At 45.6% G+C, this 138,096-nt stretch overlaps 3 protein-coding genes across 4 annotated transcripts; all 3 read right to left on the reverse strand.

Moving 5' to 3' along the window:
• Window positions 1-11,767: 11,767 nt before the first annotated feature.
• On the reverse strand, window positions 11,768-63,269 carry LOC119401299 (thyrostimulin beta-5 subunit). Its single transcript, XM_037667992.1, has 3 exons — window positions 62,596-63,269; window positions 32,719-33,034; window positions 11,768-13,577 (listed from the first exon to the last, which is right to left on the reverse strand). Exons 2-3 carry the CDS (start codon window positions 33,019-33,021, stop codon window positions 13,362-13,364), a joined length of 519 nt encoding a protein of 172 aa, XP_037523920.1. The 5' UTR covers window positions 33,022-33,034; window positions 62,596-63,269; the 3' UTR covers window positions 11,768-13,361.
• Window positions 63,270-68,143: 4,874 nt separating this feature from the next.
• Window positions 68,144-106,559, reverse strand: LOC119401300 (mucin-17). Of its 2 annotated transcripts, XM_037667994.2 has the most exons (4): window positions 106,361-106,509; window positions 102,866-102,957; window positions 89,617-89,724; window positions 68,144-72,728 (listed from the first exon to the last, which is right to left on the reverse strand). In XM_037667994.2, the coding sequence occupies exon 4, from the start codon at window positions 72,653-72,655 to the stop codon at window positions 68,864-68,866; it is 3,792 nt and encodes a 1,263-aa protein (XP_037523922.1). In that variant the 5' UTR covers window positions 72,656-72,728; window positions 89,617-89,724; window positions 102,866-102,957; window positions 106,361-106,509; the 3' UTR covers window positions 68,144-68,863. The 2 variants fall into 2 exon arrangements, with proteins under 2 accessions (XP_037523922.1, XP_037523921.1); XM_037667993.2 differs by lacking the exon at window positions 89,617-89,724 and having other exon boundaries at window positions 106,361-106,559.
• An 8,672-nt stretch (window positions 106,560-115,231) lies between these two features.
• LOC119402531 (endothelin-converting enzyme 2-like) lies at window positions 115,232-119,286 on the reverse strand. Its single transcript, XM_037669681.1, has 3 exons — window positions 118,987-119,286; window positions 115,463-116,779; window positions 115,232-115,381 (listed from the first exon to the last, which is right to left on the reverse strand). Exons 1-3 carry the CDS (start codon window positions 119,284-119,286, stop codon window positions 115,232-115,234), a joined length of 1,767 nt encoding a protein of 588 aa, XP_037525609.1.
• Window positions 119,287-138,096: the final 18,810 nt, after the last annotated feature.

A 138,096-nucleotide genomic window follows, 5' to 3' on the forward strand; every position in this document is an offset into this window, starting at 1 on the left:
AACCGCTGGATTGTTGTTGCCACCGACTACTTGACTAGATACTGCGATACCCAAGCCGTTCAGCAAGCAACTGCTTCCGATGTGGCTAATTTTTTTGTCAAAAACATCGTTTTCTGCCAAGGCGCCCCTGCTGTCGTCATTACAGATCGTGGTACTGCATTTACGGCACAGTTGCTCCGAGATATCCTGCGGCTGAGTGGCACGACACACCGAACAGCATCTGCGTACCACCCGCAGACCAACGGGTCAACCGAACGCCTTAACAAAACTATTGCAGATATGCTTTCGATGTATGTTTCAAAGGATCACAAGAATTGGGACGAAATACTTCGATATGTCACATTTGCCTACAACACTGCTCTTCAGGAAACCACTGGCTTTGCTCCTTTTAGTCTGGTTTACGAATGCGACGTCACCACGATGCTTGATCATGCTACAACCAACTCCGCCGGACGCGACTACCCCGGATACAGACGTATTTGTTCAGCGGGCCGAAGAAGCCCGGAAGCTAGTGCGCTTACGCATTTTGTCGCGGCAAAATCAAGATGCTCGCGGGTACAACACCCATCATAGAACTGTAACATACGAGCCTGGTGACCTAGTCGGGGTTTGGACCCCTATACGTTAACGAATGAGCACAGAGAAATTGTTATGCCGGTACTTTAGGCCCTACAGAGTGCCTCATCTCCTCAGTGAAGTCAACTACGAAGTTGTCCCAGCAGACAGATCGCACCACTCCCGTAGACTACGCTCCTCGGATGTTCATGTCTCCAGGATGAAGCCGTACCATTCCCGTTGACTGCAAGTCACGAACTTAATGGTGCGGAGCCTGCCTTGTGCTGTGCAAAAGGCACAAACATTTTTTTTGGCTAAGCTTTCACGGTTATTCAGAGCATCGACATCAACACGATGTCTCATTTTTTTTGTGGAGAGAGGGTAATGCCACGCTCTAGTGGTGGCGGAAGAAGAGAGCGAAGAAGTTAGTGGCTGTTGTGGCCGAAAGTAAACAGCCGTTCGCTTCGAGTTCCCTGTTTCTCGTTTCCTCTCGCGACAATATTAACGCCAGTGACACACAGGCAACACAAGCTCTTTAAGATCGCTTAGGCGTTTTCCTGTGGCCTCCAGTGGTCATAATTTGAGACGATCGCCAAAGGCGATAACGCCAAATTGTCGCCTTTGATAAGCGCTGATGGGCTAGTGAGCAAAACTAGAAAATTGATGGTGCCATCTAGTATTTCCAGTGACGTCAATCTTACGTCACTTGACATGCCTGGAATATACGAACACTTTATAACCTTCGACTTGTGGTGGTGTAGCATTTCATCAACATAGACCGCACATTCTATTATTGCTCTTTGCCTGCCTCGGTGGTTATGGTGCTCGACTGCTGACCCGAAAGTCGCGGGTTCGACCCCAGTCGCGGCGGTCGCATTTTGATAGAGGCGAAGTTCTAGAGGCCCTTGTACTATGCGACGTCAGAGCACGTTAAAGAACACCATATTGGGTAAATTTCCGGAGCCCGCCACTACAACGTGACTCATAATCATATAGTTTTGACGCGTAAAACCTCAGACATTATTATTATTCGCTCCGAGTTGCGTCAACTAAGCGGATGACTCAAATTTTACCGGCATTTGTACGGTGCCAGTCACCCTGGGTTTTCTAGACCAGAATTATTACTCCAAATTGATCGTTCAGGATTGGATATTATTGTCAGCATGCACTGACAACCTGAAATTCTGTGCATAAATGTTCTATAGCATAACACGGTCTGTTGGAGTCGTTCAGTTATTGTGTGCAATGCAGTCAAACTAGCCTGCGTTGCGTAAGATGGGAGTTCGAAGCCTAATATACTCGTGTAAAAATTAAGCTCGTTGTAGCTCCAAATGATGGCGATTTACATACATTATAAAATGCATGAACTACGAGCTTTTTTGTGGTTCACGAAAGTGGAGTTATTTCATTTTATTCTTACCTTGTGATCTCAGATAGAAAAGATCGCTTTGGCAACACTGCATATTATTAAGTGGAGACGCTAAGTACATGGCGTAACAATAGTGCAGTATTTTTTTAAGCAGTGTCGTATTCTGTGTCACCCGGCGTAGGCCCACCCCCAACTCCCCGCCACCCCAGTGGGCGAAACAGTGATACATATGCAGGCGCAGGCAGAACCTCGCACTTCAGTCTCATTGTGCGGTGGTGGCATGACGTCATGTGTGACGTTTCTGGTTACGTCACATAAACCTGAGCTTTTATTGGGCAAATAGATTCTCCCTTATTACCACCAAGGTCAAGAAAAGGGGCAACGACTAACATTTGCTCATCTTTATTATATTCTTTTTTTTTATTATAGGCACAAGATTGCGGGCAACTTGACATTGGTGTGGTTTGGGTACATTTATGTGCGTGACAGCCTCGGCTAAAATTAGCAGATACATGTCATCGGTGCAAGCGAAACTGCTCAGTGCGAGAAAGAGAGACATTGAGGTCAAGACAAAATCATAAACGTTTCAGTAAGTCTGCTGGTGCTTGTACAGAGTAAAAAGGGATACACTGCGTGCTGTCACACAAGACCATAGGCGGGACTTCTTGAGGCGCTTCGGTAGACTTGGTGTACGGGGCAACAGCTTTTTGCCGACGAAGCTATGACACAGATGAGTCTCACTGGCAAAAGACACCAAGAATTTCTTGTCTTGGGACTCTGGATTTCCCTCCGTTGTCTTCGTTATTTGTAGGTACAATTTTTCCGTACATTCGCGCAGCTGTTTGCTGTTTCTATGATATTTTTATTTTATTTTTAATTCGAAAGACCGCGAGCGAAAAATTTGGCCGACACATTTATACGGGGCTTCCTGTAAAATTCAAAAGCATATAATCAAGGAACGCGAGAGATGAACACAAGAAGAAACGAACACATTTTACAAATGATAATTGAACGTCGTGGCATGGAAATCGTTGAACAGATGTATACATCAAAAAGAAACGACACATCGTGCAGGCAGTAGAAAGGCCTGAAGAATAATAAGTGGGAGCGTAAAATAACTAGAGGAGTCACCAAACCTAACACTGTTATTTATTACGAAAGCCATCAGACCTAAGTATACTCGTTGCTAAAGAATTCCAGTCGGTGACTGCAGTTTCGAACATGTTTCTATTCTGTTGCGTTTATTTTTACAGAAGTTATTGTTAGGCGACAGGTCTGTATTTCATGCGACTGAACTTCACTGTAGAAAGAGCGATAGAGGATTTTGTTGTGTTTTGTCAGTGGTGACTAAGGTAGAGGTTTTTTGGTAGGCTATGAATTTGAGCTGTAAGGGACGCTGTTGGCATAAGCTTGTCCCGGCCTAATTTTGACAACATGGGAGACTTTAAAGTGCACTAAAACCATGGTACATGAGCTTTTTCATTTTTATTACTGTTGGAATGTTGGAAAAAAAGAGCGGGAATTGCGCTCAAACAAGTAAGCCTGCGAAATAGCTTTCAGTGCATTTCCACGAAGTTCTCCGTTTGTTTCTATAGAGCTGAAATGGTGCACAAGAAGTCGTCAGGAAAGGACGCTAATCTATCATTTATTTTTTTCAAGTTTACCTTTCCAACTAAGTACTAACCTGGGCGCACTGCGATTGCGACTTTACGGCATGTTTTCAGCGCAGAATTACACAAAATGCACCCTTCTCAGTGTTTACTCTTCTAGCTCTGCCCTTACAGACAAATGGATTAATCAACTTTAATAACTTCGTTAGAGTAACATTTGAAAAAAAAAGCTTATTTACATATCTCTATAGTTTACGCACAGGCGCGTTCTTGCTCAACCAATCCCGTCAACGGTCTCGTGTCGTTGCCAAGTGTGTGCATACATCACGAAGAACACAAGTGTCAGCGTGTGAGAAGTCCATAACGAACGAGGAAAACAGGCAAATCTGAGCTCAGCCCGCACAAACCACGCCCTTCAAGTCGTCGTGAGTTACTAGTGTTACGAACTGCAAAGGAGTCACGCTGACCTTCTGTATTATGATAAATGAGAGAACGCGAGCAACGCTCCCGCGCGATCTGAAAGGTAAACATTGCCTGGCTGTCTTGTTGGATTGATAACTGAAGTGATTTGGGAGATAGCTTTAACCAAGATTCTTCGTCTCACAGCTTTTCGCAGCCTGCTAAATTCCTTCTTCAGGGGTGACTGGAGGCCGGGTGACAGGGAGTCGTGTCACCTTAAGCCTGGTGAATGGGAGCCGGGTGACCTTGAGGCGGGTCACTGGGGGCCGGTAACCTAGAGTTACTGTATATGCTACCTATATATGTAGCAGAGTTGCGCATAGGTCTGGCTAGCAACCAGAGTTATGCGGTGAAGTCGCACTCCGTTTTACAGCGAAAGCTGTTATGAGATCATTTCAGCGGCCGGTTTTGGCGCCGTAGTTGTCCGCCACCGCCACCGCCGCCGCCGATGTCCGTAACCACTACCGCTCGAAATAAGAAAAAAACGAAATAGGAAAAAATTTCCGGGATGGTACGAGGTTCGAACCTGGGCCCTCTGCGTGGGAGCCCAGTATTCTACCTCAGAGCCATGCCGGTGCTTGAAACTGCTTTGAAAAAAGACCCTATACAGGCTTCATGTCGGGAAGGAACCACACTAACATATGTAAATGTAGCGAGGTAGAAGAGTAAAATAACAAAGCGTCACACAATGCGAATTGCGCAACGAGTGGGTTGTTGAATGCTTCCAACCCATTACAAAGGGCTCTGCCATAATTCTTCATCGTCATCAGCCACAGCATCAACAAAGTGCACATAATGCCTTACAGGTGTTTAGCAGGCACCACGGTCCTCCGCAGAATGACGAAAAACTGCATAGTGGCTGCTTCCCTACTTCACAAAAATTATGATGATTTATAGCCTAGTGGGTTCCTCGCAAGTGCACTTCTATTGGTTGCCAAGGAAGCCCATAAGGCTCCCATGATCCATTTCCTCGGGGTCTCAATAAAGTTAATTCCCCCCCTCTGTCTCTTTCTCACGTTAGCGTATTTTATAAAACGTGGTAAGAGAGTGAAATAACGGCAGGGCGTCACAATACGCGAATTACGTAACTAGTGGGTCCTTTAAAGCTTCCAACCCATTACAAAAGGCTCAGCCATAATTCTTCATCGTCATCAGCCGTCGCATCAAGAAACTGCACATAATGCCTTACATATGGCACCTCGCTTCTCCGCAGAATGACGAATATAGTCGTGGTGGGTGCTTCCCAACTTCACAAAAATTATTTGTCGCGTAGTGAGTACGTTGCTAGTGTACTTGTATTAGTAGCCACAAGAGAGTTTATAATGGGCTCTAGAAATGCCACCGCTCTTCGAGCTTTCGCTGCGACTGTACTGCGCTTTCCGCGCAGACCTGGCTTTTTTTTTTTTTTTTTTTGCAGGCGACATGCCTACCGTGTCGCCGATTATCATGGCTGGCGTTTCGAAGACCGGCGATAAACATTGACTATCGACGACTAGTGCTAATTCAGTTCGCTGCAGCGGCGGCGTCAAGAAATGCAAAAATGGGCCCGAGCATCAGCTTCTCCGCAACGCATAGTTGGTAGCGGCGTTTGGAAGACAGATGCGCAACTCTGTAACTCTAGGGTAACCTTGATCCGAGTGAATGGGAGACGGGTAACCTCTAGGCGGGTGACTGGCAGACGAGTGGGAGCCGAGTGACTGGGGACAGGGTGACTGGGGTCTTCTTAAGGGGTGATTGGCCAACCGGCACCCATTCGATCATGAAGAAAAAGCCGATAGGCCTCTAAAGCGTCGGGAGCTAAGAATTAAAGGATTTTGGTTGGAAATATCTCCCAGTTCAGTTAGATCGGTTTCTGCGATACTCTCACATTAGCATGCTGTAATGTCATATTAGCCTGCTATAATACCACTCCATGTTGTCAAAGCAACCACTCGCTGACGTCACGACGTCTTTGTTGCCAGCCATTGCATTCGGCAATCGGACGGCGAAAAGTGTATTAAACAGTTTAATGCGGGCAACTAAGCGCCTCAAGGTGAAACACAAAACCTGACACGGAAGGTTTTGCTGTCACCTTCTTGACAATGAGAGTGGAGAAGAAATGTCGGCAACGGGTGAGCGTCATGAGCCTTTCTTTTAATAGTCGACGTAACATGCGATTACTGTCTTTGGCCACTGCTGAAACCTTAATGTCTCGTGAATTCGAGAACAGTGACGAAATGCAATGTCAGGCAGCAGCGCAGTTGTGCTTTATTTACATAAAGAGATTAAGAGAGAAAATGAATTTAATGAAAAATGAACATCCCAGACCTGCCGTGTATATGCAGCGTTCGCTGGAATACTAAGAAGCAATGTTACCTGAAATGTAAGAATACTCTTTTTACGTGTACACGACATTATATTTTGCCAAGGCCTGTAAAACTGAACTGAAACAGATAAGATTGCTTTTCAGTTCAGTGCACACGATCTTACAATTTTTTTTGACAAACGGTCTCCACAATACCTAACTGAAAATTTGCCGAGGCTATAATTTCTTATTAAGCACATTATTCTTATGACTGGCATTGCCATTGCTTAAAATGCCTGTTGTAATTTTGTTAAAGAAATATTATAGATTTATTTATATGTACTACGCTTGTATGTATATATTTTTATGCCTTCGTCTGCTGCGTTCATAGCGCAAGAAGTCATACGCGTGCAGTCTAGCCTTTAGTTCCAACCCCGTGAAGATGACGACTTGTCATATATTGTCGAAACTTGCCCTAACCTCAATTTAGGTTACTGCGGCTAAGGAAATGAATACAGTGTTACATTCATTTAAGGAATGTATTTCGAGTTCAAGTTTGACCTCAGCAATTGAAGAAGTTTGAACAATCGACAAAGTATATAAGCTGAGCTTGTTTAGCTTTTGTTTATTTTTGTATTTCCGACGGCAGCGTCCGAAGATTGGGTTTCTGCCCCAGCAGGGAACGACAGACATGCTAGCGAGCACATGAGGTGCGTATCACGCCTCTCTCTCCCTCCTTTTCTCTCTCTCTCCTTTTGGTACCCACGTGTGAGGCAGAAAACTGGACAAGCTCCAGTTAACCTTCCTACTCATGGGCATGCGCACAGGGAGGGGGGGGGGGGCGAAATCTGTCCCATACATTGTCTTAGTAGGGTGGGGGGACGCTGTGATGAACCTTCGCCCCTCCTGATGGGAAACACTGCGCACGCGTATGTTCCTACTCTTCCTTCAATGCTCCATCTCCTAACTCCCTCTTTTTCGGGCCCCGTGCTTTCTTATAGACGATACTACCTTAGATTAATGAGTGCCGTCACCTTGGGCTTTTACGTGACTGATTCCCCAGCTTTGCGTGCCGTGACGTCACATTAACGTGTTCATCGAACGTTCAGTACATTGGTACAGTCGTTTCTATGCATATTGGTCAATTATGTAGTACCGTTCATTTAAGTGTCACAAATAATAAACGGCGACGTGAACAGTCTAAAATTACAATTCAACCGTAACGTAGTACATAGGTTGATGTATAGTGCTCTGACGACCTGATAGCGCGTTCACCGCACGACGTGGCCCTGCGATCGCAAAAGCTTTGTTCCTCGCAGCACGACAGGGGAAGTACATTACCGTGCTCCCGCTCTTGAACCACAACAGTGTCAGCCACTTTCGTCAATTCATACCGGAGTCCAAGCGACAGGAAAGTCCAAGAAGCGTGATATCCTGCGGTATCCTGCGTGCTGGATCAGCAACCTCGCGTGCTCATTTAGCCCGCACAAGTAACCATGCAAATGTTATAGTGCATTCGGCCACGTTATCGGGTAAGCTTAATTGTTAACCGCCACCTGACATATCATAATTGACTGAACCTGACGGTTCTTTAGCGAATGATGAAGCTCCAACTCGCCCATTCTCACATCCTTTTGAAATAAGTAAGTGCGAAAGGGCTGCACGCCCACGAAGCAGCCTAGCCCACAGGTGGAGTTCGGTGCATTCTACGCTGTTCCGAATTGTGCGCTCTTACGCACGCCCGACGGCCGCGCGCGACACGCTTCAGCATGGCGACCTATGGCATGCAGACTATGCTGCATGTCGAATTTCGGTGCAAACACATTCTCTAAGCTTCTTCACAATTTTTAGAACAAGAACAACGTGAGTTGACCTTGAATTTCTTGACACGTTATATGCTTTGTTTTCGGTCTAAATAACATATGTATACCACAGAGCTCAACGAGAAAATCTTTTGACAGCTTCAGTTTATGTCCTTCCTTGTACATTTAGGTAGCCTTGGATTTCAATTTTTCTCACAGCTGCAGACAAATTTACATTGATGAAAACACAAAAATAAACATGTTGAATGTTATGAAGGGTTCACAATTTCCAGTTCTTGCTACAAGGGTTTATTCGTAACTGCCATCACGTAATGTACATCCAGTTCTTTCGTACTGCGGGATTCTGTACAAGGATGTCAGGATTATCACAAATGCCAAGGCCTGAACATCAGCTAGGGACGCCAGCCGTGAAATATCTGTCACGTCTTACGCGAAGAACAAAGAGGGAGACAACAAAGGAGTGACGCCGCCGGTATAGTCAGCATTTCCCAATGATCGGGATTACAGAAGGAAACAACCTTTTCCTTTTTTCTTTTTCTTTTTTTTTTTGAACAGAAGCATTTCTTCTTGATACAGAACGTTCCAGATAAGTTTTTTTTTTTTTTTTTTGCCGACAGGTGCGTTCATACCGGTGGTCACCTCTTCGAAACTGACGCCCTTTGTTCCCTTAGCTCAAGCACTGCAATATCTCAGCACTGCAGTAATTGACACTACACGTTCATGTGGCGTCAATATTCCGCAGTTTGGTAGCGGAAAAAAAACTATGACTGGAATGAAGAAACTGTAATTTGGTCGAAATGTTTCAAGTTGAAGACGAGGATTACATTTAATTTGTCGTGGACAACGACACTTGATTGAAAGAAAATGAAGGCAGCTTTCCAAACGGCGCTCAAGTAACAATTTATCATTCCCATGCCATACGATTGGCTTATTTGCGTGCAAAGCTGGCAATTTTTAACAGATGGAAGCGTAATATTATTGCTCCACTGCAAATAAAGAAATTAAATTGCCGCATGATTTATTTGACTTCACTGTAAGCGGGTAAGCGCATTTTAATATCACGCTGACGCAGATGACTCAGCTGGTTCTATCATAGACTGCACTGTGCACTCGTCGCGAAGAAACATAATACAATTGTTGGGGTTTTACGTCCCAAAACCACGAATGATTATGAGGGACGCCGTAGTGGAGGGCTCTGGAAATTTCGACCATCTGGTGTTCTTTAACGTGCACCGAAATCTAAGTAAACGGGCCTCTGGCATTTTTCGCCTCCAGCGGAAATGCAGCCGCCGCGGCCGGGATTCGATCCCGCGGTCGCGAAGAAACAGTGACACGGAAAACAGTCCTTTCTTCATGTTCTAAGCATTGTGCCAAAAATAACACGTTTTGCACAAAATAGAATTAAGTACAGCATTTGCGCTCTCTTCATCTAAGTACACGTGGGCAAACAAAACAAAAAAAGTTCGACAGCATGTAACACTATCTGGCTGTGTTCCAATTCTGGACAGCATCGTAGACAGTCTACGCTGACAGCTTAGAAGACAGCATCGAGCCCAGTACTCCGAGAAATGTAACGCGTCTGGATGGCGTCTGCGTGACATGACGCCAACTCGTGTCGAGAAGAGAAAGCTACAAAAACAAGCGTAATTGTTATTTCTTGTTCAAATCTATGAAAATGGAATGCAGCTTACATTGAGCGCGTAGAAAAGCGTCTACTTGTGTGCCGACGTCCACACCGGCGAGATCCGGGCTATCCGAGCGTTTTGCCAACGCCTCCTCTATTTTTAGGCGCTGATTTTGCCAAGCCACCATCTTGTCTAGACAGCAAAGTAGCCTGCATCGTTTTTGTATCCGATGCCGTCTTCTCGAAGCTGTCTATTTTGCCGGCTACGTGACACTTGGAATGGGACTTAAGATGGCCGCTGTGTACTTAGATGTCTGTTTATGCTGTCTTCGACGGGAGTATTGGAGCACACCCTCTGTGACACTTGAAGGCGAAATCCTGCTGCACACTTGGTAATGCAGTAAGTTATGCAACCGGGTACCAGACTTCTTGCAAGACGTAACGGGAGACCCATTCAATTACGTAGACGTTCTCAGTCGAATGCAGTGTTCATCCTCCCCCGGATGCCCTCTGCACCTCACAGAGGGTTGCACTACTTCCGGAATCAGCCCACCTTTGACCAAGCGATGATGACATGCGCTGACGTCATCACATCACGGCGTTGTCCTGTGTGTCAGTGTTCTACCGGCGTCCTGTGTTGAAACCGCGCTATCCAGTATTCACAGTCATTCGACGTCATGCGATGGCGTCATCATATTACGTCGCCATGACGTCGCAAAGTATGGCGGTCTGTGACGTTGTGGTGACGTCACATGATGACGTCACAAGAGGCCGTTCTCCAGGCCTTGCCATGATGGTCGCTCGGAAAAGGTTACCTGGGTTTTTGTACCACTTCATTCGCCTGCAGCGTTCCGCTAAAGGTCACCAAGCAACCAGAGGAGGCTTCCGCTTTGAAAAACTGTGTGGCCTTCTTCGTTAAAGCTTACGGGAACCAAGCCCACGTGAGAAAGCCTGCGTTAGCGGAGCGTGCGTTGATTATCCTGTGTCAGCTATCTGCACAATAAAGACAAAATTTATTCAACATGGTAGGCCTTATGGTCGGTCGGTGAAGCATGGTTTAGAAATTCTTAGGACCAGCGCTCATACGAAGCAGCACAATGCGTGTGCGTTATCTTTTGTGCGTCGTCTAAGCGCTGATCCAGCTACTTTATCTTGATGGGAGCGCTAACAATGTGCATTCATCTGTGTCATCCTACATCATCTGTGCACCTGTCTTTTGACAAGGATGGTGCACTGCAGATATATAGTATTTGACTAGTCTGCTTTTCCGCCCCCCTCTAATGGCCCGTAGAAGACGGCCGACCTCCATCTATATATAGGCTATGTTCCAATTCGGGCCAGAATTGTAGGCAGTCTACGTTGACGACTCAGAATACAGCACCAAGCCCCAGTCGTCCAAGCAAAGGACGTCTGCATGACGTCTGTGTGACGTGACGCCACCTCGCGTCGACAAGAGGACGATGAGGAAAACAAACAAAATTGCTATTTAACTTACGTCGCGTTGGAATTTATTAAAAACTGAACGTAGCTTACATTAAGCGCGCAAGAAAGCGTCTACTTCTGGGCAGGCCCCCATACCGGTGAGATTTAAGAATGCACTCCGCCGCCACCTTGTTTGAACAGCAAAGCAGCTTGCATCGTTAGTTGTCTCTGCTGCTGTCTTGACGAAGCTATTTATCATGCTGGCTACGTGAGAATTGAAATGAGGCTTAAGATGGCAGCTGTCCGCTCAGCTGTATATTTCGCCGTCTACGGCGAGTATTGGAACACCGCCTCTGTCGTCCTCCATACCTTGAACAACTCGACTACAGCCTGTGCCTCTTCGGTGCAGCGGTGTTACTCGCTAGAGGGCCATGTGGGCTCGGGTAATTTACTTGTTGAAGTGTACAAACGCATGAGTAAAGTAGCCGATAGTGGCATCCTGCCCTTCTTTAGACGTATTCCAAATGATCGCGCATCTTGCCGTCTTCGCTGAACAGATGAAAGGCGACTTAAGCTATGAGTCAATCCTGATGTAGACGATAAAGGCCGCTTCAAGGGGACATCTAATACTGTAGAAATGTAGGCTCTCAACTAGAGGTCCTGCGCAGGGGTGAAGGTGTAAGCCAACGACAGCCGTTGATCAAGAATAGTGTCCAATGCTCATTGACGTGGGCCAGGCGTCATTCAACTTGACTCCTCACGTTTGTGATGTGCAAGAGTTGTCGAACCGCGCAGGCCTGTAAACAGTCCTCCATTGTCAAATATATTCTGAAGAACTACAGTCCAAAGTAATAAAATAATGAAACAAGTCTCAAATTATATTTCACTGCTTTTGTAAGAATATACAATAACATTCTTGTTTACATGGCTTGAAAAATTCGCCACCAATGTAAAGAAGTTTGATGTTTCAATACCCACGAAATCAGTTTTCATCAAGTTAGACTACGTTCATTCTGTAATGGTTTTAACTGCGCTAAAAACAAGGACGCCGAAGAAGAGAAGACAGCACGTTTCTCGCTCTAAACTAATACAGACACTGCGTTTGGCTTCTCCACGCCGTGTGCCCGGTGCATTGGTACCCACCCAAGAAGACATCCAAGGGAACAAATCGGTCGCTTTCGGGGACGCTCTGGCTAGATCACGTGTGCTTCTATGATGCGGATTCTACCGGTGACAGCGTTCCCGTGCCGATGCAGCGTGCTTCGTCCTCAGTACTGGGATTTCGGGACACCTGCACGTCGCGACATCTCTCGGCGGCTGCCCCGCGCCCACCGTAACTTAATCGGAAATGGGCGAAGATCATATCTGACGAACAAAGCTAGCTGTCGAAATTGACTCGTGGTTGCATACAATAGAGACCAAATGGAACACTCTGGTGAAATGGAGCGTGTCACGATACACGCAAGAACCTTTGAATATTTTACAATACGACCCATAATATGCTTATAGGCGGTGTTGGCAGCGAGAGAATGGACTTTGTCCACTTTTCTGCTCTCCCGTGGGGAGTAATAGAGGCGTTGTCGAAATGCCTGAGGGACTTGTCTTACGATACTGCATCTTACCAGAATGTTCAAGGGGGTCACTGGTATATGCAGGCAAGCATCCTTATCGCCTGCTTTCCGCCAGTGTTCGCTCGCCATCAGCTGTGACGTCGCCAAACCCGTATGTTATATGTTGGCCGCACCAGCGTATGTTAACTGGGGCCAAGATTGCGTACGCATGCTTTAAGCGCGTTTTAGACAGTGTTGATAGCTAGCTTTCTTCTTCGATTTGTTTTTGCCTACTTCCCGTTCAGTTACGGTGGGGCGCAAGGCCAGCACGAGAGACACGCGCCGCCTGCACTGCGATCTTGGTCATGGTGCGAGGAGCACTTATAGACAACTGATGCAGACGAAATCTTGCCACGAGTGCTCGTGTCCCCGAAAGTGATCGGTCAAGAATGCAGGTTCCTCGTCGCGATTTTCTTTTTCTTTCCCCGCATTACGTGAGCTCTTTCAGTCCGTCTCTCTCCGGGCGTGGCGAGGGGTGACGACATGATTTCTCAGAACGGCAGCAGCGTCTTGCCCTGCAGAGTCCCACGCAGTCCCGGGCCCCAGTGTGCCTTGGGGCCCGTGGTGGAAGGCTGCTGCCGTTCTTCCTGGGCCGCCGGTAGAGTCTAGGGATGCCTGAAGCCCTCGCAGCTGGTCCAGGTGGAGTCGCACACCTGGCACGAGCAGCTGAGTGCCTCGTAGTACTCGTACACGCGCAACTCGTCCCTCTCGTCCAGGTCGTCGGGATCGCAGAAGCGCAGCTGCGTGCGCACCAGCTTGCGCGAGCCGTACGTGCAGACAGGATGGAAGGATTTCTTGAACGGGAACCGCCAGTCGGCAATCTGCGAGGGAAAATCGTGAAATTAGTCAGTAGGCGGGTGCTCACGCTGAATGAAAAGCTGTCGCCTCTGTAAGCGTAAACGCAAACGCACAGTTCTTTTTTATGCGGTAAAAGATACACGGACGCTAGAAGTGAAAGAACGCCACCGTTGGCGGGCTGTCCCCCTTGACAAGACACGCACAGTTCTTGCTGCTTGGCTCCTGCCAATTGTTCACCGTCACAGTGGTGTTTTGAGTGAGTGAGTGAGTGAGTGAGTGAGTGAGTGAGTGAGTGAGTGAGTGAGTGAGTGAGTGAGTGAGTGAGTGAGTGAGTGAGTGAGTGAGTGAGTGAGTGAGTGAGTGAGTGAGTGAGTGAGTGAGTGAGTGAGTGAGTGAGTGAGTGAGTGAGCGAAATTTTTCGAATGCTTGTTGCCAGATTTCAACTCGCGACATATCTACTTGTCAATTCTTCAGACCCTTATAGACTCATGCCTTGGCAAGCCATGCACAACATTTAAATTCTTGACGAAGAAAAAGCAGATTAAGCTTCGTCAGGACCTTCGGGCCCTATGATAAACATTTATTGTCTCGCGCGCGCACGCATGCAGCAAACCGCGTTCCGACGATTAGCGCATATATCACAGTTCTCGCGGTTTCCCGTCGATCTCTCCTAATGCTCCACCGACATGCGTCGCCTGTCACCGGCAGCGCTCTTAATCAGAACCCTCGTTAGATCCGTAGACATTCCTTTTTAGATACCACATTTGCGCCTCGTTTCGCAGCGGCTGGAGCACTGATCCTTCTAACCAGAAGAGCTGCGTCGTGTTTTGCTTCAAGGCCAACAGATTCTACCATGTAGCAAATCCTTAGAACACAAAGCAAGGATCGCAACACCTAACCGTTTATACGCTGTCAGTGCTTCGTCCGCGACACCAATTTTTAACACGAAAGTGTTTTATGCCGGGGTCCACCACAGCTCCACTGATTTATTTCCGTCTCGGGTATCACGTTGTAAAATACAAAGACTAACAGATGCCAAAGAAAAAAACTAGAAGAACAAGTTCCGTCACCGGGAGTCGAACTTACGACCCCTCGCTCCGCAGCGCGCGGCGCGAAACGATTCGGCCGCAAACGTCACGTTCGTCGCCAAGCCAACGGCGAGCTATTTATATACACCATTTGCCGGTAACGGTACTCAGAGGTCGGTAGTACATCAGCGTGTTTTCGTTATCACTAGCGAGATGGCGTGAAGGGCTCGAAGAGCGCGCTTTAAAGATCGCCGCCCCACGCATCGCGATGAGTGCGCGCCTCTACAGGGCGTGGTCGCTCATGCGCGCGCTTATCTCGTGATGGCGGTGGTTTGTACGTCTTGTGCTCTCACCGCAAGTTTGCGTTGAGAGCACGAAAGTCACTTCGCTCACTGCAGCGGCCGCTGTTGCGAAAGGAGCGCACTGCTAACACAAAATTAAGTTACAACTGTGACAGTTCGCGCTCATCCTGTGTATGCTCGTTCCGTGCGTCCTTTCTGCTTGAGCAGTGCGTTGTAAGTTTCGAACTGCTTGCCGTTCTTCGCATGACATTACAATGTGTTGCTATAGCATTCATTCCTTCGCCCTTGGGGCGAACGAAGAAAGAATGACCAACAAGGGCTCAAGTACGTCTGTGAAGACACGTTTCACTTTCATGTTATACCGATTCCTATGACAGAGGTATCAGCCAGGTTTTTTTTATTTACTTTAGCGCATAAATGACACCTAGTGGCAACGTAAACAAACGAGCTAATCACAGCCCCTTCCATTTGCTCGGAAACACAGACACGCGAAGTGCACCGAAAATAAACAGAAAGAAGTCGTTATTGTTAGAAAAGGCCAAGCTTCGGCAGCCCGTAAGGCAGCACAGCTTAGCACTATACCACAGGGAAGGGAATAAAAGATTGGAACAGGAAAACAAAAGGGAATTCGCTTTTCCGCAGGGGAAATAAGAAAAAAGGCTTCTATTACAGCGTCAAGGCATAAAGTAGAATGTTGTTTATGAGGCAAAGTTATTTTGCTGCAGTTTCTTAAAAAAATGCGGATTAAGGCATTAGAAGGACCGGCGAGCGGTACGTTTCAGCGTCTGCAGGCCACGACAGCGATGATTTCATTGTATCGCAAGTGGCACACCGAATCGCCCCAGTCAAAGTGACGCTTGGCTTTCGGAAAGTGTTCAGCGAATTTTTCATCGTGGAATATAATGTACGTTTTAGACTTCCCCAAACATAAATCGCTCAATTAAAAGATAATAGTTAGATTAGTTACTGGTATAGTTATACAGAGATAACCAGACGGAGCCAGAAAACGGTGCGTTTGTCACGGCTCTTCGATATTTAGAACGGCGACCAAGAAGGACGAATACCTAGTAACTGCTTTCACGCGGTGTAGGCTGATGACGGAGATTCAGACGCGGAAGTGAATAAGATTGGTGCATTTAGGCGGCTACAGTGCGGTCTATTGTCTAATCCTACGGCGTCCCAGAATTAAGCCTTTCCTTTCGCACCCGGTGCATATCCGGTGCATTATCCTCACAAACAAGAGCGCCCGTTATCTGTGGTATGCATTCCATCTCTTATCTAAGCTTACTTCTTTGTCCCAACTCCATCTAATTACCTGTGCCCGGGTTTCTTCTGTAATCTCTGCCTTTCGATTTCCGCGAATGCACGCCAACGCCTGCTCTCGGCGTAAAACATTTACGAATCCGTATTTTGGTTATAATAAGGCGCGGAGCGATCACGTGCGTGTGTCCGGAAAATAACGTCTTAAGATTAAGTTTTATAATGTTTAGGGCATTAAAAAAAGTAGTTTAACACTTCCTGTACGTGCAGGCGCGCTTGCACGAGGACGATATCTTTTCACTACAAGAGCTTCCCACTAAGTGTGTTCTTCTTCGCGACATCTTTGTCTCGTGTAGTCCTGTGCTTATCGTCATCATATTGACAGATATCCTAGCAACATCATATCGCATAACCATCTGCCTTGGGGCGGCTTCTGTAGCGGAGCCAGATGGCGTCCTGTATATGTGAAGCGTGTATGTTCTAATAGAGGTGGTTATGCCTTGACTTGACCGTTCTCCATAAATGTTCGGCATTCACCGCTAGCACATTGTCGGCGAGAGTCAGTCATGTTCAGAAGGCGTTATTATTGCCGACACCTTTGCGCAGTCTAAGAAAAAAAAAAGAAAGAGGATGTGTTACTCTTTTAGGTGAGATCTGGCTTGCCACAAATGAAAAAAGCGATGAAAAATCTTTAGACGCGCTAAAGTAGGCAGCTACAACCTTGAAGAAGACAAGTCCGCTTGTCGAAACGTTGGCTCCAGCGACAACCAGTGTTGCCGTTGGACAGACTTGAAAACGAGCCAGAACTCAACGTAAAAGTAGCCGTGCCATTTAATTTCGTCGCCAACTAGAAGAGAAGCGGCACTTTGAGTAGAGGTTTTCAGTCCACAGATAACCGAGAGATAAGCAGCAAATAAATGAATAACACTTAGTGCACCTTCATATAGCTTACGTAAAATAGCTAAACTTCTTGCCAGGTATAAACCTTTTTCACTGACGGCTCCCTGGGCGCCGCCGTAATCCTTCCTGAGCTGCGCTAAACAGGCGTGATCCCCCAAAATTACAACTGCCGAGGCTGTGACGTCAGCCTTTGTACTCCCGTGCGACAGCCCAGCATGGCGACATTGTTTCTCTCCTGTGAAAAGGTCTATAAAGTGATTTTGGAACATTCCGGCATACAAGTCAGCAGAAACAGTAAACGTTGAAGTAGTTTTTCCTAAAAGCCCCAGACCGAATTTGATTAACAGTCAGTCAGTCAATGAACTTTATTTATAAATTGTCCTGAGGAGCCAATTCCCCTCAAGAGGGAGGGTCGGCTGCGGGCCGCACCCACGTGGGGACAGGAAGAGCGAGCCCCTCCGCCAAATAGCGGGCCCTCTGGACAGCCCGGATTTGGACCTCCCGGTCCGAGCTGGTGAGTGCCGTCCTCCAGGCGTCCTCTGTCCTGAGATTCTCGCAATCGCGCAGCGCCGTGCATTGCCAGAGCATGTGGGCTAACGTGCATCGCCTCTCGTCGCAATGAGGGCAGTGCGGCTTTATGCTGTCAATAAATTTGCTGTACACTAAAGGCGACGGGTAAGTACCCGTTTGCAGCATTCTTAATGTGACTGACTGGGTCCTCGAGAGTTGCGGGTGCGGGAGTGGAAAGCTACGCCTGGCCAATTGATAATGTTTCTCTCCTCACCTTTAATGAGATCTGCAAACATTTGATTAACAGAGTCCAGGCAGTCAAATAAGATGAACAGTCGAGCTTTATTTTTGTTGCGGATCTCCATTTTCGTCAAGTTCACACGAGAGCACGCGCTGAAAATCAGGATAAAGTTGTGCGTAGCATCGGCATATAGATGGCGGGCAGCGTGGGCAGCGTTGTCGCCACGCGTTTGCAAATAATAAGAAAAATGGCCACTTCATGCGCCAGAACTGAAGTTCAAAAGAAGCCACGAAGCCAACCTGAAATTTTTGTCGCCAGAAGGGGTCGTAAAGTGGCCAATTGGGCGCAAAGTAGCCACCAACGGCAACCCGTGCTTGTTCCAAAGATTGCTTCATCTCTTCAAGATTCCATCGTTACCTTGGATGTCTTTAAATAGACTCGCTAACGCTCCTTTGGATTCCGCGACTCTCCAAAGAGAGTTAACGTACGTGTCTCTTACTAAAGGGAGTACGTGGCAAGTCAGGACACACAAAAAAAGACAGCGGATTCTTTTTATTTCATTTTTTTTCTTAGACTGCAGCACCGTGAGCTCACGTTTGTGGTCTCGCACGTCCGCCCTCCTTTTAATTTTTTTTCCGGGGCTGGCTGTGCAACGCCTGCAACAGGGTTCCTATTTTTTGAACAATTTCTGCTTGCTCCTTTCAAGTCCGACTGCACTCCGGGGTGCTATCCTAGACACTGTCAAATTCCGCCATCTTGTCAAATTTCGCAATGGCGGCATTTTAAGCCAATCGGAGAGACCTTAGCAGCCCTACGGGCCAATCAGACTTGACCAATGGCGGAATTCGATAACATGGCATAATTTCACAATGTCTAGAAAAGCCATGCGGATCGGCGCCAAGCCGTGCTGTTTCACATTCTAAGCCAACACATATTGCGCACCCTGCCGAGACAGCACAAGACCTGGTGATCCACCTGATAAGGTACGAGCAGATAGCAAGGGCACTTCCGATGCGGAACCTGCAGCGTCGTCATACATCACTGGCTCTGCGCGCTCGTTTTACTACAGTAAGCGATGTTGCTGCCGAGCGGCATCGCCTTGGTATAGTTCAGCAAGCGCGGACGATACAATCCATATCCGCATTGCGTGACCCTCGTACTCTTCCAAAGAAGATTCGCTGCGTGACCAGTTCGCCGCGGGTTTATCGTCTTGTCTCGAAGGAGCGTCTCATTCGTTCTGTAGAGCTGTACTCATGACAGCGCGCAATTAGAAGGGGCAAAACAACGACAGCAAGAATTTACTCCTGCTTGTTCTGCACGCGGGAATGCTGCAACGCGCTCCACGTCTCGACGGGGCCTCCAAGCAGTCACGCAGCCTCCAGTCCCATTTTCACCGCTGTTGTTTCTGCCATCACAATGATGCCCCGTTCTGCTGCCCCGCCGAAGGTAAGCGATGCCACTAATTTCCTCTTCCCTATAAGGACCATATGCCAAATAAACTATGTCTGACTATACCTAACAACTGCTGTCCTGCTCAGTTTGCAAGTCGCTACAGGCACTGGCGTAGGCGGGGTGGGGGTTAACACTACCCCTGAATTTTTTTATGCGTATATATGCACGTACAGGTGCGATCAAAAGTGTGCAGACCACGGGATCGCGTGGCAGAATGCATCGACGCGCCAGCTAGCGACGAGACACGACGAGACACCTGCTGCAAGGGCGCATGCGCGTCCCGTCTTATCACTTGGCTTCTCATGTCGCTCTGTTGGACGCGGTTACGGCGCTCGTACCCAAAACGACAACTGGGTGTCGCTTTCTTTGGTCCATAGAATCTGTGTCATTCTTTTACGTAGCGGCTGCGACGAGGCCGGTTCAACACCGGCTCGCGTTGGTATTGACACCGGTTGATTAGGATAAGTAAGCATAGCGAGCATCGCACAACCTGATGAAGCCAAACGCACAAAATTAAATTTTCTCAGGCCAGCTTGCCTTTGTCGGGCTAATCCAAGTTGCACTTAAATGAGCTTAGTTAAGTCAAAGTTAATGTAGCCGAAATTAATCAAATGTAGTCGAGCACTTTATGACCTAAATAAGTGAGGTGTAAGTAGGTTTAGTTAAGCCCAGTCCAGCTTGGTGTTTTCATGTTAAGCGAAGTTAAGCTTAGATGAGCCCAGATGAGTCGAGATAAGTATAGCCAAATCTAATTAGGGAAAGTTGATCATGCTCATCCTTAACCTAGCCGTGCAAAATTAGCCTATACAAGGCAAACCTTATCGTGGCCAATTAATCTAGGTCGACTTCCCCATGAGCCCACAGAAGTCAAGGTCAGGAAGATACTAATTGCTCTTTACCGACTCCATACGAATTAGGATAATTTACGTCTAATTAGTGCTAATTATTGTGAACACTAATTGCGACTAAATATTAGTCTAAAATCCAGCTAGAGTATCCTCTATATTGGAATTTCACGTGGCATAATTAAGCTAAATATGCATAACTAATCTAATTAGGCAAACACCAAGGTAATTATAAAAACTCTGATTAAGCTTGGTTGGTCATAGCATCATCAAACCAATTGGATTATGATTAGCTTTAATTAGGCAACATCTTATTAAAACACAAATAATTAACGTAATTGAAATCGAATTCTCATGAGCTCAGAGAATCCAAGCTCAGCAAGATGCTGATTACTCCTGACCGAGTCGAGTCTCATTTACCTAAATATAAATCTAATTAGCCTTAACATTATTTATAAATATTACTGAATAATGTGCGTGACATCAAAGCCCACCCGAAGTACTCGAGTTTGATGTCGCAAAATTATGCAAATTACGCCTAGTTACGCCTAATTGAGATCGAGCTAAGGTCGGACTTGCTACGAAACCATTAGCTTCACTGTGACTTTGCCTTGCGCCTTTAGTGCAAGCTGCCCACGTTTTTTTTTTTTTTTTTCGTTTATCGAGTGGCGCACTGCTTTCTGTGGTGCTAAGCTGCTTTTCAGGAGTTTCAGTAACAGGCAGTCTAACCGCAATGGCCAGTTATATGCTCTTTTGAAAGAAAGATACAGTATTTTTGAAATAATACAAAAACTATTGAATATTAGATTACTTAGCTGCTGATAAAATAATTCTTTATGCAGCCGCTGTCTAGTCCTAAAAGATCAAAACATAATTACAATTTTAGAAGAAACCGTCTGAACAATAAAAAAGCGGTTCTAAAAAAAACCTCAGCATCACCTGTAAAATATCTGGCTGCTACGTTTATACAAGCTCGACAGTAGAGATTTCCTTTGCGATTCAAAACGTGCTACAGCGAGAACAGTCGCCATAAAAACAATGGAAACTGTGAGGTGATGATATTTTACAGGTGATGCTGAGGTTTTTTTAGAACCACTTTTTTATTGTTCAGACGGCTTCTTCTAAAATTGTAATTATGTTTTGATCTTTTAGGACTAGACAGCGGCTGCATAGAAGAATTATTTTATCAGCAGCTAAGTAATCTAATATTCAATAGTTTTTGTATTGTTTCAAAAATACTGTATCTTTCTCTTTCAAAAGAGCATATAACTGGCCATTGCGGTTAGACTGCCTGTTACTGAAACTCCTGAAAAGCAGCTAAGCACCACAGAAAGCAGTGCGCCACTCGATAAACGAAAAAAAAAAAAAACGTGGGCAGCTTGCACTAAAGGCGCAAGGCAAAGTCACAGTGAAGCTAATGGTTTCGTAGCAAGTCCGACCTTAGCTCGATCTCAATTAGGCGTAACTAGGCGTAATTTGCATAATTTTGCGACATCAAACTCGAGTACTTCGGGTGGGCTTTGATGTCACGCACATTATTCAGTAATATTTATAAATAATGTTAAGGCTAATTAGATTTATATTTAGGTAAATGAGACTCGACTCGGTCAGGAGTAATCAGCATCTTGCTGAGCTTGGATTCTCTGAGCTCATGAGAATTCGATTTCAATTACGTTAATTATTTGTGTTTTAATAAGATGTTGCCTAATTAAAGCTAATCATAATCCAATTGGTTTGATGATGCTATGACCAACCAAGCTTAATCAGAGTTTTTATAATTACCTTGGTGTTTGCCTAATTAGATTAGTTATGCATATTTAGCTTAATTATGCCACGTGAAATTTCAGTATAGAGGATACTCTAGCTGGATTTTAGACTAATATTTAGTCACAATTAGTGTTCACAATAATTAGCACTAATTAGACGTAAATTATCCTAATTATTATGGAGTCGGTAAAGAGCAATTAGTATCTTCCTGGCCTTGACTTCTGTGGGCTCATGGGGAAGTCGACCTAGATTAATTGGCCACGATAAGGTTTGCCTTGTATAGGCTAATTCTGCACGGCTAGGTTAAGGATGAGCATGATCAACTTTCCCTAATTAGATTTGGCTATACTTATCTCGACTCATCTGGGCTCATCTAAGCTTAACTTCGCTTAACATGAAAACACCAAGCTGGACTGGGCTTAACTAAACCTACTTACACCTCACTTATTTAGGTCATAAAGTGCTCGACTACATTTGATTAATTTCGCCTACATTAACTTTGACTTAACTAAGCTCATTTAAGTGCAACTTGGATTAGCCCCGACAAAGGCAAGCTGGCCTGAGAAAATTTAATTTTGTGCGTTTGGCTTCGTCAGGTTGTGCGATGCTCGCTATGCTTACTTATCCTAATCAACCGGTGTCAATACCAACGCGAGCCGGTGTTGAACCGGCCTCGTCGCAGCCGCTACGTAAAAGAATGACACAGATTCGATGGACCAAAGAAAGCGACACCCAGTTGTCGTTTTGGGTACGAGCGCCGTAACCGCGTCCAACAGAGCGACATGAGAAGCCAAGTGATAAGACGGGACGCGCATGCGCCCTTGCAGCAGGTGTCTCGTCGTGTCTCGTCGCTAGCTGGCGCGTCGATGCATTCTGCCACGCGATCCCGTGGTCTGCACACTTTTGATCGCACCTGTACGTACAGCCTTCAGCACGGTTTACTCGAATTCTCCACCGCGTGGCCTCAACCGGTTTTGACTTACGCCGGCGCCGCCAAGCGTTGGACACGGTATGTTTGCATAAGCTAACGACAGATGGAGCGCGGGTCGATTTCACTGGTAACTTCCTCTTCAGCGTGACAGGCGAGTCGAATACACTCGCTTGGTAGGTCCGTTTTCGTCACGTTTCGTTAGCGGCAACGTTCTCACACGAGCTCATGAAATAGTGGTAGCGATTGCGTGAGCCAACCGTCGATTAACTTGCACAAAGATAGAATCAAATGCCTTAAGAGTTATCTTCCACGTAGACCCCCACGCGTGCCGGATTGGTAGCTTCGCCTGTTGCAAGGGCATGCCCAGATAAGTTTTCGTGCCTTCTTTCTTTTCCGCCGTTGTGCATCTCTTCAGTCGTTAGTCGGCATTCGTGGTGTCCTGACTTCTTTCTTGTGTCCGTGTTTGCACGCCCTGTCTTTTTAGAATGAATACTTACCAACTAGCTCAGCTCTCTGTTATTCTCAATAATTCAGGGTCATAATACCTAACAGAAAGTGCGGTGAGTGAGACAGCAGCGATGAATTACGCATCACTTCCGCGAGGTAGGTAATGATTGAATCGGCTATGCATGACAACTGAACAAAGCGTGATCTAATCCAGTCTTAACGAAATTAGATATGAGCTGGCTCACAACTTCGCCACATGCATCTGCATCGGAATGCGTGTATGCGGAAAGAATGAACGTTCGCACGCAGTGCTATGGAGCTAATGGCGCGGTCAGTTCAGAATGGTACACCCTATCGGTTTTGCATAATGCGCTGGTAGAGCGTGTTCCCTTCTTCCTTCTTTTTTTGAGAATGCAGTCAAAGCCTCGTCTGATAAGGACCAACGAAACGCGCTTCCGCTTTCTTCGAGTCAGAAAAAAAAAAAAAGAAAGTGCTACCGGTTTGGAAAAAGCATCCGGCGCACGCTGAATCCATCCAAAATGTCAGGCGCGCCATGCAGGCCGCTTACTTTAAATGTTCGCCCATCAAAACGACTGCCAGGGAAGAACCGATAGCGTATTCGCAGCCGCCTAGCATATCGGATGCCACGCAAAGGTCACTCAGCACTGTGTATAGTTTCGATTGACGTTAATGCAAGCAAGAGTAAAAGCTACGGATCAGTGCTCGCGTGTTTCCTTCTCGCGCAAACAATAGCGACAAGAACAAAAAAAAATCTATACAACCAAGGTAATGAGATCACCAGGCCTCGCATCTTCTTCCTAATATTTGTCAAACAGATGCGCACCGCTCTCTAACGAGTTTAGCGGTGACGTGGTCAGAATGACGAGGTATTCCCGATAGGCCTAGCATGCACCGCCACCGAAAGGTCACGTGTTGCCCTGCTCTCACCGGCTTCACTAGACTGTGGCCCGTTTTTGGCTAGTTCACGACTGAGTGGGGCGACCCCGATGGTCTCGAGCGGGGGGAACACAGCCGGATGAAGTTGCTTCCCACTCGAAGTGCAGAGTGCGCTGAAGACGCCCTGTTCAGGCAGTAAACTTTTTGTTTCACATTTGCGGTCGTGACACTGGCTCAGAACCTTTGTTGATGCAACGCATGCTCTGATATTCCAGCTCGTTTGCGTAAGGTCGCGGGAGAGCTTCGCTTCCTTAGCAAAACAGCAAGCTGGGCGAAAGAATGGACAGTATATATAGGCGAGTTGGTTCGTCATTCAGTGCGCAACACTAGACGAGGACGAAGAAGCAATACACGCACCAACTCTCAACTGGTTTATCAGGAACGACACCTAAATTCATCGTCGTCGCAAGCCCACTTGGTGGTAGGTGAAGTGGTCGTATTGATGATGATGACGATGAGGTGTCGTTCTTGTTTCTCATAAACCGGTTGAGAGTATGCGCTCGTGTTGTTTCGGTCTCATGGAATGATTAGCTTTCGTCATGTGTACGCATCACAAGAGCTCCTGTTGTGTATTAAGAAATAAAATAATATAAACCAGTTCTAGCCAGGGGCGTAGCCAGGGGGGGGGGGGGGGGGGGTTCCCCGAAATTTTTCAGTTTTGCTTGCGTGTATATACACGCACACATACAAACGCACACACGAACACCCCCCCCCAAAAAAAAAAAAAAAAAAATTGCTGGCTACGCCCCTGGTTCTAGCCCAAGTGAAAGCTCTACGAACTGCGGAGCTTTGATCGCGCCTGTGTTTCCCTTGTGTATATCGTCTGTTTATGTGCTCTTTTCTGCTGTTTTATGTTCTTTTCGTGTTATTCTGTGATATTTTATATCCTTTTCTGTTCTTTTCTCGTGATTACATTATTTCTTTTGCGATTATCTATTTTCTTTATATGGACTCCTTTCTACAGTTTTTCAACTGTTTGCTGCTCCAAAAGGCGGTGCGGCTAACTCCCGACGCTGGCGTTTCGCTTCCGCTTCGCTTAGAGTTACTGTATATGCTACCTTTAGGTAGCAGAGTTGCGCATCTGTTTTCCAAACGCCGCTAGCAACCATGCATTGCGGAGAAGCTGACGCTCGGGCCAATTTTTGTATTTCTCGACGCTGCCGCTGCAGCTCACTCAATTAACACTAGTCATCGACAGCCAATGTTTATCGCCGGCCTTCGACACGCCAGACATGTTTATCAGCGACGCGGTAGGCATGTCGCCTGCAAAATTGAGTGCGACTTCACCGCATAGCTGTGGTTGCTAGCCGGATCTATGCGCTACTCTGTTACCTAAAGGTAGCATATACAGTGACTCTAGCTTCGCTGGCTCGGACAGACGAATGAGCCCTTCGGCGACGCTGGCGTTCCAAACTTGCAGCCTGCTCGGCTTATCTCTATCAAACGTGGGACCTGCGTGACACCGACGCGAGGCGACGTCAGCTAAGCTACTCCACAAGTAAAACAAAAAGAATCTGGAGGTGACCCTTGGCGTGTATTCCTTTGATTAACTTTTCGTTTCCCGCTAACAAACAAATGTTGTTAACCCCACCCACATGCGACGCCAAATGTCAGCGTACTTCAGTTTCCAAGTGCGTTCTCTCGAGTCGTTAGCCACGCGACGAGCTGTGCCTAATCTCCATCGAACGACAACATGAAGACACGGTTAATATTCTCCGGTTTATGCATGCAATGCTTCATAAGGCGAAGCCTTAAACGTGCGACTTGAACGAAAAGCCGTCGGCAGCCAAATGAAGCCGAGAAAATTAAGGCATCTCCGCACTGTAGTGGTGAAGGAAGTGCGGAGCTGGGCAGCCTTCCTTGTTTCTCTTTAGTTCTCTCTTTCGTTCTCTTTCTCTGTTTTTTCTGTCTTTTTTATGTCTCCGTAAATTTCTATTTCTTTCTTTCTCTATGCACTTCCTTGTCTATTCGTCATATTCGTCCAACCCTCTTACCCTCAGATGCCAATCTTGGTCTACACCAAGTTAAGGAGGGGATCAAGGCAGACAGACAGACAGACAGACAGACAGACAGACCTGACTGACTGACCTGACTGACTGACCTGACTGACTGACCTGACTGACTGACCTGACTGACCTGACTGACTGACGGCTGACTGACTGACTGACTGACCTGACTGACTGACTGACTGACTGACTGACTGAACTGACTGACTGACTGACTGACTGACTGACGACTGACTGACTGACTGACTGACTGACTGACTGACTGACTGACTGACTGACTGACTGACTGCTGACTGACTGACTGACTGACTGACTGACTGACTGACTGACTGACTGACTGACTGACTGACTGACTGACTGACTGACTGACTGACTGACTGACTGACTGACTGACTGACTGACTGACTGACTGACTGACTGACTGACTGACTGACTGACTGACTGACTGCTGACTGACTGACTGACTGACTGACTGACTGACTGACTGACCTGACTGACGCTGACTGACTGACTGACTGACTGACTGACTGACTGACTGACTGACTGACTGACTGACTGACTGACTGACTGACTGACTGACTGACTGACTGACTGACTGACTGACTGACTGACTGACTGACTGACTGACTGGACTGACTGACTGACTGATACTGACCTGACTGACTGACTGACTCTGACTGACTGACTGACTGACTGACTGACTGACTGACTGACTGACTGACTGACTGGACTGACTGACCTGACTGACTGACTGACTGACTGACTGACCTGACTGACTGACTGACTGACTGACTGACTGACTGACTGACTGACTGACTGACTGACTGACTGACTGACTGACTGACTGACTGACTACTGACTGACTGACTGACTGACTGAGACTGACTGACTGACTGACTGACTGACGACTGACTGACTGACACTGACTGCTGACTGACTGACTGACTGGACTGACTGACTGACTGACTGACTTACTGATGACTGACTGACTGACTGACTGACTGCGACTGACTGACTGACTGACTGACTGACTGACTGACTGACTGACTAATGACTGCTGACTGACCTGACTGACTGACTGACTGACTGACTGACTGACTGACTGTACTGCCGACTGACTGACTGACTGACTGAATGACTTCTGACTGACTGACTGATGACTGACTGACTGACTGACTGACTGACTGACTGACTGACTGACTGACTGACTGACTGTGACTGACTGACTGACTGACTGACTGACTGACTGACTGACTGACTGACTGACTGACTGACTGACTGACTGACTGACTGACTGACTGACTGACTGACTGACTGACTGACTGACTGACTGACTGACTGACTGACTGACTGACTGACTGACTGACTGACTGACTGACTGACTGGACTGACTGATGACTGACTGACTGACTGACTGACACTGACTGACTGACTGAACTGACTGACTGACTGACTGACCTGACTGACTGACTGAACTGACTGACTGACTGACTGACTGACTGACTGACTGACTGACTGACTGACTGACTGACTGACTGACTTATGACTGACTGACTGACTGACTGACTGACTGACTGACTGACTGACTGACTGACTGACTGACTGACTGACTGACTGACTGACTGACTGACTGACTGACTGTCGCCCAAGCACAAAACGCGAGTAATTTTGGTCGCTCGTTTACACGCTCAGCAATCACGCTTGTTGACATCACTCAGTCTAAAGTTCCCTCGAGTGATGCGCGCAACGCGAACCCGCAATATCACGCTTACTGCCAGCGTTCTCCAAGCGATCGTGGACGGTGCTGCTGTTATTGCGAGCGCGCGGTCAGTCACGCTTACGTAACGCTACTCGAGGCCTGCTGCACTTTTCGGCCGTTTGCGTAACGTGCCCTGCATCGCAGAGCGCTCCGGCTGTTTCCTCGTCATGAAGTTGGTTCCGGTAAACGCTACATACATGATTGTGCCGGCCTGCTATGCACACTCGAAACGCAGGCTGCGAACGAACATCATCGTGCGAGGTTGCCGTAATGACAGGGCGTGTAGCTTTTAAATGGACACTAATGAATAGAGAGCGGATTATCGGCAAATGCCTGTATTGGTTCGCGCTCGCCAATTCATGCTCACACGCAAGCCGCTTTGGGAGCCGGGCGCTAAAGCTTTCTAAAAAGGCGCAGCATGAACGAAAAGCACGCCAGGCATGCGCGTTGGGTGCATCAGGAAGCGGCAGTGGCACTTTGGGAAAACAAAGACAAAATCGGGCCATCAGCTGGCCCTACATCATTCAATAAAGGGTTTTCAAGTTCTTCGACGCAGACAGAGCGAATACAAAGAGAAAGAAAAAAAATGAACTAGCGGGCACACTCCTACTTGAAAATGTTACTTAAGGAAAGGCCCACATCAACGCTCAGCTTAGCGAAAGGGGCCGAATTGCTGAAATTGCGCGAAGAATCCGTCCGAGGCGGCGAACATGAGAATAGGCGGCACGATCAAAGCTTCTTTTGCTAAAAAAACGCCCATGATTTTAAAGCCGGCGTGACATCCTTGCGTTCCACGTAATAATAAAAGGACACATTCACGGGATATGTTGCCCTATTTAGCCCAACGAAGTTCCTCGACGAATGACGGCTTTAAATAAATTGTTCAAAAGAGTTATGACACGGAATTTTGAAGACGAGATAACTTGCGACTTGTGTGGATACACACACTTCATCTGCAAAATACCAACGATTAGACTATTTGACCGTTTGAGAAACTTTGTACACAATTGTGTACACCACTTGTTTTTGCTAGTTGCGTCGACAAGTCGCTAAGAAAGAGCAAGAAACATAGAGGTGTGGATAAAATGGACCTCCTGCGTAATAAATGTCTTCATTTGACTTCATTTTTCCACTGTAATGCTGCATATGATCACTTTGCTGAAGGCACTACCATGTTCGACGAGTCGTTGGACGTGCCGCTTTCCGCGAGCAATGTCAGAAGTATAATTTTTCTTTGCTCAAAATGAACGTAACCGAAAACAAGCTTGTACTATGTTTGTAGCCTGAGATCTGACTCTTCTGCAAAAAGAGAACATGAGTGACTCCAAGATAAATAGATATTTATTTACAATTTAATTAAACTTAATCAGTATAAAACGCATCAATGAACGTATTATGACAATATTTTGTTGTAACAATATCGAGTGCCATGCAACAATGTTGTGTAAGTTCTTCACAGGTCGCGTCTGGAAGGGTTAAAATCATTTTTGAAGTGCACGCCGCGCAACTGAGCGCAATACGGAGCCCATCGCGACATTGACGTCAACTTAGTTTGAATGTAAAATAACCAATACTCACCTTGGTCACGAGTTTGTATCAGCTGCTATGAAATAACTTTTCATAATCAGCAGCAACAGCATCAACAAAGTGAGCAGCTGCGTAGGTGCACGTACTGCCTTACAGACGCGGGTACTTCGCAAGATGGTGCATTATGCATGGCGTAGTAGATATTACGCAACTGTACTTGCATTATGCGCTCCAGGAGCGTTTACAGAGGCAAATGTCACGCACACAGACGTTCCTTTCCTAATGGTGCGATTGCGGTGTCCACCGCGAAGCGAAGAATGGCAAGCCAATGAGAAGGCGATGCGAATGTGGCCCGCAACGCGGTAGAACGGGACACAAAGCTCTTATGGTGCTTGACTGCTGACCCGAAGGTCGCGGGACCGAATCTCGGCCGCGGCGGCCGCATTTTGATGGAGGCAAAATGCTCGAAGCTCTTGTATTTAGATTTAGGTACACGTTAAAGAACCTAAGGTGGCCGAAATTTCCGGAGCCCTCCACTACAGCGTGCCTCATAATCACATCGTGGTTTTGAGACGTAAAACATCAACGTTTATTATTATACATTAAATGCTGAGCCTGAGGCACAGCATTTAATGTCCTCTAAGCGTTACACCGTGGATAGCTGCATCCATATTGCGCCTATGGCAATGTTGTACCGTTTCTAATGGAATGCCATACGCGCTACCAATATGCCGCCAACGGCTACACTGGCGAAGAAGTGTACGGCAAACGAAGGAAGGCCCCGCTAAATCCCACGTGGAGTGGATAGCCAAGTAGAGCTCTCGCGAAGAACGGGGAACTATGTCGCTGCTGCCGTGTATAACGAGACGTACACGATGAGAGATATTGCCGCAAGAAACGATACATGGCATGGGTGGGAAAAACTGATCGGAAGCAGCGCGTGTTATTACGTATAGGCTGGTGGAGGTGGGTGAGCCATCGAGATACAGGCACGCGCGACTCCATTCCATGCTTAGCAGTCATCGCTGCGAAGGCCAGAGAGACTTATTGTAGCAGATGTGTTCCCACCAGGAAGTAGCTCATTCTTTTTTGTTTTTGTTTCGGCACCCGCAATGCGATTTCTTTCAGTTTTATGCGGAATAATAATGAAAACTAACAGACAATAACGCCAAGGAAAGTATAGGGGGTGTTATCTGTAGTATTTAGAATATAAATGTGAAGAAAGTAAAGTGGACGAAAAGATAACCTGCCGCCGGCAGGGACCGAACCTGCGACCTTCGAATAACGCGTCCGATGCTCTACCACTGAGCTACGGCGGCGGTCATCCTCCCGTCCACTTTATGGGGTATATATGTGCATTTAAACCTAGTTTCTGTGGCTTAGAGATGAACAATTCTGTCATATGGCTGTGAATATGCTCTTCTATATCTATTAGCATTTGGTTCTCTTCGTTCCTTTGTTCTTCATTTAAAGCGCCGCGACGCTTGACGTGCGTGCTCTTGCTCTGCTCGCACTTGCATCGACCGACGAAACACCGCTATGAAACGCGCGGAGTTGTGCACTTTGCCCACAGAACTTCCTGCGCACAGCGTTTATTGCTATGCGTGTAATGGCGTATAAAGGTGGTGCTCGCCTAATGAATGAATGAATGAATGAATGAATGAATGAATGAATGCTAAACACGACTGGGCCTTCGCGGAAGGGAGGGTGGGCTGAGGTAACATATATAGAGGGACCAGGGGCGCAGCTCAGATTTTTTTTCGGGAGGGGTCCGAGCCACCTTAATGTATATTCATGTGTGTGCGTTTGTATGAGTTGTATGTGTGACTGTTCGCGTCGTACGGTGACAGTATATATAACTAAAAAATGTAAACTTCGGGGTGACGGGAGGAACCACTCGCTCCTGCGCCAATGATAGGAACAGGGGCGAGCTACGTCGCAGCAGCGAAAGGATACCTGTGCGAAAATCAGGGGCGTAGTTAGAACTTTTTCCAATGGGGCGAAAGGGCGGGGCTAACCCCCCTCAGTATCCCCCTTACTGGCTACGCCAGTGGTGAGAATAATGTATCCGTTTCCTTGCCGACACGAGCAATTTCCTTAGAAAGGGGTTCCAGTGAACAGTATTATTTCTTCTGACCTCTTCAGGCGTGATCACGAAAGCAGTGTATGTACTTTGTGCACGTATATGCGCAGGGGCGTAGCCAAGGGGGGGTTGGGGAGGTTCAAACCCCCCCCCCCCCCGAAATTTTTCAATTTTGCTTGCGTATATAGGCACGCACACATACAAACGCACGCACGAACATACATAAAGTATGGTTGAACCCCCCCTCCCCCCGAAAAAAATTTCTGGCTACGCCCCTGTATATGCGCACAGGTATACCGACATGTGATGGCGCATTGCACCCAGAACGAGCAAGGCGGATAGGCGGGCCGCACATGCATGGGGGGAATGCTGTTATCAAAAAGAACGATGCGTCAAAGCAGCTTTCTTTCCTTTCTTCGTCTTTTTTTACACGCGACACTCCATAGGTGCCAAGTCATTCCGTGCATGGCGGAAAGCAGTCGGATGTGAAACTAAACGATGAAAGTAACGACTACTCAGTCGTTATATTCTCCATTCTGCGCCAGAACACGAGATCTCCATCCAGCACATCAGCCCGAGCTTTCGTCGAGTATCCCTGGGGCTTGTGACACGATTCAGAAAGGAAGCGCAGCAGATGAACGAGACGCGTTTAGGACGTCACTGTCATCTCTACGACTCTCGCTGTTTCAACAAGGTTCTCATTGCAATCTCCATTAGCTGCATCGAGACTTATAAAAATACAGCAAAAATTTAGAACGGAGTGCGAGATAAATGCGTTAACATTACGCTGCGGACCTTTATAGCTCCGCAGCTCATATTGTGCTTCTTCCCACATTTCCGCTGCGTCACTTGAAGATTTCCTTTCGCCCTTAATGACACATTCCACTTCCGTCCCGTGACATTTAGATCATGCCTAACTGCTGCGGCACTGCCGATTTGTCACACAACATTTGGATACCGAATATCGGTCTTTTAGATCATCAAACGCGTGTAACTCTGCTACTACGTCACCATTTCGAAACATTCGCGCAGCTACGGGTTTGTCGAAGACTCGGGCACAACTGCGACACCACAACTAAATTTCGACCTCTGGATGGCTTAGGGGCCCTTTAATAAACGTTCGCAGCGACATTTGGTGGCAGCACTGACCTCTCCGGAGTCGCAGCGCCCCCAGCAGGACATGGCGGTGACGTCATCCCAACAGCGGTTCCCGTTGGCGTCGGTGCGCGTGGCTCGGAACGAGTATTCGCGTCGGTGGCATTCGATGGTGGTCAGCGTGTCCACCGCGTCCCCCCCTCCGCCGCCCACGACGACTGGGCCGCCGCCGCTCACCACCACCGACGACAGCTCGTCTTCGTCGTCATGGCGCTTGGTCGACGCGACGGAGCTCGCCACCAGCAGCCAGCACAAGGCCACGACAGGAACCGGAAGTGACCCGCGGACGTTCCTCATAGCGACAGGGATGCTGGTAGAGAAAAGATCAGAACGAGACAAAACGTAACTACGGAAAGCTGGGCAATTTTTGCGACATTTATTAAGGCGAAAAAGCTTTAAGTGGCTACTTGCGCGAGGATCTTGAGCAAAACAGGGCAGGCGCAAAAGGTGGCACACAAACTCCCGTGCCCTTATCCAAGCGAGCGGCGTAGTACATATAGCAGCATAGTCATGCATTTCTCGAGCCCTCTGCTACGCCTCTTAAAACAATTTACACGAACTGTCTTGAATGAATGAAATTAAATTAAATTAAACAAATAAATAATTAAGTAAGTAAGTAATTCAGTTTGATGTCCTTATGCAATTTTAGTTACATGGGCCTTGCGGCAGATCCATCGACCATAAAGAAAAATTGGGGTCCCTAATAACGGCACGTTACAGATCAATCAGTCAGTCAGTCAACCATTCGATCAATCATCCGCGAATCGCTTAATATATCTATTTGTCAGTCAATTCATAATTCATATTTGTCAGTAAATTCATGATCATAATTTGCTTCAACTCACCTTAAATATGCCTTCTCCTATTACTAATATGGTGCCAAAACTAATTCGTATTTATAATAACGGCAATTAATTATGTTGTAATCAAACTCAACTGGAAAGCTTTTGGGAGCATGAAATGCTGCCGTCTTTTGGAACGTCGACCAGTTGAAGGAAATTGTTTGATGTTTAAGGAAAAGACGTCCACGTTAATAGACATACATTTCTCGCATTAAAATCAGTAACTGCATATCTAATCCATGGTTCACAAAAACTCTTAAGCGCATGAAAATTTTTAAAAAGCGGCTGTATAAGTATGCTAGACGCACAGGAACTCCGTCATCATGGACTGAATACAAAGTCTACCTTAAATCATATTGCTTTGCCCTATGCGCAGCAAAGGATAAGTACTTTTCAAATGACCTTCCACAATTACTCAAGAACAATTCAACAAACTGTTTTGGAAAACATTGAGCCCTAATCAAGGGAGTACCCAAATTGGTTTACACAATGAAAATGCAGTCGCTCTTCCTGAGAGAGTGTGTTCTACGGTTTTGAATTCCTTTTTCCCGTCCGTATTCACAAGTAAGGACAGCTCAACGGTATCCTTTGTTCCTGATTTCGATTACGATTACATGGCACCAATAAACATCACGGTCAAGGACATTGCTTCTCTAATAAAGAATCTTAAGGTGTCTTCATCGTGTGGCATTGATGTAATAAATTATCAGATAATAAAAATACCGCTTCTATTTCATGCACCATCCTGTTTCACATCTTCGGGCAGTCCTTATCGTTCGGTATGCTTCCCTCCGACTGGAAAGTAGCAGAAGTATTGACCGATTTACAAAAATGGAAGTAAAAATGCATGATGTGACAATTACATCTCTTACCTGCATTTGCTGCAGATTACTTGAACACGTCATTGCTTCGCATGTTTGCAAACATCTCGAGTCTGGCAGTTTTTTTTTTTTTTTCGGAATGAACACGGTTTCAAAAAAGGCCTTTCTTGCGAGACACAGTTAATCGAATTCACAACAGATATCCACCTTAACGTGAATCACTACTTACAAACCGACTACTTATTCCTTGATTTTTCGAAAGCGTTTGATTGTGTTGCACATAGCCGCCTCATATCAAAACTTTCAGCCTTAAAATTGGACTCCTCTAAATTCTCATAGCTGCGTAACTTTCTATCTAATCGAGAGCAGTTTATTTCTGTGAATGACTTCGTTTCCTCCAAATCTGTCGTTTCTTCTGGTGTGCCGCCGGGAAGCGTCCTTGGGCCTTTTTTTCTTCTTAATCCATATAAATGATCTGAACTTTTTGCTGGGCTAGTTGGTGCATGTTTAACGAAAGGAATCAGGCGCAAAAGAGACGAACACGAGAAGTGACATGGACGAACGCCTACTGACAACTGATTTTATTCAAAGAAAACGGGAATACATATAGGCTCACATTTCGACAGCGCTAATCACATGGTGTTCTTAAAAGCGATAAAACTATACGTGGTGACGTGTCTTTAACAAAAAAGGACATGCGATCAATGACACGTGGTGTAAAAGGCCAAAACAACATGAATATGAAAGAGCAACAATTGAATAAATGATAACAGCAACAAAAAATGCAAACAGATCACACGTAACCACCCATAAAAAACATTTTTCCTCTTCCAGACATGCGCGGTCGGTATACCACCTAATGCGAGAAGTTACTTTAACCCAGTGCTTCTAAAAAGGAGATTTCGCATTCGTATAACACTTTTGATGGTTCGCTGACGCAGTTGACGCCCTTTCCTTTGATACAGAAGGCTTCTTTGACCAACACCAGATTGAACGACTAAAAAAGGCAGGCTATCCTCACACAGTGCTCACAGCAATAGTGGAGTCCTTGCTCCAAAAAATTAAAGGCAAACAAACAAGAATACACACACCAGAAGAATACAGGAGTGTGAGACCGGTAGTAATACCCTACTCTCACCGCGTTGCTCACAACCTGAAGAAAGTCGCAAATAAGTACAAGGTTCCGGTGGTGTTTTCAGCCCCTTTTAAACTTGCTTCCCTGTGCCCTCGAATTAACAACAGCAGTGAAAACAAGAAGACCTGCGGAACCCAGCACGCAAGGCCTTTTGTCACGTGCAAGGAAAATGTGGTGTATCAGATCCCGCTGTCATGCAATAAGATTTACATAGGACAAACGGGGCGTTGTCTAAATGAGCGGTTGAGAGAACATGAGCGTTCACTTGACAAAGGTACTGGGTCCAATTTAGCAATACATTGTAAAGCCTGCGGGTGCGTTCCTCGTCTAAAGGAAACTTTGGTTTTGGGTAGGAGTCGAGACAAAGTTGCACGCGAGCTCAAAGAAGCCTTCTGTATCAAAGGAAAGGGCGTCAACTGCGTCAGCGAACCATCAAAAGTGTTATACGAATGCGAAATCTCCTTTTTAGAAGCACTGGGTTAAAGTAACTTCTCGCATTAGGTGGTATACCGACCGCGCATGTCTGGAAGAGGAAAAATGTTTTTATGGGTGGTTACGTGTGATCTGTTTGCATTTTTTGTTGCTGTTATCATTTATTCAATTGTTGCTCTTTCATATTCATGTTTTGGCCTTATACACCACGTGTCATTGATCGCATGTCCTTTTTTGTTAAAGACACGTCACCACGTATAGTTTTATCGCTTTTAAGAACACCATGTGATTAGCGCTGTCGAAATGTGAGCCTATATGTATTCCCGTTTTCTTTGAATAAAATCAGTTGTCAGTAGGCGTTCGTCCATGTCACTTCTCGTGTTCGTCTCTTTTGCGCCTGATTCCTTTCGTTAAATGATCTGACTAACAACATAACCTCTTGCATACGAATATTCGCCGACGATTGCATAATTTACCGCCCAATAACCAACATTGATGATCATATCGCGCTTCAACGAGACCTAAACCAGTGCTAAAGACATACAAGACTCATGACACTACACGTGTCAAAGTGTAAAATAATGTCTTTCACCCGCAAACCCCTTAAGTCATAGTTTACTTACCACATTAAAAATAGGGCTATATCGCCGACTGCGAGCTATAAGTATCTAGGCGTGCCCGGTCATGGTCAGAGCACATTACTTGCGTATGTGCATCCAAATCATTGTCCGGTGAGGTCCCCGCAGAATGGAAGCTGGCGGAAATCGTGCCCATTTTGAAACCTGGTAAACAGCCAACAAGCTACGCCTCTTTCCAGCCCGTGGCCCTACTGAGTTGCGTTGACAAGCTCATGAAGCCGATGATTCACAAACGACTGGCATGGTTCCTAGAAAGCCGCAAAGAATTTCGCCAACAAATGGACAGGTTTCGACAAGGCACGTCGGCTATCGACAATGTCATCGCCTTTGTCTCTTCACTTGAAGAGGACCTCTTCGCTGAGCGCATCCCGATAGCCTTTTTCCTTGCCGGAACCCGGACATGAAAGCAGCTTTTGACTCAGTCTTTCACCATGTCATTCTCGTAGCCATGGACAATCTTGGCCTCGAAGGAAAGTTATACAAATGGATAGAAAGCTATTTAAGAGAGTGGAAAATATACCTGAGCACTCCAAACGGTCCCACACAGTAGAGAAGGGTGTACGCCAGGGTGCTGTGCTCCGTCCGCTTCTTTTCAACCGTATACCCTGATACACATAACAAGGACATTGCCGCGAGGAGTACACGTCACGACTTACGCCAATGACGTATCTATCTGGAGCGCTTCAAGTTCGCGTTATATCACCAAACAACGACTTCAAAAATCTTTACGGAACCTCTTCGCGAATTTGGCTCCCCGAGGTCTGCACCTTTCACCAGAAAAGAGTACAGCCATCGCTTTCACAAGAAATAAAATGAGAAGTATCCGCTCCTCCTCGGTGGACGGCCGCATACCTGTGCACGGTCTCAGCGATTTCTGGGAATAGCCATCGACAGAAATCTCTCCTGGTCTCCTCAGGTGAAGAAACTTCGAGCGAGAATAGCAGCAGCATCGCAACTCTTCAAATTTATCCGTGGGCAGGTTTTGGAGGCGGCATCATGAGGGCCATCACAATTTTTGCACTTTAGAGCTTTTGCAAGACAGGCATCTGCAGTGTGCAGTGTGCAGTTTGTCTCGGACTGCCACGCTGCGCGTCAACAGCGGAAACTATTGCCATTGCAAAGGATCATCCGGCTAGCATTCACATAACCTTGGAGGTGCTTAGGGCACACATTAGGCACCTTGCTCGCGCCCCTGCCCACCACCTAGCCTCACTTCCAGAAGATCGGCCCAGTGCCTCCTTTTGCAAGAGGATTTCGAATTTCCGAGAGTGCCTTCCAACAGGCTACACACTTCCTGAAAGAATCATGACACCCCCCTGGTGCCTGGAACAGCCTAAACTTCGTTTGACAGTGCCAGGGGTTCGGAAGAAGGCAGATCTCTCGTCGCCAGCTTTAAAGCAGCTGTCTCTGCTGATGCTACATGAGGAATATGCAGAGCACGTTAAACTTTACACGGATGGCTCTACAACTGTTAGGGGATCTGCAGGCGCTGTTATCTTCCCTGCAAAAGCCGAAATCTATCATTTTAGAGCGTCTCATAGGACTACGTCGACTGCTGTGGAGCTTGTGGCACTCCGTAGTGCACTTCGAAGAATTGAACCAGAGTCACCACAGAAATGGGGCATATTTACAGACTCGAAGTCAGCCCTGCAGTGTCTGTCATCAGCTTTACGTCGTGGTGCACAAGACCAGCTAGTATTAGAAATAAAAAAAACCTACCAGGAATTAAAGGACCAAGGGCATGACATAACTTTTCAGTGGCTTCCAGGCCACTGTGGCATCGACGGCAACGAACATGCCGATAGTTCTGCAAAGAATGCTCATGCAGGTGGCGTGCAAGAAGCCATTCCATTATCACGAACCGATGCAGCGTCAAAGATTCGCTCGCTCGCACATGATCTAATGCATTCAATGTGGAATACGTCCGGTTTTCAGCATACCCGCCTTCACCGTCTGGATCCATCACTTCAACTTCAAATTCCATCCGGACTATCTCGATCCGAAACAACAGTCCTCTGCCGCCTGTGGCTTGGAGTGTCTTTCACGAACAGCTTTGCTTATCGAATCGGAATGGCAGACAGTGCTGCCTGTGCTCACTGTGGCAGCGAGGAAACCATTGCGCACGTCCTGTGTCACTGTCCTCATTATAGTTCCCAGAGACAACAGCTCTCAGCAACGCTAGCACGCCTCCATGACCAGCTGCTTTCGGAACAATCAATCTTGGAGTGCCGGAACGTTCTAGCTTCCAACCAGAAAGCGACGAAGGCGTTGCTGAAGTTTCTCCGCTCAACCGACCTCGTTAAACGACTATGATGCTCCTGTGCTAGAGTGTGTGCGTTTTCCCCCATTTTTTTTCCTTACTCTTTTTTTTTTCTCTTCCTTACCTTTCTATCCCCCTTACCCCTTCCCCAGTGCAGGGTAGCAAACCGAAAAACTTCTGGTTAACCTCCCTGCCTTTCACTTAACCTTTCTCTCTCTCTCTCTATGTTGGGAACACGATGGGGATGTGCATGCCGCTCAATGGTACTGCTTTAGAAATCGTATATTGAACGAACCTTGCGCTATTGCCTACCGGTGCTTCATAGATTATCACCAACAAACAAGAGAATTCTAGAAGCCGCGCGAAACAACTGCCTACGAATATGTCTAGGCCTCCCGAAGAGCTCATCATCCTCGGGAACCGTAGCGGAAGCAGGATGTCTTCCGCTATAGATGGTCATCTTTATTCAAGAAACCACTCGTACTCACCTTCGACATCTCCTACAAGGGACGAGGCATTTTCTGTACCGCGTCCATCTAAACCACAGCAATTCTGCATTCGGCGAAGCTGTGCAAATGCTGCAACTTACTCCTATTAGTCAGCCACAGAAATGAATGCCTCCAACATTTCCTCCCTGGACACTTTCGCCTCTAAATATAAAACAATTTGTACCTGGCATCAATTGAGCAAAGGGACTCATGTCACAGACCGCGGTGCTGCAGACCGCGCTCATCTACTTAGCCGAGCACTATACTCAGCACTCTCATATTTACACTGACGCCTCAACCACTCAGGAGACTTTCTCCTATGACCTTTATGCCCCATCTACAAGACAAATGTTCTCTTATCGGTTACAGCGGAGGGCATCCTCGACGACAGCAGAGCTTCGTGGCATCAAAGACGCTGTCCTCTATATCTTCCGCCGAACGCTGGACCGATGGGTAATCTTCACAGACTCCAAGGGAGCACAACAGATATTGTTCAACCTCTTAAAGAAAACAAATCTTCACCCCGTTTCATTCGACATAGCATACTTACGCCACTTGGCTATTACCACAGATCATTTTATCACATTTCAGTGGATACCGGCTCATTGCGGTATTCTGGCCAACGAAACAGCAGATGACGCGACACGCAAAGGCCTTCAATACCAAAATTATAAGCGAGCTTACTTCACCAAATCTGATGCTTGCCAGCTGGCTAAAAGACTTGCTTCTGAAGAAAAGAAGAGGCTCTGGAACCTTCCGACACATCATTATGCTTTCCTCTACTCAATCGACTGACATCTCAGGACAAGAGTTACATCCAGAATTCCTCGACATCTGGAAACTCCGTACCATATCGTCTTCGTCTAAATACTGCTTATGGAAACAGCTTACGGCACCGCTCCGGTCAAGCAGCAAGCCCATACTGCAACAGCTGTGGCTTCATTGAAACTGTGAAACCTACTTTATTTGAGTGCCGAGCGTATGCCGATGAGCGTGCGCTCTATGAACATTGCATGCATTCGATAACCCAAAGAACTTTATCATTTGACTGTGTCTTGGGCCCTTTAGCCTGCCCCACGCAACAAAGGCGTGCGATGAAGCTTCTATTCACATATTTAGACAGTATCGGTCAGCTCGACAAACTTTAGTTGCACCTTGAAACCACGCAATGAGAGACTCTATCAGCGCTCGTCCCCTCCCAAGAGACAAAAAACGCAGTCTGTTTCTTTTTAATTTATTTTTAATTCTATTTGATCATTATATATCATTTTTTTCTTTCTCTCTTTCCCTGTCTTTCATTCCCCAATCCCCTTCCCCACGCAAGTAGTAAGTCAGCGATTTGCATACGCCGGCTAAATTCTTTGCTTTTCAATAAAGATCTCTCTCTCTCTCTCTCTCTCTCTCTCTCATGCAAATCATTAGGATTTCTGCGCCGGAACATGCGCAGCGTGCCACCCCCCTTGCGAAAACTTGCTTATTTAACTTTCGTGCGACCCCAGCTTGAGTATGCGTCTCCTATTTGGTCACTTCATCAGAAATACTAAATCGAAGCATTAGAGACCATTCCGAATAGGGCAAGCCGTTTCATGTTCACAACTACAGTATCATTACAGTCATTATATACTCGCCATAATATTGCATTGCTGTCATTGTTTCATAAGGTCATTCACTCTGACGAATTATAACTACCATACTTGAAATCACGTTGAGTAGCACTGACAATTGGGCTAGCTGGTACGGATGCATGGCCTCAGAACGGCGCAACAAAGCAGACAAAAAGACTAATGAACACACGAACACAAGCTTGTGTTCGCTTGTGTTCGTGTGTTCATTAGTCTTTTTGTCTGCCCTGTTGCGCCGTTCTGAAGCCATGCATACTTGAACGATTGCACAACACTCTCACCTACGCCCGCCTATATGGTGAGACGCAATCATTTAACTTTTCACCGTTACCTCGCACTATCCGTCTCTGGAACAGCCTACCGGTTAACATTGCTTCGCTTAGAGACCATGACGGTTTTTGCATTCAGTTGACGAAACATTTTTGTACACCCTGCGCTTAGTTTATTTTATTTTTTTTTCTTAATATTCTCGTGCATGGGTTCTTTTCAATCCGATTACGTTTACGTTTTCATAGCACTGTCACACGCCTGTGTCTTTATTATATAATGTATAATGACGGAATTGCATTACATCGTGGCTGTGTTACAAATTTTCCTATGCAATGTTCACTGTTATGCTGTGGAACTTTTTTCCCTTTATGTTTAGTTATCTGTTACTTTCTTTTTCACTCTTATTTTTTTTTCTAATAACTGTATGGTATAGTAATTTGGGTTGTTTCTTGACTCCATGGAAGTTTTTGAGTCCGCATATCAATGGCGTAGCCAGGGGGTGGTGCACCGGGCCCGTGCCCTCCCCCCCCCCCCAGATTTTTTTTTGTTTTTGTTTTTGCTGCAGCACATAGAGCCCAAAATGACACTCCACGACATCTGCCTGCCCGTACCCCACTTCAGATCAAGGAGGTGCCCCCCCCCCCCCTGAAAAAAATTTCTGCCTACGTCCCTGACGCGCATGCATATGAGATATTATGCATTAAATTGTACTGTATGCCCCCCTCACCCTATGCCTCTTCGGTGGCCTATGAGGTATTCCTAAAAAGAAAACGACACAATAATTGTTCAGTGTCTAAGTTAGGCAGTACATCACTCAATATATTAATCAAAAAGTCACTTTGTAGAAATAGTGGCTGGAAAATTAACTCTACAGCGTCTTGCCTTTCGAAAAACGTGCGAACCTTTCATTCATTTAATTAATTCATTAGTTCATTTGTTCATTCACCCTTCGTTTTGTTCCTGATGGTGGCCCGTGTAAAAACATAAATGAAACGCGCAGTGTTGTGGCAGAGTGCCACATGGCGACAAAAAAAAAATTACGAAAGCGATCGACGGAGCTAGTTGGTAGACGTTCATGGTTGTATTGCGTTTGATGTTACACTGACGGAATAATTTAAGTATGAACGTTCAATAGGAACTAAAGTGAAACAATAAATTAGTTTAGACTGATAAATTATAGTCTGAAAACTCTACTGTCGTGAATTTCACCATCATAAGTTTATTAATAAATGAAAAACTGAATCTCAAAAGTTTCGTTTCTAAATTTCCCGCCGAAATCTCCGGTGGTGACGTCAGAATTTCAAAGTTTTTCTTTTCGTATTATGGTCAGATTCGCTCATCGAAATTTCCTGAAACTTGGTATGTTAAGTCCGTGGCTCCCTCAGAGGACAATGTACTTCATTTTTTTACAGATTAAGAACTACGTAGGCAGACGCCGTCAAAACCTGTGACGCCACGGTGACTGGTGCGGGTACTTCAAAGTGGTGTCGCCATCCGCATTTTCCTCTTGCGCGTCTTCTCGCGGCAAGCGGGGCGATTTTGGAGTTGTGAAAGAGTAATTTACTAATACGAGAAAAATCGTTTTTCTGTAGTGTCTTTTTAAAGAACAAAAAATCCGCCCCTCCATTTTGTTCCTTTGTGTTCGACCTTTAGTTCTTCCGGTGGTGTAACACTATGCTCTGCACCATCCCGAAAGAAATATTCAATCATCTGTCGGCACCGTGCACCAGTTTTTCTTTTTTTCCGCAGGCGCCAACTAAGCGAATCCGACCAAACGGCAGGACAGATACGTGTATTCATTTTAGCGTGTGTTGCCCCATGTAAACAATATGACGAGCATATGGCGTAGTTATCGCCGGTGCAATTTCATTAATATTTCTTTTTTTTTCTGTGTCGTGAAGCCAATGTATCACGACGCTGCGAAAGCCCGAAGGGTTACCAACAGATTGCTTTACGAAGCAATAAGCGGGTCTCCTACAAATGTAAGTCTGCTCTCCTTACGAACACTGCGATTTCTTTTCCCGTCGCGGAAACAAACGAAACACACACAAAAAAATGCACAGGCCTATGTCATCGCAGACGAGGTCTCGTTTTCGACGAGCAACCCTAATTGAACACAATGCAATCATTTGCGAGATAACGAAATAGATTCGTATAGCAACAAAAACGGGACAGCTATATAGCGAATTGCGCGCGATTCAAATTTTAATCTCAGCGTTATTCTAAGTTTGTCCTTTGTTGATAATGAGAAAGTGGCCCATTCAAACAGGTCAAGAGGTAACGCAAACCTGATCAGGCCTTTCTCTCTCATCTTTAGCCGCAAGCAGTCGCAGGTAAATTCTGTGTTGCGCAGTTAGATTCCGTGCCTGGCCTGTTCTCTCGTATTTTGCGCAGAGTAAACTCTTAAAAAGAAATTCTGGGAATAAGCATATACTTACGAAACAGCACTCGCGTTACATCAACAATTCACGGCAAACAAATGGCTATCGTATTCCCTTGTTCCGATTGTGTGCATCAACTCTATCTTAACGTCGTGCATAGGTTACGAAGATACAAAAATATTTTTGTTTTTTTTTTATGTCTGCGTTCGATTGAAACCCCGCAGATAAGATGTGATCCGTTCCATAATGCATTTGTACTCTTTCTTCCCTTCTTCCCGTGATGCATTCGTACTCTATCCCTTCTCGTTCGTGACGCATGATTGAAAAAGAAAAAGAAAGAAATAAAGACTAGGACAAGATGCTCGCCGTTGTTTACATGTGGTGCTTGTAGACACAGTTACATACGTTTTCATTGATATTGCAGAAGAAAAAAAAACGCTCCGTTCTTCTGTGCTCGTGGATATAATTGTCTGTTATAAAACGGCTCCCACAATCAAATTCAGGGATTTGTTGCAAGGCTCGGGAAGCTGTTTGACAGAGAATAAAAAGAAAAAGCTTTGCTTCACGTACATGTAATTGCAACGACGCCTACCCACCCTTTCCCGAAACAGTGGCAGCGGGCGCTCATATATTTCACGCGCTCACTTAAATTGATTCGAGCTCTGGCTGAACGATACCTGTGCTTCTGTTTCTTTTCTTTTTTTCAGACAACCCAAACATTTTCACGTCTCCCGCCGTCCGGCTGCACATTCCGAATGACGGTGCATCGAGAAATATAGGGGGAAAAAGCAATCAATCGATCAAGTGCGCAACGACCCGTTGTGAGAGTCGCGTGAAAGGAAGTAGCTGTCGCCAGCAAACGGCGAGAACTCAAATCAAATGAAATCAGTATAAGATTATTCATATCTCATCACAAAATACCATACAGAATAAATGTACAGAATGATGTCGAATATCGTTAGACTGTAGGGGACTTGTTTTCCAATAAAAGTAAGGTGATTAGCAAAAACAACAATATTGCCGGAGAACTTGCGTTGTAATATAAAAAAATAATAATGATGTTAAAGTACACGAAAACTATACGACAAACAATTCCGTTTTTAAAAAATCATTATACCATCAGTCAATACTGTTTCTAAAAATCAATCAGTAGAGTTACAGCCTTGGCCGCTTGTGGAAACGTTAGCTCGAGCGACACACCGTGTTCAAGAATCTCTTCAGGCATCCATCTTCTCCTCGACTTCGGCCTTATTTCAATATAGACCTATTAATTTAGTCAGTGAGAAAAAAATGCATTTTAACGAACTATTTCAAGAAATATGGGGGATAGTAATGAGTTCCAAATATGTAAAGCGGAAAAATAAGCAGTGTGTCTCGTTTATTTCACACACACACACACGCACCCCCCCCCCATGCGGAGGCCCCTGTGAGTTGAGTTGAATCTTTACCGTGTGTCGCACATTAATTGCATTTCGGACATTTTCTTTTACGTTATGATGAATGGTAAGTGTTGCTTGACATGTTCTTTTTTCATGTCTGTTTGTTTAGCTGTTGTGATGTGCCACTCAAGAGTAGCCGGCACCTTATCTGTGTGCCAACGTGTCCTTTGCATAATACCAATAATAACAAAAAAGAAGATGTCGGGAGCACAAGCTGCACTAAAGCAGCCTGACAAGCTCCCACTTCTGGAAAAAGGGGCTGCAAAAGCAGTGAAATCTAAATAAGCAATCAAAAGCACTTGATGTTAATAACAAGATGTGCTCATCATTAGAATAGGAACAATTTGAAATTATTACATAACATAAAGGTTAACAGGATATAATAGTTATTAATCAAGTATAGCAAAACGGAAGAGAACATAGCATATTTACGCGTGAGTTATAAAAAACGTAGATTTCGGTTACATCGATACAGTTGTGTAAAGAGCGCATATAATAAACAACTAGTCTCCATTTTATAAAAACATTGATATTACATCGATTGAGCTCATATTCTCCATGTCCACGCCAATGCTAATAAGATATTTACCATCTTAGGAATAACATTGCAAAGCACCTGGTCGGCATACTTGTTGCGTGATCGAAGGATTAAATAAATATTGTGCTGACGGGGCATCGTATTCGTTCTCAGTGGCTTGTAGGCTAGCTAATTCAAAAATTAATGCTTTTTCTTCTTTTAATTAATTAGATTACCTCCGCAATACCTCTATATAAAGGATTACACCCTTTGAACCAGAATTCTGGATAAACGTCTGTGTACTGAAATTGCCGCGGCCGCAGAGCGCGCAGGAGTCATCTCAAACCAGACGCTGAAAAAAAACATCATTCGTTTCTTTGAAATGCCACGCTATCGCCAAAGTTTGTTCGCGCGCGTGATATCTGGTGCGGATGAATGAAAAAAAGTATTTACTTCATGAAGTCTTTTCCAGAAACTAATTCCAAGTGCTGTCTGATTGAAACATCTCGGCAGGCATTTGGCGCATGCGTGTGTGTCGCGCGCACGAACGCTACGCGAACCGTTCCTAAAGCTTTCGATATCGTGTTTCCAACTACAATTGTGACACACAAAAAAATGGAAGAAAGAAAGAAAGAAAAAGAAGCGCTTTAAGAAATTGACTGTCTGATATGAACATCGTCAACGTCGGCTTCAGCATAACGTCCGCGTTAGTTCGTTCTCAAAAACTCCGCGTCTAATCGCTTTCGCCGGGGTGCGTTCAAAATGGAATGAATAGCGCATATTCAAATTCGACCCATCCCAGATGCTAATCCTCCGACCACGCTATTGCGGTCCTTGCGACGCCGCTGGCCCCATGGGCTGTAGGAAGACACCGTAGAACAATGAAAATCGCTAAGGAATCGGCCCAACCACGGAAAAAAAGAACGTTTCTGATGGGATACGCCGATGACAGGAATAACTTCCAGCCGAGAAAATGAAAACGCCAGCTGTGAACGGAATCTGTCCCGAACTGATAAGGTGGCTTCGTTTTCGTGTGTGGCGCCTCTACGCATTGGTAGAAGTTGAGCGGCGTTTGCATCGAGCGACCGCGAATCGATAAGCGTCACTCGCGGTTTGCTCGTTTTATATCATCCGCGAGGAATCATTGAGTCAACCAAAGCGCATCAAGCGCCCTCCTACGTGCGCGCCGAATATTCTTCATGGAAGTCCGCTAGATCCGCGAGCACAGATGCCCCCTCTCACCTTTTCTTTTTTGTGTGTGTGGTAATTGGCATGCCATATACGCATACGAAGTGCAAAATTTATAATAACAATCATATCTGAGGTTTTACGTGCCAGAACAATGATATGAGTATGAGACAGCGACGAGCGATGCTATGAGCGACGAAACGAGCCGTTAGCGCGACGTGTCGCGTGGTCGATTTCACGCGATCGCTCGGTTTTTCAGATTTGGAATCCGTCGCTCGTCGCCTGGAAGTGCTGTGTTCAAGCAGCCAATAGTAAAACACCGGAACAAGATGCATCAGTGACGTATCGCTGATCGCCGCCACTTTCTTATCGACGCGCATCAACAACAACGTTCATCAACACGTTCATCAACATGGCCAACGGCGACAAGCGCAACGTTGACGTTGTTGAACACGAACGTGCGTTACGGGACCTCAGGGACGGGAACTACAAGTCCCGCGCCGTCTGTGACGCGGCTTGGCGGCACGTAGCAGCAGTGATGGGAACGGAAAAAATGCTGCAAGACAATGATAAACATTTTATGTACCATTATGCAACAAAACATCGTATTTTACATTGCATACCGCTGTCGACGGGCCACTTTTGATACGGGTAAACACCCTCATGCCAACAATAGTGGAGATCGCTCGCCGAAGCCGTCGCGTGAATGGGGTTTGCCCATCCAAGCGACCGCTTGAGTGAAGACGATCTACGTCGCGTCGCTCGTCGCTGTCTCGTGCATTTTCGCGTATATGGGGTTTGGCCTTTAATGTGCACTGGCATCGCACAGTACACGGTCTGTAGCATTTTGCTTCCATCGAAATGCAATCGCCGCGGCCGGGATCGAACCCGCGACTTTTGGGTCAGTACGGTCCCGACCGTACTTTATGTGTGTTCTTGCGTGCGTTTTTATGTGTGCATGTAAATATGCGTCTACACATGCAATATTGAAAATTTTCAAAGTGGGGGGGGGGGGTGCAACCACGTGACCTACCCGCATGTGACGGCGACCGGAATAGGGGATATCCATAATGCTTGGTGCTCCGGCAACACTGGGCGCGTCCGCCATTTTTTGTTGGGCGCCATCGCGGATTCGTCTGCTACCGTCTCCATAAGGAGAGGCCACGGAGACGCTGAGCCGCAGTCGTTGGCGAAGTTTTCGGACCAAGAAAATGATGCTGTTTGTTTCGTGATCCAGCGCCGAACGGTCAGCGGACCTCAGTGCTGGCACAAATCGACTAGGACTCAATATCGGAGCTCTGCGCGCTTAAAAACTAATCCGGACGACAGCTGCAAGAGGCACACCGCTTCGCAAAGCCGAACTGCTGGTCGCTGGTGGCGTGCGCTCCCGATCTGAGGTAGGCGTTCAAGAAAAGTGTTCGTTGCAGAGGAGGTGTGACTGTCCAGCTTCTAAGATAACCTTTCACTGTAATACATCTCCATCGTATTTCCCACAGCGATTTTATACACGCGTCATAAACACTCGTCAGATATCGACACCGCGTTGTTTCTGCGCTACCTGTGCAATGCTATGCTGCTTTCCTCGGCTCATTTCTTTAGCCACAGGTATCTCTAAACCTTCCACAGTAGCGTATGTCGTAGTTTTTTCGAAATAAACCAGGCATGGACATGTGCATGAGCGGTGCGCCGCAAACCAAACAAAAATGCTGATCGCGCGTTTCAACTGTATACAAATTAAGGGAGCGGCCCGAGTAATGCTCTTTCACTTCACACTGGCTGTTGTTTTGTAGTCGCAATCTATCGCGCGGATTCAGTATTGGTCGTTCTGGTTTTCTTGAACGCTGTACGTTTGCGTTAATTGACATATCCTTTAAAAATATTGCGCTCTTTGCTTTCGCATGCCACGGAGGCGTGCATAACCGCGCGCTATTGCGAACAGCATGCGAAGGGCCGCGATCAGCGGAGAGATGAGTGCGATGATCTACCTTTAGATCTACCGAACAAACAGCTCCATCTGTACGATTCCGTAACTCTTCGCTCCGTGTTCGCAGCGCACGCTGACCGAAGAAAGCAAAATAAAAATAAAAGGGTAAGGGGGTGTAAAGCGAAGGGTAGACGCGGCATGCGGACTATGTACTTCGGCACACACTGCCTTGCGAAGCTTGCGAAGAGATCTGCCTGTTCGAATCTTTGCGCCGATCGAGTATTGTGTGGCGGAACTGATTTACCGCGGACGCGCGCAGCAGCGCCTGTGGCACTGCTTACACAGGTAGTGTATATATATACGTAAATCGTTGCTTTCGTCGATCTGCAACACCGACAAGCTAATGTTGATCAACAATGCTCTCTCGCGCGTGTGCGACGCCGGACGTCTCTTTGAAAATGCATACGTGGTAATATATTGCTCTGCAAGTCTTGCTTCTGTTGCAGGCGAGCAACTAAATTCCACGGAGAAATAAGAACTGAGGATGAAGAGCGCTTTTGCGCGCGCCGATCATTTCCCAACCAAAGCACAGGGCCGATGTTGTTGACAAACAAGTTCGCGTCGGTACATTCTTTTTCTTCGTTCAGGTAACTGATAAGCTCGATTAAAAATAGTGTTACCTTGTTCCCGTCATTCTCATGGATCCCTCGTTGCCTGAACCGCGCACGAAGCATTGGGAAGTCATCGCAGAACGAAGATAAATAACCAGTAGCTATATCACCTGAAAGGCTGCGATAAGCGACTGGTTTCGTTTTCGCGCCCAACAAAACATGGCGGATTGAGCTTATGGGATTGTCGACAGATGGCACTAACTTTTGAATTATAATGCGACTCATTCAGGCATTCGTCATCAGTCGCATCATCTATAGCTTCCCTTACCTGAGAATTTTGAAAGCAGACGAGCATAAAATAGACAGAGTCATACGTGTTACTCTCAAGAAGGCTCTGAAGCTTCCCCCGTGGACACTCACGCACCGTCTGCTTCAAATGGGGCTTCACAATACCGCATGCGAATTATTCCAAGCACACCACACGAATCAAGTCATGCGCCTGGTCATAACTAAAATGGGACGGAAAACGCTATCAGAACTTGGCATCGAAGCCCCCATTCAGAGGAGGGGGAAACAACGTATCCCACATGAATGGAGGCAGGACTTTATCATCAAACCACTACCACGCAACATGCATCCACAGTTCCACGAACGTCGACGTCGGGCACGGGCCAAGGCTCACGACAAATACTCAGACACTGAGGGCGCCTTCTTTGTCGATGCAGCTGGACCAGTGAACGGCAAGTACACGGCAAGCGTCTTTTATCAAGGAAAACAGATCGATTGTATGTCAGCCCAGGACACAGACGCAACTAGCGTGGAAGAAGCAGGAATCGCCCTCGCCCTACGAAACCCCGGATCCACCTTCGTTCTGACAGACTCACAAGCAGCCTACCGAAATTTCTGCAAAGGCCACATAGGCCCCACTGCACACCGAATCCTCACACAGCTATCGTCCCCACGCTCAGAGGGAGAATGGAAACAGCTGATGTGAATACCCGGCCACTGCGGAGTTAGAGGCAATGAGCTCGCCCACGCCTCGGCCCGAGAATTACTCTTCCGGACCGCCGACCCCGGCATATCGCACCCACCCTCGGCTATGCGTATGGACCCGCTTCTCACATACACAGAAATTCTACAACACCAAAGACTCGAAAGACGGAAACTTCCGCCTCCGGGGCCGAACCTCAGTAAGGAATCGCAGGTAGCGTGGCGTCGCCTGCAGACACTGTCGTACCCAAATCCATACGTACTATCTAAGATAGATCCCGACGCACACAAACCACAGTGCAGGTTCTGCGACAACAAAACAGCCACCCTGTACCACATGGTATGGGAATGTCCGCACAATCCACCCATGCAACCCAGGACACAACTAAACATAAAAGGGTGGGAGGCAGCTCTGTCCAGCTCGTATCCGAAGTCCCAAGAGGCCCTCGTGAAACGTGCGAGGACAGCGGCCCGCGCCAATGGGACACCGATCTTCTCAAGAATATTAAATAAACGTTTTATTCTCTCTCACCCCATAGTTCTCTCGTTTTTTTTTCGTTTTTTCTCTCTTCCTTCTTCTCTTTTCTACCCGGCTAGGCACAGTATCTGCGGCAAGCCGCTTCAAAGGGAACAGCCACCTATCATCATCATCACCTCCTATTTCTGCTGCTTCGCTAAGATACAAGCTGGGCCAATCCCTGAGCCAGACAGCGTAATCACGTGTTGACTGACTGCGCCGATCCTGTTTACCTGACAGTAGCGCCCAGTACGCGTTCTCGCAAGCGTTTAAAAAATTGTGGGATTTAGCGACCCGATGAAGTGTAGTGGTTTATGAGGGACGCCATATTGAAGAGGGATTACTTCCAAACATTTGAGGTTATCTAACGTGCACCTAAATCTAAGCACAAGTATGCTATCATATCTTGCCAACGTCTATACGCGACCACCCCGTTCAGGAAATGAATCCTATGTTTTAACGTCCCAAAACCACGATATGATTATGAGGAACGCCGTAGTGGAGGGCGCCGGAAACTCCGACCACCTGGGGTTCTTTAACGTGCAAATAAATCTAAGTACACGGGCCGCAAGCATTTTCACCCCCATCGAAAATGCGGCCGCCACGGCCGGGATTCGATCCCGCGACCTTCTGGTCAGCAGTCGAGCACCATAACCACTAGAACGCCGTGGCGAGTTGAAACGAATCCCCGACTTCATGTTTAGTGGAACAGCGCCGTAGCTACGGACAAGTGGCCATCAGTGCGAGTTAGTTATGCATGTAAAAAAAAAAAAAATTCTGAACGCAGCTGTTTAGGTGTTTTGTTTTTGCGATAAGTTGCGACTGCCTCGCTAACCGGGAGATAGAGGAAGGCCGCGTTTTCACAAAAGTTGCCGCAGGCGGGCCGGATCCGTTCATGCAGCGCTTTATTTCCATGTGTGGTATCGGTGGACGCCCTCGCTGCATACCTTAGTGATGATTGTGGCGCCTTATGGCGCCGCGGATGGCCGCCGCAGAACCTGTCGTCTCGCCACTGTCGTTTCCGCCTCCTCGCTATCGCCGTCTTTCATCCTCCGCTGCACTCCGCGTTCACTCTCTTTCGTCCTCGTTCACTCAGCCGGCAACGACAACGCCGACGCCGTTCAACCCAGGAACGGTCGCCTAAGAGCTGCGCTCTAAGACTTTATTACGGGCGGACTTGGGCCCGGAAAACTATATGCGAAATCTAAGAGCCCGCTAGAGCGTCCCACACGCAAAAGTGTCCCTTCGACCAATGCACATCTTCTTTTTCTCCCAAGACTTGCAGGTCAACCCACTTTCTCGTGCTCGTGCGCGAGAGGCATGCGTTGCACTGTCACAAGAAGCGCGAGCAGGCACGAGGCATTGCAGACGCTAACAAAGCGGCTCACTGCGCTCCGCGTTCGCTCTCTTTCGTTCTCGTCCGCTCTATTGGTTACGCCGACTGCGCTCTAAAAAGTGCGTACAGGACGCACATTGCGCTACTTGGAACTGAGTTACCTCGAGAAAGGTCTAGAGAAGAAGTTGCAGAGAATCCTTAGCATAATCGTACAAGATGAGAACGCGAGAGCGCTTCTTTTGGAAGGGGCGCTTCAAAGTGGTGTTGTTTATTTGTGTTACAAAGAATGAGGCCGAATTGTGTTTATGTAGTGGAGCGCGCGCCGAGTCTCGCCGCGGTGACGCCAGCTGGGCACGCGCTTTCGCCAACTTAGCCAAGAAACGCGGGCGTGGATGCTCGCGGTTGCCGCGGCAGTTGTTGGCGCCTGCGTCAGTTGCGGTGGGAAAGGTCACGTGCTTTCCGGACACGGCTTTTGCGGACGCCAGCTGGGTGCGCGCTTTCGTCAGCATAGCCAAGAAACGCTTTCGCGTTAACTGCCACGTTCTCTCCTGGCTTTTGCTATCTATATGCTATCCTTTATGACCATTCTTTTTCGTTCTATTGCATGTTTTGTGGTTCCTAACTTTTTCTGGAGTTTGTTGTCGAAAGGAAAAACAGCGCTTAAAAGACGGGGACAAGTAAAGAACACACATGATGCGCTACTAACAACAAATTTTATTGCGGCAAGGCAGTGTAGAATAGCAAGCCTCCTAGCACATGCGCAGATCCCATCGTCATTAATAAAATTTGTTGTTAGTAGCGCATCATGTATGTTCTTTACTTGTCCCCGTCTTTTAAGCGCTGTTTTTCCTTTCGATATGCAATACCAACAGGCCCAACGTCGTTCATTATTGTATTATTGTTTGTCATCCTCCTAGTTTCTGCCCCATGCAGTATGTCAGTACTGGCAGTACAGAACGGTTGTACACTTTCCGCTTTTGGGACAGCGCTATCTGTCATTATTTTGGAATGACCACCGTAGGTGTTCCAGCCCATCCTTATCCTTCCGTAGACTTGGCCTTCATCAGTAGACTCCCGTGTCCGTAGTTGGCATAGGTATATGTACCTCTTTTGTACAGACTCCACACGTTGGTTGCCAATCATGAACACATTCTCTTTTGGCAGGATATATTAATTATTTGTGTTTTGCATATGCATATTTAGCCCTTCTTCGGTGCTTTCTTGGTTTGGGTCTTCAACCATTTGTATTCTTTGTCGACACCGCTGCTGGAGAGCACTGTATCGTCAGCAAATCGCCGGTGCATAAGATATCATCCGTCAATCTTTCATTTTGGTTTCTTCCCAATCTACTCGTTTGGACACTTCTTCTAAGCTTGCAGTCAACAACATTGGAGACGTATCTCCTCGTCTGACCTCTTTCTTTATTGCAGTTCTCTTGATTTCATTACGGACAAGCAACTAGCTGCGGGGTCCTTGTAAATGTTGCAGAAGGTATTGATGAATGTTCCAACTCTACCCCTTGGAGTCGCAATATTTCCAAGACTCGTGGTATCTCTACCGAGTCGAATCCATTTTCACACTTCATGAAGGCTGTACAAAGGGGTTTGTTGTACTCAGCAAATTTCTCATTTACCTGGTTAGTCACATGACTGTGATTCTTTGTAGAGTAACCCTTCGTTAAACCGGCTTGCTCTCTGTGTTGGTTAAGGTAAAGTTTCTATCTCATCCTGTTTGAAATTATCTTTGTAAATACCTTGTATAGACATTTTCACAGAAGAGAAGAAACACCTGTTTTCTGGACTGTGGCACAGGAGTATAAAAGCTGACGTCACTGCCTTGCTAGTGCTTTTTTGGCTAATGTTGGTCTTTTTATTGCACTCAAAAGAGGGGACCAGTACGAAGACTGGTCGCGCTGGCTTAGAGGTCGGGGTCACGCCTAGGTAAATAGGCGTGATCCCGACCTAGGCTTCCTGCGGCTTCCTGTGATCTACTGGCTTGTAAAACGTGTGTGTGTGTGTGTGTGTGTGTGTGTGTGTGTGTGTGTGTGTGTGTGTGTGTGTGTGTGTGTGTGTGTGTGTGTGTGTGTGTGTGTGTGTGTGTGTGTGTGTGTTTATCTCTCTTATTTATTTATCTGTGTTGTTTATCTGCGTGTGTTTATTTATCTCTATTATTTTTTATCTCTCTTGCAATCTCCTGTTCCCCAATCCCAGTGCAGGGTAGCATACCGGATACTACCATCTGGTTAACCTCCCTGCCTTCCTCTTCCCTCTCTCTTGAGGCGCTGAGTGTAAAGTGTCGGAAGTTTGTATTATGTAAGTTCCCCCCCCCCCCCCGGCATTTTTTTATCATATCGGCTGCTATGCCATCTTCTCCGCGCGCGCTTTTCAGCAGAAGTGAGGGGCCATCAATTATTTTTCTCAGCTTTCCGTTCATTTCGTACACGTAATTACAACCCAGAAATCGAGTTAACGCTGCCCAAGTATTCACTGTAAAACAATCCTCGTTTCGCGGAACACTCGCAGAGTGAGAGCTCGCCGCGCACAACCATCGCTTCCAATCGGTTTCGTAACGGCTAGCCGCTTCAAAGCGTCCGCAGTTTCTCTCCGGAAAAAGAAAATACAACCATTCGCTCCTGTGCGAGCGTGATCTGGACCAATAAAATGCACCTTTGGGACTCGTTTGTGTTGCACTATATACTTTGCGTATATAGTGCTGCGACAGTATTGTGTAAATGTAACGAGCAATTGTCTGCGGTATACATGCCTTACGCAAGTGCCTGGAAAAGTAATCTAATTCTGGGAAATGGTAATACTCCAACACTTGAGTGGTTACGCAAGCTTGCGTTATTGCCCGCACCTTTGGTTTAACCGAAGCTCGACATTAGAACTTAACGGAAAAGAGGAACATGATTGCCCTACACTGCGGAAAGGGATCGGGGAGTTGGGGGTGTAAAGATAAAGAGGGAGCACGCACAACGTCATAGACAGTCACTTTTCAGGACGACACTCCAAAATGGCTGCTATGCCGGAATTGTGGTCTGTGGTCAAGGCGAGCGATTGCGAGTGGTCGTCTCTGCACAGTGTAGCGAGGACAGTCGCAGATGATGTGCAGTAATCTCTTCTCGCTATACCGCGGTCTTCACAAAAAGCGCTGTCAGCCGTTCCAGTGAGAAAGGAATCCGGAATAGAACTATAGGCTCGGTATGTGAACAAAAGCGGTGCGACCGCTTAGAACAACTTGGAAGAAGTGGTGGCACGAATAAAATATATTGATGGACTAGTTGTTTATTGTAATGTCATCGAGAGCGCTTATGTTGATGTACACATGGACACGGTAACACAAAGCGCAAACACCGGCGTTCGTGCTTAGTGGTTTACTATCGCGTTCGACTGTATCTGAACAAGAGCGTTATCAATGAAATGATAACGAATAAAGCAAAAATCAATGTGAACCGTAAACGAAGCTTGTGATACGAGTTGAAAATGCAAGGGCTGTAATTAAGTCTTCACCCGCTAGCGTAGTACGAGGCAATGATACTGCTATAGCGGAGGATTGGGCAGAACGCTGATTTTGCTCGTACACTGTGCGTAACTTCGACGGCGACAGTGTAACAGGAACGAGAGACCGCTTCCTCAGGTCACATCCCAAGCTAGCGAGGGAGCGAACAGGCGTAATACAGACAGATTGGTAGTCGTACCCGCAATCCCGCCTACACAAGCCAGTAGGGAGGGAGTGTGGAAGAGCCAACAGCCGCCATCCCTCACCAACCGCAACAAGATCCCAAAGAGGACGATGGAAGATCTTGCTACACAGCCCCGCCCTAAGGCCAGCTGCCGCTGCCGCTGGCGACCAAGAGCCAGGGGGCGAAAGCAGCAAATTTGGATTCCCGTGAAGTGAGGACCATGTCCATAGGGTGCCTGGGGGTGTCTCGGCCATGTACTAAAACGGGCATAAGCCCGCATCGCCGGGCCATTTTTATGTGAACAATAAAGGCTTCCGTACGGAAGCCGAAACGTCGTTTTGACTGTTTTAAACCTTTTCATTTTGGTCGGCGTTTCTTCTTTTCGTTTCTCATTAAGGCGCATGCGCTGAAAAATTCTCCAAATGAAGTTTTTTTTTTTTTCATTCATTTCAATTTCGCTTCGACTCTGTTACAGCCAAGCGCCATCTGCCTCTCTGGTGACATCCTAACCTTCTGTGTGCAAGCAGCTCGTGCGCTCTCAGCTGAACAGCGCGACGGTTACGCGAATGCGTCTCAAACTTTTGGGGAAGTGGGAAAGTGGGGAAGATGAGGGCGGGGGGGGGGGGGGGGTTGAACGCCCCTACACTGCACCTCTGGCTACGCCAGTGGGCACTAGATTGAGTATGTTAGGGAATGCATCGAGAATGACAATGACGAGCGCATTTTCCAAGATGATTCTGGAATCTCGACAAGGTCATTTCTGGAACTCCTGTCTTTCTACCTAAGCAATACATACATACATTGTCTCGGAAGGACAAACGTGCTGAGTAACATTTTTCTTAGCAAGGTTGACAAGAGCGCACAGGGTGACTTAGCTGGTAATTGTATCCCCATATTTGGATACGTTGATGATTTCCTTGTCATTGTCAAGTCCCTCGGTCCAGAAGCAGTGCAATTTGTCCTTGATATCTTCAGAAAAAAATGGGTCCGGACTCAATTTACGCATCAACTTCCGGAGCATCCCAAATTGCGTTATTTAGATTTGGAACTACCTTTTCAACAAGACCACCTCTGCTGGCAGTATGCCCCCAGGAGCGAGAAGGCACTGCTGAGCTACAAGTCGTTTCACTTCAAACTTGTAAAAAACGGCGTGGTAGCTGGCTGCCTAGGAATGGCAGTAAAGAAGTCTTGCGCTCACAAGATGAGTACTAGTCTAGAGACCCAGGTGCATCGTTGCAGAAAGGCCGGTTTCAAAGACCCGGTCATTGTAGAATGTGTGAGTAGATTAATGAGGACAGTGAAACCGTCGAAACGCGACCTAGAGCAGCGCAGTAATATGGATGACCGTAATCGAAAGGTAGCCGTCATGCCTTACGTGCATTCTTTTTCCCACAAGTTTAGGAAAGTAGGGACCAGGTATGGTGTTAATGTGCTGTTCTCTGCTCCTAATAAAGTGGGCAAGCTGGGAGCCGCAGTTCAAAGGAAGACAGATGCATCGGGAAGAAGCACAGGCTACCTAATAAAACATGTTAACATGTTTGTTCCGTGTAATATCGCTGTTGTGTACCAGATAACTTTGCCATGCGGCAGTACATACATAAGGCAAACAGGCCGGTGCATTAATGTGAGGCTTCTTGAGCACAAGAATTCATTACAAAAGAAATCAACTAACTTGTCCAAGCACTGTTTTGAATGTCACTGTGTGCCGTTTTTTGTTGACACAAAAATCTTGTTTGTTAATAATGACAGCTACACTAGAGAAGTAGCTGAGGCATTTCACAAATCAAAGAAAGCAAGTTATTGCGTTAGCCAACCTTCCCTGGCGTTATCATCGAAGGAAATGGGCCTGTTAAACAGGGGTGACTAGCGAGCTCACACGAGGCTGTGCCTTACGGTTTGACAAGTGAATCATCTTTGACAATGAATATGCGCGCTCGCCTTGAGAAAGTACGTGTCGTTTTTTCATTAAACCAGTTGCAAGATCAGCGCCGTGTGTGTTTCTTCTTTTCTTCGTCTTGGGTTTAAAAAAAGCGCTGTTTTATATTTTTACCATGGAACCTCACCAACCCGCCCAATTTGCGTGTCTTCTGCTGGAGTGAAATTTCTCCTAAACAGTCGAGTACAGTCAAGATATTTAATGTGCGTGGGATCGACTACTGATGCACCCAGAGGGTGCATGGGCTGCAACTACAAATCGCAGCTACACTGCTTTTAATGTAGTAAGGGTATGTCAAGTAATTAGAAGCGACAGTTACTGCACAACGTGAATAAAATTAGAATTGAGGTTAATAAAAGGTGCATCGCATGTGAATTAAACGTATTAACCGTAAATAAAATGTGAATTAAAGTGGTAAGGGTATGCAAGTGAATGATATGTGAATTAACAATGAATCAGACAATAAAATAAATTTCAGCGAATGAAACGTTAAGGTGATTAAAGTGAATTAATGTAATCACGGCATCCAAGTGAATCAAATGTTAGGGTGACAGCGCGCGCGCTGTCAGCTGAGCAGCACGAAGACGACGCGAATGCGTCTCGAACGTCCGTCCAGTTACTTTAGCAATGAATTGTAAGCTTCGTTGTGCCTTTTTAGCAGCGACGGCGCCAGCGGGAGGCGCAAGGGGCAAGCTGTCCCCTTAAGATCCCCCCCCCCCCCCCCCCAAGAGCAAACATATTCAAAACACAGCGCCTAAGTTTCCAGCCTCCCTGCCCCCCAAAGGAACTCACTTGTCGTGGGCGCCCCCCCCCCCCCCCCCCCCCCCACTTCTTTCCGGTAAAAAAATCCTGGCACCGCCAACGCAAATAACGCTGAAAAAATGTTTTATCAAACTATGTGACAGGGTAGTAACAATCTCTAAAGTTCCATTTTCAGATGACGTCTTTATATGCATTTCCGGTCGTACACGTAATGTCCCCGACTCTTACTAAAAAGGGGGATCCGGATACTGACAAAATGATTTACAGCACGTATATTAACGTTCCGGCTCCCCCACAGCAGCCTTGTTCTCAGTGACCAAACGGGCAGAGCTGTCAACTTTTTTTTTATGTGCGGCGCATGACATGGCTTAGACACGAGGGCGGAAGATTGCCTTCGTTGCGATTAGGAGTGTGCAAGTTGGGAGTGTGGGACGTGGCTTGGATCCCTTCTTCTATATTATGTTTCATACCGACCAGTGGGGCTTCCGCCATCCTCTCAACTTCATGAACGAGTCTTGCATCAGATTCTACAACAAGAACGCGAAAAGTCTCTTTAAAAAACCGTACTTCCGAATACTCAGTCAAAACAAATAAATAGTACGAATATCGTAACAGGAATGCACATAAGTTGTCCCGTGGATATGTATATGCCGTCGGGGTAACACACTATTGCGGTGGCCGCGCTCACAGAAATCGAGATGGGAACAGCCATTAGAAAACGCTGCGTTTATTATGCTCAAGGGCTGAACATTTCCCAAGTAACTGTTCAATGTACTTCATTTCTACCGATTAGGAACTACGTAGGTCCTAGTAGACGCCGTCAAAATCTATGACGTCACAGCGACCGGTGCGGGAACTTCAAGGTGGCGCCACCAGCCGCACTCTTTTTTTTTTTCGCGTTTTGTTGTTTACCAAGCGTCTTCTCATGGGAAGCGTGGTGATTTTGGCAACGCGAAATAGTAATTTACTAATACGAGGAAATTCGTTTTTTTTTTCTTCAGTGTCTCTGTAAGCTAAACGAAAAACAAAAAGCTATAACCCCGTTAGCACTCGTCGCGGCTACCGCTCGATCAGTTTTCACGGGTTGGTTAAGTCTTACAGCTGAATTTCGGGTTTAAAATCGGATTATTTTATAGGAGTGCTTTTTTTTCCTCCTCAGCCCATCGACACTTCCGGCTCTCCAAAACCTCTGTCGTCCAAGAAAGCACCGATCGTTATTCTGGCTAATCGCAAACAGACCCGATTCGACGCTCTTTCATCTTGAACCAGTTGTTTACGACAAGGACAGCTCTTGCCGCATTTTTCTTTCCTCTTGCGTGGACTGCGGCGTTAACACACGTCCGTATGCATTATACTGCCAACAGTAAGCTCGCGTTCGGCTGAGAGCAGAAACAAGGCGTAATGCTGTTCAACGACTCATCCGTCCTGGGCATTGCCTTTTAAATGTCGCTATACCCTCAACTGTGCTTTTTGAGTATTGCGCTCACCTACATAAAAACAAACGTTCCTTTTGTTCTTCAGGCATTAAAACGAGGTGTTAAAATTTCTGAGGCGATATAGGAGGCGCAGCTTGGTTCCAAATAACGGCCAATAATTCGAAGCTGCTGAACGTGCAATCAAAAGCAACGTTACCTTTTCGCTGAGCATTACGATAAATGCGGTCATTTAAATTCCGTGCGTCGACCCCGGCTACTGAATGAATTTTTTTTTTTTACCATTGCTTTTGCCATGCGCCCCGGTATTAAATTCAGTGGACGCCACGTATGTACGTTACGCGAGAAAATTGCATGTAAATACTATTAATGTAGCTTTCACTTGCGAGTAACGCCTGGCTCCAAACTTCTTTTTTTTTTGTTCACTTGCGCGTACAAACTGAATTTATATGTAAAATACACCCGCGCTTTCAAAACTGCTGATCGCAGGTTCAGAGGGACCGTGTGATGGCAGTGATGTTTTGTACCTTCGAACGGAGTAATGCTTCAACTTTCACACTACCACGTGCCGTATTTATTTATTTATTTATTTATTTATTTATTTATTTATTTATACTTCCATCCTTGGTTGGGATTTTGGGAGGTTTGGAAAACGGGCCATACATGATTTGGTTCAGCGACATTTTAAGAATCGTGAAGCCGGCGCACTGTGCTCGTGTTTCACGAAACCGGAAATAAAAGGTGGCACCAAAGTACTATTACCAATACATCTGTACAAGTGCGTACATACACACACACACACACACCCTTATATATATATATATATATATATATATATATATATATATATATATATATATATATATATATATATATATATATATATATATATAAGTTTGTTGAAAGAAGTAAACGTACATTTGATAGTAAATTCCAATCACTGACCGTCCTTGGGGAAGAAGGAATATTTCAAGCAATTACTACGTGTGCGATACGGCGTTAATGTTCGATCGTGTCATTGTCTTGTGTAATAACTGGAGATGAATGGAATAACTGAAGGTGCCTCAACCTTAACAAGTCCCACTGATATTTGGCAAAGACATTTTAAACGTGGATGACGGTTTTTCGTGGATAGAGGTTGAAGGTTAGCTCTGGTTAACAGCTAGGTGTTACTGACTTGCGGTCATAACGATTGTATATAAAGAGAACCGCTCTTTTCTTAATCATTTCGAGTTTCTCGATATTCGTTTTTCTATTTCGATTCCAGATAATAGCGGCGTAGTCTAACCTAGGCAGAATAGCGGGTCTGTGAGCAAGTACACGTACTGCGGGGCTGGATAGTTTCAGTGAAGAAAAAGTCGTTTGCACTGTGTACGTGAGCTATTTCTGCATGACGGTGTTCTCCTTGCTTTTAGGCATTGCCATAACACATTCGTAATTTCTTTTTATGCCCCATTTCAATGTTTTATTACTCTCCTAAGGCGAGCTGTTATAGCGCGCCATGCAACTGCTTTATAATATTTAAGGCGGAAAGTTGAGCTAGTTGGTATCTTGAATAATATGACATGTTTACTAGCGAAAAAGACGTGGACGAGAAGGGGGAATCTAGCGTTGTCTTGTATTCCTTGCTTTATAATATTAACACTACTATTTTTTTTTACTCACTGATCAGGTCATCAAACGAGACATTGCCGTTGCTCTAACAATAGCTCCCTTGAACACAAGGAATAACTCTTTTAAATATTCATTTTTCCTTAACGCAAAACGAGAGAATCTAACAATCTTAATAGCTAAATTATTACCCAGAATTCCTTAGCAATGTTTGAAAATGCCTGCACATGTTATGAATTTGTATATGTGCTTAGACGCTTGTGTGTACCTATGTATATACCCTGCTATGATCAGGTACAAGATTGCAATATCTATATTAATTAACTAATTAATTACAAGTTTAACACGCCGTAAAGGACGGTGATTAAAGCAACAGCTGCTTCCCGCATCTAGGATGTGACCCAGCGATTGGAAACCCGCTTACACACTATTGTCTCCCTTGTCTCTTTCTTTCTTTTTTTTTCTTGTGCTGCGCGCTCAAGAAAACACCGTGAATACATTTAACGAAAAGATTGTTGAAACTTTTCTCAAAGTTATTTGTAAGACTTAAGAAACGTCACAACTAAAACTAACTAGAAGAATTGTTAAGCAGAGAAATCTGTTTAAAAAAAGAGGCAGTGAGAAGCGAGTCATCTAGTTTGGTTACGAATGCTTGCTACGATTAAATGACAAGTTATTTAGCTTATGCGAGGACCATGAATCAGTAATTGTAACGGCGCTGAGATTTAAAAAATCCAGTAGATATGTCACAGTTTGTTTTTGAGATATTGACACCTTAAAAGTAAACACATAGTATGCGTTTATCTCGTTTCTTACCTATAAAGGTCGCTACTAATAACTAAATAACTTGCTACAAGTTTCTATTATATTTATAAAAGTATTTAATCTGATTTCGAGCAGTAGCGCTTCATATTGAATCACGGCGGTGCGACAAGAGCGGCCGGCAAACGTGGTAACGGAAAAATACGAGCTATTTTATTTCTAAAGTGTCGACTGATGTCAACTACAGCACACAACTGGTGCCTCGGTTACTTACGTTGAGCGCTGGTGCCGTTGGCAAATGTCTTGTACCGGTGGCGCTGGTCCGAGCAGGCAGAAGTTGGCAAAGGCCGCAGCGACTGTTCGATGAATGGAACGGTCACCGACTGAACTGTTCAAAGCTTGCGGCCGAAGCGAAGTGGTGGTTGGCACCTCAGTTTGTGAGAAGAGCTGACGGCCTTTTTCTTTTTTCCTTCCCCTATGCGGCTGTTCCTTAGACGAGCACACAGCCCACGCGTTTTGCCAACGGCATTAGCTGTTCCTTTAGAACGAGAAAGCAATAAATAAAACAAACCGAAGGTGCCTTCCCCGCTCGACAGTACGTGTGTTTTTATTATTGGCAAACGCGACCACGCAAAACCGAAACTGACAGAACAACGTCCCAGTGCCGACGAGCCCGAGCTTGGGGTGAAAGTCGCCTGTTGCTGAAAGTATTTCGCCGATCTACCGCGATGGCGAGGAAAGGGGGGCGGCGGGGGCGAGTGACGGTGCGCGGGAGGGTATCACGGGAGACTCGCGCTGATTGGCTGAACGCCAGTGACTCGTCATTCGTTGAGGGAAGCGTTTTTCTTTTTTTCCCTTCCGCGTCTCCCTTGCTCCTTTTAATCTCTCTCCCTCGATTCCCTACTTTCCCAAAGCGACTCTGGCTGCTCCTTAGTCTGACGCCGCCATCTGTCGTGAAGTCGCCGAAACACATTGATGCTACCGAGACTTATGGATGTATACCCCCTTCATCGAGAGCGAGCAGACGATGTCTTTGAATTTATTGGCCCGGGAACCAACTACATACATCGAAGCATGCTAAACGCCTTCTTGGATAGCAATCGTTCGCTTTCTGCAACTTCTTGGCCTTTCCTGCTTGCGAATGCATCTTGATGTCGTATCCAAGTTTTGTCAGCAGCAGTGAGAGCTCTTTGCAAGAACTAATCGCTGTCGTCTGAGGTGTCCCAATAAATGGAACATTACTTTCACAGCAATTTCTGCTCAAAAGTCAGCTTTCCGAATCCGCTGACTCGGGCGGCACTTCCACACCTAGTGCTTTTGACATCATTCTAACAGTCATGCGAAGCGAAGGTCACACGATTTCAAGAGAACGCGCGCTATTGGTGATTTCGAGGTTTCATCTTCCCACGGTATAGTGGAGCGTCAGTTTTCTTCGTCTTCGTCTTTGTCGGGGCGTAGATGTTTGCATGAGTGTGAAATCTACAGTGTGTAAATGTTTATTTATCAGTAGGTCATATTGTATAGTATAGTTTATTGTCTATCCGCAACTAGCCAATAGCTATATGGAATCAGATATGTTTTACATCATTTGTATTATTTTTGTATATTTCGATGAGATATGAGATTCTCTCGTTCCTAGTGACACTGGCAGCAGGAGCGCAGTCAGAAAAAGTGCCTTTCGGTGGGCAGGTGTCCTACCTTCTTTATATATGTCCGTGCCTGTGTTTGTATGTGCGCGTGTGTATATATTCATACAAAATGTAAAGATTTCGGGGGGAGGGGGTTTGAACACTCCACACTGCACCTCTGGCTACGCCAGTGGGAGCTGGTTGCCGTACGACCCTCTGGCGACGAAAATTTCAGGTTGGCGCCATGGCTACTTTCTGGCTATTTCGAACTTCTATTGTGGCGCATTTAGTAGCCAATTTCCTTATCATTTGCAGATAACATACCGAGCAAGACTAACGACTACCCTTTGTTTCCAAGCTTTTATGACTTGTCAGCCGATGCATGCGCATGTCCTCCTCCCCCTCCTCCACCGGCAGTCTGCTGCTCATCGAGGCACCTCAACGCAGCGCGCGGCGCGCTTGTTAACTTTTGCGACTGCCTTATTTAGCACCGCAAATGCGTGTAGTTATGAATGCCGAGATGAACGCAAAAAGAATTATGCAAATTGGTGCACGAAAAGTGAAGTTATTAGTCTTCAAAGTTCAAAACTAAAGCAGACGACGACGAGAAACGTTTTTTTCGCATTTCACTCTCCCGCTGACGTCAAAGGCCGGTTCCAATCACCGCGCGCGTCTTATGGATGGATGGATGGATGCTATGAGCGTCCCCTTTATAACGGGGCGGTGACAAATGTGCCACCAGGCTCGAAAAAAAAAAAAAAAATAACCTTTACTCTTTTTTTTTTTAGCGTTGGCCTAGTGTCTTTACTTCAATTAAAACTGTTTTACTCCAGAAGAAAAAAAAAACGTTAAGTTTTCAGCTCCGTTCTGTGCCCTTTACGGCAGAATGTCCTTATTTTTTCCCATTACTTATTTTTGTCCTTTCTCTCTAGTTTTCTGCCACCAATACTCTAACCGTCTCTTACTTATTTCAATCGCGGGTGTGTTCAGCTTTCCATTGTCTCTAAAACCCAAGGCGTCATGTAGGCTCGTGCCCAAACGTACACCTGGGCGGATATCTCCACATTCAATCAGAACATGCTCCGCCGTTTCCTGATCTTTCCCACAGCACGTGCATTGTTCTTCTTCTTTACTGAATCTCGCTTTATAACTACCCGTTCTAAGGCAACCCGATCTCGCTTCAAACAGTAAAGCGCTTCCCATTGAATTGTCGTAAAATGCCTCCCTCCTTATTTCATTTTTGCCCTTTCGGTAGTTACTCAAAGCCGGTTTTTTTCTCCATAGCTGCCATCCAGTAAATCCTCTCCGCCTCTCTCACTTTTCGCTTAACGCTCTTTGTTGACATACTGCTTACACTACCAGCCGTATATTTACTAGTGAGCCTCCTAGTTCTTTTTCTATAAGACATACCGGAAATGCCACCTCATGGTGGCCTTTACACAGTACATTGCTACCCCTCTTTTTGACGGCGTTGTTACCATGCTTACGACAAACCACGTGCGTCAGCTAGCAGACGCTCCCAAGATTTGTCGTGTAGTGCACAAAATGAGTCTGGAAGACCTAACAGACCTAACAGGTTCGCGACGAGTTTCTGGGCCGAAAGACGCGCATCGCAAGTTTTTGCGGTGCTGTAAAGGCAGGTATTTTTCTGGCTTTAAACCGTTATTTGTGTTTTTAATAGCTTGTAGTAGCTGTCTGCCAGCTTCGCCCACAAAAGTAAGTGTACCAGTCTTTATGGCGCTTAAAATTTTCTAATCGGCGCGGGTACTCTCGATAAGACTGACACAGAGTGCCGATCCCAGGAGACGCGCGTGCATTTTTTTTTTTTTCGGAAGCATGAAAATTACTACCGGCGAGTGTACAGAGTATTTTGGTTTTTACGTTACGAGTATGTAAAGCTGTGCTTGTGGACCTGGTTATAATTTATGCTCTTCTGGCTGCAACAAAATGGATTTCTTATCCATATTATCCATATCCAAAAGGATATGGATATGTATATGGATTCTTATCCATATCCAAAAGGATTTCTTATCCATTTTGCGACGAGGAAGACGAAACAGGTGTAGTTGATCGTGAACATAACAAAAAAATCTTTGTTCAGGTTTTCAGATCCACTCCGTATCCAGCAAAACAGAGAAGTAAACCAATGAAACAACACGGAATAAACTTCATCTTGTGATACGCTGCCATGTACACGGACCGAAAAAAAACGAGACAACACACGGTGACGCGCGCTTCGTTGTCTCTCGTTTTTTCGGTCCGTGGCAGCGCATTACAAGATGAAGACGAACCAACTCGCCCCTGTTGCAGCCTAATTGTCTGCGCCCGCGCGAGAAGACCGTTCTAAGCGACGGCAACTCATCAGTGTTATTCAAGACCTCTCTGGTGTGCAGCACTACACCGCTAGCTCTTTTTCAGAAGTCAAAGACGTAAAAAATGAAGTTTAAGTGCTCCTGACGCACGCCAGCTACCAGGGGCATAGCCGGGGGGGGGGGGGGGGGGGTTCACCCACCCCCCCTCCGAAATTTTTCAGTCTTGCACACATACAAACACACGCACGAACATACATAAAGCATGGTTGAACCCCCCTCCCCCCCGAAAAAAATTTCTGGCTACGCCCTTGCCAGCTACGTATGTACTTTCTAACGCGCTGGAGCGGGGAAATCTGCCCACAGTACCCCTGCTGCCACCTTGCGGAGAAGTGGCGGCAACTCGGGCACTTTCGTGACACGCGCGGCACATAGTCGAAGCAGCGCGTTTGGCCACATCTCCTATTCTACCACAGTGGCCTGGGCCTTATACTGAGCTTTTCCTCTAGATGCACCAACTCTATGACATTTCCTGCGCACCTGGTTTCGATATCGCCTGGACCAGGGCCTTCAATTTCGATTATTAATATTATTACGTCGAAATGAGCGCACTGACTCAGCAGGAAACCACACCACAGCCCACTCAAGAATCTCTTTGTCTTCCCCTTTCTCTTAGACACCTTTATTATGCACTGATACTGTCATTGAAAACCGTGCAACAATATCTTTAATTACATGTGTTTTTTTGGGTTTTAAAGAAATAGGTATGCCATAAATTTTCACGCCCACAGCTTGGCCCACAGCTTCTTTCAATTTTTGTGAATGACACTGGTGACAATATCGACTCTTCTGTATGCATGTTAGCAGATGATTGTGTATTGTACAAGGTTATCAAGAATTTATACGATTGTGCAATATTGCAAGGTGACATAGACAGGGTTACATAGTAGTCCACAGCATATGACATATGAACATAATGTAAAAAAGACAACCACACACATGTGCTTTTCTGAAAAAAAGATGAATCAATGTGATTCTAATTGAAGTATTACTAGAATGCAACTTCCGACTGTGTTAGAATTTGAATATTTGGGAGTGTGTTTCATTACCAATTTATCAAGGTCACATAATGGTAATTACACTAGTGCCAAAACATTTCATGTTCTAGGTTTCATAAAATACACTCAACAATTTCCAATCAAAGCAAAGGCTCTGCTCTATCTTTTCAGTGTACATTCAATTCTTGAATGTGCCGGCATGGCTTGGGATCCTTAGACTCAAACAAACACATACAAGTGAAAGGGAATAAAGAGTAGGTCTGTGCGGTTGGTATTTGGAAATTACACAAGAAATTTCAGAGGGACAGAGGCCAGAAAGAAATTGGGTGGGACATCCTGCAAAAATGCCATTTAGTTCTTACATTAAAATTACTTCATGATGTTTTTCATACATAGGTATTGATCACAAGAAGTATTTACATATGCCCGATTACGTGTCTACGAGAGTTTATCATACTCAAAGTGAAAGAAACTATGTAAAACTAACGTCTTGAGCAAGCCTTCTATCTTGCAATACAAATCTGGATTCAGTCACCAGTACTGGCAAGATAACTTTGAATGCCACATCTGTACATTTTCTCCATGATGTAATATTGTAACATAGTATATAGACACGAACACATAGTGATTGTGTCATCCATTGCATTATGTTTTATCTTTCATGTAAGTCCCAACTCCGTTACTGTAATGCCTATTGGAAATGCTGTGGTAAATAAAAAAACTAGCAGGGGCCATGTGCATTTGCCTAAGACGACTCGAAGGCGAAAGCCATCTTCTTTTTCTTCTCAGTCGATGTATTGACCCTCTCCCTCCCGCCCCACTCTGAAAGCTTTCTGCACCTAACGTGGTTTTGCACTGCCTTTGTGATCAGCCCACCTTTGACCAAGCAACGATGTTATGTGATGACGTCATCATCTGACATCACATTATGTGATGTCATAGTGCCGTCAGAAATTTTGCCGATCTGTGACATCATGACGACACCATATGGTGACGTCACCACATTATGATTTTTTGTGTCACTTGTGTTGATGCCGACAATCAATTTTCGTGTTTGATGAGGCATCTAAGACTTTCACCTTGATAAATAAACCTACACGGGATCATAGCTAGTGCCCTTCAATAAGCTTGCAGATGTGGTAATACCACATTTCTGTCAGATTATTACTATTATAAGATACTCTATGGGATACACCCCAAGAGTGCTTTTACAGTGTGCCAGAAGCAGCTAGGAATCACGCAAGATAACTGAACACTTTATTAAACAAACAAGTGTGGTTAACATGGATTGGGCTGAACGACACCAGCACGAACAACATGAACGACACTGCACACAGCAGTTATATTGCATGTTTGTGAAAACTGTAGGCATGCAGGAATACTTTCCCATATAAACATAAACTCACCGAGTCATTGGCTTATGACACCAAGCTTTCATAATGCTCATGTATGAATGTCATAAGCACTGAAAAAAAGTTCAATGCATTTACATTGTCTTGTACATCAACCACTCTTAGGCTGTCTCATGCACACCTGAATGGGTAAACTTAAGGGCTTAGCTTCTTGTATTTCCTGCGCAATTGTACCAGTTCCTTTTGCCGTTCTCTCAGCAAATGCTCCACATTGTTTGTATCTGTAACACCAGACACCTCGACAGTCTGCTTCCGAGTGTCCCCCTCCACTGTCTGCTTTGGGGAGTCCGATGTTTGCGACTTCAGTTCGACCACTGAGACCACCTTTTCCGGTGACAACCTCACTGCTGGACTGGATGCCAACACAAATAGGTCCTCGTGCCTCACAGAAGCCAGGTTCACAGAGCCATTTGAAAGAAGGCAGTCATTCAGGCGATACATGCTCACAACACATGGTCTGTCGATGCAGTTTGATGATCGCATGGCCATGTTTACATCGTCCTTCTTCTTGCTTGCTTTGCACTTGTCGTTTGAAGACGGTGCTGCCGCAGTGCGGTTTTGTTTTTTGCGCTGCCTTCGCTTGCGTGTTCTGTATTCTCGCATGATGGTAGATTTTTTCTGGGGCGAGCGTTTCGGCGCTGTTGGTTTGCGTTCCTCTTTGCGCTTTACAACTGGCGGAACATAGCCACCGACATCTGAGCTGCTTGTGCTGGATGAATCGGATGAACTGTCGTCATTCAGACCTTTTTTATTCCACGATTGAACATCTAACGTATTGTTGGACACCTCAAGCAGGCATTCTGGCTCAAACATCCTCTCCACATCAACTCCAGCAGAGGACTCGGGCTTTGATGCTGTCGCAGGTGTTGAGTTCGCGCCCACCACACGTATTGGTAGAACAGCCGGTGAGCTCTGGAGCCCGAGTGCAACTGGAGCCTTGACTAGGACTGTGTTCGAAGCTGTAACAGGTATGGTGCCACCAGGGGGACACACTGTTGGTGTTGATGAAGAAACTCTGACCTCTGGTTGCTTGGTGAGTAGATTGGATATGGTACTGCTGGTCACCACATCTGACACGAAATGCCTGGACCATTGTGCAGAAACTGCTGAAGCAGCAGCAGCAGCAGGTGGTTTTATGAGCCCACCTGGCTTTGAACAAGAGGCTGTCGGTACACCCTTGCTGGGTAAACTTGCAGTGCATACAGGCGTAGACTTACTTGCACCTGGTACAGACGGCACAACCTGCATAATCTGTTGTTGTGGGTTGACAAGCTTCTCAACAACTTCACCAGTTTCGTTTACGTACCGAATTGCACGAGGCAAGAATCCGATTTGCTTCTCGGGACGGGTGGTACTGCTGATGACGCGAATGGGTTTCAGTGACTTAAGGACAAAACGTTCCACCAGCTGTCCGGTCTCCGTGCGGCACCTGAGCCGAACGGCCTTGAAGCCAGCTGGCACCACTGTCCCATCTGGGGGAATCGTCAGCTCTTCCACAACATTTTCAGTCTTGGCAGTCACTGGTTCAGAGACCCTTTGCTTGTGGGTCAGCTCTGCTGCAGTCGCAAGTGGTTCTGCGCCAACATCGTCTGCAGGTGCCGGCGCCTTGCCACATCTGAGAATGGCAGGCCTGACCACTTTTGGAGTCGAAATGGGTGGCTGCTGCACCTCCTCACTGTCTATGTCTCGAAAGTGAAATGTGTTCACATCTTTGCCATCCCAGTGCAGCTTAATGATTTCATCTTTGGAAAAATTGTTTGATATGTTGTTCCTGACGAGGAATGCCTCAAGTCCATTCTTTACATCATCAGAACTGATCACTGGAACCTCATCGGAAGTGATGACAATACGACGAAGAGGTTTATGAGAAGTACTGCCCTCCCGCGTTGTTGCGTCTTCTTTCTTGGCACTAGAAAGTGAGTGGGGCGAAGATTCAGGTTCTGTTTTCGTGCGAACTATACTGGAATCATGTGGTGATTTGTGTTGAACCTTATAAGCATCTGTTGTACCAGAACCAGTCGAACCTTGTTTGGGGTCTTTTTGGTGCGCTTCTAGTGCCAAGGAGTCGGTTGAAACTCCAGGCTCTCTCTTTATTCTGACTTTACTGTCCACTGTTACTAAACTGCCCTGAGATTTCCTGGCATCAGCTACATTCAGACATCTCATACTTTGTTCAGCTTTCCTTTGGTCTGATTCATTAGCAAGGGTTTCAACTGGAGTTCCAGGCTCTGTTTTTATTCTGACCTTGCTCTTCAGTGACTTGCCTCGAGATTCCATGGTGCTCGCTGCACTTGGACCACTTGAACATTGCTTTGGGTCCCTCTTGCTCTCTTCTGGAACTCGGTCGCTACAGTCAACACGATGTAGCAGAGACATGAGAAAGTCTTTTTCTCTTTCAGTAAACATGTCACAATCCTGAAGCGTAGAATCTTCTTCAAGTAACTTGATGGCCTCTTTTAGTTTGTCCAGCTTAGAACTTGGACATATGCTTTGACTTGCATTGCCTGCCACAGGCGCTGGTTTGAACACAATTTGTGATCCAATGACCGAATTTCCTTTCTTTTCCTGAAATGAACACAGCTCAATAACATCCCCATCGGTTTTATTTGCCCCCCTACTCAGCATGGATGATGAGAATTGAGGTAGCTCAATGTCCGAGTCCGTTTCATCGTCGTCTTCATTTGGATGAGCCACCTCGAAGCTCTTGCCACCACTCGTGTCGTTGGAATCAATACATTCACCTCTTTCATTCCCATGCGGCACTACTGGTGCAGGAAAGACCAGGCTTTCTTGTCCAGCCAAGCTGACAACGCTTGAGATCTTAATGCCACATCCGTCCTCGTCTTTTTGCGATGTAAAAACAAGCTCGGTGGTGGTGCGTGTTTTCTCCACATCCTGCACCCCTCCACCGACTCTTTCCTGCTTATCTGGGGGCCTTGCAACATCTGGCGGCTTGCTTTGGGCAGAGGGTGAAACGTGATATCTATTTGCCTTTGCGGGCATTGTCATTTTTTGAGGCGGCAGCACAAGTACCTTCTTTCTTGTAGGGGAGCCTTTTGCTGGTGTTATGTGGACGACTGCTGGAGAATGTTTGCCCAGAATTGATTTCAGGGGTCTGGTAGCTGTGCTGGCTGTTGGACTGTTCCGCTGATTCTCCGTTGTGCACCATAGAGATTTCAAGGTGGGAAATGTCCTGGCAGGCACACGAGCAGTGTTTGCTTGAACAGGCTCTGCGACAGTGATCTTCGGAGCACTGCCACTCACTCTCGCAAAATTACTCGTAGATGTTGTGGTTGGTGCAATCTGAACCAGCTTGGCTGTGCTTCCCGTTGCAGCAGTTAAGACCTTGCTCGCATTAGAGGGCGAATGTTGCTGGGACACAATGCCACAGCTCAACTCCCTGGTGGAGGTGGAATTCGCTGGTTGAGCTGTTATCACAGCCTTGCCGTCCTGAATCTTCTTGACAACGAGAATAGTGTCGGCGTTCCTGACGCCAGCAGGGTGCAAGCTGTTTTCATTATTCACTGGCTGTGGGGCCAGCCTGTTCGAGATTGCTCTCTTCTGACTAGGTGGGGTTCCTTGCAATGGATTGGACTTTTCCAAATGAACCACTGGCACTGCGGCCAAATCACTGATCGCTGCATAGGGGCTACGCCACAGTTTCACGGGCACCACCTGGGCAGAGCTCTGTGATGGTAACAGCCCCACAACCTTAACTCCATTGGAAGTTCGAGCAATGGTTTTGTCTGGCGCAGACGTAATAGGGGTCAGGATTGTTCCTTTTGGTAAGATGGGACTCAGTTTTGATGTCACTGAAGCGCTCTTTTCACCAAACTTTCCCGAGGGTGAATGTCCACTCCGGCGCGTCATCACATCTGGTGCTGGCATCGTATTCTTTGGATCAGATGTTGTGGCTGTCCTTGACATTGTCGACTGAAGTTCAAGAGTCACAGGGATCTCAGCAGGGTCGTCTGGTTCTGTTACAATGGTCAGCTCGTGCCTGGAAAAATATGTTATACTTTCAGTGTCAAATGCAAAAAATTGCAAGCATGCACACCAAGCAGTATGCAACACACAAAATTGTAAATGTTGCAGAGAATTATATTCGGCAATGAAAAAAAAAAGACACTTTTTTACATTTAGGAAGACTAAAAGATTTCATCCATGAAAGAATGCCATACTGTGAATTCCTGTCTTTGGCTCTGAATTCCTCATTATAGAAAATTTTATGGCTATTGTAATTTACATAACCTCACTGATTAAGCTTTTACGTAAAATAAATCATGACTTGTGATTTCCCTGATCAATGCACTATAAAACACTATTAATGAAGACCTTGTCTAAAAGTCTGTAGGCATTACTTTTTCATTGCCATTGCACTGCAAGACCAAAAAGTGTCTAGGCACCCCGAAAATATAGCAAACCAACAACAAGCACAAAAATACATAAAATACAATTGAAGTGAGTGCTTGTTTCTAGAGAAATTAACATATACAGGAGTGTGTGTTAAAATATTTAACACTAATTTAACTTTATTAAAAACGGAAAATTGGTAAAACTATGACACTGATATTCTTAACAGTGCGAAATTTGTCGAGCTTAAACAAACATCACACAAAAACAAAGCATGCAACTTTCTAATAAGAATAAATAGTGATTTTGCACATATTAAAACTATATATGAAACATGCACAAAAAAAATTATGCAATGCAAGATCATATTTCAATGGCATTAACTAACATTTTTGTGGGAATGACAAGAAATATTTAGCATAACTGCATTCCACACGTGGGCTGTTCCCTACTTTATGCTCATACTAAAGAATGGTTATTTAACACATATTCCACACTTAAGGGAGGAAGAAATTTATTAGGCAAGCATGACTGAGATTCAATGTCATGTGTAGCAATTGAAGAACACACACTGCACCCCTATATGAAAGGGCATAAACAAATGTTTGCTGGTACTCCAAAGCTCATGTAGGAGACATTACAATCTGTTGAAACCTGTACACAGTTTATTTCTCCTTGCCAGCCAGTAGACGGTAGCTGTATGTGCGCTGCGAAGCGTAAGACAGCTAAGGTAGATGGCTTTGGCTATAGCTATGTAACATGAAAGAGCGTATGCTTGGGCATGTTGGTAATTCATGTTTCACTTTTTTTGAGCGCACAAATGAACAAGGACGAAAAGCGACGTGGACACAGCGCTGTGTCCACGTCGCTTTTCGTCCTTGTTCAACTGTGCGCTCAAAAAAGTGAAATATGTAACGTGATACTGGCAAACAGGACACGGACGAGTAGAGACACAAACAGGCATTGTGGGTGTCTCTCTACTTGTCTGTGTCTTGTTCGCCAATATAATGTTACATCAGCAACATGAAAGTGCTGTTGGTACGCAACTGAACGAAGCATCGTGAATTATACTTTCTGCATATAAGTGTGCGTGTGACTGTATGTATCATTTGCGTGTACATTTTGTCATTGTATATACTACAGTCATCACCCAACACCTGGAGTAGCAAGCCAGGCGCTAAACCAGGCCAAGATCTCCGGGGATATCATTAAAGGAGCACTGACATCAAATTTTAAAGTCAAGATGTGCCATTCATTCGATTGCTCGGTATGCATAGGTCTTCTTGGCCAAATTTGAATGGCGTCCGTCGCGTGGAAGTAATTTTATTTCGAGGGCAAACAGCGTACAAAAGCTCAACAGAAGATTGATCACGCTGCGACATCCGACACTAGTGCTACGTGTAAGGTGTGATACATTCCGCAAATACCATCCCGAGTGACGATACGCTAGTAACAGTGACGTCGCCGATCTAAGTGTATTTATTGTGGCGCCGACGCCAGGCGACGCTCTCACTCCCAGCCAGAGGCTCTCCTTGCTGTCCCGATCCGTGCTTGCGATTCATCGTGTCGCATCGACTAATTTGTCGTGTGCTCCACAGTGCGAGCGCGATCAATCGGAGCGACTACGTGCCAGCATGTTGGGGAACCGCTGCGTAGCGCTGATCTGCTCGTCGAGGCGCGGAAAAAGCAGAAAGTGCGTGGTGCTTCATTACACGTACGGTACACGCCAACACGACCACAAGCTATCAATGTGGAGTAGCCTATAGATAAATAACATCGCTAACAAGTAACATGCATGTAGCGTTAATAGTGAATGTTAGTTCGTCCGTGGACTTCCTTGCACTGGCGTAATACCGGGTTACTGCAGCCATAACCGTGAGAGGCCGGATAGGTGGGGCCATCTGGCGGCGCAAGGAAGAACCTGGCAAGCACAGAATTGTTATTGTAGAAACCTATCGTATTCTATTTCTCCGCTGGTGTGGATTCGCTATGCCGATATTCCATAGACCCCTTTGCGTATACCGGAATGCCGTGCACGCTAAAATTCTTTGATATAGCTAATTGAAACACACCAGCGAGTATGGCCCAAGCGTGTGTCCCCGGGCACCTCCTCGTTGCTGCTTGGAACGGCTTCCATTTCTGAATCGCTGTTTTGCAAAGGGTCGAAGCAAAAATGATTCGCGACGTCGCATATCACGGTGATTCTAAGTTCCAGAATGTCGTCTTCAACACAAGTCAATACTTTTGACGCCGATGCTGGTGACGCTGGTGATAAGGCATGACTGAACGTGCGCGCCTAGCAGACGAAATGTTAGATGAGCAGCTGATCCTCACGTCACTCCTTTCTGTGGACAAGTGGTAAACTGGGCGCGTCCAGGAGTCGACCGCGAGGGAGCGCTGCCAGCGCTAAAAAATGGTGGGCTTGCAGGCCGTATTGAATCGTGCTAGATACCAGAGATATAAATCAATAAAACAGATAGCTATTCGTCCCTCAGTTGCATTTTCGATCGCGAATCGTTACTAGGGGGTAGATAACTACTCCTGGATGCAAAAATCTTGACATGCGTAAATTTGATGTCAGTGCTCCTTTAAACGTTGCCAAGGCCAACTCATATGGCGGACAAAGTGACGCTCTCTTTGTAGATGTTATGTCGGTGGCCACGTGTTGCAGACAATGGCATGCTTACGCAGTGCGCCAACTACTCCTGTGAGCTTTCCTCCTTCCCTTCAAGCTGTCAGCTCCCCTTATGCCGCAGGGATTCCCCTTTCCTACACTGTGGCTGCAATGCACACCATGTGTCACTGCGGTGACACCGGCTCGGTGTTAGTTCCAGTGGGTTGTCATGTGTTTTATGGACAGAGCTTTGGCAGATGACAACTGGGTGTGTACTTTCGCCACCCTAGCTGAGAAATGCTCTCATGTTAAAATGCATGTGGCAGTGCATTCTAGTACTATTGTGCCTATTAAATTCAGATCTGTGAAATCTGCAATATTTGCGTTTGTGCCCAGGCTCTCTTCGATGTCATTCACACCATTAAGCCAACCAGGATTGGCAACCAAGGAGTATTGCCCATGTCATCGCTGGCAGATGCCACCTGCACATTGCCGCACAAGTGCTTCTCATGACTGTTGTCACTCATATTTACTAATGCTGCCATAACAGCTGTCACACAATAGCAACTGTATACTGTATAATGTCTTGGTCCAGCACCAGTGATGGGTGCAGCAGCTTTGTGACTACAGTGATGGAGTTGTAAACAGGCAGTAAACAAAACAACCTGAAACAGCTACATTTACACCAAGTGGACCATTGCTTAGCGACTAATTAGGTCGTGTGACCTCTGCCATTTCCCATTATGTATGCAATTTTCAAGATACGAATGTTATATTAAATGTCACTGACGGAGCATAGGACGTACTCAAGGAGGTTAAAAAAAATTGCTGGAGTGGCGATTATTGCGTAATAGTGAAGCCGTGCCCACCAAAAGATGGCGGCTGCGCCCGCCATCTTAGTAGGGGCACGATAAACCGTCGGCTTTGAAGGAAAATGAGCGTTTTCCACGCACGCCAGAGAAGTTTAATATGGCAACTTTTACGGGTCAGATACTGGTGCAAGTGTGTCTTTGTGTTATTAGTTTTCGTAAACCAGCCTCAAAGTCATGGCACATGTTATTGGATATCAATCGCCGATACTCCTCTCGACGGGTTACTTTTGTCGGCAACAATGATCTTTTATTTTATAATTAACGTAGTATTTAAAATAACAAATCAAAGCCATTTGATCTCTTAGTGGGCACCATCAGAAAAGAGCATGTTTCCGAGCTCTTTGGTGGGCAAAAGCTGGCTTCACTTTCGCTGGCAAGGCGTTTCGAGAGCTTCCACTCCAGAATTTTTTTAAACCTCCTTGGACGTACTCAACATAGGATGAAAAAAAACAACACAAAAACACACTTTGCACTGTGTATGTACCGTATTTATTCAAATATAAGCCAATGTTTTTTTCGAAAAAACCATATGCGAAAGTGTGGGGGTCGGCTTAGATTCGAGTAGAATGATTAAGTTTTTTCTTTTTTCTGGCCTTGCGAATTTCGGGGGTCAGCTTAGAATCGGGGCCGGCCTAGATTCGAGTAAATACGGTATGTTTCTGTGTTTCATTTGTTTTTTATGTAGCTCATCTTACACAGGATGAAAGAGCAGCACAGAAAGACACACAACACTGTGTACATCTGTGTTGCTGTTTCATCCCCGAGTCAAATGCACTAAATAAGAAACATGTGAAGGCTCACCGTGGGACATGCTAGCTACTAGACAATATCAACAAGGCCAGTACTATGCAGTGATGCAAGCAAGGACTTAAGATGTGAAGTGATTTCTGGAGCAGCAGAATTTTCATTCCAGAGCACTTTGGAACCCTTTGGAACAGGTAATTATGCATTCTGGTGTGCTTTGAGCAAGTAATTTGGAATTTTGACAAGCGGCGTTTTAGACAGTTTCGAATTTGTGGAATGACCTGCTAAGCCATTTGTTCAATACAAATAAATAAATTATACTGATTCGACAAAGAGAACATTAAATTTAAGAATAAAACTTTCAATGTACAGGTAGGTCCACTGTTAAAGGGAACAATTGCGTTCAGGGCATGTCAGGATATCGCTCTCTTGCAACAGTACAGTGGCTTAGATTTACATAAGACTACTGGTGGTTGACAGTTCCGACTCCCTTTGACAGACCAGTACCTTGAACGAACAACGTTTCCACATCCACTTGGAATGAGGGGGCCAGCAAAATGAAGGGGGCTCATTCGAGTGTTCCCTTTAACAGTGGACCGACCTGTACATAGCATGTGCTAATCAACATGCAGAGCTTTTGCATTATAACTGTCTGTCTTGATCCTAGCAAAATGTACACTTCAAATCGTATAACTATCAGATAAGGCACACCAGTTCAGATGTATAACTTTGTACACAAAGCTGCTGCAGCTCCTAGTTGATGACTTTGAGCCTATACTCTGTTCCACAAATAATTTGTAGCACCACCGAATCTACGTGATGCAAGCAAGCCACGTGCTTGCACAGCAAAACACTTCCATATGAGCCAGACAATTGGCAGGGTTGAGGCATATATAATGTTTGTTTGAAACGTGCTACGTCACAGCGATATGTGATATGCTAACATCACTTCGCATGTACGTTACACGCCCTTATAACAGTTTTGGTAGCCTCTGGTAATTCTGGTTAAAGCAACGTGGCGGCACCTATGCTGACCCGACCACACGCTTTGATCTGAACATGTGTTTCCTACTAGCCCACTTCCATGACAGCAAAATGGAAAAGGCGAAATAAGTCGCCACATTGTGTCATCTCTCACTGAAGACAAATAATCGGATATGATTTATCGATACTGACATCAGATGTTTGTTCAGCAATGCATGCTCAGCCTACTGTTGGAAATTTAAAGAGTGCCTTTGCTGTCAATGTGTCAAAACACAAATACAAGCACCAGTTGAGAACTTGCTGGTCACACAGAGCACATGATGACTTGATAATTTCGAGGCGAAAGCACCCACTTCGGGTGGTGCCACTGTTGTGTGTGCATCTGCCACCAGTTGGCGCCACTGCTTCCCTGAATATACATTTAATTGCAAATAAAGCCTCAAGGTTAGTTGCTCGCTAGGCGACCTGGTCTACATGTTGTTATTGTGTGGTTCATGCTTGTGGAAGCACAACCCACTACATGGTGTCACAAGAGGGAGCACCATGAACGACACCGCCGTCACCGCCGCTGCTCAGTCTTCACTCGGAGCAGTCCTACGCCCAACGCCGCCATTCGACTTTGACAGCCCAAGTACCTGGCCGACACGGCTGCTACAGTTCGAGGACTTTTGCAATGCAACGGAACTCTCTGCATCAACTCAGGAAGTTCTAGTCCTGTCCATGCTTTCCTGTGTGGGGCCGCAAAAGAGAACAGTTCTTGCGTTGAAAACGCTGACAGAAGTGAACTTGAAGGATGCAGCTTTCAAGAAGGCTTCTACTGACCCTTTCGTCCACCCGCTCAACGAGTTGTACCAGTCTGCCCATCTACACCGTCGTACACAGCAACCAGGTGAGATCGCTGACGCATTTCTCACCGCACTCCATACAATGGTAAAACGCTGCGACTACGTTTCGTTGACTATTGAAGATGGTCTTGTTAGAGATTGTTTTATCGTTGGGTTGCTCGCCCAAATTTAACATTGCAAGGGGCACTGACTCAAGCACGCCAGTACAAAGATGCCGATAACAAATGAAAGATTAGCAACTCAGAAGAATCAGCTTCACTCGCCATCGATGCTGCGTGGATGCACAAAGGGAAGCAAGCATCGCTTGATAAGCCCGGCCACCTTTGCCTGTTTTGTGAGTGTGCGTTGCATTCGCACTCAAAGTGCCCTGTTCGCAGGGCGTCCTGCAACTTCCTCGGCAAGAAAGGCCACATTGAAGTCGTCTGCATAACAAAAAAAGCGGAAGGAAAGTTGAAGCAGAAACCTACGGCCAGTTCGGTGGAGCGTCTTCACACGGCTTCGGAGGGCCTTAGCCCGAACATGAACTCTATTGAGGTGCTTGTCGATGGATGTGTCCTGCCTTTCAAAGTGGACTGTGGTGCCGAAGTCTCCGTTGTTCCAAGTGTGTTTCCAGGCACTCCTGTCAAGCTAGAGGACCCGGAGGGCAAACTGAAAGCACCAAGCAATACGAGCAATAACGTCCTGCCAGTTTTGGAAACTTACACTGCTACTTTGTCTTGGTGTGGCAAGTCGGTCAAGCAGCAGCTTTATGTCCTTGCAGTGCACACAGTTACTTTACTCGGCTTCCCAGCAATTCAAGTCCTGCGTGTCTGTAAGTTTCTAGACAGCGTCTCGGAGGCTCGGAACTGCAACAGTCAGCTGTGTCTAGAGCTGGGCATTTTTCAAGGACTAGGAACGCTTTGTGATGCCTACACTATTCGGCTGAAACCAGATGCAATGCCATTCTCATTGAGTGTTCCCAGATGCCTGCAGCTACCACTTCGGGATGCTGTTAAGGTGGAGTTGGACAAGCTGGAAAAGAATGACATGATTTGCGCGTCGACACGCCCACGGAGTGCTGCGTCAGACTGGTTGTGATCTCCAAGGCTACAGGCGGCTCAGACTCTGCAAGGATCTGACCCGCCTCAACAAAGTCATTCTGGGGGAACGTCATATGTTGTCTACGGTGAACAATGCCTTGGCTTGCTGGGTGACGCCACTGTGTTCTCCAAGTTGGATGCCATGTCGAGCTTCCACCATGTCAAGTTGACCCCAGAGTCTCAACGAGCACCCCACGTTCCTAACACCATTCGGTCGGTATTGTTTTCTCCGGCTTCCATTTGGGATTGCCACTGCTCCGGTGTACTTCCAGCGGCAGATTTCCCAAATCCTGGAAGGCCAAGCCGGTGTTGTGAACGTGATCGACGGTCTTTAGCAAGACTCGGGTGGAACACGACCATCACTTGCAGGAAGTTCTCAATCGACTGAAGAATGCAGGGGTCACACCACAACCTACTGTACTCCTGGCCTGCCCAGCGAGCAGAACGCCATCACGCGCATGTTGGCACTTCTTTCTGCCACTAGGGGCCTTTTTACCACGGCTTTGGCGCTACTAGTTACCCCAACCACGCAGCACCTCCGCAGTCGTCTGCTCGCTCTGAGTCGAGATGCTTGCGTGGGCATGCACTCTGTAAAATGAAGGAGAAAATGAGAAAAAGGGTATTTATTCAGTAAAATCAGCAATAACAGTACACCGTAGTTCCTAGTGACGCGTGTGCGTGAGAAAAGGATCAAGGCAGTTTTTCTGAAAGGTGAGGCTACTCTTAATTGGTTGTTTATAATGGACATGCAAAAATGCCATTACATCAATGTAAAACTATACGTACATGTTGTACAGCTAACATGATGAACTCGCGCATTTAATTTTGCTCGGTAACGTTTCTAGAATTCGTTCACCGACAGGTAGGGTCATTGTTCATTTCCGCAACCAACAAAACAATAAAAAAAGTGATTACCGATGGTCAAAATGTTCACCAGCGTTGGCGCAGTTGATTCTTTTGTAAACAGACTATGAAATGTTGGTTGAAGTGCCGTGTAATCATTCTTACCATTAGCAGCGTTGCAGTCATTAAAAAATACGACCAAACTTATAAGTACTGCGATGAAGCAACCTGAAACAAAACACTCATACAGCGCGCACTGTTGTGCACCCACACATCCGCCAAAGCTCAGGTGGTAACTCGAGCGCCCCCTTAGTGGCGAAGTCTGGAACGAGAGCCGGCGCAGGCAGCTTCGTAGAACGCCGCTAGCTGGGCGGGTTAGGAGTACAGTAGGTCACGGGTCACACTAAACTGCAAAAAGTGCACCTTCAAAGCCAGCAGCGTCAAGTTTCTTGGGGTCATTGTCCGTGCAGAGGGCATCTCTCCTGATACAGACAAGGTCTCTCCGATCAAGGCTATGCTGGCACCGCAAGACGTCACAGGCATTCGCCACCTTCTGGGCCTCGTTAACCAAATTGGACGCTTCCTGCCACGCTTATCAGAGTTGACAGCACCGATCCGAGCTTTGGTACTGAAGGAGTCGGAATAGACTTGGGAGTACGCTCAAGAGGCGGCCTTCTCGAAGCTCAAGGAACTGCTGTGATCTGACCTTTGTGTTGCATGGTACAACATGACATACAAGATTACAGTATCAGTTAATGCCAGCTCCTTTGGTCACGGTGCCATCCTGCTTCAAGAGCAACCTTCCGGGGAGCGTTGACCAGTTGCCTTTGCGTCGTGATCACTCATACCCACAGAAGGTCGTTACAGTCAGACTGAGACGGAGGCTCTGGCTGCAACCTGGGCTGCACTTCGTTTTGATTGTCCGTGGCTTAAAGTAACTGACCACCGCTCAGAACACGAATTGAGATAACCCCACTAATAGAAGGATTGTCTATTGTATTGTCTAAAATGAACCCTGTTTTTTTCATTAAACAAGGATTTATATTTTTATTTTTTCACTCAAAATTACTTTTGGTACCTCTGGCGGCAAAAAAAGTGAACGTGCACATGTACCTATCACGTGACCTTTTACTGGTGTACGCTATTAATCGTCTCTATATTAGCATATAAAAGTGTGCTCTATACAGCACACTATTTATTATAATCTTTTCTAACGTGAAACATTCAGATATGCATTCGTTTGCCAGGAGCAGAACAGTGGCACCGCCATTGCTTGACGTATGACCCAATGCTCATGAGTGGCAGCATGAACATTGAACATTGGTAGCTGAGGGCCTAGCGGGACCTGCCAACGTGTTGGAAAAGTACGAAGAGCGCCTCGCGGCCTCCGAGATTACCTTCGACGACGTGTTGAAGGAAATAATCGCAGAGGCATTGAGCGCCTAGCTCGTGAGGCGGTAAAAAGATTGCACGTGACGAGCATTCGGAAAACTTTATCTACCTGCTTTTTATATTCCAAAACGGCCAAAAATGACAGTACTATGAAGGTGGTTAACCACAGTTTCACCCACTCCTGTGAAAGAAAAACCTTGATTATAATGTGAGGAGGGCTATTGGCATCACTATCACTTCACAGCATTGCTGGAGAATGTGTACGTACAGTTCAAGGGCTTTTCAGATCGAAAAATACTGCTAATGAAATAACCACGCGCTTTTGGTATTAACCATTGCAGCTAAAAACACTACGAAGGGTGAGCTTTCTATTGTGCCGTAAAACACTGGGTCGAGAAAAATTGGTTGTCGGTCCATTTAGATTTCTTCCTTGAGACTTATCATCACCCACTGCTTGCGCATCATGGGGACCATGGATGTCGACCTGCTGCCTCTGTGTATTCAGCAGTTCAGATTGAAGCTGTTGCGCTTCCAGTACTTGGTATTGTGTGTACCCGGCAAGTTATTAGCCACAGCTGACATGCTGTCATGTGCACCAGTGGAGAGCCTGCTGTCAAAGCAAGCTGATCAAATTAAACTTTCCGCTGAAGCGAATTATTCGCTTCCTCCCATGTTTAGTCGTCACACGTCAAGATGAGCTCCCCGATACCCAAGCCAATGATGGTCAATGCAACCTTCTGATGAAATACTGCACCAAAGGCAGGCCCAGGCAATCAAGGCTGCTGCTTTACATTAAAGGGAATGACAAGCGATTTTTCTTGACCCAGTTCTTTACGGAGCAACAGAAAGCTCGCCCTTCATAGAGTTTGTAGCTGCAGCGGTTGATCCCAAAAGTGTGTGGTTATTTTGTAAGCAGTATTTTTCGATCTGAAAAGCCTCTAAAGTGGACGAAGGCATCCTCCAGCAATGCTGTGAAGCGATAACGATGCCAATAGCCCTCCTCGCATTATGTTCAAGGTTCTGCTTTCACAGGAGTGAGTGAAACTGTGGTTAACCACCTTCATGTTGACATTTTCAACCGTTTTTGAATATCAAAAGCAGGTGGAATAAGTTTTCTGAACGCTCGTTGTCATGTGAGGACCCTTTACCGCCTCGCGAGCCAGGCGCTCGTGGCCTCCACAATTAGCTCCTGCAACGCGTTTCCAGAGCTAATCACAGAGGCCGCGAGGTGCTCTTTGTACTTTTCCAACTCGTCGGCAGGTGCTGCTAGGCCCTCAGCTAACAATGTTCATGCTGCCACTCATGAGCATCAGATCATACGTCAAGTGAAGGCGCCCCTGTTCTGCTCAGTAAAAACGAAGGCGTATCTGCACGTTTTAATTTAGATAAGATTTTAATAAAAAGTGTGCCGCATTTCAATGTTAATATAGAGATACTTAATAGCGTACACCAATAAAAGGGCACGTGATCGCCAACAAATGCATCTTCACTTTTTTGCTGCGAGAGGCGCTAAAAGTAATTTTGAGTGAAGAAATAAAAATATAAATCTGCATTTAACGAGAGAAACTGGGTTCATTTTAGACAATACAAGGGACAATTTTTCCATTAGTGGGGTTATCTCAATTCATGTTCTGAGCAGTTGTCTGTCCCTTTAAGAAGTACCCGCAGCATCGTGGGGACCTCAGTGTCTGCTAGGGGTTACTTCTGAAGGGAGTCCACATTGTATTGCCTTTGGCTCTTCAGCATTCCATACTGGACCTCATTTATGATGCGCATCAACAGATACGAAACTGCCACTCGAGAGTGTGATGGTCTGGAATCAACAGCCATATCGAGCCATTGGTCTCTAATTGCGCCAAGTGTGCCAAAACACACATCCAATGCGCAGAGCCAATGGTGCCTTCTCATACACCAAGTCTTCCCTAGGAGGAAGTTGGAGTAGACCTTTCCACCTGAAGGATTATGTGTTGCTCGTGGACTATAGGTCATGCTTTCCCAAAGTCATCAGTCTGCGTTCTACAGTATCGGCCATCATTCCAGCCATCAAGAATGTCTTTGCATGCTACAACATCCCCAGCATGGTCTGCAGTGACAGCGGTCCACAGTTCTCATGTAATGAGTTCTCTACATTTGCACAGGCTTACAGCTTCAGGCATATCACCAGTAGCCCACGTTTCCCACGAGGTGGAGAGGATGTTGCGAACCATGAAGGACTTGCTGCACAAGGCTGACGATCCTTTCTTGGCAATGCTTGCTTACAGGAACACTGTTGGCGCCAACGGCGTAAGCCCTGCTCAGCTTCTGATGGGGAGACGCTTGCAAACCAGAGTTCCGAAGACACCACAGCAGCTCGAGCCAGGCTGGCCCTCGTCTCAGTCTTTTAACCTGGGTGATCAAGCCAATCAGAGGAAGCAGGCCTGGGACTTCAACCAGAGACATGCAACTCAGACACAACACCCACTTCAGAGTGGTGAGCAGGTCTGGGTGCGTGCCATCAGCAGTCATGCGACAGTTCTGGGACCAGCTCAAAGTCCCCAGTTGTACGTCGTGAAGACCGCAAAGGGAGTTCTGCAACATAATCAGCTGCACCTTGTCCCGGTCTGTAACAACCAAGAGTACAAGGTTCCAGTGGGCAATGAACCAGTGTCCAAGAATACTGTCAACCCTGCCATCCGCGGGGAACTTGAGACAGAACCATCCAGCAGCGAGACTCCTGCAGCGGAGCCAGAGGTAGTTACTTTCACCCCGACTTCCTCGTCTTCATCACCATCACAGTCATCCAGTTCCCCTATGTGTGTGTCAAGGTTTGGAAGATTGATCCGGAGGCCTAAAATACTTCACTTCTGATGTGTTGTGCTACATGTATTGTGTTTCCTAAAGAAGGGCGGATGTAGTGCGTGCATGAGCCACCAGTTGGTGTCACTGCTTTCCTGTTTATATATGCGGCCTGGTGTACGCGTCATTCTTGTGTGGATCATGCAAGTAGAAGCACAACTCGCTACAGCCCCACATCTTTCTCGCCACTCTGTCATTGCTTGCTTTGCCCAACGACCGCATGCACACGACATGGAGACACGGTGTGGATGAATACCTCTTAAGAAATTATTGCACTTCCTATTTGCTAATCAGCCCTGTAGTGTCCACGAGGAACTTTTCAGATCCAGAACAGTCATGTTCACAGCAAGATTGGCACTTTCCTCAGCCACAAGCACTAGCATGAAACTAACTCAGAAAGCCAGCCAGGCATGCAAACCTCTGAACGAAGAAATTCGCTCTTCCACAAGCATGAAGGAGAATGTGTACTTCACAAGGAGAAACAGAATATAAGCCAAAATTTTGCCAGAAAGGCATTGCACTGACAGCTACGGCAGTGCATTAGACAAAAGTGTAAAGCAAGATGTAGGTGAAGCATGTTTTGCAATCGTACCAGTTGAAAAACTCCGTTCCAAAATCTGGACATACCGATAGACAAATCAAGAGGATAGCAAACCGATGTGTCACCTGGGAGCAATGACAGATAACACATCCCATTGCCACTATCACTTTCATTGTGCGAGCTGCTGCGGCAAAAATTAGAACTGTTTCAAGAAAGGTCAAAGAGTTCTATGGTGATAGTATTACCTGCCAAATGTAAGCCGCAAGCGTAAACAAACTGCTCGCTCTATCAATGTGGCATAGCTTGCAGGCATGAGCATTAGAACACAAAAAAGTGCCATTTATTAGCCCGTTTTTTCCGCCTACAGGTGGCACCCCAATGAACAGACCTCCATGGTATCCACCAATGGTGTATCGAGATTTCGATACATGGAGCCTATGGCAGGTTCCGCAACTCGTATGATTGAAAAATTCTGGCATGTGACTCCTATCCTCCGGTCGGGCAGTTGCTTCACACAGCAGCACTCACAGTGACTGAGTGAAGAGGTAACCTGTGCACTTTAGCTTGCACGCAATCTGTGGCATGTACTAATGCCGAGCAAGCTGAGATGAATAGTCACTTCATGTGTGCCATCCTTCCATGTGGTAATATTGATGGTTGCATTATTCTAATGTTTTTGAGATGCTTTGTAGAAACAGGGAACGTCATGTGTTTGTTCATTTCTGTTTGAGCTGTACGTTACATCCGCATTGTGGCATCTAGTGCTCACAACCACAGTAGGAAACCTACTCATGAGAATGTGCAACACCATCGCCTGTAACTGTAATACATACGGTGCCGATAAAACAACAAATTTCCTTTTGCACAGCTCATTAATGCACTGCTATCATTGTCAATGCTGTAAATTTCAAGCGAAACTGAATTTTTAATTTATTTTATGAGCCACATCATCAATCACTGCATGGTTGTTATGCAAGAATGAGGCGCAGAATAAATGAAACACAGTAGATTAAACAAAAAAAGTAAATATTAGTGTTTTTAAAAAAATGACAATGAATATTCGGTCATATCATCATAAAGGCTATTCCATTGAATAACATTAGGCACAATGCTAGGGCAGCTACATCCCAAGTCTTCCTTCCAGTACGTTTAAATATGGTTCATGTGATGTAGAAGTTTCATTTTGTTATGACTTGAAATATACTGTTTGTACGCTGTTATCTTATGTTTATTTCAACATGAGCTTTCACACATGAAGTATATGTGCAAAATGTATTAGTTGGACCCTTGTTGCACGTTGTATTATGTGTGTTATATATTTTTTTTTTACTTACTGCGGTGGGTAAACCATAAACCTTGATTTGTGTGGTTTAATGCATTGCTATCACTATCAATACTTCACCTTTTGAGTGGAACTTACCTTTTTGCAAATTTAGTTGCACAAATTTTATTAATGTACTGTTGCACCTCCGTTAATGTAATGTACCCAGCACTTCCACCACATGCTAAGAGGTTTATTAGCAGGGCATGCGGGAGAACAGGCAGTGGTCAGCAGCGCTCGGCTGACGGCAATGCCACTGAGGCCACTCTTCTTCACTACAGTATCAAATATGTTGAAATGATGAAGAGACCTGAAAACGTTCTGTATCTGCACTTGAGCTTTGGTCACTGTAAGTGCGAGCTGAAATCCATGTTTCCATTGAAATAAATTATGTTGTTTCTACAACTGACCAATTCATTTGTATTTTTATTTGTGACAAAAGGCAAAACAAGCAAGTGGAGGGAAGAGATGCCCCATCTCCTTTAATGGTGCGCACTGTGCACACTTATGCGCACCGTACCCACATTTTACTATGCATCGAAGTTTTATGATATTTGACTTGTCAGATCCTTTTTAACACTTTCCCATAAACTTCCTCGTCACACTTCTCTCCATGGCTTTTTCCATCAACTAAGCAGTTGTCATTCCACAATAGGACAATCCTAACAATGTAAAATGGATAATGTGCCACTCAACATCCCACGAAACATGAAACCTTTATATAAAACATTTTTTTAGAGGTTTATAGAGGTTTTAAATGTTATAGAGGTTTAAACAGAATTTTTCAAACCAAGCACAAAAAAGGATTGGAACCAGGTGCCATCACACATCACTATCAAAGTTGACACAGGAAAAATCCAAGACCTCATTTATGAGCTAGGGGAAGCCACACCTGTTGCTGGTCTCACGGCTTATACTGCAAATAAATAAACATTCCTTGGCTCAACATCTACGGCTGTGGTTTAACATGTATTGGAGAGAAAGGTTTGGCCGGTTGGTGCAAACTGCAGAATTGAAAAATATATAACTAGAGCAAGAAAGACCAGTAAACACAGGATCGACTGCATGCCATGTGTTTCTTCGTCCTGCCCGACATAGCTTATGTGCTCGTTAATGGCTTTATTACATGTTCACGAATGTTTTCTTCCTCTTATTCGTTGCTGTGTATGCTAATGATTCAGTTTGGACATCTATTGCCCAAGTTAACTGATTTCTCTATATGTACCCTTTCTTTTTCTCAAGCTCTTTCTATATATACTACATAAACTGATATATAAACTAGTATGAATTGAACGCACATATAAAGAACAATGTTTTTAGTTCAAAGGTTTTGCCCAATGTCTGACCTTCGTCAGGAAATACATCAGACAGTAATGTGCGCTTCTTAAAGGGACACTAAAGAGAAACAATGAATCGGATTAGATCGATAAATTGTGCTCTGAGAACTCCAGTGTAGTTAATTTTGCCATCATAGGTTTATTAACAGAGGAGGAAATAAAGTTCAATGTATCATTTTTAAATTTTGCGCCGAAATGTCCCCGCATGACGTCACCGATTTCAAAGTGTATTTACCGTATTTTGGCGCCATTGGCTCAACAAAATTACCCCAAACTTGGTATGCTAAGTCTAGGGCCCCCTCAGAGGACAATGTACTTCATTCTTACTGATTAGGAACTACATAGTCCCTAGTAGGCGCCGTCAAAATGTGTGACGTCACGGTGAGTGGTGCAGAAACTTCAAGGTGGCATCACCACCCGCATTTTGTTTTTGCGCGTTTTCTCGCTTACTAAGCATCTTCTTGCAGCAAGCGTGGTGTTTCTGGTATCGTGAAATACTTTACTAATATGAGAAAAATTGTTTTGCTCTTTAGTGTTCCTTTAAATATGTACATGGCATGGGGGACTCCACATGTGCTTCTTCACAATCAGGGGCTCATTTTTCCTTGTGAGACCCAATGTTAATGAAAACCATCGAACAATTAAGCCAAGGAAGGTGAAGGGGGCGACCTTTACAGTATTTTAACTGTATTGTAGTAATTATGATACTACAATACAGTTAAAGAACTACAAGTAATGTCCCCTATACCTTGCTTGGCTCCATTCTCTGATGGTTTTCATTAAGGCTGCTCCACTATCAAGAGGTATCATAGTATAGATATACAGACACGCACTACATTTGTGCTCTAAATGCTTGCATGCACAACACAGCGGCGATACATATATCAAATATGGTAACACAAGAAATAAAATATGGTCGATAGGACCGTTGTAACAACAATATACCCCTGACTTGGAGAAGACAAATGTAATAAAGCAAATATAGAATGTTACTTTTAATTTATTCATTCGGAATAGTATATCAATTCAAAAAAAAAAAAGTCACGTCAAGGTTGCTGTTGCCAAGTGACGGCACAGTTCAGTTCTGGGTGCAGTGTCCGCATCACAAAAAGGAAACCAGAAGCTCACCATCAATCAACTCTGCAGCCAGTCACGCAGGTGACATCCATGCAGCTGCTGCAGCTTCACAACTCCAGGCCAAGTGAAGGATCAGCCAACTTGGAACTCGCCAAAATCCTGTTCAAGTGAGTTTCATGATGCCACAAAATTCCTGTTCTTTTTGTTTTCTTTCAAGAGCTACAGCAGAACCACATTTTATAAAGTTCATTACACATCTACAATGTGGGGGGAAGCTTCCATGAAAGGGAAAAATGTTAACCCATTTAAAAGTAACACGACGCCACAAATTACAAATGGAATGTATAGTTCCTCTGAACAGAAAAACAAGCTTCGCAATATGAAACTTTATTTTTTCTCTAGAGATTCCACCTGACGACACCATTTTTTCAAGGAAATCACAAAACCAGCTTAGCTAACCATGAGGGAAAATGCAAATCCTCAATTGGTTGGCACAGTTAGTACAGCAACTGCCATATAAAAGCTGAGGTGCTGCATTTGATCCCAAGAATAGAATGAATGTTATTGAAATCCAAAGTCTTCTTCTGGAAAAACCTGCATGGGTTTCTCTAGCAGTTCTTTTTGGATGAATTAATAGTGCTAACAGTGAGATAGATACAAGCGTTCTCACTTTCCAGGCACCAAAAACCTTAACCTTGACCAGAAAAAGTTGCCATGCTTGAGGCATGCAGTCGTGATATTGGGCTTGCATCAGTGGTCATCAAGCAACTTATTGCAGGTAAGCATCAAGCAGAGGGAACAAGCGAGCAGAGAAAAGCCTGGGCATGCTAGCTTGAAGAGACGCTAAAGAGAAAAATTACTTCACTTGTATTAGTAAATTTACCAGCGGCAATACCAAAAGCACCATTCTTGCTGCAAGAAGACACTAGGTATGGCAGAAAATACAAGTGGAGGTGCCGTGCAAACTCAGCATGACAACATAGATTTTGATGGAATTTACTGAGGTGTGACAGACTTCAATACAACATGAAGGGAGTACAGTGGAGGAATATGAAAGACCCACTTGTGCATGAAAGAATTATATGTATACTTTGGGAAGAACACTTGCCAAAGTACCCGAAAAAAAAAGTGAAACATGCGAAGGCAGAAGGGCATGCCACATAAATTATGCTCGACTTCTTCAGGCCACAATACCAGGGTGGCACATGCATGGAGACAGGTAGACATAAATGGATACTGATAAAAACTTTTGATATTAAAAAAATCTGCTGTCAGTATAAGTTGAGTGTTCAGTCTTTGGCTCCTTTATATGCAGTGCACACCATCCTTACCGATAAATGGTTTCTAGGCCCACAAAGCAAGAAACATGAGTTTAAGCTCTGCTATTAGTGGCAACCAGAAGTCATGCTCCCCAAAAAACTGTCTTGCTATTACACCTGGCAGCCAACAACTTTCACCATCGTGCCACGGATCTTGTGTGGCTCATCATGAGTGATCATGAGTCATGAGCGTAATCATGCCCTGCTTCCCTGCTGGGCTGATCGCCGCTGCTGCTGCTCTCTTCGTGGCTTCAGCCTTCTCAAATAAATGTAAAGGTGATGGCATGCTACTTCGGCTGCCTGCGTGTCATTTCTTGCAGTGATGACATGGGATCGCATCTTCAGTGGAGCGACACATGGCTAAGAAGGTGCAAACCTGATTCAGTGCACTCCTATTGTCATTCTGGTCCTGGTGAACTGGTGCATGGTTTGCGCACTATGATGTGGCCCTGGAAGTGAACTGCCTTTGGATCTACAAGTTCAAGTACAATGTCCTTCTTCATATCCTGTTACTTGACATCAAGCACAGTCTTGGACTCCTTTCTCTAAGCCTGTGCAGCTACAATAACCTGCAAGAGGCTGTGCTGTAGTTCTGTGATGCTGTGTACCACTCTTCACCAGATATTGACCACACAACACAACTCCTCCCCTCATTTTGACGCCTTTTGCCTCAGGCGCGGCCCCAGCAAGTGGCACAGGGCAGGTGCAGCGCATTTCCGCCTGCCTCCTAGTGATGCAGGACTATCGGTAAATTTACTATCGACAGCATCGATAGTTTTTTTGAAGCTATCGATAGTGTAGACAAACTATCGATAGTACTACTATTGACAAACTATCGAGAGTGCAATCGGTAGTACCATAGTTAATATTACTAGCGATATTACTGCCACGCGTGTTTACTGCTTTGTTTTGGTGCATTCGAGTTTCACTACAAAGACTGTTAGGAACGTTCGACGCAGACCACGCCGTAATGTTTGAGAAGCTTCACGATTGTTTGAGATCATTCCGTAGATTAAGGGGGTAACAGCGCGAACACACACCCACAAGAGAGAAGACACGGACACAAAAGCGCTGACTGACAACTGGTTTTAATGGCAGAATGATACACCTTATATATGCCAAAGTGAAGCATGAAGCATGTCAGTTTAGAAGCCTATTATATTAAGAAACTTGATAACAAGTGTGTTAGTGTCCCATCTCTTGCCCTCCTTGACTGTGAGTTTTATCTTCTAGATGCGGCTGTCGGGTCTTAGGTCACATTTTCCTGCGGTTTTCTTTGGTTGGCTGTTTTGCGTTGTTGGCGCTGCGCGTTGTTAATCTTTGTTATCCGTCCCTCTATTTCTTTTTCTTTTTCATGCTTCACTTTGGCATATATAAGGTGTATCATTCTGCCATTAAAACCAGTTGTCAGTCAGCGCTTTTGTGTCCGTGTCGTCTCTCTTGTGGGTGTGTGTTCGCGCTGTTACCCCCTTAATCTACAATATGAACCAACTCGCCCAAGAAGAAGTATTAATGAGATTATTCTGATAAGATTATGCGCCGGACGCGAATAGTCAAGTTTATTCGAGACCTTACGCGAGCACCAGCGATAACACTCGAAGGTTCGATAACTGGTGTATAAAAGACGACGCTTTCCACCGATGATCAGATTACTCGACGGCCTACGACTGTTCTCGCCGCTATGAGTGCGCAGCCTGTGTCGCTTGTATTTTGAGTTTTGATTTTCTGGGCACAAGATCGGCCAAATAAAGAGCTCCGTATTTCCCAGTCTTGATGCAGCATTCTTCACCGTCACAAGCACGTGACAATACTATCGATAGTGGTGCAAATAAAGATGCTGTTGCTGGCCGGCCATATTGCCAAAATATTTGTGATAGCCTATTATCAGCTTCGCTTAATTTGTGAACAATTCTTGGCAAAAGAAAGAAATTATTTTCGCAGTGAAAATGGCAGAATATGACCATGAATAAATCAATAAATTCACATACAAAAGCAACCAGTTACACTTTACAATTAAGAAACTTCCTTCATGATATATTTTTGTATTTTGATATCATAAAATGCAATATAAATATGAAGCCGCGCAGTTCCACTACATGTAATGCCTTCCTTTCTGCTACATCTGAATAGTTTGACTTTATGATCATGTGTCAGCAAAGCACTCAGGCAAAGAATACAATCATGTCAACTCTCTTGCCCATCAGCCTGCTCCTCCGGCTCCCCAATGTACCACACGCGCGGGGAAGCAAGTTTATTCTGCAATGAGTTCGTGCTGTTGATTGTATATTATCGATAGCACCATTGAATTTTTTACTATCGATAGCGCTATTAATAGCATTTTTTACCATCGATAGTTCGATAGTACCATTGATAGTTCTGCATCACTACTGCCTCCCCTTCCGCCTGCTGCCAAGCCTCAGATTTGTGCAGAAATAGTTGAAACTCACAATAATGAAACCATGCAAAACTTAAATTCTCACAACAATGAAATACTTTTCTATCTTCGGAGAATGCCCATAGGACTCGATGCATACCACACTTCTTGACAACGAAATGGTGCTGAACTCGTTTTCTTGCATATCTGCTCGCACAAGGCCAACATACTTCAAGATGCGCTCAAATGTCACTGCCTCACATTTAAATTGCGTAAAGCAATTTAAGTGTAAAGCAAGAAAGCAATGCCCGATCGCAGGGGATGTGTTGGACCCCTTCAACACGATGCAGCCGTTCTGCGAAATGCACGATGGCAATGTTGCAATGAACAACCTGCTGCCTAGTGAAGGAAGATCTGTGCGTTTACTATATATATATATATATATATATATATATATATATATATATATATATATATATATATATGCTGGGTGCCCCAGCTATCTTTAGCCAAGGGTTAAAATATACAATATTAGAGGCAGGCAAGTGAAATTAGTTGCAAATTGCCGACAGCCACCTTGCGCACTTCAGACAATCTTTTGTTTTGTAATTAATTAATTTGTTAATTAGGATGATTTAACTAAATGGCTAAATATTGACTTTAAGCAAGAAATGCGACTTGCAAAGTTGAGAGTGTCTTCAGAAACCCCCATCGCCTTATTTGTGATAAAGAAAGTCTCACGTATACCATTTTTTCCAAGCTGCAAAGAAAGCCCGCGAAATACCAAAAAACCACGTGACTAGCGCATTTGTGCGTAGTGAACGTGCTGCTCTCAGCCGTGGTTTGAGCGAACGAAATTAGCGTCAGCCAGTTGGCACGCGTGACGGTGCAAGTTGTAGCGAGCACGGGCCAAGAAATCACCGTTAACTTACCGGCCTACCGCTGCAACGGAGCTGGCGAGTAGCGGCCGCAGCTAATTTCGTTGATGGTTAATGAGCTGCTCCGGGGCCTTCATCGTGCTGCTACTTTGGTGAGTGTGTGCCCCTTGCCAATGACCTTAATATGGCATTGTTTTTTTACCAGTTTAAGAAATCCCACAAACACAGCACTGCTTACATTGGAAGCCATAACAGCTGATTTCTGTTGCCACAATCACTCCACTGTTTAAAACGAGATTATATTTCTTTGAGAATGCTGCTCCATAGTTTAATGCACACACGAAAAATATGCACGTGTTTAATGCACCAACATGCATGATTTTTAGATATGCAAAATGCACACACAAAAGTTTAAGCAAAAAGCAATTCTTATACATAGAGAAATGCAGTATGTGCAGGTGCTGAAAAGGGGAAGCATAAAGCTGAAGCCAATGTTTTAGCAGCACTTGCTTCAGTAGTAGGTGTTTCTTCTTGCATTACTGCAAATTGCTTCAAGCCTCCATTTTCATGTGAATACGTATCTTGCTTGCCTTCCAGCATAACAGACACACAAAACTACAGTATTTGTGATAGCAGCCTCAAAGAGGATAAAGGTAATATGGTGTGTGCATAGTATACAGCAAAAGGTCAGGCATGGAGAGAAGTGTGTGAGGAAGCTGAAGGATCATGCACCAACTGCAAGGTATTATGAGATATTTACATGCAAAGCATGGATTCATATACCGAGTAAGATAGCTGTACAAAATGACCCCTTAGAGAAAATATCGAATCTCATATAAAACTTATTCTTCAAGAAAACAAATAAGCAATGTCTGTACACATCATTAGGGTGGCTTGTTGGGCAAGTTGGTACATAGTTCTTCGCAAGGAAATGCCAGCAGCACCAAAAGACAGCAGAAGAAACTGAGCCAAGAAAAAAGAGACAGGGACAGGTAGGATGCTGGACTAACAACTGACTTTAATTCGATGAAGACGCAAACAACAAACCGATAGGAGCATGCGCAGCAACAACCGTGAATCACTGATAGGCACCCTATCACCCTATCAGTGAGAAACGCCGTCAAGCTCGTGTTTTCTGCGCCCTGCATTTTGGCTAGGCATATGTAAGCGTGTTGCGCGGCATGGGGATAGTAGGTCCAAGTGTAATACTGCGCATGTCAACAGATTCAGCAGGTGTGATACATGCATTGTCTACAGCATTCCCTTGACCTGTGGCAAAGAAATATTGGGCAATCGGGCAGGTGTGTGAACGATAGAATGCGCGAGCACGCAAATTTACTTCCTACGGGCACGGGTTGAAATCTACCGATTCACTGCAAAGTGTGCGGTTGCACCCCTCTATTCAGCAACGTTTCGGTGACTGGGAGGGCTAAAACACAGAAAAAACGTGAAATTATTGAAGCGTTTCAAATTCACAAACTTGGTCCTGATAAGTGTGTGAGTGCGCTATCTGTGTTTTTGAATGACAAGGAGGTCCGGTTTCTTGACAGTGATCGGTGATAGGGGGCCTGTCAGTGATTCACGGTTGTTGCTGCGCATGCTCATATCGGTTTGTTGTTCGCGTCTTCATCGAATTAAAGTCAGTTGTTAGTCCAGCATCCTACCTGTTCCTGTCTCTTTTTTCTTGGCTCAGTTTCTCCTGCTTTCTTTTGGTGCTGCTGGCATTTCTTCACGAAGAACTGTACACATCTGTAACTGAGTTGTAGCATAAGATGAAAAATGACACATATATGCATACGTATGTTTCACGTATGCTGTAAATCATGGTGGTTTCATTTTTAGAATGCATGACGTGTTCAAATCATACCGCAACAAAGTGAGGACATAGCATAGTTCTGGTAGGCTGTTCAGTTTATGCCAATGGTAAGGACTCACACAGACACAAACAACCATTGCCTTATTTTTTGCACTCACCTGCAGACAATAAAAGTCTTCATGCGCAACCGCTGAACACAGCACACAAGCAATTATTTGGTGCAATTATTACCCTACATGAACATCTGCTAAAACATGTGATCGGCCTTACTTATAGACACATGAACAAAAAAGTGTATAGTCAAACCCATCTACAAGAGTACTGAAGAGCGACAAAAATTCCGCTGTAATCACCAAAAATTGTTATGAACGGATTACAAGAAAAAAGCAAAATAGGGAGACGGCAGGCTGTGTGAGAATACTATGATATCACATGGGACACGCCAACACAGATAATTATAAAGGATGACACAGCTGCCAATTATTTTAACATGCTTGAAAATTCGGATGCTTTCACAGCAGCGCCATAAGCCCCATAGAGTCAATTTATTCGAACATCTGAAATTTCAGATACTGAAACTCTTCAAAGTCTCAGTTCTTTGACTTTTTGCTCAAATGTTATGTCCTAAACTGCACTAACAGAAGCCAGCACTGCTGCCGTCTCTATCATTTCGCAGGCTTGAACTAGCACTGCACAAGTCTATCCGTTGCAGATTAGCAGATTATAAACTGCAAACATAGCAGATTTATAAACTCAGCTTTGCCGCAATGCTAAAATGCTATGTTGTGAAGCATACCTTGAACCAAACGGGCATGCATGGCTGGCAATATCGAGAAGGCTACAAAACAGGTCTTATTGTATGAGCATGCAGTAGCCGGGGTTGTGGGCACGGTGTAACAGCTTGAATCTCTCGTTTTATTTCTTTTCAAGAATTTCACGTTCCATTACCTTATGGTATGGACACCTAGCAACCAGAGACCGGATTTTAGGTAAATGCCTATTTCGTTCCTTGCGCTCCTATCACGCCACTTTGATACATGAGCATGAAACAGAGGTCAAGAAGGGCTTTTATAGTGTTTTTATAGTGCCTATAAATGCCTATTTTTGCCGTTCGTGCCTAAACGCTTACAAATGCCTATAAATGCCTATTTTCAAACTTGGCACTTGTATTAACACTATTTAGCCTCAAGTTTCGCTCACAGGTGCAGTTTGAGACCGTTATTATGTTACTGCACAACATTGACTGTTCGGAACTATGGGGTTCAACCTAGTCATCTCGTTCAACTAATTCGCGGAAACAAACACCAGCAGTGAAGCGAGAGAGACATGCCGGGGAGCATTCGCCGCCGCGCTGACATGGCACGAGCGGTTGGCGAATACGAACTCGCGGAGAGCCGTCAGCAGAAAGGAGAGCGAAGAGCAAAAAAGCAAGAAAAATGTGATGTGTACGCATCTTTTGTTTTGTTTGAAATTTACTTTTTAAAGTGTTCGCTGCAGTAGCATGGCCAGAAATATATTTTTTTTAATTTGAATTTGAATTGAATTTATTGACCTAAAACAATTTACAAAAACACCATATTGTGAGAAATACATCTGAATGCCTAGCCTAAGGCCAGTTGGAATTCATGCAAAAGTAATCCTGAAAAAAGGCATGCCACTTATCAAAAAAAAAGTATACAGGCACAAATAGTTTTACTAATGTTATAACACTTGGAAAGCTAACTATAACATTATGTATTTACAGAGCTTAGCGAGTGATCATACGTATGGCAAAAAAGAAAGAGGAAAAAAAGAAGTACAAAAATACGTAAGATAGCATATAAGAGCATATCAAACAGCAAAGCAATAAATGAATGTACAAAAATAATTAACTGACATTAGAAAACTTTGAAAACTAATTATGACACATTATGTATCCGGAGAGCATAACAATAACACATAAGGACAAAAAGTAAAGAAAATATATTGATATTCATATATACAGATCCATTATATAATTGTACAGGGAGCATTTACATAAGTAAATAAAAGCATGCAACATGATTATACAAGGTAGTGAATTCAATACGTCTGTTTCCAGCATTGATACATTGGGTGTCTATATGTTACTTAAGAAATATTTTTTCAGTGCAAAAGAGAAATTCTTATTTTGTTTTATAGTTCTTGTGGATGGTTATTTCACACGCCGACTGTAAGTTTTCTCTTATTGTATACGTTTTTTGTTTGCTCAGTGAGATATTTTCCTTTTACTTTGTTGCGGCTTTCGTAAGTAGAACATAGAAAATCTGATGAGCAAACTGGGCAGTTGGTGTTAATACTAGAAGGGACCATAAGTGCTGTTTTATGATTAATTATTGCACTGAACGGCATGATATTTAGGCTTCGGAAGAGTGGTAGCATATGTGTCGTACAGTCTGAATTGGTTATAACGTGGATTGCTCTTTTCTGAAGTTTTATTACTGGTTCTAGGTATGTGCAGCATGTGTGACACCATGTAAACACACAGTAGTTTAAGTGGCTACGAAATACGCTCAAGTAAATTATTCATAAGGTCGGCATGTCAAATATGTCTCGGCATTAGTACAGAAGAACACAAGCTTCACCGACTTTTTTGCAGACTTTGTCGATATGAGGTTTGCAGTTCAAATTTTCATCAAGGAGAACGCCTAGGTATTTTATTGAATGTACTCATTCTAGTGCTGAATTGTTTAGTGTAAGTGTGCATGCGTGTTCGAGTGTTTTCGGCAGCAAAGAAAATGTAATGTATTTGGTTTACTGTGTATTTAAAATTAATTTATTTGAAGAGAACCACTTGTGGATATCAACAAGCTCCGAGTTCGCACACACAATGGTATGGTCTAAGGAATCTTGAGCGCATATGACAGCCGTATCGTCAGCGTACATTGATATTGAAAAGTTTTTTACCAAGCAAGGTAGGTTATTGACGTAGAGTGAGAAAAATATTGATCCAAGAAATGAACCTTGGGGTGTAACCTATTGTTGTTTCAAGAAGCTCGAATTGGGTATCAGCAAGCTGTACTGTCTGTTTACGGTTCTCGGGAGGGGGGGGGGGTTCAGCCATACTTAATGTATGTTCGTGAGTGCGTTTAAACCCCCCCCCCTCCCGAACCACCACCTTCACCCCGCCTGGCTATGCCAGTGGTTCACTGCCAGGGAAGAAATTGGCTCTGTGTGATTCGAACCGGCCAATAGCGAGAACCCCTCCCTTTGGGTCTTTTAGCGATCTTGCTATCTACTCTTGCTCTGCCCTTATCAATCATGCCAAAAAGACACCCAGGAGTGTGTTGGTTCGACAGTGGACACTTGACTCACCGTGCAGAACACGGGGGAGACCGTGTTCTGCGAACCATGCGGGACAAAGCACAACTGCATGGCTATGTTCAACTGTTGGCACCTTTGTGCCATCTTAAGCAATAACATTTTTGTTTTCCTGACGTAGATAGAGGTCGTGCATGTCTTCGCCTGAAATTATTTGCATTTAAGTGAAACTTTATTGTGCCTGTATTTACAATACTGGAGGCCTAAGACGTTGTTTTGACTGCTTATTTTTGGTGCCTAAAACAAGCTTTTTTAATGCCTAAAAATCTGGCCTCTAGTTATAACTGATAATGCGGCACGGGAGCATTCTTGTAACCAGGTTATTTCACCAAAGAACACGTAAGAAAGTTGACAGTGCAGTGGCTTCTCATGATTATAACCAATATATTAATAAAAACGACATCATTATAAGTGCATTCTATTGCATCTACAATTTACCTCTTCAGTCTTAGCCAAGTGCAGTTATAATCATTCTTACCTTGCACTTGCCATGGTCACAAACTATTTCACGTTTTGGATTAGTTAAAGCTGAAATTTGGGCTAGTTGGTCTTGACTTAAATACATAATATAGCGGAACAAAACAAGGACAGAGACTTTATTGTCCTGTGTGTTTCTTTCTCTGTCCTTGTTTTGTTCCGCTATATTATGTATTTAAGACACGTTTTGGATGCATTGCACAAAGTGCCATAAGTGAACAAAAACATAGAAGAGAGTTTTAGTATAATGGAAAGCAATAGAGATTTAGCATAGCATTCAAACTGAATGTTCCACACTGCGCATGTGCAGAATGTAAACGCAGCCGGAGCGCTTGCATTCATACGCTATTTTTATAACACACATTTAAAAGGGTCATGAACCGCTTTTCCAAGTAATGATCTAATGACCTCAGTATTGGAGTTTACTACCTCTCGAATCGATTGCTGCAAAAATTTCTCGAATCCGTCAAGAATGAGCGGAGTTACGGGAGTTCGGCGCACGCTTTCAGTGCTTTCTCTCTTTTCTCGTGCCGACGAGCGCACTGGAAGCTACACATGGAGGGATGGCACAGGGGAAAGAAGTTACGTCAGCGCGCGTCATGAAACGCAATCGCGCTCCCGCTGTGATTCGCGTGCGCGAGTGCGGCTACCGTGTACTGAGGAGTGCGGCGCCGGCAAGTGGCAGCACCCCATGGCAAGAAGCGCATCTGATCCGAACGCCACTCTCAATTTACGTCGGCTATCGGCCAATAAGCATGCTATGTCTCTTGCGACGTAAGCAGGCAGATCTGCGACGTCAACATGCAGACGCCCCGCCCACTGACGAGAGTGAGAACCGGCCTCTGTTTGAAAAGAGGGCGCCTGAGGAAACGGCAACTTCGCGCTCCGCTTGTGGCCTATACGCGGCGCGCACGACTGTAATATTTGGCAGAGCAGTTCATAGCCGTGTCAGCTTTCCACAGGATGTGTTTTTTCAACAAGCCCAAGGGGTGCTTCATGACCCCTTTAATGCTAACGCATGCAAGGAGTTCCATACATATGGCAAGATGGCAGTGCCTGTCGAAGTGAGAGCCTTTTACTTCAGGTCTATCGTCATTGGACTGAGCAATGCTCATATTCGATTTAGATTTGAGTAATGATGCTTCGCCAGCCGTATACCGCTGATATAGCTTCATTTTTGAGATATGCTCTTGATTAGATACACACTAGGCTTAACGAGAATCTACCTTGTGTTTTCTGTAGTTGCGTCGAGATGGCGCCACTGCATGTATGTAGTTTTTCGTTCATTCACCTGTTTTAAAGAACACAGCCTCGGTGAAACAAAGTGAAATGCGGTCGTATGGGTATTGCTTACCAGTAATGAGTGTTCTTACGTCTAGATGGTGCCATTTGTGCTTACGTTAGCGTTTAACTCCCTTTCGCTATACTAAAAGACCAGTGTGTACCACGCAGTGTTTTCTGTCTTAGCGTTAGTTTAGATGCACGGCAACGCTAATGTAAGTATTTTACGCTATACTAAAACACTCTAATAAGTAGAGCTGTACGAATAGCAAAATTTTGGGTGCGAAGCGAATTCAAATATTGAAGTCTGAGTGCGAATCGAATCGAATATTTTTTAAATATTTCTCGAATATTTCTCGAATATTTTTCTAATATTTTTCGAATATTTTTTTAATACTTTGAAGCAAAATTGCAGAAAAAAAAGTTAGAGAGGATTCCTAAGCATATTCTTACGAGATAGCAACATGAAAGTATTTCTTTTCACTAGGTTGATGAAGCACTGGTGGGGTGGTGTTTCATAGTTGTGTTATGAAGAATGAGGCAATGTAGGGGCCGAATTCTATTTATGTACATGATTTGGTGCAACCAAAGTGTTGCCGACAACACTTTACACGTGATAGGCGAAGATGCCATTTCCTCAGCCTCTCCTCCTCTTTCAACTTCTGTGGAAGTCCAACCGATGTGGCGGACAAGGGCGTGCTCCCTTCAAGTCCGGAGTTCCAAATCTGTCTCGTAGACGTCGATATATAAGAACATCTGAAATTTTGGATGCTAAAAAGCTTCGGCTTCCGATTTTTCGGACTTCCTGCTCAAATTTCAGGTCCAAAACAGCATTAAGTGAGCCCCCACCTATGCCACATCTTTCATCTCCATGGTGGAACCAACGTCTTCTTGAGTTCATACATTTGCGACCTTAACGGAGCTTGAAAGGCAGCTTTGCCGCAATACTGGGGTGTGATGAGGTGAAGCCTATTGAAAATCTAGGAACCACTTCCAGTCGGACGTTGACTATGTCTTAACAAAGTTCGACCGTAACGGAGCTTGAAAGGCAGCTTTGCCGCAATACCAGAGTGTGATGAGGTGAAGCATATTGAAAACCTGAAGGGGTCACTTTCAATCGGACGTTGACTGTATTTGTTTTGGGGAAGTTCGAATAGTTCGAATAGTAAAATTCTAGTGCGAATCGAATCGAATAGCAAGCACTATTAAAAAAATATTCGAAATTTCGAATATTCGCACACCCCTACTAATAAGCCAATTTCTCAAGAACAGTTCATCATTGTAGTGTGCAACGAGCATCATGTAGTGAGTGAGCACTGCCAGAACCAGGATCTTCATAATAACATCTTGAGTGCTCTCATTTGAAAACATTTAATGGCTGCCTCAAGGTCAATAGATTCTTTGTCAAAACTCAAATCATCTTAAGATTAACTGGGCACATACCGAGCTTATTCTACAAAATTAAGCTCATGCAAGTTTATTCTACAAATATATGCCCATTAGAAAAAAAGCCATGTACAGCAATGCGCACTGCCAAAGCATGTGTGAATTGAATTTTAATGCATGTATGCCAAAAAGTTCCGTCTTCATGCTTGAAAAGTGAAGTGCAACCATCAGTAGTTTCTGAAATGTGCAACAAAACACACATATACCACACACACACAAAAAAAAAACACAGATGCAAGTGTGTGTTCACTATGCCTTTGCCAGTACCTGAATGCAGAAGATTATAGTAGCGACATGTGGTGTGGGCCAGCGAACTTCGAGTTTTCCAAAAACAAATACACAAATAGAACAAACATGTTACGGCACTTACGACACAAAGGGGATGTCGCAGACCAACACCAAGTTCTCAGGGGTGCTTAAAGGTTCGCCCATATGGATGCCAGGACCAGTTCAACCAAGTCACTGCACGAACATGTCAAGGTAAAACGTTCATTGTGTAATGCTATCTGGCTGCCCAGAGCACATTTTAGCTCACTGCAACTAATCAGCACGATTACGAAACTGACCCACCGCTACAAGTTTTTCTTTAAATCTTCAAAGTTGTAGAAACTTGTGGCACACAGTGAAATAAACGGGACAGTGAACACAGAGGACACAGCGCTGACACAGGACACACCTGTCTGTTCGCTGTCGCCTTTGTTGTGCTGTTCTGCCACAATGTTCCTGAACCAACTAGCCCACCAAAGAACCTTTGCGGAAACTATTGCACACTTCCTGAACATAAAAGAATAACCTTTAGCAAGTACAAAGGTCTGTGCTAGAGATGATAATCTAAATTGTGAAGTTTTAGGTGCCAAAACCATGCCATAGTGGAGCATAGTGAAGCATGCCATAGTGGAGGACTCCAGATTAGTTCTGCCTACCTCGGGTTCCATACATTTTATGTACACCCTAAATCTAAGTACATGGGTGTTCTTGCATTTTGCCACCCCCCCCCCCTTGAATTTTGGGCCATCTTGGCCAAAGCAATGTATGGTGATGTGTTTGTAGTAAGAAGGCTAGGTGTGATGTTGCTCATCAAAAAAAGTTAACAGATGCACATTCGTCTTCCGCTGTGCTCGTGTACAACAGCATGATTGCAGGAACAACGCAAGCCAATATATCATGACATCACGGCACATCCACATCCTTGAGACCGAAAAAGAAACGGGTTTGCAGAAAACATTATGGTAAGTTATTCAGGGTACTGTTGAACGAAAGAAGGAGAATTTAAGCGCTCATTTTTTTTTATTCGACACAACCTTGCTGAAAACTAATAAACAATCACCCCAAGGAAAGCATAGGGGACGTTATTTTTAGTATTTTTGATATAAACGTGAAGAAATTAAAGTGGACGAAAAGAACTTGCCGCCGGCAGGGACCAAACCTGCAACTTTCCAATAATGCGTCCGATGTCTTACCAATAGAGCTACGGCGGCGGTCACCCTCCCGTACACTTTACGAGGTATTTTTAGAGCAGGTTAGCAGGAATGCTAGTGTGCTTACAGTGTGTGCCCACACAACATACGTGCCAGCAGCGAAAGGCGGAACACTGTCTAGACCCCACCCTAAAGGTGTAGTGTTGACGTTGCATTCAATTAACTTAGTTGCTATTGCAACCAAGTGCACTCCACATCTTTGTAAGCCCTCTAAACATCTGCATGCATGCTGCAGATGTGCCACTGATAGGGAATGCAATAACAACAGTAATGAATTTATCGCTCAAAGCAAGAACACATCCTTCATAAGCAAAAGTGTTATTAAAATAAAAGATCAAACTGGAGCTGCCCATATTGTACTATTTTACTTGTCATATGTAACATATGTGCTGACTGATTCAGAAAGTCATATTACAGTTTTGTTGACTCATTCATTTTGGTGTAGACATTAAACTGTGGAGCCGCCGTGTGAGCTTCTGTGGCAATTTCCCAGGCAATGAACCTGTATACCAATAGACACAAAATAATCAAGGACTTTTAGACGAATAATCTACTTGCTTACTTATATTATTATTTTCATCTACTGTCTCTTTAAGCAGTTTGTTACCAGAGATGTCCATGAGGTCATTTGGAATCATCCGCATTATTCATTGCTGTAGACAGATCAGCAGTATGGATTAAGGATCGTCCCCGAGTATGACACTATTGCAATGAATGTGTTGTGGTGTTTGAAACAGCTGCAATGTCAATAACAGGCGACACACTAGGGCAAATGCAGTCAATGTGATGAGAAACACGGTCAAGAGCAAAATTACAATCATTTGATGAATAAGTATTTGAATCTATTGGTATAAGACATCTTCCAGCCTTTTGTCCAGCGGTCAGCATAATAAAGCGAGCACTATCAAGGAGACTTTCTGCACGTAGATCTCAAACCTAAATTACCGCAGGCAAGAGACGTGGCTGGACTAACTTGGTAGTATTAAATGTGGCAGTTTCTGCACATTATCAGCAGCTAAAATGGTTAGAAAAGGTAACTGCAAAAGGGCGCAGGACACAGAAGGCGACAACACGAAGCGCTACTGACAAGAGACCACACAAAGTGGTACCGAGTTGTCAGTACTACATTGCGTTGTCTCTCTCTGTCCCGTGTGCTTTTGCTGTTACCTTTGCTAATAATCATTCGTGAACTGGCCTACACCCACGTTCTTCTAAGCTAATATGGATAATGATAATAATACATTTAATGAAAAGCACCAGTAGAAGATGGAATTTAAATGAGCATTTAAATGAGGAAACTCATCTTCTCCGGGGCATGGTTGTGCTGAGAAAGGCAAGTACCCTTGTTGAGACAATGGCTCCAGCTACATTCCTTGTTCTGCCAAAGTTCATCATTCCACAGTCTGTGTAAACCTCTGTCATGTTGTTTCATGTTAAAATGAAAAATAACTACCATCGCACGTGCAATAAGGGGTCAGATGAATTCACCATGTGCAGTGTGTGCCTGTTCATGGCAGATGCACAAATATCAAGTTTATGCTGTTCTGAAATCATGTTCATTGGCGCTACATGAATGACGTGGCGCCATCTTTGCATGCTGGCGGCTGGCAGCGTCTCCGTTTCTTAAGCAGCCAGCGTCTCGGCACAGATACCAAGACCGTGCAAGATGGCGACACCGCCAGACGAGTTTTCATTCGCTAGCCGTACCGATGTGCCGACTTCCGGTTGAGAAGGTAGCGATTTAGTATACATATACTGCAAACCACTAAAGGCCCAGGCAATGAACACCTAAACACATACGAGAAAAGTAAAGGAAGGTGCCGCTCGATGTACTGCGCTCTAAAAGTAGAGAAAGCTTATCTTTCGAATAATAACCGTATGTACGAATGAGAACAATGTGCGCAAGGCAGGCGATGTGTTTGATTGCAAGCATAAATAATATTCACGTAACCAAATTTATATGCCACCAGTTCACCGAATAAGTGCGCAGTCAGCTAACTGTAGAGGTACGGGGAATCTCCGCGCATAAAAATAAATTCTCTTGCATTGACAAAACAATTCATGAGATATCTTTGCGCTAAAGTGCACAGCAGTGGCGGAACTACGCAGTGGGCTCGCAACAGCTGAACACTGTTACAAACAAAACTTCGGTTATGCGCCGTCGGCCAATCGTGCTGCCCCCAACGTCCCCGCACTTTCGTCACACCAGACGGCGCCTGTCATTCAAATACCGAATCACAACCAAACCAAACCGCAAATGCCAATCCTGAGCATATGTAGGCACTATTTTCATGTTTCTATGCTATCGAAGCAGTTACAATGCACCGAAACGCTGTTTAAAGTGCGCGATGTTGGCGGTATATTGAAAGTGCATATGATCAACTCACGGTTTCACGATGCCGTTCCCGAGCAGCTAGAACATCAACTGAAAGCTGTGCATTCAGCAATAAGATGGTACACAATTCAACGAATGACACATACACATTTTAGAGGCTCAAAAATAAAGCGTGCTAAGCCTCGTTGGCAACAAGGTTTCCGCCAGAGGTCTCACCCGACGCAGCGCTCATGCTTTGGCGATTCGTCTCCAGTTAGGGTTAACTGCAGTTTTAAAATTTGCGGCCTGTTTGCGTTCTTTAATTTGTTTAAATATAGCACAATATAAAGTAAATCTTACTCGACTTGAATAATTATGGTCATAATAACAACGCCCGGTCACTAATTTTGCACATTCTTTCCAATAAAAACAGAAATCTACAAACCGGAACTTGTGCTGATCCCGCAGTTCCGAAAACCAAACGTATCAAACAATTCTTTGAAGATTGACATTTTTAACATACGTGGATAAAAAAGAATAATTTTCCACAAATCTACAAACCGGAACTTGTGCTGATCCCGCAGTTCCGAAAACCAAACGTATCAAACAATTCTTTGAAGATTGACATTTTTAACATACGTGGATAAAAAAGAATAATTTTCCACAGCCAAGTGACACTGTGCTTAGTTATTCCAAAGTTGAAAATGCTCATGGCGTCAGTGAAAAAAGTGGAATAAATTTGAATGAGTAAAATTTATGTTTACAAATATAGTATGTTTTAGTTGTATGTTATCCAATGCAGTATGCTGGCAGTATGTAAGTACAACATGCTTTCGCCATGAGGATCATTTCACGCATACCGTTCGTCTTGCTTCCGTCAACAGCCCCTTCATTTCAAAAATATTTTTTTCGCGCTTTCGATCGGCCACGCCATATTACTTTATAAAACTGTGAATGCAAGAAAATGTTATAGGCTCTTTTGGTTCGTTTGTAAGCAGATGAAGAAATCGGCGCTGGGATTTGGCGAAAGCGGGCGGAAGTTTGGCAACAATGTTTTGTGATCATTGTTGCTTGTTTTTGAGACGCCAAAATAACGCTGAGTGGAATGGTTCAGACCGTTCGTTCAATTTGTTCAAACTTGTTCAAACTTCAACTTGTTGAAACAGTTGCCTCTTGACTACAAATGTTTCGCACTTTGCTGCGACTGGTTGTGAACTCTCGATCAGGACCAGATTTGCTTAATGGTGTTGCGCCACCGCTTCAAACTGTAGGTTGGCTGGATAGACATGAAATTTGCCTGCTTCGTCTGTTGTGTACCTTCTTTCGCTTGCGAATAAACTGAAAGTTTTCCAAACACGCAGTCTGGCGATCCGCTTGCTCCGTACGGGGCGTAATGGCAGCGCAAAGATTCGAACTTCGTTATCGCGCGCATGATACCGCATGTAGAAGATATTTTGGCAAAAAAACAAAAAGACAAGAAGTACCATTCATCATATATAAGATCACTTCAGTTAGGGCACAGATTCTGAAGTTATTCTGTGAGCTCGGCAAGCTTGCGTCACGCATCGTACAGATGCAATGCGCGTTTGACGCCGTATTTTTGTAAACGAAAAAAGACAACAGTTCCGTAGAAGGCTGGGCGACTTGGATTTCCACGCCGATTCAAAGTATGCACAAAAAGCAAAATAATGAGGAACTTGGACGTGTGGAGCAGATATCATGCCACTGACTCAATATCAAGTCAGTCCTCCGACCGAGAGTTGGGAGTCGTCTTCTTTTACTTTTCATCCATTCATCGGAATAGGAAAATGGTCTGGCAACCGGCACGACGCACGCCTTTTTGACATCGCATGCTGTTGAACTCAATTCATGCACCTTACGATTACGCACGTCAGGTAACCACTGTATTAATAGCCGTCACTTGCGGCAGCAGATATATTAGGCAAAATTTTTGTCGCAGCTGATATTTGGCTGCGTCAAATGAACCACTTGACAACGAGCAGCAGCGCCTGTGATTGCTACTTCTGATTTTTTGGTGTGGGAATTTGAAACATGAATGCGCTCGTGTGCGGTCACCATATATTATTCAATGCAACCCAGAAAGGTCAAGCGCCAATCATCGCAATATTTGAGTAAACAAATGTTCTATCGACTGTGAGCCTCCGGGCCTGTATGTGGCCCTGCGGCAGGGCTACCAACTCAAGGGAGATTTCCTAGGTTACGGTAATTTTCAAGTCTACGAGGAGACAAAGGAAATCAAATCAGTGATTTGAGGAAAATTTTAGTATAGCGGGAATCTTGTGGGTAAATTATATGTGTTGTTCTTTCTGATAAAATATTGAATTTCAGCAACTTCGGCGACATTTGACTACCGCGTCCGGCCGTGTGGAGGCTTGTTGTGCGATCATCTGGCGACACTAGGGCACTCGAACCTCTTTTTCTGAAAAAAATGCGAAAACAGCTTTCATGAAGATAATAAAGGTGCAAACATGATTATTAACTTTTCTTGATGTACGTGCCGTGCCCGAAATAGTACAGCTCGAAAACTCTCGCTTGTGTTACACATTCTTGTTTTGGATTGCCTGCTTTATAAAACGCTAAGCTAGGTTATTAGAGCGATACGATGTTCTGATGATGTGCATTACATCTAAACCAAAAATGGGGGATTCATTTATCAGCATGTATCTCCCGTTATCACTTCACCTCACTTAATTTGCTTTAGCCACGGTTCCCGACGAACTCATTCTTGCGAAACCTGTAATAATAATCGTTTAGGTTTTACGTCCCGAAACCACGACATGATTACGAAGGACGCCGTAATGGAGGGCTCCGGAAATTTAGACCACCTGGGGTTCTTTAACGTGCACCCAGGGCTTAAAGTCTCCCTGCAGTGAATGGGGGGCCCTCGTACGGCGGTGACATATATATATACATATGTATATGTATATATATTGACCTTATATAACTTTATCCCTTTGCATCCCGAGTTATTCTTGAAAGATCATTTTAAAAATGGCAATTTATTTTTAGTCCTTGGTTTTATTGGCACGTTGAATAAATGTCCTAAATACACTTGGAGTAATATATTTATTTGTATAACATTCATAGGCATTTGTTCAATTCAGTTCATTTCTAGTGATACCAAAAATTAAGTGTTGAAGGTTAATTGGTGTGTTTGGGGCGACAATGTAGTGGAGCCAACTGTCACTAGAACTGAACTGAATTGAGCTAACACTTATGAATATTATACAGATAAGTATATTACTCCAAGCGTATTTAGGACATTTATTCAACGTGCCAATCCAACCAAGCACTAAAATGAAATTGCCATTTTTAAAACGATCTTTCAAAAATAACTCGGGATGCAAAGGGATAAAGATATGTAAGGTCAAAGCAAAGAATTCAAAGCAAATAACATTAGTTCACTCATTGCATTGAGAACCTGAGGCCCGACAAGGCTACATTTTATTTTCACACCTACTTGTATAAAAAGGTAGGCAAAATACATGCGTCTTTGGCAGTACACCAGACTTGCAATGCACAACGGAACGAATGAAAATTCCCTGGTAAGATAAAGAGACCAAAGTGCACCTTCTCTGATTAACGAGTAGGTAGCTTCACGCTCAGGTGCCTCGTGGAACAATATGCTGTGCCAACAAGCTTAGTCGAACAGGTTGATGACCCATGGTGTGCAGTCTCGGGAAGTTGTATTCAGCAGTATGACGACACCTGCTTTTTGCTTTTCTGTTTTTCTGACACTGCCTCGACCAAATAATTGAGATTAAATCATTATTTGGAGAATTGGAGAGTTATATTTTCGTCGCACAAAGCACTATTGCTTAAAAAAATCAACTCTGCCACTTATAAAATGGGTGCCGCAGTGCTACTTTGACCTACTGAGGGGGGGTCGAGCACCTCAAGAAACGGAGGGGGGGCCCCCGGGCCCCCTTGCCTTTAAGCCCTGCGTGCACCTCAGTCTAAGTACACGGGCCTCCAGAATTTCGCCTCTATCGAAATGCGGCCGCCCGGCCGGGATTTGATCCCGCGACCTTCGGTACAGCAGTCGAGCACCATAACCACTAGACCACCGCGTTTTTGCTTTTTATTTTAAACTTACGAGCGCGAAACAGGGTCACAATGCTTTGCGTATACCCAAGCGCTTGCGCTTTATTGTTGCTGCTGTGCGTGCGTCATACGTTAACCTTTTGGCTACGCACGAGAACCTCTTGAGTGCCCAAGGAATGCAAAGCCTTGGTGCCCAATTCTATAACGCTCTGACAGCGTCTCCCACTTTAAAAAATTGGCCGCGTATCTGCGTGCTTCGCTGCAAATGTCGTGTAAAGACGATAGAAGAGGCGCTGTGTGAGATATGGACGCCATCTGGCAATACGTCGGGAAACATGAGTGCTGTGTTGCGTGCTGGTAGTCCCGGCGCAGCAGCAGGCGAAGACCTTTGCAGAGAAACGTCCGCACTCAACGAGTACTCTCCACACACTCTTTTATTTACACGTCGCCTGGGTAAAACAGGAACGCCAGAGCGGCGCCCACAACCGGCAGCCTGAAGGCCGCCCACAACGCTGCTTTTTCATTTTTAAAATTTTTTTTCACCTTCTTGGCCTTCTCAAAACTAAAGTTTTTCAACACCAACCCATGGCATTCGTACAGTGCAATACAGAACCGAAACCGAAACACAACAATGAGCTCGTGCGAAGGGCACGGAGGAAGGCAAATTTCAGCGCAGTCGCATTTTCAGCTTTGTTGAAACAGCGCTCACTAGACGACGACGAAGTAAAAGAAGGCACAGGACACGCAGCGCCTGTCCTGTGCCTTCTTTTACTTCGTTGTCGTCTAGTGAGCGCTGTTTCAACAAAGATGAACGCATACCAACTCGCTCAAGCTTCCATTCTTATGCATTTTCAGCGCAGCTTAAGAAACTAGGGTCCTTAAAATTACGTATGTATGCATTTTCTAATAAAGGAACACGGCACGTAATACTTACCTAGTGATGTTGCACCTCAGATATGTATGATATTTACTTTTTGATCGACAACGTTCACAAGTATGAACAGCCTTACCAGTTCAAGACGGCTGGCCCTTGGGCAAGTGGTTCAACTTTGGCCGAGCGGCTGAATCGAGGGACGTGCCGACAAACAGAAAGACAGACCAAAATTTCTGCGTTTAAGTTCCCCAAGAAAGACTATCGTCTTTAAAATAAAGGAAGCGATGGGGAAAACAACGTACAAGCGAGGGAACGTGCAAGCGAGGGAATTTCGGTAGACATGAGGAAATTTTCGACTTGTGGCAAAGAAATTCTAACGTTTCGTATGCGCAACAGTTACTGCGGTCGGTAAGCCAACGTGCTCCAACACCGCGCTTCTTTGACGTGTAAGTATAGTGTAAGGTTGTAGTATTATCCAGCAGGAAGAACACAAACGAGGAACGGCCTGCGGCGCGTGGCTCGGGGCGGCTGCGAGAAACATCAGTCTGGCCCGAACCTTGCAGCAGTAGAGATGCCTCTGTTGTTTGCTGCCTCCGTGTATTCTTTGAGGGCTCTGGTCGACCGACTGCCCCGAGCCCACATTTGGCGCCCAACGTGGGGCGCCAAATGTGACATCGGCAGGCGTGCGCACGAGGGGGCAGGTGGGCGCCCCCAATCATCTAAAGGGGGCGCTGATTCCGCGTCATATCTTTATTCAGTCGGACCTTTCCAGTCATTTTTTAATGCGTAGGGTTACGGCTACGCATGCTTTTTGACTATAATGAATGGCGACCAAGGATTCCTGATGAATTTCAAAGGCTTCCCATCTTTACCCCCGGAAAGCCGGGGACAAATCACAGGCCGCTGTGAGAAATACGTCATCGCTTTATTTACATTTTCATTTTTGCATCCATTGCGGAGCTCGTTTTCTTTCGGACTCGTCCAATGGGGGGGGGGGGGGGGGAGGCGCTGCGGTGGACCTTGGCCTCCCCCTAATGTAGAATCTATCTATCTATCTATCTATCTATCTATCTATCTATCTATCTATCTATCTATCTATCTATCTATCTATCTATCTATCTATCTATCTATCTATCTATCTATCTATCTATCTATCTATCTATCTATCTCAAAGGTACGCACGTTTCTCTCTTTTCTTGCCGTCCGCATATATCAATAATGCGACAGAATTTATTGTTTTGCATATGCAGGAGGGTAAAAAGGTGGGCGAGTTGGAATCGATGCACTTGAAAAACCAGCGCGAAAACGACGGAGAACACATAGAAAGTGCTTTGTGTGTGTGTGTGTTCTCCGTCATTTTCACGCTGGTTTTTCAAGTATGCATATGCAGGGCACGTTGTGATTGCGTCTTCACGGGCAGCGTTATACTTTTCTTGCAATCTTGACCTTGTAAACGTACCGTAAAATCCCGAGCAAGCGGCCCTACCCGAGCAAGCGCCCCACTCCCTTTTTCTGGAGATTGGATATATCCGCCAATGTCACAGCAAGCGCCCCCCATGCACTCCCCCCATGCACTCCCCCCATTTTCACTGTTTCATTCACTGTTTCTATTCGCTTGACGAGCAAATAACGACAGTGAATGCACCTATTCAATAACGTATTTCACTGGAAGCACGGGCGCCTCTTCCACCGCCATCTTGAATTGTGATCCGTGACTGAGAAAGCCCCCCCCCCCTCCAAATCTTGTCGGATTATCTTTCACCGGGGGGGGGGGGGGGAGGCTTGCTCGGGATTTTGCGGGGTATATTGATAGTTATGCTCTACCATCGTCGCATAAATGGCTGAGCATGTAGCAAAATGTGCAATCTTATTAGGGCAAATACTAATTCTGAAAAATTAACTTAAGCTTGTTGCCGATAGGGTAAGCTTTGTGACATAGCGCGATATTGCATGCAGTTTACCAAATGAGCACAAATTAAAAAAAAAGGAGCTTTAAATTGGTAGATACATAGGCTTGCGCGCGAGGGGGTTAGGAGGGCCCCCCTAATCATCCAAAGGGGGCACCAAATCGGCCCCACACCTTTCTTCAGTCGGACCTGTCCCGCCATTGTTAAGAGTACAATGCATGCAGGCTTTTGACATGCAGGTTATTGACAATAATTGCGGCCAAGAACACCTGATGTTGCATTCCTAGAACTATTTACTTTTCATTTTTACCCTGGAAAGCCGGGGACAAAAGTTAGGGCATCGTGAGCGGCACGTTATATAACAAAGTTTTTTTAGGGGAGGGGGGGGTGCGGTAAAGCCCCCTCCCCCTAATGGAGAACCCTGCGCAGGCCTATGGGTCGATAAAATATAATTTGTTGGCACGGAATGAGTTCGATTGGGTCTCTCAATGCGCATATATGTCTTGCAAGTCATATGCGCTTTGTATATGAATGCATATACAAAAAAAAGAACAGTGCTAGGGTTTGTCATGTGCAACCCAGCTACTAGAATTCACCCGTGATCTTTATTCTAATATGTACGGTAACTCACAGACAGACTGCATATATGTCGACTTTTCTAAAGCATTCGACCGTGTCGCACATTGTCGTTTAATTACTAAACTGTCTTCCCTTAATTTTCATTCTCTAACTATATCTTGGCACCGGAAGTTTCTGTCGTCACGCAAGCAGTTTACATGGGTCAGTAACACCTCGTTACTTCTAGAGTTCCCCAGGGCAGCGTCTTGGGTCCTTTATTATTTCTCATCTACATTAATGGCATTCCATCTCATATCACATCAAACATCCGTTTGTTCGCCGACGATTGCATCATATACCGCAAAATTATAAGTCCAGCAGATCATCTGGCACTACAACAGGATCTCGACCTAATCACATTCTGGTGCTCAAAGTGGCAGATGACGGTTAACACTGTGAAATGCAGAGTAATGACATTCAGCCGAAAGCAGTCAAACTCGACTTACACATATTCTCTCAACAATAAATCTATACAGGCAACGGACCACTATAAGTGGTCCGTTGCCAATATAGATTGGCATTAACTTGGCATTAACTTCACTTCGAATCTATCCTGGTCAACACACATTAAAAAAAATTACTGCCACAGCATCGCGCACACTCGGATCCTGAAACGTAATATTCATATGGCGCCATCCATAACACGTAAACTAGCATATCAAACATTTGTTCGTCCACAACTCGAATATGCATCATCCATCTCCATCTGGTCACCTCACCAAGCCTATCTCATCGACTTACGCAAAACCACGCTGCACGTTTCATTGCGCGTGACTACAATCGCTATTCCAGTGCGACTAACATGAAGGCTTCGTTATCACTACCATCTCTGGAATTGCGCAGGAAGATAGCCACTCTATGTTTATTCCATAAAGTCATCTAGAGCACGCATGTAAATACACTGCCTGCTATCAAAGCCCCATCGCACATCTCGCAGGCTTCATAATGAGCATAGTTTTGCTCGTCATTTCGGCCGCACCCAAGCATCTAACGCATCCGCGCTAGCATGTACCATAGTTCAATGGAATAACCTCCCTGATGATGTAGTATGCATTCGTGATCACGTGGCGTTTAGGAATAAAGTACTAACTATTTATGGCTGTGTTTCCTAAGCATATCTTTTATATTCGTGTTTATTCATTGTACATTGACATCTCGACCCGTTCAAATATGTATAACACATATTAGTGTCATATTATTGCAGTGCATGCTATCTCAAATTTTAGCAATTGTAGAATACCAGGCTTTTGAATTATTTTCGTTTGTTTTGTGTTCTTGATAAATAACTATTGTATAGTCCCCCTCACATAATGCTCTGGAGCCTGTGAGGTATTTGTAAATAAATAAATAAATAAATAAATAAATAAATAAATAAATAAATAAGCTCAAGAGTTACCAGAAATGACGCCAATAACAGGAGCATCGTTGATATCACAAATCGAAGAGTTTTCTGAGGTTTTTCGATATGCACAAGAACACCCTAATGCACGTAGCAGCTGCTTATGGCTGTCATAGTGTCCTCCGCTTGGCAACCGAAGATGTCGATGAATGTTGGCGCACTGGCCGCTGCAAATAGGCACGACGCGTAGGCTGACTCAAAGTCCATCGTGTTCAGGTCGACCGGCGCGTCCTGTGCCGTGCAAAGCGCCAGGCAAGCACGTTTGTAGAACAACAAATTCGAAGAAGTCAAGCGAGGTTTGTTCCTGCTTACGAGGTCGCGGTCGTACTGGCGTTTCGCCGCGTACGCTATGCGCAGCGATTCCATGACGCTGAACGCGCGGTCGAACTGGCTGTCGTTCAGCTTCGCGTGCAGGTTGGCTGTCTGGCGGGCGTAGCAGTCCTGTATCCTCGAGTAATTTGCGGACGTGCCGTTGCTCCAGCCGTACGTGTCTGCGCCTCGGTCTAACGTGGAGTAGATAACTTTGCTGGCAAGATTATTTACGAACACGGCGATGTTGATGAACTTGTCGTCTTCGACGTGTCGGTAGTACAAGGGAGGCAAGACGAACATGGGCGGCACCACGACGTTGGAGTGGTACGCAACCAGGTCGGTACCGAGCAGAAACCGTTTGAGGCCGAGGTCATCCCTTCTGTCCACCGATGGGAGAAGACAGCTCTTTATGTCGCGGACGTACAGATTGACCACGTTCGACACAAAGTCCGTTGACGTCACCTTCTTACGGCTGCTGCACCGCACCGCCTGCTTCCTCATGCTGGCGCCGTAGAAACGCACCATGCGAATCCTGGTGAACTGTTCGATCGCCGCCCGCCTGTCTTCTTCGGCCATCCAGGTCCAGGCAGCCACTCGGCTTTTCACTTGTTTCCCCGTGATGCCCATGTAGGCGTCGATGACTTCTTCATTCCCCTTGGTGACGTTTAAGAGGCCACTCAGAAGGTGAAGCCAGGTGTCCTCGAAAGCAAACTGCATCTCGAGGTAACATTTACGTCTCACACGGTAAGCGTCACTGTTTCCCGACTGTGTGTAATCTACGTCTAAGACGCTCCTCGAGACAAGGGCGACCATGTAGAGTGCCCTCGCCACCGACTTGGTCTTTACCAGAACTTCGTTCAGCTCTTTGCATATGGTGTCCATGCCAGTCGTAACAACCGGAACATTTTCCGCGAGCGACAGCTCTTTGTGTAGAACCTCTATCCACGTCTTTCCTGGAAAGGTCTGGCACTGGACGTCTTGCAATTTCGGTCCAGAATCGTCCGCATCAACAAAAATCCCTCGATTCTTGTCCAGCTTGAGAACCTCTTCGACGACGGTATCGCTGGCTTTGTCTTCACCTACCACTTTAAACAAGCGGTTCACGTACTCTTTTACACGGTCCATGCTTTCCGGTGGGATGAAATTGTGTAACGGGTACCATCTCGTTACCTTCAAAGTTACGTTCCCCGAATCTTCAATTACGCTGAATGCGACGAGCGTGTGGAAACGGTTAACAAGCGAGAGGCGGAGGATGTCGCGGAAGAACTGCATCGGGTCATTCTCGTTGAGCCACTTCGACACGGAGATGTTTAAAGCCTGAAAGGAGGATGTCGTCGTGTCAGGCTATGAAGAAGACATCGCATTAGTCCTATTGACTGTCATTCGTGCATGCAGCGAGGCCTCGTGAAAATCGTGAATCATAATGCGCGTAGTGACGTCTGCTGCCGGGCTAATTGACACACGTGCTAGAAGGACTTTCAGCCGCAAGATAGGGCACGAACTCAGAATAGGCGCGAACAAGCGCTTTTTACAGCGGAGCTCTTTAAGGTCGACGTTATTCTCCGGGGTGCGTTCGTATACAGCTCCTAGCGGGTATATGCCACAGAAATAGAACAAGCGCTCCCACTACTCACCACTGGTTAACTAAAAATGAAGAAGTCCGCGGGCAAAAGCGTATGTGCCACGGGGCACATACGCAAAGAAAGAAAGAAATAATGAGAAAAAGAAAGTGAGAAAGAAAGAAAAGAAAGTCAGAAAGACAAAGAGAAAGAGAAAAACAGCGGAAGAAAGGAAGAAAGAGAGAAACAAAAGAAAGAAACTGAAGGAAGGAAAGAAATACTTTGCAGAAAACATTGGTTGGGCAGGGGCGTAGCCAGACATTTCTTCCGGGGGGGGGGGGGGGGGGGTTCAACCATACTTTGTGTATGATAGTGCGTGCGTTTGTATGTGTGCGTGTATATATACGCAAGCAAAACTGAAAAATTTCGGAAGGGGGGGGGGGGTTGAACCCTCCCCCCCCCCCTTGGCTACGCCCCTGTGGTTGGGAGAGCAGGAGGAAAATGTGTGTGCCCTGTTTGTACCGAATCAGACCATGCCTACCAAAGTGATGCCACCAGCTCCGCTGTTTAACCAGCCATCGCGACGTAAGTCAGCGACGCTCATTCAACTTTTTTCCGTTGGTTCCCAGTCCACGCCCAATTTTGCGCTTGAACCCCTCGCTAACCTCCTTACCATCCCCGTAAATCAACCAGAAACAAGAGCCCACTACGTATTTGTGGGCTATAGGTCTTCAGTACAGCTAGGCGGTCGCCGCTAAACCTTCCATGATGCATCTGTGCAATCACTGTCGAGCGCGAGAGTATCACCAGAGAACAACGGGTGAGCCTTTCCCATTTCCGCACATAATTAAATACATCTCTCAGCGCTCTGCATATATCTGTTCTGCTAAAAAATCAGAGACCGCACTATAGGCGTCAGTGATATTGCTTTTCGGGCCAGCCGCACTTCTTGGGCATTGTGCACCGGAACTGTATAAACAAATTCCTTTGAAGATATAAAATAAATAAGTAAATGAAAACACCAAGCATCCATTGGCGTAGCCAAGGTGGGTTGGGGTGTTCAACACCCCCCTCCCCCAAATTTTTCAATTTTGCAGGTGTATATACACACATCACATACAAACGCACGCACGAACATGCATTAAGTATGGTTACCGCCCCCCCCCCCCAAAAAAAAAAAAAAAAAAAAATCTGGCTACGTTACTGCAAGCATCGCTGGCTATGTGAGCAAGCGATATCAAATTGTTTCTACACTAAGGCATAAATGTACATGGTCGAGAAAGTAGAACAGACACTTGCGCTATGTAATTGAAGCTGGTGTGTCTTTACATAGTGATACCTATGTACTCTTACAGCACTCGTGGTCCGTCACGCCATTCCCGAGAACCCAAGTCTGGAATTAGCTTCATTCCAAGTTCCAATTTTCTGTCAATCACAGAGGGCTGTGGCCTCTGTGATTTGTTCGAAGCGCCGCTAATGCATAATTTGAGAATATGGTCGAGTTTGACGAAGTACAGCGTAGCACCTTTCGTTGACCACTTGTGGTTACATTTCCCTAACTTTCTGTCTGTACATAACCTACTTGCGGTTAGCAGGCCCGTAGCCAGGAAAGGGGGGGGGGGGGGGGGGCTAGGGGCCTCTTCCGAAATTTTGCTGAAGTAGATGTTTTTACCAAAAATAAATAATAAAAATATGTGTTTTTCTCAAAACGTCAAGGTTTTCAGCAAGTGCCCCCCCCCCCCCCCTGAAAAAAATTCCTGGCTACGGACCTGGCGGTTCGAATGTATTAGTTACTTCATTTATAATTGCATCTTTATGTACCTTTACCTGGGGCCTGGTCCATCGCGATGAGCAGTCTTTTTTCTTTACTATTACACTCCAAATGCTAACGCATAAAATAAGAACGTCTACGAGAAGTAGACATCTTCGGCAAGTGCGAAAGGCGATGCTAGTACGGTTCTTTACCTCGAAAAGTTCGTCCGTGGAAGCTTTAATGTCGGCATCTCTCTTGAGGTACGTCAGACAGGAGTTGTAGAAAATGGCGGCGTCCTGCATCAGCTCGTGGTTGTCGCCGTGCAGATGAGGCCTGCTGAGCGCTTCGTGGAGTGTGTCCGAGAAGTTTTGCGCCACGTCAATCATGAAGGAGGAGGGCCGCTTCGTGTTCTTGATCCACTGACCGCACACGTGTCCGTAGAAGTCCGTGCATGGGTTGACGCTGTGGTCCATCAGGCTCTCAGTAAGCTCGGCCACCTGCGAAGCGACCATGCTCAACGCGCCTCTTGCACATGGCGAATTATGCTTCGTATGAATTAAAAATTCAGCATCCCCAGTTGACAACACTAACGGTACCAAAATTATGCCCCATCATGTCACAGGTAGCAAAAATTTTTGACGTCTTAGAAGACGATATCGCATGATGGAAGAATGTAGAAAATGTGCTGTGCTCTCCTAAGCATCGCCTAGAGGGACTGTCTTTCTTTTTCAGATTACTTCGGCGTAAATGCTAGAGTAACCTATGCAGGATGCTTCAAGAAATATGTACGAAAATCCTCAAAAGAAAGGTAAATGCGATATTTGCTCGCTGCCTTCATATTTACCCACTGTGTATAGACATATTAAGATGACTAGAAACATCAATTACAGCAGTAATTAAATAAATTAGGTTCATTAACCTTTTAATTAGTGGATAGAGGAGGTCGTTTCAAATGGGATAATTTTAGCATTTACTGGGAGGAGCACATTGCCACTTGAAGATTTCTAAAAAAAAAAAACCCGCATTTCCCCGAAGGGGAGTATGAGGAAGTGCGAAGCACGGGGTGATGCTATGAGGGGGCGCGCGCGACTAAACTGCAGAGCCGAGCGAAGGAGACGGCAGCGAGAGAGCACGCGCCAGCCGACCCACGAGGTCTGGCCGTTTTTAAGTGCAAAGCACTTTTACTGATGATGATGATCTGTCTTCCGAACTCGTTCCAAAGAACCCGCAACGCGTTGAACTTGTTGGCAGCGTTGCGCACGCCCGAGATGGGGCTCAGGTTGTTGTCGAACCACAGTCGATCGCACACCGCGCAGCTATATTCGAAGCTGCGGTCCAGGAAGTCTCGCTTGAAGCGCGCGTCCGGCCGATCGAATTCGAGGGCCCGCGCTCGCTCACGCATCGCGCGTCCCCGCGCCAGATCGGCTTCGGGGTGCTCGGCTCGCTTCGCACGCTTTCGTTCGGCGTCTCGCCGCCGGCCTTCATCACCACAGGCAATGCGCGGGGCGCGCGCAGCCACGGAGCGGAGGGCGGAGCGCGCGCAGTCACGTGGGGCGTGACGTCGCTGCGCCGTTGCTACAGACGCTCCTCTCCGCTCCTCGCGCCGTTGCTATGGGACGGCGGATTCAGGCTCGCTTATAAAGTGCATTCGCACTTAATAAAAAAATTGCAGTGGCTTAGCTCGGCTATGCCAGGATATACGTAGCGTTAGCAAAGGTTCAGCTGATTATTCTTAGCTTTCCAGATTGTCTAGGATCAGCTTGATTGTCATGCTTACTGCTGCTCCAATGACACACACACACGGTTTACGTATTATGTGGCACATGCATATTTATTTTTGCTCAACGTCAGGTTGCTTCTCTATTGCCACAAAGACGGCTCGGTGGTCAGTGAAGTAACACGCTGCCGTCTCTATGGACTCAACACAGTTTTTGGAATTGTCTGTGTGTCTCTGATAGACAAGATCAACGGTGCTTCCCCATTGGGTCGTCTGTGCCGTTGGAACACTGGCTAAGTAGAGCAGGGGCGTAGCCAGAAATTTTTTTCGGGGGGGAGGGGGGTTCAACCATACTTTATGTATGTTCGTGCGTGAGTTTGTATGTGCGCGTGTATATACACGCAAGCAAAACCGAAAATTTCCGGGGGGGGGTTTGAACCCCCCCCCCCCCCCGGAAAGAGAGCCTGGAGCACGATTGAAGTCACCAGCTACAAAGAGAGCCTGGAGCACGATTGAAGTCACCAGCTACCTCACATAGTTCACTTGCCGCACGACTAGGCATAGACGTAGCCACAACGTGCATAGGCGTGCGCACAGGGGGGGCAGGGGGGGCGGCCGCCCCCTCTAATCACCTAAGAGGGGGGGGGGCGAAATCTGCCCCGTACATTGACCCTTCTAGTCAACTAAGAAGGGGGGGGGGCACAAAATCTGCTCCATGCATTGACTTTGTCGGGTGAGGGGGGCGCTGTGATGAAGCATTGCCCTCCCCCCCCCCTGATGGAGAACCCTGCGCACGCCTATGACAACGTGTATAATGTCTTTAACCGATTTGTTCGAAGGTCCGAGTCGCACTGGCGCTTTCGCTAAGTTTCACAGTATAGTCAGTCGATCGGTGAGCCTTGACGTCATCGACGGCGTCTTGTTGCTGCTGCAGAGATGGTCGGGCACGTCGCTCAGCATCCTGGCGACGCCGCTTTGCTAGACGTTCCTCCCTGTCCTCCAGTGTCTCCGCAGCACGTTTAGCCTTCTTCTGGTCATTCTTCGTACGCTGAACCGCTAATTGCCAGGCAACTACTTCGGGATCGGATGAGATAAGCTTCTCGGCTCTTCTGCGCCGTCGAGCAACATTTGCGCTCTCCTTCTCCATGGCGTTACCCACCTGCAAACGCCAGTCAGAGGCGCTATCAAGCGGCCCCGGCGCAGTGTCAGACGGCGACTGCACCACTGCACAGCGAAGGCGAATAGCTGCGCGCGCGCTAGCGCGTCTACGACGTCACTCCTCTCGAATGCGGCGCAGACCAGCAGGGGGCGAGCCGCGGGCGGCGGTGTCGGAGAGCGCGTGAGATGCCAGCTCCGGTGACCCAGCTGTGTGACATCACTGATCCTCGCGCATGCGCAGCACGGCTCATGATGCTCCACGCGAAATCGGCTCCGGCTAGGCAAGTTAACGCTACAAAAGCCGTGTCTGGCAATTTTTGCGGAGTGATAAAGTTCAACGAAATATGCCGGCGAACTAGAGCGCTTAGAAACAGCGCTTGGTCTGTCTCTGTCCGGATGTCCTGTGGTTCTCGCTATTTCTCGTTTTCTATGAATACCGACGAAACCGAAGCGCTGTAGAGCGCAACTAGCAGATGACTAGAATGACGTCATTGCGTCCGACAACCATCGCAGTGGTGCTAGTTCTTTTGCGTTCATTAGCCTACGTGTGCCATGCGTGCTCTAACAGCAAGCGCAGTACGCACACTTACGAAGCGAACTGCATTGTTGATATAAAGACGCTCGCTGGTTCCGGACGTCTCTGAATAGTACGGCAGTTGCGCTTTCTGCATTTCGGTTTCACCGCCGTAATTTCTCCCAAAAGCTCCCGAAATTGCTTGGAACAACTGCTTTCGTAATTGCTAGGAACAGCACCCCCTCCACCCCTCCCTCACCATGGCTACTCCTATGCTAAGAGTCTGCCCTTGCTCAGCGTGCAAGTACGGATAATGGTACTTGTTCATTCATGGCAGAATATGGCGCCTGCGCACAATCACGGACCCTAGAAAAAGACGGAAACAACACAGGCGCTGACTCGCAACTACGATATGAAGGGAAAGCATATACATATATTGTCACATTTGTCACGTGAAGTAGAATTTTCCTATCTCATCAGCACTCTCAGGGTGTGACTTACGGCCTTTTTTTTTTCAACCGTTTATCTTCCCCTGGGCGAGAGGAGCCAGATCACGTGACATATGCATATAATATGTAGGCGTGCACAGGGTTTCCCGTCAGAGGGGGGGCGAAGGTTTATCGCAGCATTCCCCCCCCCCCTACTAAGTCAAAGTACGGGGCCTACTTTGCCCCCCCCCCCCCCTCTTAGGTGACAAGGAGCAGCGGCCGCCCACCGTGCCCCACCCCACCCGTGCGCACGAAGTGACGTCAGTTCCTGTCTTCCGCCCGCCATCACCGAGCACATACGTCTCAGTGACCGCGCTGTGTTTACGTTCGTGCACGGATCGTTCGGCGTATAGTGGGCATGTTTTGATCATTTGCCTTGCGCTTATGACGAACGAGAATCGTTCATGACATTATGCAGCTTGCGGTGTCGTCAGTGGTGTCGCACGTAATGGTTGAAACAACTTCGCACGAGTCGCCTACAGCGACGCTCTTCGCCGCCTGCATTTTGCGGCGCTCAAACTGCACAGATTTTGTCGCTGATTGCTGCATAAAACCATGGTCCAATAACATGTTTGGCGCCCAGTCGGGGTTCGTTTCATCGAAGAGAAGAGGGTCTCCCGAAAACCAAGGCGCCCCAAGGTAGCCCCAAGCACGAAACTGTATGACCCCAGAAATTCAGAAACAGGCTGCAAGCGCGAAACCGAAACTAAATTTATTCATTTGAAAAGTAATTTTTCAACAAAAATATGTTTCTAGTTTTTTTTAAATTTTTTTGATGGATGTAAAGTTAACGAGTATTCTTATAGCTAGTTCTTTGATCACTGAATGTATTGAAGAACTCTGAAAACGGCCACACGGGGGATACTCAACGCTTGAAGTTGGGAGCGACTAAAAAGCCACCAAAACATGCCCGCGTTGCCAGACCACTTTTTGGTGCTGTCCCTAGGAAATTCCAAGCGAGATGTACCTAGCCTAGTGGCCTAGTCCCGTGGCTGTGCGTGTGAGACGTTGATCATGCGATTTAACCATGGAAATGCAGGTGGCTTGATTTAATGGACGCACGAATAAGGTGCATACTTGCTGCTTTCTTTGAGAAGGGCCACTTTTTGACTAAGGGGCACGCAGTTCGCAAGGCGGGGGAATCAGTTTTGTTTCAGCTCAATGAGATCACTGCGCAGGCATAGCCGCACAGTGCATTTTAACCTTGCTAGCGTATCAAGCGCATTAGTCTACGAAGCTGGTCCTTTTTGGACGACGAAGTTTGAGACATGATCGGAACTTGTCTCGTGGTTCCAGAAAAGCCAGCTTTTCCCAAAAGGTGCCTTAGAAAAACGTTTAGCTCCAATATTCCGCGATAGTCACCGAATAATCAATATTATTGCTTGTTTTAAACAAATGCTTGTGGCGATCGAGCCACCACGCGAACGAGCGTCATGCCGAAGCCGGCCTCCCTACTTAGGGCACAGTGTGTGTGTACTAGGCGCAGCGATGCAGATTGCTTATTTTCTCGTCAGATCAATCTAACAACCTGGCGATACTCTTTCCGGCAACTAATTGCAGCCACAGGTAGCAAGCTTCACAGCGTGGCATTTAGTTTTCGTCGCATTACACCCCTGTGTAGCGGTAAAACTTACAAAACAATTCATTGTGGAGCGCAAAGAAATCTGTGCTGCGCACGCCGCCCATATTTTGACTCGTACCCTGCTTGTTTACGCCATGCTTGCACTGCCCCTTGGATTCAATGCACTATATATTTACATTATATATACGTGCTACAAGATGACAGATTCACTATAGTCAGCTTTATGGCATTGCAGCTGTGTTATGCCACAAAGCATGTACTGTGCATCGGTGATTCGTTGTGCAGCGAAGCCCACCAGCAGGGAAATCGTAACTGCCACATACGTTACCTGATGCTTTGTCTTCTTTAATTACAAAAAAAAAAGGCGCCCACGCAGTCTCCAGTCACCGTACGAGCACCCAAACGTCTAATAAATGCGCCAGTGCGTAGCAAAGGTTTCTTCAATTCTTCTACCCGCCAGGCAAACGAATTAGCAGCAACCCTCTACATTAGAGAACAGACCAAGCCACTTCTTGGAATAGCTTGGAATAGTGTCATGAAGAAACTTAATTATGCCAACAGAAATTATTACAAGATACCAATGAATCACGTGTCCTGAATTCAGCGTGATCGCATAGCGTCAACTTGCTGCAAAATTGCGACGAGGCGCCGCTACGGATGTCTACTTCAAACGCCAGCTGCTACATTTCAGGTCAAATAATAAATGCGCAGATGATGGATTTATTAGCGCTGCTGATAGTCTTAAGAATCTGTATAAATTCAAGCGAACACACGCAAGGTAACATAAAGCAGGGCATACACAGACATTTTAACGCAACGCACACTCTCGAGTGCCTCTAGTTTCACCTCACTTGACGACCGTCGGACCCATCGGATTCGAAGGGGATCGCGAAATAATTCGATATATCCATTATTACAAATGGAAAATACGCCTGTAAGCTTTCACGTTAACACGTCTCGGACAGTCTCATGAGATGACTGATTCCTTTAAGTTGCTTCGAAGCCGTAAATGTTTTATCAACCACTTTGCGGCAGCGAACCCTTTTCGGCCACGAAGGGCTAGAGCTTCACAGCGTGACGTTTAGTTTTCTTCGCATAACGCCACTGTGCAGCGGTGAAGCTTAACAAGGCAAATCCCTCATTCTGGAGCGCACTGAATTATACCAGGCGCTTACATCGGAACACCACTGATACTTTGAAGAGTGAACTTGTTGGCTAGTTGGTTGAACATAACTTAAGGGAGCAGCGCGAAAGACAGGTACAGAAAAGGCACACACACACCCACACGTAGCGCAGTATGTGTGGTTGTATGTGTGCCTTTTCTGTCCCTGTCTTTCGCGCTTCATCCAAACTGACAGCAGAGTCGATGTCTTAGCAATCTCAGTCACTTCTAAGCGAACACTCGCGAGGTAACACAACAAAGCATGACACAGATACACAAAATCTTTAAAGAAGACACGCCATCAAGTGCCTCTAACTTCAAGTTTCAACTCGGCCTCTCGTTGCTCTCGTCTGCTCTCGCCAACTTGACTAGGGAATTTCTGGGTACACCACGGCGCTAGTTTTGCTCGGCGGCACAAGGTAGCCAACATGAAACATGCTTACACCGCTAACATTGGGCGATGTTTAGGTGGCTTTTTAGTCTCGTGCCTTGAAGTTCGGCATTGGCTTTACATTGGCTATGCATTGGCTCGTTCGTTCTGTGGGCTTCTCCAAGTTCGCTTATAAAGGCAGCGTAATCCGTAATGCTGTTACGAAGTGACACTTCGCAACTTTCGCAGGGGGCAAGGATAGATCAGTTAAAGTATTTAGGCCACAATCTGACAGGTACGGCCATGGTTGTAGAGCAGAGAAGCGGGAAACGCAAGCTTGCAGGGGATCGATAGGCGACGGAGCACAGAGTTCTGTCTGCTTAGCCACTGGACACGGGTGCTTGACTCGGGAGCTCCGCTACCAGATTCTACGTCCCAGGAAAAAAGGATAGTCAACTTTGATGTTTTTTGCTTAGTTTTCTTTCTCTTGCTGGCCTGCTTTGAATGCATGCGTTCGTCATTGAAGTCGATGAGCGCTGCGGCTGCGTTCGCTTCCTATTGGTTCGAGTATTTAGATGCATCGAAAAAATGGTGACGCGTGTAAATTAGAACAATGTTCTGCTCGTGTATACTATGGTCCGGTTGACATGCAGGTGAGGCACTATTCTGGTTCCCATTAATGTGATTCCTATTTCGCCTACGACACAATATCGCCTAAATTCTGGACATCAACGGGAAAAGTGGTATCGAGGTCTACGGTTGGTGCTACTGCGAATGTTCGTCGTGCGGTGCGGAGCGCTAAGTGTGGTGTTTTATGTGGCGGAACACGGCATAAGCGTGGTCATTCATCTGTGAACGGGTGTGTATACCCCGTTGAAGTAAAGCACAGTAAGTGCTCCATACCAAGAGTGGGAAGCAAACCATGGGATGCTACACATGGAGGCAGGATTAGCTTTTGCATTTTCCGGCGGGAAACTGTGGAGGGAGGTGGGCTGAGAGAGATGAGGAAAATGAGGAAGGCACATAAAATAAATTATTGCGTTAGCTAGCACTTCATTCCCGCAAGGTTCATTCCAGCAGAGTTTTACCAGTAATTCGAGCTGTTAATGTTCCTGGAATGAGCGTGGCAAGCACCCATGCCCTCACTCCCCGTAAGTGATGCCTCTGGAGATAATTTTTAATTGACTTGTAGATTTTTAATTAGTTTGTACAACATTTCAAGAGGTAAAAAAAAGCAACGCAGATATTGATATACATAATGTTACTATGGTATAAAAAGCTGTAGATCATTAAGCAAAGGAAAATAGGGGGCATTGTTTGTAGTGTTTAATTTAAGTGCAGCAACTATGAGAAATGGAAAATTAATCTCAAAGTGAACGAAGAGACAACTCACTGCCTGTGGGAACTGATCGTACAAGCATGGAATGACGTGTGTGATACTCCCTTAAATGAGCTATGGTGGCAGTGGTTTCCCGCTCCACTTTCTTGATAAGGTCTGTATGTTTATTTTGGGGGGTGTTAACAACCACCGCTTTTACTCATGGCAACAAATGTGGAACAGCCATTTCGCCAGACAGTAATGCACAACATGTGAGTTTTTGCGAGCCAGCACATGATCAGCATGCCACATTCTGCGTGGAATTGCAAACACAAACTTCAGAGGTGGGGGGGAGAATCGGGACATATGATATCTGGATCCATGCATATGTAGGTCAAAACAAACCCGCGTTCCTGCGCACCACTATCTTATCTCATAGCAGTGTGTCTTTACTGGTAAAATGCATCATTTGGTTTGCCTATCTAACTGTGAAAAGATTACTTTCAGTCTTGTACAAATATTCAGGAAGGCAATTTTTAACAGTGTGAGAGAAACACTTCATTTTAATAGACCCAGAGAGCAACCTCGCTTCTGGAAGGGGTAATTAGCAATGAATCACTGTCATGTGGTAAATCATGTAATTGAAAAATCTTCCCGAGTGCAACAACCGCTTTAACAGCTTTCATAAACTACAAAAAGCCATTCTACCTGGTAGAAATACCAGCAGTCTTGGAAGCACTGCATCACAGAGGAGGACTTAAAACATGTGTACCCTAGCCAGCACATAGAGAGACTCCATGGCTACCTTGCTTTTCCACAAGAAAAGTGAAAAACCTGCAATCTAGGAAGGAGTCAGGCAAGGCAATACAATTTCTCTAATGTTGCCCACTTCAAGTGACTAGATTGTGAACAGATAAGAATAAAGATAAATGGAAAATATCTCGGCAACTTTTGGTTTGCAGATGACATTGTGCCCTTCAGCAATAATGGTAACGAATTGCAACAAGTGATTGAAGACCTCTACTCGAAAAGTGAAGTAGAGTTTAAGGTAAATATGCAAAAGACGATGTTCATTTTCCTATTGCAAGAATAACAGCTCATGATTAGCAACTGAATCCGAGAGTCTGTACAACAGAGTATATCTAGGTCAGTTACTTACAAGGGAGCCTAAAGTAAGGTAAGTTAACCGAAGAAGAAGCATGGGCTCAGGCCCATACAGCAGGCACTTCTAATCTTGACTAGCAACGTACCGCTGTCCCTGAAGCAGAAAAGTGTGCGGTCATTGCATTTCGCCAGCACCAAACTATCGTGCAGAAACTTGCGAGGATAACAAAGAAACTCAAGAAAAAGTTAAGGACCATGCAGCATGCAATAGAATGGAAAATGATAGGCGTGCCATTAAGAGATAGGAAGACAACACAATGGATCACCGAACAAACAGATGTAGCCGATATTGTAGTTGACACTAGATAAAAATATGGACCTGGGCAGGTCATGTATTGCGTAGAACAAATAATCGGTAGCCAGTTAGAGCAACAGAAGGCATACCAACTGGTGGGAAAGACGGTGTAAAGTAGAGATCATATGGAGAGGCTTTCATCCTGCATTGGACGTAATGAAGGCTTACAATGGTGATGACCGAAAAATTTTTTCCATGGACAGTTAAGTATGGCTGTTCTTGCACCTAGTTTATGTGCACCACTGATGTTGCTTGCAATCACAATTGCCAAAAACATTGTGCATATGTAATGCCAGTGAAGTGTAGAAAGACCACTTTCATAAAAACAAATTCATAGCTGCATAGTCATCTTTCTGTGTTTCATTTTTGTTGAGGTAGTACTACTATTTTGACACTTCTTTGTGTCATCAGGGGAAGGTACATGTGTTTTCTTTTAAAAGGCAGAAGTTCAGGAGAAGATGGAAGCTTGAAGAGCTGAAAAATTCATGAACACTGGGTTTCGCTGGAGCCAACATTTCGACATACAGACTTGTCTTCTTCAAGTCTGCAACACAGAAGAAAAGTCCGCTTGTCGAAACGCCAGCTTCAGCGACACCACGTGTTCACGAATTTGTCATGTTTTCTTTGTTACACATGTACAGTGAAATATGATGCATTGTAACTGTTAATGTGTTGCATCTGTTTCTTTTCTAGTGACCTTGCTGAGTGGTTTTGATAAGCTTACTTGAAGCTTTTGCTTGCTTAAGGCTTCAATGTTTTTTAACGTTCAAGTACATTTCTCTTTTAAATGCGAAGCATATATCTTAGCGAACCCTAGGCACTTTGAGCGTTTCTATCTATGTATCTATCTATCTGTCTGTCTGTCTGTCCGTCCGTCCGTCCGCCCGCTCGCCCGCCCGCTCTCCTGATCGCCTTCTTAACTTGGTGTAGACCACAATTATTGGCATGGGAGTGCAAGAGGATTTGACGAATATGATTGTCTGGTCATGAAATGAATAACGTGAAAGTTCTGTCGCGTATGTGGTCAAACCCTTTCGTCCAGACACGTTTGGCACCTACCCATTTACCATGGGCCGCGGTGTACGGGCATGCGCCACAGGTGACTGACAGTTTATGTCTACCCAGGAACGGCGAGAAGAGACATTGGTAACTGAAATGTGAGAGCGTTAAGAAAAACCGACATCAGCAGCCTTGACCCAACGAATGTAAAGAAAAAAAAATTAAGGTCCCAGCAGGAATTGAACCCTAACATTCTGCGTGGCAGTCAGACATTCTACCACAAAGCCACGCCCTATGTAGGCGTAATGTCGGTGCAACGTCAGTTGTAGTTGTGGGGCTGGTTATCTAATATCATAACAAAGCAATAAACACTACATATGTACCTAACGAGACAGGTGTCAAGTGAGAATAACGTCTGTGTTTCCAGTGTTGGCTACACTTTTATAGCAGTCTGATAAACATTACATTTGTATAGCTATGATTTAGCAAGCTGTATTCAAGCGCTGCTCGACTGCTGAGGAATGCATTAACCAAAGTTACGTATAATATCATATCATTACACTATAAAGTGCACTTCATCTCGATAATACTGACATATGTGCTCTAACGTATGTGCTTTAACCTGAGTGCTGATGTTATGTCACACCATACGTTAACGCCAGTGCTGTTATGTTGTAACACCAGTTTAAATGCCAGTGTTGTCGACGTGCCTGGTAAGCCCACGATGTGCACACAACTACTACACTTACAAAAAAGCGTCACTCCACCTCGTAACGCTTGGCTTGAAGCCATAAAATGCAGCATACAAGCACTCGCTGACTGCTCCAAATTAAACCGATTCCTACAAGGCGTGGGATCTGCTGAATTTTTTTGCTTGAGTATGTTTTTTGTTTATTCACCCCTTTTTTGTTTCCTACAGCCTAATGAGATTGTTGTTGCTCTAGGCAAAGTTACTCTGTATACATTATAGTTATGCGATATTACTGTTTAAAAGTATTCAAAGAATAATTAATATATTTCGGAGATAATAATCTTATGATTAGATACAGTGTGCTGTTTTAGCATGAGCTGGTATATCACGAATAGGAAACATTATGGCACAGCACAGTTAACCAAGCAAAAATCTGTTTTTAAATCTTGAACTTGTGCACTGCAGGAACTACAGATCGTTAGGCACACCATTTGCTATCGGGTGCTTTAGCGTGTAACTGCCATTACAGCAATGCGAGGTGGCCCCCGCATCTGTAGCTACTCCCCCGTCCAAACTTATTTCATTTACTTAAGCACTGCAGCCCCATTTTGGGACTCTGGTAGGACAGCCATAGATACAAGTAGCAGGAGTAAAGAAGTAACAGAAAGAAAAGGCAGCACAACCAATACAGGCGATGACATGATGATTTGCAAACTTTCATCAAACATTGATGTGTAAAAGTCTCAGTGCTACTTCATTTTTTATTTAGTATGTTCAAAGAAGCAGCTGCAGCATATGGTTATGGTGGTGTAAAACCATTGGAAACCTTCTGCTGTAGATTTGTAGACTGTGGCACCCTTGTTCTTGTTCAGTGCTTCAGTTCTGTAATCAACATATACAGTGCTGTAGTATACATTTTATATTGGTGTTTACCAGTCTCTCTTCTCTTGTTGCCCCTACTTGCTTCACCTACTGCCTGCATAGTTCTGCATGCCTCAACAGCTATTGGAAATATGCACAGGACTGCGTCACGCATCAGTCAGTCTTCAAACTTCGTATTTAAAGATAGTACTTGTATATTCACCTTGTATATTCACCACCAGCACCTAGCTTCTTGCTTTCCTTGTTGAAAATGTTTCATTTTGGCAGCACCTGTATGTATATCAATAAATAAGTTGTGTACTTGTTTGTATTATCCAACGTTGTGATAATAAATTTAATATTTATGTTTTGTGGATGTCTTCTTTGTCAAAACATGCATGTTCTGGCTGAATTTATCGCACTGTGTACTTTAAATGGACGGCAGCAGATAACATTTATTCTGCTTCTAAATGATAGTAAAAATGTTCTGGAGAGATTATACAGAGGTCTTCAAGAGGTCCCGACACTTGGTCGTAGGAACATTCTCAGTGTGTGTTCTGGGCAGACAAGTGCATCCAGGTAGCATCAGTGTTGGACATATTAGTATGATCTGAAGATGGTAAGATAAGCCTATATTCCATGTCCTGTGGACTGTCCCAAGATGACTTTGCATTGTCTGATTGTGACTGTGGTCTTGACAAATAATGTTAATCATACAAAAATCAGCAAGAGTTCTACGTGCATTTCTTTTAGCCGTGCTCGCCAGATAGAGGAGCTCAGTTATCGCTCTCTCAATAAAGGAGCAAATAAGTTCATCTTGCCTTCATACTGGATGTGAAAAACACAGTCAAGGAGGAAGAAGGCACGAGCGCATCTTCTCTGTGTGTTTTTGCTCATGCAGTGTGGATCATTACCAAATCGACCATCTGTCAGTTCTTGCTGTTATGACACAGAAGGCTCTTGGATAACGAAACTACATTGCAGTAACAATAGTAAATAACTTAGGGTACATGGCACTTGGTAGCATTCCTTTCTAGATTTTAGTGGGCTTTGAGTTTCATTATAAGTGAAAAGTATAGTATAGTCCTTATACCCCTTTGCATACCTCTTGGCACTCTTGCCCAATGCAGGGCAGATTCCTAGTGGCTCGGCTTGTACCACCTGCAACGTGGATGAACACACCCATGGCTATGATGCAGCCGAAGCACACCACAACGCCCACCATTATGAGTCGCTGTTTGATGACATTCACTGCATCTGCAAGAATTAATTTTTTGAAGTGGTGAAAATGTATCTTGAGTCACATCATCAGGAAATCTAGACAATTCAATAATGATGTTGGGGGACTGTTCTAGTCTAACTCCCAAGATGTTCAAATGTGGTTCAGATTGATAAAGGGATATTTTTCTTTTCTTGAAATATATTTGAATGTGCATACCTTACTGTAGTAAAAGTATTCTTATTAAGTTATTTTATGTTTATTTGAATACAAGCTCTTGTATGTGACGTGTGCAAAGTATGTTTTTCACACCGCTCTAGTGCATTGTAATTGTTTCTTTGAAGACAGTGTCTTCCTAGGGTGCTTTCATCCACATACTGTAACTGGGTATGACGTGCAAAGTCTGCTGACAAAAGTAAATATACATTCACGTTCATACACATATTTTCATTTAACCACAAAACCTGCTCGAACAACAAGGAAATACAACAAAAATGAAAAAAAAAAACCATTACTGTGAAATCCCCAGCGAGCACCCCTCTCCCCCGCGCTAGCCAAGTCGAAATTAACGGAAAAGCGGAGGGGCGGGGGGGCTATACCGCTTCCCCAAAACGGCGCGGGAACTTAACACCGAAATTGGAGGGGGCGCTTGCTCGAAACTTCACGGTAGTTTCCTTAAAACTGTAGTTAGCCATTATGCCCAACGGTTAAGCACTAATTATGAGCGACAGGGACGGGATCCCAATGGGACATGGCCAATGACCAACGGTTTTTGGCAATGCATTGGGAACGACACAACCGACGAAAAAGGTCGGCTCATGACTGACCATACACCACACTTCTGTACGTTTATAACACTCAAGGGCTCCTGAACCAGAAGGAAGGGGTAGGGGGGCAGTGAGGGCAGTTGCGTTCACAGTTTCTACACCAGTTGTGCCATCTCCCCACTCTCAGAACTATGCCCCCCCCCTCCTTGTGTTGTTAGACTTTCTTTGTCGGTGCTTTTTTTTTTTGCGCCGAAAGCGCTGCTTGTTTTCGTCTGATTCAACGTAACTTCCATCCTAAAGTGGTTATCGAGGAGTCGAAGGAACACTTCTCAGCACCACGTTTCTTTAGGATTTCTCTCTCGATATATATATATATATATATATATGTGTGTGTGTGTGTGTGTGTGTGTGTGTGTGTGTGTGTGTGTGTGTGTGTGTGTGTGTGTGTGTGTGTGTGTGTGTGATATGGAGAGAGGCGAACTACACGATGCGGCATGGGCCCCCAGACATCACCCCCACACATCCGGAACTCCTAATAATACCAACACAGCATTGGAAAACATACAGCAAATCTGTAAGTGCTTACTGTTGGTATCTGAAAGGGGTATAACTGTAAGGCCGCTTTAATTCATACCGAAATTTGTGAATAATATTTTTTAAAGTAAAACTTCCGTACACACCGTAATCTCATTTGAATGCTCTTCCCCAACAATGCGGTTCACGCCCTTACCAGTTTTGGTGGTGGTGGTAGTATGACCACCAGGAGGGGACACCTCAGGTGCCGGTACCTCTTGTGTGACACCTGAAAAAGATAATGTGGCAGAATAAAAATGGCGACGGGCAAGATCGTAGAGTTTCCCGCAGACGTCACTCGAAGACATTGGCATTTCCAGGAACTTAAGGTTACAGTATATATAAGGTCCCTTCGAGCGTATACAGTAGCTCTACAGCAGGGGTCTCAAACATGCGGCCTGCCGACCTCTCGATAGCGGTCCGCACATGACTCTCTTCGTCCGATATTTTAGAGCGCAGCTCTTAGGCGCCTGTTCCTGCGTTGAGCGGCGTCGTCGGCGTAACCGACAGAGCAAACGAGGACAAAAGAGCGAACGCGGAGCGCAGCGAGCCGCTGTGTCTGCAATGTCTCGTGCCTGCTCGCGCTTCTTGTGACAGCGCAACGGATGCCTCTCGCGCACGGGCACGTGAAAGTGGTTTGACCTGTGAGGCTTTGGAGAAGAAGACGTGCGTTGGTCTAAGGGACATTTTGTGTGTGGAACGCTCTAGCGGACCCTTAGATTTCGCATCTAGTTTTCCGGGCACCAGTCCGCCCATAATAAAGAAGTTTTTGAGCGCAGCTCTTACGCGCCCGTTCCTGCGTTGAGCAGCGTCGGCGTCGTCTTATCCAGCACAGCGAACGCGTAGCGCAGCGTAGGATGAAAGACTGCGATAGCGAGGAGAGAACGAGAGCGGCGAGACGACAAGTTCCGCGACGCCGCAGTAGTGCGCGCTGTCGTGCGGTCGCCGATGACGTCATCACTAAGGTATGCGGCGAGGGCGTCCGCCGATACCATATATGGAAATAAAGCGCTGCATGAACGGAGGCCTATATGCGACGGCTGTTGTGGAACGCGCCCACGCGCTTCATTTCGCGGTCTCCCGGTTAGCGAGGTAGTCGCGCCTCAACTTATCGCAAGATCAGAACAGCTAAACAGCTGCGCTCAGAATTCGCATTAGGCAGTATCGTAATCGTCGGCGATTTTTTTAAAAATAAGTATGTGCATGAGCCACACAGGCATGACTGGTCTTAAGAATTTTTTTCATGAGCCCCCTGCGGTCACGATATGTTGATACATAACCGTGAAAGAAAACTCAAAATCGGCGTCGAGATTTTGAGTCATTATGGAGGTAGAGATCGGTATCGATGTAAATTGTTGGAATCCCTGTAAACTCGACTTGCTGCGCAACCTGCAGGAAATGAGGAGGGAGACAGGAAAGAGCGCTGCGCTCCTTCCTGTCTCTCTCCTTCTTTCCTGCAGGTTGCGCAGCAAGTCGAGTTTACAAGTATGAACCAACTAGTCTGCAGAGAAGTTTTGTTGGAATCCTAGCGCCAAATCCCCGTCAGAAATGACCCATGTATAATGTTTGAGAAGGGCCTTTCAAATGGCAACGTTAGCTGACATTTTGTACAAGCTGTACAATTCGAGGTTGATGCAAATAAAGAAATATATTCTGTTCGAGTGGGACCTGGGATTCGAACCTGCGACCTCTCGCGACCTCCCGCAGCAACCTCTGCCATACCAACGGCAAGCTATTTATACACCATTTAGCGTCGGTGGCACGCACATCTCAGAAGTTCTTCAGCGGCTTGACTATCACCCGAGGGATGGCGCAAAGGGCCCACGGACGCGCTTTTAAACGGCATCGCCCCGCCGTGTGGCTGTGTTTCGTCGCGCCGCATGCATGGATATTGGAGCCGGAGGGCGTCCGCACTTTGGCTTTCCTTGCGGCACGGTTTAGATCACCGAGAAGCGAAGCCAGGCTAGCGATTGGGAAGGCGATACGAACACGGCCCGATTACGCTATCGCGTTCTACTCTGGAAAGCGAAGCTCAAGCGCCCTCCAAGTTCGCTCTTTTTGTCGCCAGTCACCAATGGTCGCTTGACCAGTGCAAATCGCAGGTGTGAGTGAGCCTTTAGAGGAATCTATTTTTATCGCACAACAATAATCGTATGGCTTTCACATCCTCTCTTGAGAATCCGGCACTCACCACTTTCCTACCCAGATCGCTATGGAGCACCGTACAAGTAATCAATGTTTTTTTTTTCTCTTTCTTAATGCGTGATTTTTCAGGATCCTACCTTCGTTCTTTGAAATAAAAGCAGTGCCGACAAATGCAACATCAGCACATATGCTCCGGTCCCTCGCATGACTGCACGTGCTTTTTAACAGCGAAGCTGTTTAGCAAATCGTTCCTTGTTCGGTGGGGGGGGGGGGGGGGGGGGGGTTAGTTGCAGCGGAGGGAAATGAACCAGAAGCGTTGCCCCCCTGACTACCTCCCCCCACCCTTTTTATTAAGCGTGGGCAGTAGCCGTTCGCTCGGGCCAATCGACCGGCGCGCATTTCAGGATTCGAAAGGGAAATTGACAACCACCCTGATGTAGCACGACGCCACAAGGAAATCCAAAGCTTCATAGTGGCCGTAAAATTCGTCCTGGTCCGGGGATCGAACCCAGGACCAACGCCCTTCCGGGGCAGTCGCTCTACCAATTGAGTTAACGCGACCTCCCAAGAAAAGCGTTAGTCCCAGGTTTGATCCCCGGACCAGGACGAATCTTACAACTAAGAAGCTTTCTTCGTGAGAAATCCGCATGGATTTCCTTGTGGCTTCGTGCTGCATTAGGGTGGTCGCTAATTTCCCTTTCCTTCCGCCACCTTGTGTGATTCCGCAGAACCGATTTGCAGGATTCTGAACCGCATCTCGACATTATATTTCGAAATTGAGAACCCGCCAAAAGTGCTTTGTCTTGGAACACACTCAAAGCTTACCTTCTTTCTCCGATTTCTTTGAGGCTGCATCAGCTAACAATAAATTATAACGTCATAAAGTAATAAATGCGCAAGATAACAAACTATATATGCTAGTGTGTTGAGTCTGTGCAAGCTTACCCCCAATTTCGCTGGTCTTCTTGGAAGTTTTTGTTTCTGAATAACCGTATACCTGCGTTACACTTCGATCGGCTTCAACTTTGGAGATTTATTTATTTATTTATTTATTTATTTATTTACTTCGGTCCAGGTTAGACCATAGAAGATTGGTATATATACACAGGAAAGGTACTATCGTGAGCAATACAAGAGGGAAGAGGAGCGCGTGGCGAATAGCCCCAATTCGACCGATACTCGGATGGCGCTGTTAAAAATAAAGTGGAAAGGGTGACGCTTTTCTGCGAACTCTTGTCACACCGACCTCGCGTCTGCTTTCATGATGCGCGAAATACATGTATTTCGCGATACGCAGTCAGCCGCAGTTTTTTAACGGCAACAGCGAGGCGGCCGTGCCGACATTTAGCGGGACCGAGGCACCCGTTCCACGGCGGCCGCTGCGAATCGCCCTGCGTCAGGTTTGAGTAGGGAGCCTACATGACCGGCCGTTTAAAAGGGTGATGTCAGTCTTTGACACACCACATGCCGCCAACGCACCGCCGCCCCCAAAACACAATGTTACCAGAGTGATGCCGCGCTGTCGCGCCATCTTGGTCCCTGCGCTGCGTCTTGGCCGAGTTCTTGTTGCCGCATAGAGTCATCATCATCATCAGCCTGTCTACGCCCACTGCAGGGCAAAGGCCTCTCCCATGTTCCGCCAATCAACCCGGTCCCGTGCTTTCTGCTGCCACGTTATAGAGTAATCTCAGTTAATCCTCGACAATATGGCGCCGAAGGTAGTGATAGCGCTTAAACACTGATGATGACGATATATGGTGTTTTCTGGCGCGAGGGCCATTGATGCCCAAAGAGCGCCAAGCGCTTAAACGCTGTCAGTGAAGCCTGAGGGGCAGAAATGCTTGGATGTTGCGTACCGCTGTGCAGTCCCAACGCATAAAAGGCGTATTGTTACGGTTCCCAACGGACCAGAGCCGACGAAAACTCGTGACTTGCTCAAGTGAAGCGAGACTGCTGGGGGCTCACCAGTGCGTCTCTTGTATGCTCTGCGTGTACTGCGTATTTTGTTCACCGTTTCTTACTGCAGGACACGTTATATGTGTGTGACGGCGTTTGCGAATCCATAGATAACCGAAGGTGTCGTTGCTGCGTTCACGCATTCAGAGTAGGAAGCTTACGTACGGGACGCGTCCGTACGGAGACGCGCTCGCTAGTCGTGAGCTGTACGTGAACTCGCGTCAGCGTCGCTCAGCGTTATGTCGCAAGAGTTTGTGTGCAGGCTGCGACTTTGAATACACGGTAAGCTACTGCTAACCGCGCAGATCACAGAGTAAATCCAGTCATATAGTAGCCCTTGTGG

Source organism: Rhipicephalus sanguineus, chromosome 8, assembly GCF_013339695.2.
Source record: "Rhipicephalus sanguineus isolate Rsan-2018 chromosome 8, BIME_Rsan_1.4, whole genome shotgun sequence".
NCBI lineage: Eukaryota > Metazoa > Arthropoda > Arachnida > Ixodida > Ixodidae > Rhipicephalus > Rhipicephalus sanguineus.

Coding starts and splice junctions, on each gene's coding strand:
- LOC119401299 (XM_037667992.1), bottom strand. CDS start 33,021: ATGAGGAACGTCCGCGGGTCACTTCCGGTTCCTGTCGTGGCCTTGTGC. Junction 13,578..32,718: donor GGCGCTGCGACTCCGGAGAG/GTCAGTGCTGCC, acceptor TTTCCCTCGCAG/ATTGCCGACTGGCGGTTCCC.
- LOC119401300 (XM_037667993.2), bottom strand. CDS start 102,927: ATGGGCGAACCTTTAAGCACCCCTGAGAACTTGGTGTTGGTCTGCGAC. Junction 72,729..102,865: donor TGCGACATCCCCTTTGTGTC/GTAAGTGCCGTA, acceptor ATATTTTTCCAG/GCACGAGCTGACCATTGTAA.
- LOC119402531 (XM_037669681.1), bottom strand. CDS start 119,286: ATGGTCGCTTCGCAGGTGGCCGAGCTTACTGAGAGCCTGATGGACCAC. Junction 116,780..118,986: donor CCACGGACGAACTTTTCGAG/GTAAAGAACCGT, acceptor TCCTCCTTTCAG/GCTTTAAACATCTCCGTGTC. Junction 115,382..115,462: donor GCCAGTACGACCGCGACCTC/GTAAGCAGGAAC, acceptor TGCACGGCACAG/GACGCGCCGGTCGACCTGAA.